Genomic DNA, 144179 nt, shown 5'->3' with positions numbered 1-144179 from the left:
CACCTCTTTGGTCGGTATTCGCTGATAGACATAAATTTTGACCTGGATGAGAATGCATTAATTACTTGGGGTCTGATTGCGATCTTGGCGAATGGGATACTCCTTCACAAACGTGACAGATATCCTGTGTGCCGTATTACAAGTTCTATTGTACTGCCGAATTACTAGTTATATTGTATCCTATGGAGCTTGTACTACAGCAAATGGGATATCCATCACGTTTTGATGTTTGATGGAGTATCCCATCTGCCAAGATCGTAATCAGGCCCATAGTCTCTTGAGTAACCAAGAGGAGTGACTGAACTAACAAGCACTATTATCAGGAAATCCATCTTCCTCAGCTTTCATGAACATTGCAGTGGAGATTCTCAACCACAGTCATGAACACCTTTGATAGATACAAGGAGATTATACTGAAGAAAAGCAATGAGTGGCAATGATCCATGAAGAGAGCAGCGATGCCAAGGTTGTCTTTGGACCCAGGTCACTTCCTGTTTTCTGCTGGTTCTCATCAATCTCATAACTTCAATACTCCGACAAATAATATTAATAATAATAATAATAAGCATAACAATAAAAATACCTTGAACAGTATCATTATTAGCAATATCTATATTTGTTTGTTATGATTACTTTTGCTATTGTTCACTTTTGTTGACACTACAGTAACATGCGTTACTGTTACCACCCCCCCACTCAATTGCAATAACTTTATTTACTTGGAAAGGATGAAAGTCTAAGTGAGCCCTGTCAGGATTCTAATCTATCAATTCTAGATTGCACCTAAACCACACATACTGCATCTATACACACAACTCCACACAATTTAGAACTTCTAGAGCTATACATTTAATTTACAATTTACACAACTCATTTAAATTATTATAACTTGTGCACCTTCATACAAAGTGTATTGAACATAGTAGCCGCACTACATTAACTATAACTCACCACTCTACCATGCACTGTGTTCTGTCTTACAAATTATAATAATTTAGAGCTGTAGCATAAATTATAAACTAAATGCATCAGTATAACTTTAGAATTTCAAATTTCTGTGTGGTTTAACTTTGGTATGTGTATAGAAAGAATGAATACAGTATTCCTAACTATAACAAAGGTTTAAACTTTGGTTTCATAGTTTAGCATAAAAGGTTTTTTGTAATAAATATGTGTTTCAAATAGTGGAGTCCAGTGTCGTCGAATGGAGTATCGTTAAGTGTAGTGTCATACAGTAGAGTTGAGGAGAGTGTCTTACAGTGTAGTGTGGTAGAATGTAGAGTGGTAGAGTGGGGAAGAGTGGAATGACATCTTGCACCATACAGTGGAGTGGTGTGTCACAGAGTGTAGTAGAGTCTTGTAGAGAGAAGTTGCATACAGTGGAGTAGAGTGTGGTACAGTGGATCAGTGTAGAGTAGAGTGTTGTACAGTGCCATACAGTGGGTAAAGTGTCATGCAGTAGAGTGAAGGGAAGTGGAGTCCAGTGGACTGGCATAGTATAGAGTGGGGTAGTGTGGTGTGGAGTAGATGGGCATGGTGTGGAGTAGAGTGGAGGGGCATAGCATACACTACAGTAAAGTGTTGAAGAGTGGAGTGGAGTGGTGTGTTGTTCAGTGGAGTGGCATGTAATAGAGTGTCAGAAAGTGTTATAGAGTAAAGTGTCAGAGAGGATTACAGTGTCGTACAGTAAGGGTGGTGTGGATTAGAGTAGAGTGCAGTACAGTGTGGTAGAGTGGAGCGGCATAGAGTGTCATTGAGTGGCATACAGTAGCATACAGTGGATTGGCACAAAGTGCAGTAGTGGAGTACTGCGGAGTAGTGTGTTATAGAGTGGAGTAAAATAAAGGGGAGGTGAAGTGGCTTAGAGCTAGTTGTGTAGAGTGTTGTAGGATGGAGTAAAGTGTTGTAAAGTGGCATAGAGTAAAGTAGAGTGCTGTAGAATCGCATTGACAGTACATTGCAGTACAATTGAGTGCTATAGAGTGGACTATAATGAGATAGAGTGGAGGGGCATAGATTATCGTTGAGTGGAGTACAGTGTTGTTCAGCAGAATACAGTGGTGTGGCGTGGAGCTGAGTTGGGTAGAGTGGAGTGGAGTGGGGTACACTGGAACTCCATAGAGTAGAGTTGCATAGAGTAGAGTAGCATGGAGTGAAGTGGTGTAGATGGGAGTGGCATACAGTGGATTGTGTACAGTAGAGTGGCGTAGAGTGGAGTAGTGTACAGTGGAGTGGCATAAAGTGGAATAGTATAGGGTGGAGTGGCGCATAGTGGATTTACGTACAGTGGAATAGCATAGAACTGAGTGATGTACAGTGGAGTGGTGTTCACTGGAGTAGCGTTAATTGGAGTGGCATAGAGTGGAATAGCATGCAGTGGAGCAGCATACAGGGGAGTGGCATAGACTGGAGTGCAATATATTGCAATAGCATACAGTAGAATGACATGCAGTGAAATAATGTAGCGTGGAGTAGCATGGAGTGTGGTCATGTACAATGGAGTGGCATAGACTGGAGTGGCATAGAGTTGGGTGGAGTGGTGCAGAGTGGAATTTTGCAGAGTGCAGTGGCGTAGAATACAATTGCATACAGTGAAATAGCCACTCCTGTAAACACTATTCCATTGATAATGGAGTGGCATAGAGTGCAGTGGTGTACACTGGAGTGTCGTAGACTAGAGTGTCGTACAGTAGAATGAAATACAGTGGAATAGAGTACATAGGAGTGGTGTTGAGTGGTGTGGTGTTCAGTGGAGTAGTATACACTAGAGTGTCATAGATGGGAGGGGCATACAGTGTAGTGGGTTAGGGCATAATAGTGTACATTGGATTGGTGTAGACAAGATTGGCGTACAGTGTAGTGACGTACAGTGGAGAGAGGTAGAGTATGGTGACTTACTGAGGAATAGCTTAGAGTGGAGTGATGTAGAGTGTAATACTGTAGAGTGGAATAGCATAGAGTGAAGTGGCATAGAGTGGAGTTGCGAACAGTCGAATATCGTAGAGTGGAGTAGAGTAGAGTGGAGGGGCATACAGTGGAGTGGCATAGACTTGAGTGGCATAGACTGGAGTGACATTAAGTGGAGTGATGTTGAGTGCAATAGTGTAGAGAGGAGTTGCATAGATTGCAGTGGGATAGAGTGGAGTGATGTAGAGTTGAGAGGCATAGAGTCGAATATGGTAGAGTGGAATGGCATACAGTGGAGTTCCATACAGTGGAATATCATAGAGTTGAATGTAGTGGAGTACAGTGATGTGACATACAATAGAGTGGAGTGGAGTTGAGAGGCATAGAGTGGAATAGTGTATAGTGGAGTGGTGCACAGTGGAGTGGCATACAGTGGAATATCATAGAGTGGGGTAGAGTGGAATGGTGAAGAGTGGAGTGACGAACAGTAAAATACTGTATAGCATAGTGGCATAGAGTGGATTGAGGTACAATTTACTGGCATACAATGGAATAGAGTAGAGTGGAGTGGTGTAAAGTGGAATAGCATAAAGTGGTTTGGCTTAGAGTGGAGTTGTGCATAGTGAAATAAGGTATAGTAGAGTAGCGTAGAGTGCAGTGTTCTACATTGTAGTGGCACAGATTGGAGTGGAATAGAGTGGAGTGGTATAGAGTGGAAATGCATAGAGCGGAGTGGCATAGAGTGGAGTGGGATAGAGTGGAGTAGTGTAGAGTGGCATACAGTGGAGTTATGTACAGTGGAATAGCATACAGTGGAGTGGCATACAGTGAAGTGGTGTAAAGTAGAGTGGTATTAAGTGGAATGGTATTGAGTGGGGTGGTGTAGAGTACAGCTGAATACAGTGGAATAGCATAATGTGGAGTGACATAGAGTGAAGTAGAGTACAGTAGAGTGGAATAGAGTGGGGTGCTGAACATTGGAGTGGTGTAGAGTAGAGTTGGGTATAGTGGAAAAGCATAGTGTATTGGAGTGGGGTATAGTGGAGTTGGTAGAGTGTAGTGCCATACAGTGTAATAGGATAGATGGCAGTGGTATAGAGTGTATTGGCATTGAGTGGAGTGGCTTATAGTGGAGTAGCATAGAGTGGAGTGGTATAGAGTGGAATAGCATTGAGTTTAATGGCAAACAGTGGAGAGGCATAGAGCAGAGTTACATACAGCAGGCGCGGCCCATGTGGGTAAGAGCTGTAGGGGGTGATTCAACATACACCGACGAGATAAAATTAAATAAAAAAAGACAACCACAGTTTTCTTTAAGTTTCCCTCATCATCATTTGTTGTATCTCCCCTAAAACGGCTCTTACCTGCAAGGGCCATGTCTGGCTTACAGTGGAAGTGGTGTAGAGTGCAGTGGTGTAGAGTGGAGTGGCATATAATAGAATAGCATAGAGTGGAGTAATGTGGTGTAGAGCAGTGTTGCATACACTGGAATATTATAGAGTAGATTGGTGTACAGTGGAGGAGTGTAAGGTGGAGTGTTTAAACAGATGTAGTATGAAAGTGTGTGAATGGATGTAGATGTAATGTTGCAGGAATGTAGATTATGGAGTGTAAATGGCAATTCTTTGAAGTATGTGTAAATAGTTTAGGTAGTGTTAAAGTTAAAAGTGTCAAACTACTATGCAACATATTGTGCCATGGTATACTGTGATATCTTTGGGATATATTGCGGTACGTGATGAGGACAAGTCAGTATGTGATTGGCGAAAAGCTGTCTTTACAAAGTGTAAAAGGCAGCCATGTAGTTTTGAGAACACTTTTGCTATGTTTTGGTTTAGGCACTTAGATAGTGGGCCTGATTTAGATCCTAGAGGATCGGGTCCTGCTGTGGATTTTGCAGCGGTCTTTCCGCCCACCGAATTGGTGGTCCGCCCGCCCTATTTAGATGTTGACAACTGCATTGAAGAAAGACCACTGTGGTCCAGCTGTAACCCCCCAGCAAATTCTGACCGTGTTGATGGCAGGATAGGCAAAAGTGGCTTTTAGAGGCGTACATTCACATTGTCTACCGGGCCAATCACGATGTGCCTACCTGCAGATGCAACTGTAACGGGAAGCCTCCACTCGTGAGTTGGTATGATAGAATGCATATAAGGCACAAGCTCACCTTTACTCACCTTCCTACTTCCTGTACCACTATGGTCCCAATCCTACACATCCTGGCTCTACATGCTGCTGGCTGATCACAATGAAAATCAATACCGTTGTTGCCAGAACCAAAGGTAACCTCCCCCATTACATGTCACCTTTTCATTTGGCTGTTCACCTTTGCTCAGGACTTTTGCATTTTTAAATTACCCACACAATCAAAATCATACCCATGTGCAATGCATGTCTCTAATGTTAACATTTAAGAAGTTTAAGGTAGCACACTTGTATAACCATAAAAAGCTCACTTGCACAAAAAGGATATTAAATCAATAATCAAAAACTCACCATACAGGAGTGTTTAAATAAAGTAAGAAAATGGTCACGATAAAAACATATGCACCGCACATTATTGGGATAAGTGCAATGTAACATAATGTAGAAATTGCACTAGAAAAGCTGTAACCCTCACCTCAAAGATTACCTAGAAAATCATTGGGAGTCTCAAATTTGAAGCTATCTACATAATTATCCATGTAACATTTCCCCTTGTCTAAAGCAAGTCCTGTATTGTATACAATTTCAAGTTGCACATTATATCACAAGGTGCAATGCACATGTGTACATACTTATCAGTAATCAATATTAAGCAGACACCTGTAGCAAAATATCTTGAAATAATGTCTGAACATCTTTGTTTTTCTGAAAGTGTCCACTACTATGGTGAATGGCTGCACCTAAATTCAAATGAACATCACATACCATGTGAGCAAGTGATTACACTTAACATAGTAGACATTTTTAAAAAGTATGTAGTAGGGGGCGTGGCTAGCAGCCGTCGGGAATGGCCACTGCCTGAATTAGCTCCCAATTCCCTGTCGTCTATTCTGCCCTATCCTGTGTCATCCAAGGAAGTAAACTCTATTAAGAAGACCTTATCTCATTCCTGGCCCCCTGGGAATAATTCAGATACTTCAGTGGAGTGTGGGCTGGCTCGCGTCGTCCTGTATGGTGCTTCATCCTGAGCGGTGATGGCGGCTCCCTATGGCGGATCGAGGTACGGGGCAACCTCCGGGATGGGGAGTTTGATGGCCCTGCTGCATTCCAGTATGAGTCGGGAGAGGCCCCTTATGCTGGGGGTGGATCGGTGGTGCCACCGGAACTGACTGTAGCAGGCAATGGGGACCTGAGACTAACGGAGGCCCAGGCTTCAGGGCCTGGAACTATTGGCGCGCGGTAGTCTCTGTGGTCTGGAATAAAAAGGAGAGTGGTGGCCCGATTGATGTGCCGGGCGGGTCCCGCTGTGTTGTGCGGACCCCGGCTAGACGACGTAGATGCTCTTAGCTGCTGCGGCTAAGGTCAGCGGCTCACCGGAGAAGGAGAGCGCTGAGACCCACCGGACTCGGAGATTGGCGTGGCAGGCTAAATGAGGCCCCGGCCTGCGGCCTACATGTATGTACACGTATTCACGGGTGCCAGGACAGGGGCGCTGAAAATTGAGGATACGGCCCCGCTAGATGGTACAGGGCGCCCAGGGTCGATGGGTGAATAAACTATGGTGGTGAAATACTGGCTGCCCCCCCCCCTAGGTTTATACCGGCCGGCAACTCTGCTGCACACGAGGCCCCGTGGGTCTGCTGAAGTGGTTGAAGGGTGTGTCAGCAGCTGATTCCTAGACCTGCATTTACAGCTGGGGCCGTGATTGGGTAGCCGGCTGACCATATTTTCTGTCTGAAGTGGACCTTTTGGAAGCGGTCCGACCCATGGATTAGGTCATCAGCACTTCAAAGCTGTGACTATAAGGCATTCACCGGGTGTACAGACTGCTCAAGAGGAGATAGTTGAGGGAAACGAGGAAAGCTTGAGGCCGGAGGTGACTGGACCGGTTGACCCCTACAACCAGACTTTACTGGCGCAGTGGATCACTGCTATCTCCTGCAGGGCCACAATACTGGTGACACATAAATGAAAAGTTCATGGGTCGCACACTACTCCACCTCACCAGCGGGTGTAACCCAAGAGCATCACGGTAGATGCAGTCCTTCTAGGCGTGTGCGCCTTTCGTAGATCTGGAAGTGTAGAAAGCAAAGTTGCAGCACCAACTCTGTACACCGGTGTTTCGGAATTATTGTTCCTCATCAGCAGAGTGTAGGTTTCTTCAGGGTTTGCTGTGCAGGCTGCCAAAGTATTAACAGGTCTGGTACCACTCATGGCGCGTAGGTGCGTTGTCCGAGCTCGTCAGCTCAATGGTTCGAGGGAACCATTTATAAGTGAAAAGTTCATGGGTCGCACACTAGTCGACCTCACCAGCGGGTGTAACCCAAGAGCATCACGGTAGATGCAGTCCTTCTAGGCGTGTGCGCCTTTCGTAGATCTGGAAGTGTAGAAAGCAAATTTGCAGCACCAACTCTGTACACCGGTGTTTCGGAATTATTGTTCCTCATCAGCAGAGTGTAGGTTTCTTCAGGGTTTGCTGTGCAGGCTGCCAAAGTATTAACAGGTCTGGTACCACTCATGGCTCATGGCGCGTAGGTGCGTTGTCTGAGCTCGTCAGCTCAATGGTTCGAGGTAACCATTTATAAGTGAAAAGTTCATGGGTCGCACACTACTCCACCTCACCAGCGGGTGTAACCCAAGAGCATCACGGTAGATGCAGTCCTTCTAGGCGTGTGCGCCTTTCGTAGATCTGGAAGTGTAGAAAGCAAAGTTGCAGCACCAACTCTGTACACCGGTGTTTCGGAATTATTGCTCCTCATCAGCAGAGTGTAGGTTTCTTCAGGGTTTGCTGTGCAGGCTGCCAAAGTATTAACAGGTCTGGTACCACTCATGGCGCGTAGGTGCGTTGTCCGAGCTCGTCATCTCAATGGTTCGAGGGAACCATTTATAAGTGAAAAGTTCATGGGTCGCACACTACTCGACCTCACCAGCGGGTGTAACCCAAGAGCATCACGGTAGATGCAGTCCTTCTAGGCGTGTGCGCCTTTCGTAGATCTGGAAGTGTAGAAAGCTAAGTTGCAGCACCAACTCTGTACACCAGTGTTTCGGAATTATTGTTTCTCATCAGCAGAGTGTAGGTTTCTTCAGGGTTTGCTGTGCAGGCTGCCAAAGTATTAACAGGTCTGGTACCACTCATGGCGCATAGGTGCGTTGTCCGAGCTCGTCAGCTCAATGGTTCGAGGGAACCATTTATAAGTGAAAATTTCATGGGTCGCACACTACTCGACCTCACCAGCGGGTGTAACCCAAGAGCATCACGGTAGATGCAGTCCTTCTAGGCGTGTGCGCCGTTCGTAGATCTGGAAGTGTAGAAAGCAAAGTTGCAGCACCAACTCTGTACACCGGTATTTTGGAATTATGATTCCTCATCAGCAGAGTGTAGGTTTCTTCAGGGTTTGCTTGCAGGCTGCCAAAGTATTAACAGGTCTGGTACCACTCATGGCGCGTAGGTGCGTTGTCCGAGCTCGTCAGCTCAATGGTTCGAGGGAACCATTTATAAGTGAAAAGTTAATGGGTCGCACACTACTCGACCTCACCAGCGGGTGTAACCCAAGAGCATCACGGTAGATGCAGTCCTTTTAGGCGTGTGCACCTTTTGTAGATCTGGAAGTGTAGAAAGCAAAGTTGCAGCACCAACTCCGTACACCGGTGTTTCGGAATTATTGTTCCTCATCAGCAGAGTGTAGGTTTCTTCAGGGTTTGCTGTGTAGGCTGCCAAAGTATTAACAGGTCTGGTACCACTCATGGCGCGTAGGTGCGTTCTCCGAGCTCGTCAGCTCAATGGTTCGAGGGAACCATTTATAAGTGAAAAGTTCATGGGTCGCACACTACTCGACCTCACCAGCGGGTGTAACCCAAGAGCATCACGGTAGATGCAGTCCTTCTAGGCGTGTGCGCCTTTCATAGATCTGGAAGTGTAGAAAGCAAAGTTGCAGCACCAACTCTGTACACCGGTGTTTCGGAATTATTGTTCCTCATCAGCAGAGTATAGGTTTCTTCAGGGTTTGCTGTGCAGGCTGCCAAAGTATTAACAGGTCTGGTACCACTCATGGCGCGTAGGTGCATTGTCCGAGCTCGTCAGCTCAATGGCTCGAGGGAACCATTTATAAGTGAAAAGTTCACGGGTCGCACACTACTCGACCTCACCAGCGGGTGTAACCCAAGAGCATCACGGTAGATGCAGTCCTTCTAGGCGTGTGCGCCTTTTGTAGATCTGGAAGTGTAGAAAGCAAAGTTGCAGCACCAACTCTGTACACCGGTATTTTGGAATTATGATTCCTCATCAGCAGAGTGTAGGTTTCTTCAGGGTTTGCTGTGCAGGCTGCCAAAGTATTAACAGGTCTGGTACCACTCATGGCGCGTAGGTGCGTTGTCCGAGCTCGTCAGCTCAATGGTTCGAGGGAACCATTTATAAGTGAAAAGTTCATGGGTCGCACACTACTCGACCTCACCAGCGGGTGTAACCCAAGAGCATCACGGTAGATGCAGTCCTTCTAGGCGTGTGCGCCTTTCGTAGATCTGGAAGTGTAGAAAGCAAAGTTGCAGCACCAACTCTGTACACCGGTGTTTCGGAATTATTGTTCCTCATCAGCAGAGTGTAGGTTTCTTCAGGGTTTGCTGTGCAGGCTGCCAAAGTATTAACAGGTCTGGTACCACTCATGGCGCGTAGGTGCGTTGTCCGAGCTCGTCAGCTCAATGGTTCGAGGGAACCATTTATAAGTGAAAAGTTCATGGGTCGCACACTACTCGACCTCACCAGCGGGTGTAACCCAAGAGCATCACAGTAGATGCAGTCTTTCTAGGCGTGTGCGCCTTTCGTAGATCTGGAAGTGTAGAAAGCAAAGTTGCAGCACCATCTCCGTACACCGGTGTTTCGGAATTATTGTTCCTCATCAGCAGAGTGTAGGTTTCTTCAGGGTTTGCTGTGCAGGCTGCCAAAGTATTAACAGGTCTGGTACCACTCATGGCGCGTAGGTGCGTTGTCCGAGCTCGTCAGCTCAATGGTTCGAGGGAACTATTTATAAGTGAAAAGTTCATGGGTCGCACACTACACGACCTCACCAGCGGGTGTAACCCAAGAGCATCACGGTAGATGCAGTCCTTCTAGGCGTGTGCGCCTTTCGTAGATTTGGAAGTGTAGAAAACAAAGTTGCAGCACCAACTCTGTACACCGGTGTTTCGGAATTATTGTTCCTCATCAGCAGAGTGTAGGTTTCTTTAGGGTTTGCTGTGCAGGCTGCCAAAGTATTAACAGGTCTGGTACCACTCATGGCGCGTAGGTGCGTTGTCCGAGCTCGTCAGCTCAATGGTTCGAGGGAACCATTTATAAGTGAAAAGTTCACGGGTCGCACACTACTCGACCTCACCAGCGGGTGTAACCCAAGAGCATCACGGTAGATGCAGTCCTTCTAGGCGTGTGCGCCTTTCGTAGATCTGGAAGTGTAGAAAGCAAAGTTGCAGCACCAACTCTGTACACCGGTGTTTCGGAATTATTGTTCCTCATCAGCAGAGTGTAGGTTTCTTCAGGGTTTGCTGTGCAGGCTGCCAAAGTATTAACAGGTCTGGTACCACTCATGGTGCGTAGGTACGTTGTCCGAGCTCGTCAGCTCAATGGTTCGATGGAACCATTTATAAGTGAAAAGTTCATGGGTCGCACACTACTCGACCTTACCAGCGGGTGTAACACATATATTGCACGATTGACTCCGAGGGGGGGGGGCAGCGAATCTTGGTCCTTTCCCAAATTGATCACCGGCAGGCTGGAGCTGTGGGGGCTGAAGCTGGTGTCCTAGGGGCAGTCTGACACTGGGATGAGCTGTCGGATAGAGGCGCTGAAAGCTCCAGTCCTGAAGGATATACTGTAATAGAGAGACACGAATAAAGTGTGGTGGGGCCCCCCGATAGAAACTGGCACAGGCAACTACACCTTATCGGCGACAGTTGCGCCAAGTGCAAAAGTCCAGCTTGGATGCTCTGTGTTTTTAGGGGCGCGCAAGCCAGACGGCGTCTCCAGTAGTACTACACACAAACTTAGTAACTCTCACCAACCGTTAGTGGCTGATTTTCTGGTGCTGCCCAGTTTACTCACCTGGGAGACATTCTACTAATGCGCTTCCATGGCAACAGGAGGGAAGGGACCCAAGGCAAATGCACAAAAGCAACTGGCCAAATTTGCATGGTCCAAAGCGGGAGAGAAAGGTGATTCACTGCAGTCGGAGGAAGATGGCGGGGCAGCTGCCTCTAAACAAGGACCGGAGCAAACCCTACATGATGTTATGGTGGCTATTAACGGAGTGCGTGCTTCAGTGAACTCGGTCACAGTGGAGGTCTCTCTAATCAGGGCGGACTTCCGGAAGATGGGCGAGAAATTCAAGGAGCTCAAGATTGTCACTAGCGCCCTACAGACTGACACGTCGGAACTTCAAACGCAGATGCTCGACATGCAGAAGAAGCAGGAGAAAATGTCACAGCAGCTTGATGATTATGAAGGCTGGGCTCACCAGAATAACATCCGTATTTTAGGGGTTCCGGAAAAAATGGAGGGGGCGGCAGCAGACTTATATGTGGAAGACCTTATCATGAAGCCCCTAAAGCCTAAGACTCTGTCCAGCTACTTTTCCATTGAAAGAGCCCACAGAGTGCCGGGAGGTAGACCAAAGTCGGGAGCACCCCTGAGGCCCCTAATTGCTCAAGTGTTCAACTATCGTGACAGGGACATTATCCTGCAGACCGTGAGATCCAATCCCCCGCTGAAAATAGATAACTATGAGGTGGCTTTCTTTCCTGATTTCACAGCCAAGGTCCAGGACCAACGTCGCAGCTTTCAGGCGGTGAAGAGAGAACTACGAGACCGGGAGGTGAAGTACGCAATGCTTTTTCCTGCAAGGCTGTGGGTGTAGTCGGATGGCAAATTATGTTTTTTTGACTCGCCGAAGGCAGTCTGGGACTGGATGGAAGGCTGGAGCATGGTGGGGAGCCAAAGACCAGATCAATCTGGTGGGCCCAACCGGCACAGAGGTATCCGTGTGGACGCTGCAAAGAGTGGCCTGGCGGAGGAGGAGGGACAGTCGAAGGAGCAGGAGTGATGACCCTTGGGTTTACTGATGGAGCGCCGATGCCCAACCGAAAGCGCAAGTAGGGTGGGACTGGGGGAGGTGTGGTTGCTATACCCATCAGTGCAAGACTTCCAAATGGGGACCTAGTGCAAGAGTTCAGTTAGATGGGTTCAATTGTGTGAGCTGAACCAGAACCATATGACACGAACTGTGGATGGCTAAAGTATAAGTAAATTGTGATTTGTGCAGGTGGGGATGGGAGTTGATCACCCTGTGCATTTCTATCATTTCGGGGGGGGAGAGAGGCACTCTGCCATGTTCAGGAGTGGGTAGTTCTAAATCCACGCGTCGGGGGCAGGGAGGGGGGCGGATGTTGAGGGATGGGGGAACGAGGGTGTTTGATGGTACATTATTCTATGGACGGGAGCAGGGAGGGGGGAGGGAGCCAGAGTGTCTGGACATTGGGGAAGTTTCTTTCTTGATTGTTTTATTGGTATGCACTGTGACACTGTGATTCAGAAGCGTAGAGTAGCCATATTGAACACTGGACGACAACTGTTAAATGGATGGATTAAAGTTTCTTCTCCATTTGCGACAATCAGAGTCTTGGGGAATTCTGTGATGCATAGCTATGGGGGAATAGGGATCGAATGCTCTCTATAATGAACTGGAATGTTAATGGTGTTAGCGATAAGATTAAAATTGGTATTGTGCAACAGTACCTAAAAAGACACTCACCTGATGTAGTCCTGCTGCAAGAAACTCATCTCGTAGGCCAGAAATCCAAGACCATCACTAGGTGGGGTACAAACTTCAAGTACATTTGGACCATACCACGGGCTCGAGGGGGACAGCCATATTGTTTAAAAAGAATATGCCCCTTATTGTTCATAAGACATGGACAGATATGGGTGGCCGGTTCGCAGTGGCAGTGGCCCAGTGGGACGGAAGGGACATCAATATACTTTAAGTATATTTACCGCCCTCTCTGGGTAAGGCAACACTGGAGGCTGACGGGACTCCGGGATGGCACACTAATCATGGGGGGAGACTACCAGATGACATTAGATGACACTGTCGATTGCCACCCACCAAAGTCTAGAGAGAAAGCTAACGGCCTAATGGCTGATTTTGCGATGGCACTGGGTTTGACAGATGTAGGTCGTGCGCTTCAACCAACGGGTAAATCAGTCATGTACATCTCTAATGTCCACCGTAGTGTATCACGTATTGACTACTTCCTCACACACCTGTCCTCAATAGGTAACTTCGCCCAGTATAAAGGTTTACCCAGAGGCATATAAAACCATTCTCCGGTCTGGATGGGATATACACACTGTGAAAGGAAGGCACTCACCACTATTGTTCTCAACCCGTGGCTCCTATACATACCAAATATAAGGGAGGAACTCCGCACACAATCAGAGAACTATTTTACTGAAAACGTGGGCTCGGTTGACTCCGCACAAACAATCTGGGAAGCCTACAAGGTAGTTCTCAAGGGGCAAGCTTCGTCCATGAAGACAGGATATATCCCCAAAAAACGTGAACTTCTGGTCCAGGTGGAGTCCGACCTCCTTGCATTGGAGCGGGAACACATAGACAATCCCTCACCAGGCACAAATCATAGACTTCTACTGAAACAGGATGAATACAGGATGGAAACTAGGGAACGAATGGTGCCTAAATACCGTGCCACCCAGCATAGACTTTATGAACTAGGGGATAGGGCTGGCAAGACATTGGCATGGTTGGAAAGACGAGAGCAGGGATCCAGATGGGTACACAGATTGACGACAACGGGGGGTGAAACAGTGATGCATCCACAAGAGGTAGGGTAGGAGTTTGCTGATCATTTCGAGAGGGTGTACTCCCCCTCTACACATTACACAGCTGAGGACTCCCGTCAGTGCCTCCAGGACACTGGTGTGCCACGCCTCTCGGTTGAGGAACGAGAGACCTTGGAAGCGGACCTTTTCAAATGATGAAATACGCAAGGCCTTGGGACAGATCAAGTCCGGAAAGGCCATAGGTCCTAACGGCATTCCAGTAGAGTTTTTGAAAGCCACTGCCACTCTGACTGTGCCACACCTGAGAGCCATGTATGAAGAAAGTCTGGAAGTGGGCAAGCTACCAGAGGATCAGCACCTAGCCACCATTGTGGTTATCCACAAGCAGGGTAAACCGGCGGATAACTGTGGCTCCTATAGGCCAATTTCACTGATTAACATGGAGGCAAAGGTGTTGGCAAAAGTCTTGGTGAATAGATTAGTGACAGTTATCACTTCACTAGTCCACCTGGATCAATCTGGATTTATGCCAGGCAGGAATACGCCCCTAAATATGTGCCGTCTACACAATGTGATGGCTCGAAGGAAATATATCGAGGAGGATGCGGCGGTGCTATCTCTCGACGCCTAAATGGCATTTGATTCTATCGAATGGCCGTATATGTTCGAGGTCCTTAAAAAGATGGGACTGGGCCCTAAATTCATAGCCTGGGTTAAGCTTCTTTATATCGGTGTGCTAGGACAGGTGAGTGTCAACAGCTATACCTCCCAGACATTCGAGTTACGAAGGGGTACTAGGCAGGGATGCCTGCTCTCCCCGCTGATATTCTCTCTTATGCTAGAGCCTCTCGCTGCCTTGGTGCACAGGGACGTGATGGTGCGAGGGATGCGCTAGGCGGTTGAAGTGAAGGAGTTCATATCCTTGTATGCGGACGATATACTGTTATGTCTAGCATCCCCGTACAAATCGATCAGAGTAGTGTTGGACATATTCACAAATTTTGGCAAATATTTGGGTTATGTAATTAACTGGCACAAGTCCGTACTGTATATGTTGAGGGGCCCAGTCCCCCGACTTCCGGTAGAGTGCACTATAACGATGGCGACGGAGGGGTTTCGTTATTTGGGGATCTTTGACAAGTCAGACCCAGCTTGTTTTTACAGATCCAATCTGGCCCCCCCTTTGGCTGGGTTACGAGACGATGTGAAGCATTGGAGGTTTCTGCCTTTAACACTGTTGGGGTGGGCTGCGCTCTTTAAAATGCTCGCTCTCCCTCGTTTTCTTTATGTACTATATACCTGCCCACATAGAGTCCCAGACTCGTATTTTAGAGCAGTTCAAGGTAAGATTCGCATGCTGCTGTGGGATGGGAGGGCCGCCAGGATCGCACTGCAGAAACTGACGAAAGGATGTTACGATGGAGGCATAGCACTCCCTGACCTACAGCGTTACTATTGGGCGGCACAATTAGTGACTGTTAATCACTGGATGTATCACCCCCCGGACGACCCAGCATATGTTCTTGATCGTTATCAAACTGATCGTTCCGGATATTTGGGGGCCCTGTACACTACTGATAGGAAGAATAGGAGGAGGTTCTTTGGACCTACCCAACATACTCTGGAAATTTGGCGTATAGTTAATTCCCGTTTGGGATGGAAGGGCGTCCTCTCAAAGGCCACACCGCTGTGGTTCACTCAGAAGTTGGGCTTGCTCTGCTACCAGTCTGGGTTTGATAAGTGGGACCTCATTGGGATCTCAGCGGTGAAAGACCTGGTTCAGAAGGGAGCACTACTTACATTCGATGACCTCCGGAAACAATACTATCTGGCACAAGGAGAAATGTATAGATATTTGCAGATTAGACATGCGCTGAAAGCGGCATTTCCGTCTTTCAGCGATATACCAGAATCGTCGCCACTGGAGGACCGTCTACTAGACAGGCCTTTTAATTCAAAGGCAATATCTCTAACGTATAAGAAGTTGAGCAATAACCTACCAGACACTTTTTCAAAGCTCAGGGAGCGGTGGCAAGATGACTTAGGTCCCATAGATGACAAGGACTGGCAAACGGCTCTCATGTCCCCTCGAGAAGTAGCCAGTACACAGAGATTCAGGCTGATTCAGCTTAGAATACTCCAACGATCATACATTAAGTATGGGCGAATTTTGCGAACGAAAGCCTACTCGCGATTTGCAAAATACGCAAACTTTCGTGAGATTACGTATTTTTTTATTTTTGCGAGTACGCAGGATTTTTTTCACGCCAGCTACCGCGAAGTTACCCATGCGGTCGTATATGGGTGCAGCCATCTTGTTTTTCACTGTTCGTGTTGCGTATTTCCGTTTCCGGCCGCAAGTTGCAAGCTCGTGTTGCGCATTTCCTGATCCGGGTCGCAGTTGCGTGTTCGCGTCCGTTTTTGCGTGCTCACAAGGAAAATATCACAGGAACTTACCCACGGTGTTGTAATGGGCACGGCCATCTTGTTTTTCATTCATTGCTTTGGTTCTGTGCATGCCTTTTCTAACCTGCTTCAATCTTTGTAATCCTTTGTTTGTTTGAACTTTTTTTTAATCTTTTTTACTCATTATCTAGCTCTCTATTTTTGTACATCTATATTTTATGTTTTTTTCTACTTTTCGTTACTTTAATAACTACTTTTTTTAACTCTCTCTTTTATTTTATTTACCTTTTCCCTATTCTTTCCTATTTATTTTTCCTTTAACCCAGGACCATGGCAAAGGGAGCCGGCAAGTCCAAGGGCAAGAGTCCCGCAACCCGCAGCCTGCTCCCTTGTGGGCGTTTAAGGGGGGCATATGTAAGTCCCAGGGAGATCTTCAGCGCGGTGGAGGTGGCCGCACTTGTCTTCTTTGTGCAGCGCCACCTCCCCAAGACCATCTCAGCAGGCGGCAGGCCCGGTACCGGGTACGGCCTCCGGGAGCGTCGCCAGCTCTGGGGTAAGGAGTGGTGGGCCATGTATCGGCAGTCAGGGGTCCAGCGCACTTACAACCAGGTGACGCACCGGTGGTCCGACATACTGGACCGGGAACAAGACCTGCTCAAACTGCTTGGCTTCGAGATCCCTGGGCTTGGTGGGTACTAGTAGCTATTTATTAACTACTTTGTTTTCTTCTGCTCTGTGTTATATTGCAAATATATGTGTTTTCCGAAGAGCAAGAATGCTGCCGATTACAGTGCAGGTAAATTATGTTTCAAAAGCTTCTGTGATTGCAGGTGCTCACCTGCTCAGTGGCGGTGCTACTATTCTTACTTGTTTTCAATTGTGTGCTCATTTGGCCTGAGTGATTATACATGAGTGTACTTTATAGAACTGCGTAATGCTAGAGACTAGAGACTCAAGTCCAGTCCTTCCTTTGTACTCCTGCCACTAAGAAGAGCTAGTGGTGGTGGATTGATAGGTTGAGTATATTATGACTTGTTATTTAGTAGGAAATTTTTTAGTGGTCTGCAATCATGACGGACTGTGTCTGTCACTTTGCGTGATGCTGAGTGCTGCCAGTCCTAGTAGAACCTTTTTGTAGTTAGTTTAGTGAGTTACATAACTTTCCAAGTAGACGGTCCGCGAATCCCGCAATACTAATATCTAGGAGACCACATCAGATAGGTCAATACATTTAGTGCAAATGTTGTTTATTTCCCAGAAATAATTTGTTATTGGTTTTTTAAATGTTTGATTTTGTTGACAACAATCATCCATGTGTGTGTCTTTCTTTCCTGTACATCAGCACCTCCCAGGGGCAAGAGGACAGAGGTGGCGGTGACGGCGGAGCAGGAAGGCCAGGATCGGTCCACCGAGGGCTCTTCTGCTGGCCCCAGTAAGTTTTACTGTTAATATTAATAATTATACTTCCCTAACTTTTACAGCGTCTATTTATTCCAAACGTTCATCATAATTCTATTTTTCCGAAATCGTCTTTGATCTTCTTGTAGACTGTTTCTAAATTCTTATCCTGCCTCAACTATGACTCTCTGTGCTACTACTATTTTTTATTATTAGTCTATCTGTGTAGCTAGCTAAGCGTGCACAGTTGGCAAAAGGTGTTAACAAAACTCCAATACAGCAATAGCTCTAGGCACTGAGTGCTGTCCTCTGGGTTGTCCATAATATCTATTGAAGTCTTCTTAATGTTTATGCTTTGACTATTCCCAACAATAAAATGTCAATGGCCACCAAGAATAAGATACTAGTTTACTTTTTGATTGGATAGGAGGACATACTACTACTGTTTCAGGGACTATTCTGCACATACAGAACTATGGACAAGAAATAGGGCATTGGTGATAATAGGCGCAGTAAGACTTTCCACATACCTGAGTCATAACAGAAGTTGAACCCCCAATCTCCTTACTGACTAGCTAGTGTGTCAGAGTCATTATTTAGCTCCCGAATGCAGTGATGATCCCTAATGATTATACAACTCAGAACATAAGACTACGGAGTCAGAGTCCTGACCTCTCAGAGTCACGGAATCATGCTTGCAAATTGCAAACCCTTTCGCTCACTCACTCATGACCAAAAACCACAGAATCTATGTAAGTTTTAAAGCTTTATTAAAGGTAAAGTGTGTACTCTGTATATTAATTTTCAATTGTGCATTATATAAAAACATTTATTAAATTCAACTTCATAGAAGAGAAACTATGAACTCATGAAAACTGAACAGTGGCTGATTTACACATTAATTGTGGGAGACCCTTCACCTGGTTGGAACTGAAAGTACTGGTGGTGATGATGATGAGTAACATATTGCTCTTGTTCGTAGAAGGGAATCTTCTGTCTGTTATGAGAAAAATGGTGCGTGCTAAAAAGCAAGCATTCATCAGTTGTGCCAAAAAGTGTAGCATGTTATGGCTAAGCATAAATAAAAACACCCTCCCCTTCCGAAAGGGGAAATTTTAGTGTAGACTAGAGAGTCACAAATAAATAAATTTGTTGATGTAGTAACATTTTTTTTCATTCCTAGACAAAATAGGGAGTGGTTTATATGGCATGGTATATGGCTGCAGCCATTAAAAGATCTTACTGTTAAACTCCTCCAAAATGTTTGCTGCAGTATGAGATTTCTCCATGGCAAACATGGCTAGTGTTGCATGTTTCCGAGTAGCTTGAAAAATTGTGACACTGTCAACACCTGCAGCTATCTTCTCCCTTACCCCCTGCAAAAGAGACCCAGTGTGCAGGGATGCACATGTAATCAACGGCTTGGCAACTGGTCCACATGTCTGTTGTCAGGTGGATAGTGTGAACAGCACTCTTCTGCAAAGCTGCCCCAATCACGTCCAGCACATCTTGATGTAGTGCTGGAACCACAACTCTGGCAAAATAGGACCGGCTAGGAACCTTCCATTTAGGGCAGACTGTTGCCACAAATTCTAGAAAACCCACCACCTCCACGAAAGAAAAAAGGAGAAGGTCCAGCGCTAACATTTTAGCCAGCATTGTATTATACAGATGTGCCGTTGAGTGGTTGTGTTCCAATGGCACCTCCGACCAAAACATGCTTTTAATGGTGGTCTGGACCGTTTTCATATGTGATGATGATCCAGACTTCTTCAACCCAGTTAAGCTCATTGATGTACTTTTTTGCATTGATGTCTCTACCAGACTCTTACTGTGCCTCCTAGATGTTGCTGGGGTAGAGGGTGTGGGCGCTACCACTGCAGTGCTGCTGCCAGGGGTACTGTGTGTACCAGAAAAAATGTCTCTCGCTTCTTCACCTCCCCCTGCACGATCAGCTCCTTGTCATCAGATGCAATATCAATGGCTACATTTGGATTAGTACTATTGGCTTTACGGATGTTAATTAGGTGCGCCTCCCACTGGATGCTGTGGTGTTTTTGGAGATGACCTCTCTGGCCTCCGGTGCCACAGTTGGTACAAGCTTACCCCGACTAACTACTTGTTTATAAATCGAACAAATAACTTGGTTTTCCGCCTTTTTGCTAATACTAAAGAAGTCCCAAACTGGGGAGTTGAGATTTCTGGTGGTGGTGGAGGTGCCACTTTCAATGCCAGATGAAGTGGAGGATGGGCGTGGTGGAATTTGACTCTGTTGTGCACTTACAGCACCAATACTTGAGGTAATGGAGGTCGAACTGGATGGAGGTCCCTGCCGGCCCTTCTGAAGAGAAAATATGGAAGCTGTAGGTCCTGTTGGTGTAGACGTTACCTGTGTTGGTGGTGGTACCAGTGCCACGCCGCCCACATACCGCGTAGCATTTCGGGATAGGGTAAAAATGTCTGTCTGCTGCATGCCCACTGGGGCTAGGGTGACGACTGTGATGACTGGGTCGTCATCGTCAGACTCTTCATCAGCAGCAGAATACACCACTTCTACTTCTTCTTCGTCATTACCCATAACTGACAGCCTTGGGGGAACCTTCCTTTTACCTAGATTTGTCTGCTCATGGCGTGCCTTCCTCTCAGACTGAATTGGTGGGTGCCAATCAAGAGCCAGATCATCAGAAGGAAGGGGAATTGAAGAAGAAGTTGTACTAGCCCTCCTATTCCTTGCTGGGGATCTGGAAGACAATGGATCATCAGGAGTGGCTTACTCGGCTGATACCTCTGCAAGAATCTCGATTTCCTTACTTCTGGAGGAACAAGTATTGTGGACAGTTGTGCCTCTCCTTGTGCCTCTCCTCGTGCCTCTCCTTGCGCCTCTCCTTGCACCTCTCCTTGCGCCTCTCCTTGCGCCTCTCCTTGCACCTCTTCTTGCACCTCCCCTTGCGCCTCTCCTTGTTGCACCTGTGGTTGTCGTTGCGGCTGTGGTTGAACACTCGTCAGATGAGTTACACCCTGCGTCGATTGGATGCTAGTTTGCGATGAGTCAACGCCAACATCACTGGTCGATGGTAAAAGAGCAATTAAAGTGGCTGCCTCTGCGGCACTCATGGGCTTGGGCCTAACTTGGCGTGGTGGCACTGAGACCAATAAAGCGGAGGTGCTGCTCCCAGCTTGGTCCCGGGCGGACACTGCTGCTGCAGGCGTCGTTTTTTTTCCCAAAAAAAGTGGCGGTCGGCACACCAGTCTCCTTGGTAAGTGGCGCCACTTGCTTCTTCTGCTCCTTCTTACTGGCAGTGGCACTGGCAACTTTCTTGGTAGAGGAGCTACGGCTACCTTTCTTTGGGCCCATCTTCTTCAGATGTGAGAACAGCAGGACGCAGTTGCACGAGTTTCAGAGTTACCTGTGGCCACACGTGACTACACGTGACGTTGTGCACTCACCGCAGCAGGACTTCTTCCTGGCGCTACAACAAGTGATGATGATGAGGATGATTCCTGGTTCTCAGTCTTTGTGCACCTAAAAGCAAAGAAGCCAGAGGAACATCAGTTAAATAAATGTTGAATATGTCGTGCTTCAATTAATAATATTGCAACTAGGCATTTAATATTATTAACACAACACACCCAAAAATGGAAAGACCCAAAATAAAAATTGCAATTCTAATCAGAAATGGATGTTTAAATAAATAGAAGAGAGAACACACAGAGAGAGTTGTTTCACGCACCCATTCATAACCCTAGGCCTACTGGCCCGCAAGCTTGCCGGCCTATGGCAAAAACTGCCTGGCCTCAATATGCCCCCCCCATCCACATGGCCAGGCCCTGGACCAGGCCCCAACAACACCCAAAAAAATCAAAAAACACACACAAATCACCTCAATCCAATGCCATCCATGCCCTAAATGATGTTTAAATTGAAGAGACCCCACAGAAAGACTTCGTCCATGCACCACTGACTACCCCAGGGCATAATGAATGAAAGCAAGGCAGACTGGGTGCAGGCCTATGGCACAAAGCACACTGCCTAGCTTCAAAATGGCCCCTAGACCCCCACCCACATGGCCAAGACCTGGACCAGGTCTCAAAATGGCCCCCACCCACAAGGCCAGGCCCTGGACCAGGCCCCAACAACACCCAAAAAATTTAAATACACACAAAAATCACCTCACTCTAATGCCATCCATGCCCTAAATGATGTTTACATTCAAGAGACCCCACAGAAAGACTTGGTCCATGCACCACTGACTACCCCTGGGCATAATGGATGTAAGCAAGACAGAATGGGTGCAGGCCTATGGCACAAAGCACACTGCCTGCCTTCAAAATGGCCCCTAGACCCCCACCCACATGGTCAGGCCCTGAACCAGGTCTCAAAATGGCCCCCACCCACATGGCCAGGCCCCGGACCAGGCCCCAACAACACTCAAAAAATCGAAATACACACAAAAATCAACTCACTCCAATGCCATCCATGCCCTAAAAGATGTTTAAATTTAAGAGACCACACAGAAAGACTTGGTCCATGCACCACTGACTACCCCTGGACCTACTGGCTAGTGTGGCTTTAACACACACCCCAAAATTTTAAAAAAAAACTTCCACATTTAACAGTCAGCTATTCAATTCCATGCCATCCATTCCGTTAATGTTCAACAGAACTCACAGAAACAGTTGCATCATGCACCCATGACTAACCCTGGGCCTACTGGATACTGTGGCTACCCACATTATATATTTTTTTAAGTTGTGAAAAAGTTTATAAATTGTAGTTGCAGCAACTGCAATGCCCCAAACAAACAACACCAACTTACTTGTAAAATTTCAAATCCAAAAGTGATCCAAACAAAAAGTCCTCTAATACAAATATCCAGCAGCAGCCACAAAGAGTAATCCTTCCAGCTCCAGATCCAAATGAAAACAGTGACCAGGACATGGACAAAGCACTGGGAAGACCTGCTGGACAGGAACAGGAAGTTGGAGACTCTGGGGCACTTCCTTCCTCCAACACCTCCCCCAAAAATGGACTCCTTGCACAAAAAAGTGCAGCCAAATGTCAATCTGAGGAGTTATTCTGATCCAAATCTTCATTTTCAGAAGGTTTATGCTGCCAGCGGTAGATTTCTTGTGCAGAATTGCAATTTTTGCGACTTTGGGAAAGCGAGCTGTTCAAATCTCCCGCTGGATGTCAGCTGCGCGTCACATGTACGTATTCGCTATTGTTTACTCTCGCGCTATGTGATCGCGGGCCCTTATGACGTATTCGCTTTCTCAAAGTCTCGCAGTGCAAAATGGCGGGACTCCATGACATACTCGCGGTCGAAAAGTCTTGCGCGATCACGCAGCCAGATCCAAAATGGCACAGCGCACGCAAATCGGAAGGAAAACAACTCAGCGAACTCAGAATCACGGTAAGTCAACACCGTGCGCACAAGATTGTATTTTTGAAGCGCGAAGAAGCCCAAAAAATTCACCAACTCGTGAATTTTTGGCAATTTCGCACGATTAGCGGATTGCGAAATTGCCAAAAAATCACAAATTCTGCGAGCGGAACGAATTTTCAGCCCATGCTTATCATACATCACGGGGAAAGTTCTGGTGAGAATAGGGGCCAGACCTGACGATCTGTGCATGAAGGGGTGTGGACAACAAGCCACATTTTTATCAATCCCTGTGGAGTTGTCCGAAGATATGTGCCCTATGGGAAGGGGCCTCAGAGCACATGCAAACCTCCCTGGGAAAAGACATAGTACTAAAACCACAACTGGGATTGTTGAACATATGGGAGGCGACTGACCTCACAGAAATTGAACAGCAATTTACAATATTGGGATACACGTTGGTGAAAAGAAAGCTGGCCAGAGGATGGGAAGGAGTGAACCCACGATTAGTCACCCTGTGGACTAACGAAATGGATCGATGCATGCCGGCAGAGACCGTTTTTTAAGGCTCAGGGGTGCCCCACGAAATGGGATAGGAAGCGCTCACATTGGAATACATATTGAGGAGATCCCTGTGTGTAGCCTGTAGTTGAAATGGAGATGAATAGACAAGTGGGACGTGAGGGGAATGCTTAGTATGTACTGAGAAATAATGTCTCCTCATTTGGTATATTGACTATCTTTACCATGTTATTCAATCATGTATGTATGGCTGTGATTGAAACCAATTAACAAATTTAAAACAAAAAAAAGGTTGTAGTAGTTCCTGTCATCATGGTAAAGAAAAATGTGTACTACACATTTTAAACTGAAAAATGACTAGTAATCAAAAAATTGCAAAGGAATGGTAATCAAAGCAAACACAAGGAGATGATGGACGGAGCGCTGAAACTTTTCAGACACTCACCCCCAGTCCCTTGCTCACTTTGCTGCTGGTTTCAAGCTAGCCTGGCTGATGAAGGGTGTTACCAAAAAAACGATCCCAGGAGGCTTTTTTTTCTGTCCAGGGAAGACCTGGCTTGGCAGTTCGGGCTAGACTGTTCCAATGAGGAACAGGGTCACACTGATTTGCATATAGCTGGGTCTGAACTGAGGTGGTGATTTGAGCTAAAGAATGATGATGGATTCAACCAGATCTGTGACTGGGGGTGAGTGTCTGAAAAGTTTCAGCGCTCCGTCCATCATCTCCTTGTTTTTGCAAAGGAATAGTAATACCAGGACAAACCTGGTAAAAAGAAAAATTGTGATTTATTCTCAACGAGATAAACAAGGCAAATGCCAGTCCAAATGGTGTCCAGAAAGTCCTGTGCACAGGTGTGCCGGGGCAAGACAAACATAATACTCTCACAGGGAAAATGGGTAAGATGATCAGGAGGGCATTGGTGTTGGGGGTAGGGGGAGTGGAAGTGTCTGTGGAAGGTGCAGGTGTCTGTGGGGCTGGTGTAGGTTGTGCATGTTTGGGTGTTTGTTGCTTTGTTGGTGTGTGTTGTGTGGGTGAGTGTGGCTATGTGTGCTGTGGAGGTGCTGGGTGTGGTTGTGCTGCATGTGGCTATCATGGTGGGTGTAGTGTTTGGGGGTGTGCTTGTGGTTGTGAATGTGGATATGGTGCTGGGTGCAAAGTCTGAGGGTGTGCTTGTAGTAGAGTCATGTAGCAGTTGGTGGGTGTGGTGTCTGGGGCTGTGCTTGTGGTAGAGCATGTGAGTATGATTGGTGTGTTTGTGGTGCAGGATGTGACTGTGGTAGTAGGTGCAGTGTCTGGGCATGTGCTGCTGCTGGTGGTGGCAGTGTATGTGAGTGAGGTGGTGGCTGCGGTATCTGAGGGCGTGCTTGTGGTTGTATCAGCAGTAGCTGTGGTTGTTCTGGTGGTGGGCCTGGTGTCTGTTTGTTTGGATACATGCCTGTGTTTTTGTGTTGTTTGGATTTCTATGTTGTTGTGCTGCTTGTGTGTGTGTGAATCGGTGCACTCACAGGTAGGAGTGTGCTTGGGACAGGTCTGGGAATAGGGAATTTGGATCAGGCGGAAGGTGGGGCACAAGGTTTTGATCGTTGGGAGGCTATGGTCAGTGGGAGGCTAGACCTTGAAAAGTCCTTTGTAGGCCAAACATAGCACTGTAAATGCATTCTAGGTAGGCTATCATTTGGTGCAATTGGCAGCCAAACCCCTGGAATGCATTCATTAGTGCAGTTTGGCCTACATAGATGTTTCGTAGGAGGTTATTAGCCTCCTCACTCAGTGAAGCCATGGGCACAGGGGCAATGAGTGAGGTGCCTGGAGCGAAGGACATGTCACCCCTTTTAGGAGGGGCAGGGTTGGCCAACTTGGGGAGCAAGAGGGAGAGTAGAGATCGTATCCTGGGTGGCAGACAAGGAATCAGGTGTAACCGATGCAGTAGGGTCAGCCACCACTAGGGTGTGCTCGCTAAAGGAGGCCTCCAAAGAAGATGTTGAGTTGCTGGTGACCTTCATTGCATTCCCCTCCCCTTGCACACCACTGGGTCCCTCAGTGTTTGCGGTGTCAGTTTCAGAACCACAGGGTAGAGTTGCTTACCCGGCACTGTGGCTCATGTCTCCTTAGCCTGCTCCGGATGATGCTGAAATGACATATACAACAGCTTCATTGAATTTGTGTAAACAGAACAGATCATGAACATTGATCACAAAACGGTTCCCAACCTTTCAGATTTCACCTGCTTCAAGGCTCTCAAACTTTGGTTCTTTATTAGCATAAGCTCATGCATGTAGGCAACCTTTTTCAGAGACCATTTGGTCCCAATTATGTCATTCCCCATGATCGCTCCTATATCATGTATATTCTTGTCTCTTATCCATTATTATGTCTCTCCAGGATCTGTTTCACACCTCTGACTGGTTAGCTTTTGTTGTTTAGTATAGTGAACTGATATTGCCAAAAAGAATATCAACCAAAATTACCTTTGTACAGTGTGTTCACTAGGCCCTAAAATCTCTGTACTTTCCATTCTCAAAAAGTAAAATATGAATATATGTGTGTCAACTAATGCTGCAAGGTTATACCAATATAAGCATAAACTGAAAGTAGAGTCCCTTTGATTGGATATTTAACCATGGTAATACTTACTACAAGTCAGTAACGGATATGTCAATGGTCAAAAATCATAAATGATTTTTTAACGGAAGTAGCTTAGAAAATGTATCACATACTATAGAGATACCTATGCTGTTTAAGACAGTCAGAAACAAATATGTGGTTGGATTAACAAATGCCTTCTGCAGCATAAGTAAATACATTATCCTCGAAACATTTCAGTTATTTGAGGTTTGTTATAACTTAGTTAAATTGTTTCACTAAATATGCAAGCTTTCACTGTGTACAGAAATTTGTAGGACATTACAGTAATTATTACATACACCAATTCATATATAATACTTACTTCAAAGATTCTCATATAAATGACAATATGCAGCATATTACATCTTGATGCAGTTCAACAGTTGCCTAATGAGTCATGAGTTAGGCCTGATTTTGAGTTTTCCTGATGGGATACTACTACATAAATGTGACGGGACATTCCAACTTGCAAAATACTATTCAGTGTATCACTTATATCCCCGTAGCTTTATCATGTGGACATAACAAAGGGCATTGAGAAATGGTTTAGGGTATGTGTCACTCTGTCATCAATGTGTACACATTCCTGTCTGTGATTCAACCAAAAATTGAATGCCTCTCACTATTATAATGTCAACAAACCGACTGGCTTACACATACATCTTTTTGAAGAAGTAAGACATTGTGGTAATCTGTCGTTTTTAACACCTTCGGTGCTCATGACGGCTCCATGCCGTCATGAGTCACGGTTGGCGTGTGCTCATGATGGCGTGGAGCCATCATGCTGCTGCCGCACCTTTCACACGGCACTAATTTCCCACACATTAATGAGTGGGCGGGGTTACCATGGCACCACGACATCATGAGCACACGCCACCCGTGAGGCATGATGGCGTGGAACCGCCATGAGTGCCGAAGCACCACACCCTAGACCCCCCGCACCGCAGCGGAATTCGTGGCGCAGGGAAGGGTTTAAATAAACAAGTATGAAACAGTATTTCTAATGCTGAACACAATTTGGATATGTTTTGATTCCAAAATGTTGCTACTAACACTGAAGTCACTAGTCATTTTGCAACACAGGCTCACTATTGCTTGTGTAGAATCCCAACTTTAATGTGACGTTTGGTACATCCACTGAATCCTAAGTGCCTAGTATACTATGTCACATGCAAAAGGGCAATCATTAAATCATCCATAATAGTGAAGGAGCATCACACCGGATACAGTAAACACTATTGCCCTGTTTTGTGCAACTGTCCCTTGTGACATCAAACTACATGATGTATATTTGGAGCTTAGGCAGCCATGTGTCTGCTCAAAACAGTCTATTGGGTGTGAACAGGAATCAGGTGGGATTCTTACCAACAAATTATTAGACAAAGCAAATACTCATACATGTTGTGCCAAACTTGCACCTTCAAGAACTTTTCTTGTACATTGGACATGGGTCACCCTTAATGTTGATGTCAAAAATCCTGCATGTAAAAACAATTAACCATGTAGCATGTGAAACTCTGATAAGAACTTACCCCCTCATTGCTGCTGTTGGTACCACAATTGCCCATCATAATCAGGATTGGCCACTGCAAGAATGAGGGCAATTAGAGGGGTCAGGGTGCAGTGCACGTGTCTCCCACATTAGGAGGATTGCCGAGCTAGACTTTAGCCGACTTTCGGGTCCAGCATTGTAGGTCCTACCTCTTGCAATGGACGCTGCCCTGCTTGTATACCCTGCAGGATCTGCACCTTCCTGTTAATGGCCTTCCAAATGTCCCACTCCTGATGGGTATTGACCTGTATGGATAGCCCACTCTTTGGAATTCAGTACCCTGCCTAATTACCTCTCCTATCTCTTTTGACCCAACGTCTTGATGACTGGAGTGGCTTGTTAAAGAAGAGCATATCGATGTGAAACTAGATGGCTGTCTGAATTGATAGTCACCACCACCGTCGGGGCTATCTGAGTCCCCGAATATGTGATCCAGGAAGTTGACCATTGCAAAGGATAATAGGCAGCCAGCAACTGCAGCAAAGTCTGCACCACCGTGAGGTTGAAAGTCTGCAATTTCTAGAGGTTAATGCGAAAGCCAAGTTCCTTCCCAAACTCCTCCAGCTCCATCAAAATGAGAGGCAGAGAGCGTAATGGGTCATAAAGCACCATGATCACATCATCTGCGTAGAGACTGACAATGTTCTCCTCCCCTCCAAAACGCAACCCAGTGATATTTGTGTTGTTTTGCACTCTGTGGGCCAAAGGCTCCTCATAGAGACCAAAACGTGGGGTTGAGAGTGGACACCTCTGTCTGGCCACTTTGCTGATAGGGAAGGTGTGGAGATCTGGTCATTAACCTGAATAGTCACCTGTGGTCCTCTATAGTTGCTAACGACCCAGGCAGAGGCCCTCTCCTTGAAGCCAAAGTGTTGGAGTTTTGCCTTCAAGTAGGGCCAATGCACCCGGTCAAAAGTCTTTTCATCATCCATGTGCAGGAGCATTATCACCCTCCAGGAGCAGTGAGATTCCTTCACTAAATGGATGATTTGTTTAGTAATATCACTACATTGACGATGAGGGACAAACCCAACCTGAACCTGGTCCACCCTCAGGGGGATCCTGCACCAAGTTGAACGTTTTATAACTGGCTCGGAGCGCTTCCACAATGGGACAGTCCCCAGTGATATCAGAACCATTTGGGCCCAGGAGCATGTCCACCCTAGCATTCTGTCTCTTGGCCAAACGCCAAACGCTTGTTGGCCAGCAATTTCCCTCATCTGTTGTCCCCCAACATAAAAGAAATGTTACAGTCGTAGGAGGGTATATTCCACCCTATTTATGTATAGCTAACTCAATTGCATGCGAGTTGCCTCGAGCTGCTGCCAAATCCATGGGCGATTCAGAAAAGGGGGTGGTGATGAACAGAGTGTCTGAATTAAGCAGACCACTCTTACCCAGTCCAAAGATCAGGGCTTGATCCATCACCGTTATTTATCTCACTGCCCCATCCCAGCTCAGAACCTGGCTATATGCAAATTAGTCTGTCCCTGGCCCAGTGCATCATGGGAACAGGGCAGACCAAACTACCAAGCCAATTCTTCACCAGAAAGGAGACAAGCTACCGGGGACCGGTTTCTGGCATTTCAGCCTCTTCGGCCCGGCTTGCTTGTATCCTGATGGAGCAGTGAGAAAGGGACTCATGTCTGAGTATACCCTGCCACACCTGTAGTGGCCAAAAACGATTCAGAAAAGGGGGTGGTGATGAACAGAGTGTCTGAATTAAGCAGACCACTCTTACCCAGTCCAAAGATCAGGGCTTGATCCATCACCGTTATTTATCTCACTGCCCCATCCCAGCTCAGAACCTGGCTATATGCAAATTAGTCTGTCCCTGGCCCAGTGCATCATGGGAACAGGGCAGACCAAACTTTCTGGCATTTCAGCCTCTTCGGCCCGGCTTGCTTGAATCCTGATGGAGCAGTGAGAAAGGGACTCATGTCTGAGTATACCCTGCCACACCTGTAGAGGCCAAAAACGATTCAGAAAAGGGGGTGGTGATGAACAGAGTGTCTGAATTAAGCAGACCACTCTTACCCAGTCCAAAGATCAGGGCTTGATCCATCACCGTTATTTATCTCACTGCCCCCTTGTTGTAAATAATTTTGTCCACCCTAAGCGTGGAAGGGTATACTCAGATGTGAGTCCCTTGCTCATTGCACCATCAGGATTCAAGCAAGCCGGGCCGAAGACGGCTGAAATGCCAGAAACCGGTCCCCGGAAGCTTGTTTCCTTCCCAGTGTAAGAATTGGCTTTTGTAGTCTGGTCTGCCCTGTTCCAATGATGCACTGGGCCAGGGACAGACTAATTTGCATACAGCCAGGTTCTGAAACTGGGATGGTGCAATGAGCGAAAAAACGGTGTTGGATCTAGCCCTGATCTCTTGACTGGGTGAGAGTATTCTGCTTAATTCAGAGACTCTGTCCATCACCACCCCTTGTTGCCAAATCCATGGGGGCTCCAGCTCCCTCACTTTTCTCTGTAAGTCCTTCCTCTTCTCCCGCCAGAGTTTATTGTTGGCAGCTCAAATTGCTATCAATTTCCTATGGATCACTGCTTTTAAAGTCTCCTAAAGCACGGCGTTAGAAGTGTCTGAAGTGTTGTTAAGAATGAGAAAATCCTTGATCGCGCACTAAAGGTGTCATACTGCGTCAGGTCAGTGCAGCACCTTCTCTTTCATGCACCACAAGGGGGTTGAGTTGTTGCGGTTGAGGTACGCTTAGTATTAGGGATACCGCCGCTTGGTCTGAAAGGGACCTTGGCTCAATCTCGATTTCCTCCACCATGGTCCGGACCTCGCTCGAGCCCGGAATATAGTTGAGCTGAGCACATGTTTTATGGCCATGTGAGTACAAAGTGAAGTCTTGTGTCTGGGGATGTTTATTCCTCTAGATATCCAGGAGACCCATCTTGCTCAGCCAGTGTACCCCTTCCCTTGAGAGTGTCCCCATTGGCCCAAAGCCAGCACTGATCGGTCCCGATCCTTACTGAATTTAAGAATAATGTCTCCTTCTATCAAAACACATTGGTCTTAGGAAGCCATCACTTCAGCTACAGCATGCCTAAGAAATTGTTCCTGACTTTCTTTGGGAGTGTATAAAGATGTAGAGGAGAAGTTGAACCAGATGCATCCTATACGGATGTATGACGTTACAACGCATACTTTTACAACGCCTACCTTTACAATGCATTTTTACAACGCAACATCCATTACAACGCATCCCATTACAACGCATGCATTTACACCGAATTTTTAAAAACTACCTTTACAACGCATTCCATTACATCGCATACTACCTTTACAACGCATACCATTACAACGCATAACATTACTTTGCATGTAAGGTAAGTATTGGATAGTGTAGGGGTAATAATTACTATTCTAACTCCGGGGGGTGCAACAGTAAGGTAAGTGTTGGATAGTGTAGGGGTACTATGTGTTGTAATGCTATGCGTTGTAATGGTATGCGTTGTAATGACTGAGTTGTAATGACATGTGTTGTAGTGGTGTGCGTTGTAGTGTCATGCGTTGTAATGGTTGCATTGTAAAAACATGCGTTGTAATGGTTTTGCGTTGTAAAAGTTTCGTTGTAATGGTAGTGCGTTGTAAAAGTTGCATTGTAAAGGTTGTTCCCCATCCTATACACCCCCTTGGTAACCACTGTGTCGCAGAAGGAGCAAGAGACTAGAATTGCTACGTCTGCATTTTTTGTGGCTGCTGAGGAAGAAAACTGTTGTGAGAAGGCTTGTCATTTGAGCCAGTGCCAATCTCCAGCTGCGAAATATATTTTTTGCAGTAGACAGAGAAAGGCACAAGCTTGTTACGGGTAGGATAAGACTGGTTTGCACTTGGTCAGATTGTTGAGACCCTTCACATTAAGGGTAAAAACCTTCCGGCTAGCGTGATGGAAATGTGTATTTGTGGAACGCAAAGCCAGTGGGCCTGAGGACAAACCTGTCAAAGCCCGGAATAACCCCACTCACTTTGGGACTGTACCCCCCTTTAGCTCCTCTAGAGCATGAGTACCCTCGTGTTAGAGACCCCGCTCATAAAACCGGAAAAGGACTCAGCCTCAGCAGATGACCATGCATTAGCCGGGTTCAGAACCATCCCATCAGTGCTTCTGTAAGGGCTGGCCTGTCAGGCAGGATTACTCCATTCCAAACGTGACAGATATCCCATCTGCTAAATTGTAATTCCATTATATTCTATGGGACTTGTAATAATGCAGACGGGATATCTGTCAAGTTTGTGATAGAGTATTCCACCTGCCAAGATCGTAATCAGTCCCTCAGTCTCAATGAAACATAAGGCACTGGCAAATCCAGTACTGTCCAGAAACACTGCCAGGTCAGGGGGCACATGAGCGTACCTCCAACTCCTCCAGGAAAAAAACCCTGACCCAACGGCCAGCAGCCCCACTGGTCAAAAGAAAATAAGAAGATTTGGGGGACTCTCACGTCGTGTCCAGCCTCTCTGGCTTGTCAGCCAAAGTATCCAACACAGCCCACTGTTCCGTAGCTATTGTCTCAAGATCCGGTTGCAGCCCTCTAAGGGAAGCCGGACTCTTTTGCCACTAGAAGCGCTTCCTGGTCTTGCAAGAACAAGGGCTGCTCCATGGGTTAATTTTTCCACAGCCTTGATGTTTCACAGATGGCATGTCTTAGAGAACGAGAGAAGCTGATGTGGTTGTCCTTCCCACCAAAGGATCAAACAGAACAGGTGCCCCCAGGAATGAGTGATGCCTTATTCCTAGACGAAGGCTGTCATTGGCATGAAGGCTCTGCTTTTCTGGAGGGTAAAGGCCGAATAGGTCCTGAAAGAGAGCCAGCTTATGCCCCTTAAATTGAAGAGGAGTCATTACTCTAACCTTATGGAGGATTGTCTTCTTAAGTTGAAAATCATGGACGCAGGCCAGGATGTCAGCCGGACCTGCATTTTCCGGATGTAGTTGGCCTACTGTATGGACTCTGTCCATTAGGACCTCTGTGTTTGATGCAACAAGGCTCACACATATTCCTTAATTTCTGTTCCCTCCGCTTTAGTGTGTACACCCCTAATCTGAACACTATTCCTTTGTGATCGATTCTTCAGATCCTTTACATGAGCTCGGAGATCAATCTGTTGGTCATGGATCCACAGCACCTCCTGTTCAAGCTGTTCGAGCTCCTCATTGCATCAGGCTCCGTGAACCTCCAGAGCAGATACTCTGTTGCCCAATTCTGTCAGGTCATGGCGGACATATTTGAGATTTTCAGAGAGGTCTTTTTTAAACCATTTGCATGCCTTCCCCGCCCAAGTAAGGTGAACAAAGCCTTCAAAAAGGACTGCGTCACCAGACCTTGACAGTCACCACTTTACACCTCTTGGTACAACTGCACGGGGGGTTCTCCACTGTTGATCTTCTGGCTGGCCTAGTGAGCATCTCTTTGAGGGACCTGTCTTTATTTTCCTGGGCTGCCGCCAAGCCTCCCAGGTCTGTCACCTCCTCCTCCAATCGGAAGCAGTTCTGTTGGGTATAACAGGTCTCTTCACTAGGAGGCACAGCCCAGGTAAAGGAAAGGCCCCAGAACTAGTTGAACACTCTCTGTATGAAAATGTGCCCCGGTCTTGGAGCAGTCAGTCCTCACCACTACCAGCTTCCTCTATGCCCCCATGCTGTCTAGGGCTCCGTACCCTGAGGCTATAGCTTCCAATAGGAGGTAGAAGAGAAAGTCAAGGGCACAGCCTGGCACTATCCACAGAGTTAGCAGGTCTTCCCTGAATAATAGATGTTACTCCCCTGAATAGCCTCTCAATAGGAGGTTAACCGCATGCGTGCGGGCGGAATTCCGCCCGTACGCTGAGTTTTTTAAAATCGCATGTTACGTGACGAGCTGGGCTCGTCATGAGCGTGCGAGGAGGCTACCTCATGACGAGCCCAGCTCGTCATCAGCGTCGAAGGGGTTAAAGTGATGCATAGGAGCATGAAGAAGCCCTCTCCAATTGCCTCCACTTTAGACAGCCCCAGTAATTATTCTGTAGCAGTGCCACATGCAGCACCAGCTGCCAGCCACCAGGAAGTCCCCGCTCTGGTTCGCATGTACTACCAGGAGTCAAGCCAGGGTCCAGGCAACACCCAGGGGCACAACAGACTTACCCCTTCATTGCTGTGCTTCCTCACTCCGGGGCCCAGAACCCCTCAGAGGTCCCCATCTGAGGTTGGCACTGCATCTTGAACACAATGTGAGGGACCAGTCCCACATGTAGTCCACAGGCACCAAACTCCTGGGACCATTGCCAATAAATGCACTGAGGGCAAGAGGGTCTGTCCCGGGTACCCCTTGCCCCGTTGAGTCATCAATCGCTGTCAGATGTTATTGAGCAGTTGAGGCTCCTCTTGATGCCCCCCACACCAGTCCACTCCTCCTCACAGTACACATAGCATGAGGGATCCCCAGGTTCCTGCCCCTTACAGCTGACCTATGGGTGAGGCACCTATGGTGATGTAAAGGTCAGCCTCAACAGGGAGCACCACTGCTGCCTCCCTGCATTAATTGCAAAATCCAGGTCTCTTGTCAGAAGCAAGAGTCCTGCAGTATTCAGGAGCAATGTAGCACTCAGTGACCCCTCGCACCCAGAGTCACTGCTGCCCGCAGTCTCCAACCACCGGTCTAGGCAAAATGGCAGTTCCTCTTCTCAACCCACTAGGCCTGCTTAATCGCCACTATTCGCCTTTCATCCACCTCCATTAACAGCTTGCGGCAGTCCCAGGCAGTGCACCAGGCCTCCACCTACAGTCTCTCTGCCCCTCGCTACTGCTGAGCCTGAGCCCACTCACCGACGCGAGGCAGCTCCAGCCAGCTCCATAACGCCACTCGGCGCAGCAGGGCCTCCTCTCCTTATTGCCTGGCCACTGTCATTTTGGAGGACCTGCAGGGGACTGCAGGCACCAAGATTGAGGCCGACCAAGAGTCCAGGACCCGTCTGCCAGTGACCCGGAGCACACCCCGCTGTTACCAGCTCTGCCTTTCACCCTGGGACCCAGGCTGTACTCCAGGGGCGCAGATGGCAGACCCAGACTGGCGGCAGGCTGTTGTTGGACGAGAAGGCACGTCCTAGCCGTCCGCCATCTTGGACACACACCCGAACCAAAACAATTACAGTAAACAGAGACTGCAATTTCCTATCCAGGTTAGTATTATTGACCAAGACAAATTGGAATAGTTGGATGCTGCTGAGTATAGGTGCTGAGACAACAGGACTGCTAAAATTGGCATGAAGGAAAAGATTCTGAAGAAATGAATTAGAACAGACTAGTAGGCATGATCCTCATCTACGTATCTGTGGCTTTTGATACCATAAAACAAGGTCTACCTCTCACCCTTAAGGAATTCAGCGATGTATTTTGGAACAGGGGCCTAGAATTTACATGCTATTTGGAGAAGCTAGCAGGATCGCTTGGGGCAATATGCAGCTTCTTTCTCACTGGCTTGCAGAGTCCACAAGGGCGTGGCTTTATTTTCACCTTTTTACATGTAGATGCACGCCCTTGTCATATATGATCACGAATCATTTTCTTTAGTATGAGATATACACCAGTGACACCCAGGGCAGGCGGGCAACTAGAGCCAAATTTCGGGGGGGGGGCCTGAGAAATATTTCGGGGTGGCTAATTCTTCCAACCATAGACAGAGTAACTGTAAGAAGGGGTAAAAACACAACAAAAGCCTAATTTACAAGTAAATGGTCTTTTAAAGACCTGTTAAGTACTCGGGTGCGGCTGCAATTAGATGGTCGCCAGCCCGCAAAGCTGTGTCAACCCGGGGAGACACACACGACCGGGGGGGGGGGGGGGGATGAAGCTTCGTGAGCCCAATGGGTGTTGCACGCCTGACTCAGGGGCATATTTACAAGCCCCTATCGCCATCACAATGTCACTTTCAGTGATGTTATGATGGCGATAGGGGCTTCACCTTGTTTACGATGCAGCGTTAAGCCACTTAATGTGGCTTAATGCTGCCTTGTAAATAAGGCACCCATTCACGCTGTAGTCAGCGTGAACAGGAATGGCAGTGGGTGTTGCGGTGGGCGGTCCACCGCAACACCCATTGATTTTGACCTTCCACCCTTTTTATAAGGGTGGCTTAAATAGGAGGCAGCACCAAAATTAAGACCAGGTAAAACCTGGTCTTACCCTGGTGCAACAAGGAGAAATGCTTTATTTCTTCTCGTTTTTTAATGTTTCCATGTGTGCAGCCTTGTGCAGCACACATAGAACCAGCAAATTGCCATTGATTGTGTATGTGCAGGAAGGTAACCCTTACTGCACATAAACAATCAAATAAAAAAATGACGTTTTGCAACTTCTGCATGTGCTGCATTAAGCAAAACAAATAGAAGTTTCAAAACACCATAAATTATTGTTTTTTATGCAGGAAGGGCGACCTTCCTGCACATAAACAATCATTTCCCCAACACAAACACCCTTGCACTATAGTGCAGGGGTGCCTGCTTTGACGCTATAGAGCTGAACTCAGCACCAGCGCTAGGAGAAACGCCGGGGTGCGCCGTATATTCTTGTGAATAAGGCGCATCCCAGCATTTTCAGAATGGAGAAGCGTGGCGTTAGCAATGTTTGCAGAATGCCACACCTCTCCATTCTGTTGTAAATATGCCCCTCAGATTCTCCTTCATCTACATAAAAGCTTTGATGAAGTTGCCATAGCGCCTGCCTGCCCTGAAGCAGCCAAGGAATTGACGAATGCAAACTACTGTTGTGTCTCCATTGAAGGAAGCATAGGTGCTGGATTGGCAAAGCAACCAACATGAATGTACACTTGGGCTTAAAATCATGGGTCATTCTAATGTGTTGAAATACCTCAGGCAACACCTTTGAAAATATTCTCAAACCCAAGATATATCGGGAAAAAAAAAATCCTTCTTAAGTGCAACGAAATTGCTTTCCTCTGAAAAGCCGAAATGATACCGAATGGAATATTTATGAAATAGCAGCATCTGTTATCAATGTTTTATTCTAAAATCCGTAGAATAACAACCACCTTCTCGTAATGATGACCATTTGTCATAATCGATTTCCATGTTAAGCTTATAAAAAAATAAGCTCAATACCTCTGATCAAGACCTTATAACATAGATGGAAAAGGCTGAAGGGGTTCAACATGTTGGTACTGCAGAATTATTAACTTCGATTTTTCTTCTGTAGCCACATTATCTTAGGACTTAAAAACTCTACAAAGTCGGGGGTATGACCCAAGCATTACTCAGGACACTTTGGGGGATATTTACAATTAAATGTTGGTGCGCAGAGTTGATCCAAATTTGGCTCTTTCACTGGTCCAAAATGCAGGGATCGCTGCATTTAAAAGTATATGGCACACCTCTGTATTTTCCCTAGCACTGGGCCTCAAATTAGCTCCTGAGCATCAACGCAGGCACTCTTGCACCATAGTGCAAAGGTGCCTGCGTTGCGGGGAATGTTTTTTTGTGTGTGCAGGAAGGTGTCCCTTCCTGCACGTAAACAATCCATAATGGGGATTTGTTACTTCTATGTGTGTTACAGACTGCAGCACACATAGAAGTAGCACATCATCATTATTTAATGATTGTTTGTGTGCAGGACGGGACAACTTCCTGCACATAAACAATCATTAATGGCATTATGCTCCGTTTATGTGTGCTGCAGAATGCAGCACACATAGAAAAAGCAAAAATGAGGAGAAATAAAAGTATTTCTCCTCAATTCGCCATTCTAACCCAGCCCTTGCATGGCGTTAGTTTTACACATACTAGTAAATTTGAAGCAGCATTAACCCGTTTGCTGCTTCGAACGTTCAGCGCCAGTGCTGAACGTTCGAAGAAACGGGTGCGGCCGCGTCGGCCGTTGGACGTGCGCAGCACCAGGGAGGTAGCTCGCGTGACGTCCAACGGCCGACGGAAGCAGCGAACGGGTTAAAAAGCAATGGGTGTTGCGGTGCAATGCCCACAGCAAACACCCATTGCTTGCCCCTTTTACGCTAAGTGATGCGTGTAAACGGGCCATATGTACAAGGTGACATTAAGCCACAAAAAGTGGCTTAACGCTGCTTTGTTAATATGGAAAAGGGCATAGCTCCACCAGAACATCACTAAAAGTAATGTTCTGGTGGCGCTATCCCCTTGTAAATATACCCCCAAATGTTGCAGCAGTGCGTTACTACAATGTTATTAATTAGTACCCTCCTCCTCATGAGAAAAATTTGGACTGAAGAGAATCTCTATCTTTTCAAGTTCAAAATGTGGTCTTTGTAAAAAGTAACAGTATATTTTACACACTTGCATCCGCAGTATATGATGACATTTATACAAGGTAGATCAATGTCACTCGATCGCCGTCTGGGCCACGATTACAGAATGGGCGCACTTCCAAAAGGTGTACTTGATATGGACCAGTAAAATGCACCCTTTAGTCATGAATGTGCATTCCAAGAAATACGGAGCGGCTGCTTACAAGATGCTCTGTGTCTCACAGTGCAGGCAGCAACTGCCTTCACTGTAAAAGGGGACAGAGACCCCGCATGTGGGAGGGTACAGTGAGTGGCTGCACACAGCTGCAAGAGGATGTCTGGGGATTCCATGGGAACCTCTTTGCCCAGTCTAGAGAGCTGTGCACCGATAGTGCACTAAAAATGCTCGCTCTTTTGTGGTGCAATTTTGTGTTGTGTAGTGGAGGTGTGTGGGTCAATGATTAGAGCGGCAGACCCTGATGCAGAGTTCTGGCCAGGGACCAGGGTTCGATTCCCGCCTCGGCGGGGTCTCGGGCTCAATTTCCTCGGACCTGTTAATTCTCGCCTTGGTGCCTAGGGCCTCACGCTGCAACTCTGGGCAATAGCTTGCTTAGCCTCCACACCGGCCCCACCAGCGCTAGGATGCCTGGCTTCACCCTGGGGGTGCCCAGGAGTGGACACTTCATAGGAAAAGCCAGGAGGGGTTCCACAGCGGTATGAGTATCAGCGCCAGGAAGCCGAATAGGTGACACCGCAAGGTGACTGTCTGGTGACAATGCGCTCTTTAAGTACCATGACACAAGTACCATGACATCTTTTGTGGTGCAATTTTGTGTTGCATGGGGCCATGCCCCCATTCACAACACAGGTGCAAAATAGTACTGGTGCTACACTTACACCAGTGTGGAAAAGTAAATTTTGCCATGTTCTGTGTCCCTACGCGTCCTTCATCATATGTTATCTGTGCATGATTAATATGCATATGTATTCACCATGTTCGATTAAAGACGCAATTATAGTTGTGTCCATCTCTAGTATGCCAGTTTCCAGTTCTCGTGAATACTACGAATATCAGGCCTATGTAAAGCTACGTTGCCACGTCTCTTAGTGTGCACGTTATTTCATTGTAAAGTCCCCGTTTCTAGGCCTCAAAAGGGCCCGGACACCAGATTCAGCTCCTGTCTCCTGAGCTTCGCTGAGGAGCGATACAGCCCCCACCTGTATCCCTGACCCTTCACTCACTTCCTGCCTCGCAGTGCCTGGCCCAGCCTGGTTCTGCCTCTGAGTCTGCCAAGAGCATGTTATGATTCTAGTTATCAGTCCAGCCCTCCTTCTCTGCATTCCTAAGCTACTGAATCGCATCAATAGTTTCCGTCATAGTCTAGCCTTTACGTCTCCATGTTAGAGAAATACTGTATTAATGGTCATTTAATATTCTTCATCACGCACTACATGTAGAATAATGCATGCTCCAGTCTTAGAGTCTGTTAGCATTTACCCCGATAGCTTTTGGATTCTATCAACATGTTCTCTAAACATCAGATACTAGATACTGTTTAGGTACATGTCGCCCTGACTCTCCAGACTTCAGTCTCTGCTCCTAGCATAGAGTTCGTAGCCCCCAGCTTCTCCTAGTAATACGTCATTGCCAGCTTGCGCGCACCATCAGGTTAGAGGTCCCGGCTCCTTAGTTAGCCCCCTCCGTGTTTCCGCCCCATTCATGACATATTCTGCTACGTTTGCATCACCTGTCTATGTATACGCCCTGTTACACCCACTTTTCACCCTTATCTTTCGCGACTGCTACGCGTCACACCCTTTGCTCCACCCACCGCTCCGCCTATCATATGTACTGTAAAGCAACTGTTTTACTATATATGCCTGTGTATTGTTATTAAATGTTATGCCAGTCCTTTCCCCAGAGCGCGCTCATCCCAGATCCAGCCCCGGCAGCTGCCGGGCCCTGCCATCCTATTCCTATACAGGTTGTCCTGTTCCTGTCCTTTATGCTGTAATAAACCTGCAAAACTCCTACTACCTCGAATCTTGACTCTTATTTATTGAGCTATCTGTTATTCATTTATCCATTCAAAAATAGAGGTATTATTTATTTATTTACCACATAATGGCGCCCGAACAGGGACTTGCCCTTTCCCCACGCGTCGGTGAAGCCACGCCGGCCCCCTGACCCTCTGCAGTCGTGACGGAACTCTTCTGCGCACCGGCAGATATTTCTGCTTTAAGTATCCCTCAGGCCCACGGAGGAGACGGAGGAGGCGGTCCAGCATCCAGACGAGACGGTGGAGGAACGCGGCGAGTCCCGACCAGAGCCCAAGCCGAGAGTCCAAGGTCCGAGGTATCCGGAGGCCCACCCGTAACAGAAGTCCGAAGTTCGTCCGTCCGGCGTCGAAGCAGTCCAGTCCAGTCCGAGGCTTTCCGTTCTTGCTGCCCGGTGAGTACCGTTGCTGGGGTAGTATCTAGACAGGGTCAATCTAAATTGTCTCTGGTCCGATGGGTCTGGGTACGCAGATCTGAAACGAAGGGTTCACCTAGGTGGATACGGGTCTTGATGCGTCCCTTTATGGGACCGGTATGTTCCGTGCTGTTTCAGCAGCGCATCCAGTAATTCTAGTCTGTTCCGTTCTCGAGAAATTCATGTGTTTCTGTTCTCAGTGTTCCAGATAGTATTCTGTCCGAACTGTTGCTTCATAATGTTATTCAATGTATTTTCAATGTCGTGGTATGCCTGAATTGTTTTCTCAATTGTTATTGTTCCTCGTGTATTGTATTGTGTTCAGATTCAAGTTTGCAATGTCCCTCTTTTCGAGATTACGTCAGTTAAAAACTAGAAAGGGTCTGCTAGAAGAAGCAGTTCCTGTCCCGCCTAGGGACAGTCCAGGTCATTTTATGTATCAGAAACATGGCATAAGCGCCATATTGTATCTAGATTTATGGGTAGAGTATACCAAGGAGTTAGAAGAAAAGTATAGATGGCCCGTATCAGGTACGTGGGATGCCGAGTGCATCATGAGAGTAGAAGAAGCATTATGGAAAAAGAAGGCCAGACAGTCACAGAAAGACGCCATCGAGTTATGGCGCAAAGAATCTCATAAAAGAACCGAAAAAGAAATCAGAAAGTCAGAAATAAGTCGAGAATCCTTAGAACGAGCCCAAGAAAGGGAATTAATCGAGATTGGTGAACGAGTCAAAACCGAACAGTCAGACAGACAGAGGCATGCCCTTATTAAGGGTATGTATCCTCTTCTTGCCGAGGGCTTGCCAAAAGCGACCCCGGAGGCATCCAGTAATTTCCCGCCACCATTAGTTCCGCTCAAGCTACGTCACAAACCGACCGCAGCTGATATTTTCATTTCGTCCTATTTGGACGACACAGTCCCAGAATATGCAAATCCCGCTCCGCCAGTCCCTGTAAATCAGGCACTTCCTGCTCCTCCAGACACCGGTGCACCCCTTGCAGTACCTGCTACGGTCCCCCAGGTTCAGCCCGCCATACAAGTTCAGCCCGCATTTCAATTTCCCGCCGCGCTAGTACGAAGAGCATCAGTCGATGATTCCAGTTTAGGGGCCGCAGGAGGAGGTCCTCCTGGTACCCCGCCACCGCACCAACGTAAAACGTTGGCCGAGTTACATGAATGTGCGTCACAGCGTACGCCCAAATATCAGTCCGCTGCAGATATCCGACGAGTCCTTACTGAATGTCGCTATGATCCAGTCACAGGTGATGATAGTATGATTCTATATTCTATACGTGTAAGACGGGTGCTCGGGTTTTTAGACACCCTACCAGATATGAAAGAAGATCTAGACAGAATATATCGTTTCATCCGTACAGGGAATGATCCAGAAAGTATTAGTGACGTTATGTGCCAAAGAAAAGTTGAAGTCCAGCTCATGCTATTAAAGTTTCTGATTAATTGTCTAATAAGAGAACAAGATTATCCGACCAAAGATCAAGCCGAAATGAGAACCCTGACAAGATGGAGTGATAATATAGCTGACGGTAAGCATAGAACTATCGGTAGTATAGAGAGTATGTATAAGAAAATTCGTAAGGAAATAATAAGGTTACATGATCAACGTAAGGCAGCACAAGTAAGCGAGAAAGAAAATGACTCTGCGGAAGAAGTAGAGGACGAGAATCCCGCCAGAATAGCGTATGTAGGAAAATCTAGATTTCCAGACCGCCATTTACGCCTAGAACACAAGTCAGTTTTACATCATCCAGCACCAGAACAAGGTTCTCTGGAACAAGTATTTCAAGCTACCGACCACATTCTGAAATCACGAATCGGTTATAACGAGTTAAGTACTATGCATGAACAAGAACTAGTCCGATCAGCAGTCCGATGGATTACTGATTCTACCACTTTTCCAGACGAAATAGTGGCACAAATGTTTCTGAAATTGCCCCCAGCCGAGCAACGACTGGCGGGTATGTATATGATCCAGCACCTCATTACATTGTATGAGGGTCAACATTCTGATCCAGGTCCGTTACACGATGTCCTGAACGAGTTACTCCAGTATAAATGGAAAGGTTTAGGTACTGATTTAATTAGTGTCATTCTAGAACAGCGCCACAAATATAGTATGTTTTTGAACCCGCATTTTGTTCATGTCTCACCCCCAGAAAGTAAACCCTTTTACATAGACAGACAGAATCCGTTACGAGAAGTGCATCCAGTTAAGACAGAGGGTGGTGAAATGCAACGAGTGTTTGTTTACACCCCTATCACAAAGATGGAACTCTTAGAGATGAAAAAATTAATTCCCTGTCATGATAAAGATCCAGCAGGGTTCCACCGAGAATTAAAAGACATGCTCCGTATGGGAGAATACACGTATCCAGATATTATTAAAATGCTAAAGGTTCTGTTGCCCGCAGGGGTATATGAGAAACTCAAGGAAAAAGAATGGGAGGTGGGAGAGAAAAAGATCGATTGGGCAGTTCTAGAAGCTGAAGATAAGGCACGAGTACCAGGTACCGGTCTTGGAGATAAATGTAAAGAATTACCTGAACTGTTAATACAAGTTTTGCCCAGACTATTAGCAACTAAAAAGGAAGACTGGGATGCAATCTCAGCCTGTAAACAGAAACAAGATGAAGATATTAGTGATTTTTATTCTAGATTCGAGAAATGTTTTATTATAAACAGTGGCCTCAAGACGAGTAGCGAGTCATACCCTCACCTTTTTGTTACTAAACTAGTCGAGAATTGAAGTCCACAAGTTAAGAATCGAGTTTTGAAAGTCGAAAGTACCTGGCAAGCTAATACCCCGTCCCAGATGTTACAGATGCTTCAATACCACCAGAATAGAATCAGAGAAGAGCAAGATCACGAGAGAAAACGTATGAAAGACACGAAAATGAAAGTACTAGTTGCACAATCTGTTCCTCAAGACAGTCAGAAGAGGGGTCCAAATCAAGCCAGTCATCCTACAGCTCCCGTTAAAGGGAACTGCAATTATTGTAAACAGCCAGGTCATTTTATAAACGAGTGTGCAGTTCTGAAACACAACATAGCTACCGGTAAGACTAAAGAAAGACCACGTCCGCCTAGACAAGAACAAGTTTCACAGACTTCTCAGCCACAGAATGCACAACAGACAGTTACTGTACCGCAACCCATCGCTGCAACACAGCATGTTACACAGCAGATGTACCAGTATGCACAGTCCGAGTATCCAGAGTATCAGCCATATTCATGAAACAGCCTAGAGAGGGAGGTAGGCTTGCCTCTCATCGAGATACCTGTAGATCAAGAAGGTCCCTATGTTCATAGTCAAGTACTAGGGAAAGACAGAAAGTTTCTGATTGATACAGGGGCAAGTAGGACCACTATAAGTCACGCCGAAGTTCCAGGGGCTCCGCTCTCAGGCTCTAGAAATGTTTCCCTTGGATTTTCGGGAAAGCCTATTGTAAATGAAATATCAAAGCCAGTTACTCTAGAAGTAGGTCCATTGTCCCGCACTACTGATCTGTTACTTACTAAGTCATGTCCAGAAAATCTATTAGGCATTAAAACACTGAAAGAGTTAGGTGCAGTTATTTGCTGTTCCCCAGAGGGAATACGCTTGTTCCTACGTGACTTCAAGGGTCACTATGTATTACGAGATTTTGATCCGAGATTGTCCAATGTCCCGCAGCATCTATGGGCACAAGGTCCAACTGATGTTGGTTATATGCAAATCACACCCCATCGTGTGACTCTTAAACCAGGTGTAGTCCTGCCACGAATCAGACAGTACAGATTGCCACCTGAGGCTGTAGCAGCCTTATCCAAAATTATTGACGAGCTCATCGCTCAAGGAGTAGTTGTAGAAACCGACTCCAATGTATGTAATTCTCCGATCATTCCTGTCATGAAACGTACTGATCCGAATGCACCCCCAGTATATCGATTAGTGATTGACCTTCGAGAACTTAATAAATGCATTATTCCCCAGTACCCAGTTGTCCCAGATATCTCTTCCCTATTGACAGCCATTGATTCCGAAGCCACATTTTTTACTGTCATAGACCTCAAGAACGCGTTTTTCAGTGTCCCCATTCATCCGGACAGCCAGTTTCTTTTCGGATTTTGTTTAAATGGAAGGAGCTATATGTTCACACGCGCTCCTCAAGGTTTCACAGAAAGTCCTAGTATTTACAGTCAAGCACTCAAGAGACAACTAGACAACATTCACATGCCAACTGACACTGCCCTGCTCCAGTATGTCGATGATCTCCTGATCACAGCCCGTTCTGAACGTGCTTGCGAGCGAGCATCCCTTACAGTCTTGTATTTCCTAGCCGAGATGGGGCACAAGGTGTCCCCTTCTAAGCTTCAATTCTGTGTCCAGCAAGTGATCTATTTAGGCCACTTACTGTCCAAGAGGGGTAGGCAGTTGACACCCGACCGTATCCAGTTGATAGCGAGTCTTCCTCAGCCCAAGACCCAGAAGGAGGTACGTGCTTTTATCGGCCTTACTTCTTATTGCAGACAATGGATTCCTCAGTATGCATTCCTAGCCAAACCACTGATACAGTTAACAACACAGGAGGCAGCCATATCGACTGTTCTCCCTTGGACATCTGAACATACACTTAGTTTTAATGAATTAAAGAAAGCCCTATGCCAAGCTCCAGTTCTAGCTACACCGAACTACAGTAAGCCTTTTACACTTTTCGTCACTGAACGTGAAGGTACAGCATTATCAGTTCTCACACAAGATCAAGCAGGACAATACAAGCCTTGTGCTTATTTTTCGAGCACATTAGATCCTGTAGCCCAGGCTCTGCCTGCGTGCCTCAAGTCAGTTGCAGCCACAGCACTAGCTATCAGACAAAGTGATTCCATAGTCTTAGGACACTCCCTGACAGTACAAGTTCCACACTCCGTGGAAGTTCTTTTAAACCGAACACAAACTCAGCACTTGACAATTGCACGTTTAACAGGTTATGAATTGACACTGTTCCAGCCACACATAGAAATCAGACGCTGCAACGTCCTAAATCCTGCCACACTGTTACCGTCAGTTAATCCAAATCCTGCCACACACGATTGTGTGGAAGTAGTTAACATCATGACAAAGCCAAGACAAGATCTGACAGATATTCCATTACCAGATCCCGACCTGACACTTTATGTGGATGGTTCATGTATGAGAACAAGTACAGGAGAACTATTAGCCGCGTATGCAGTGACTACTGACACTGAAGTTATTGAAACACACCGTATTGACACCCTGTCTGCTCAAGCAGCAGAGCTAGTTGCTCTAACACAAGCCTGCATACACGCCAAGAATCTGAAAGTTAATGTTTACACAGACTCACGTTATGCATTTGGAGTCGTACACGACTTCGGAGTGCTCTGGCAGGAGAGAGGTTTCATGACTTCTCATGGAACCAAGATTCAGCATGGTCTCCTTATTCAGGCTCTGTTAGATGCCATACATTTACCGACATCCATTGCTATCATGAAGTGCAAAGCACATACGAAAGTTACTGACATTATTTCCCAGGGTAATGATCTAGCAGATCGCACAGCCAAGCTTACAGCACAGGCTCCAGACATTTCAGTTAAGCCAACACAGACACTTACTCCAGATCCGACTACCTGTATGATAGTTAAAGACCCTACTCAAGATGTCATAGATATCCAGTTACATGCTACTCCCGATGAAATCAAGAAATGGTCCGAACAAGGAGGGGTCCAGACAGATCAAGGATGGTTAACGAAGGGTAGAGCCACATGGTTTCTCCCCGACTCTATGGTTCAAGTCATTATCAATACCGCACATAGTCCAGCACATTTAGGAGAAAAAGCTATGTTAGACAGTATCCAGAACATTTGGTTCAACAAGCATTTACGAGCTGCAGCCAAGCAGAAAGTCCGTACCTGTATGATATGTTGTCAGTTTAATCCAGGTAAAAGTGTTCCGGTGGAACAAGGTGGATTCCAGCCCCCTGACCACCCTTTTGAAGTCCACCAGATGGATTACATTCAGATGGAGCGATGTCGAGGTTTCAAGTATGTCCTTGTAGTTGTATGCGCTTTGTCCAGGTGGACAGAAGCATATCCAGTCCCAGATTACACAGCCGCGACCACTGCCAAGCAGTTGGTTCGTGAGTTCTTCCCCCGTTATGGACTCCCTAGAGTCGTATATTCTGATAACGGCCAGCCATTCTCATCTGAGTTGATGAAACATGTTTCCCTGTTGTTAGGGTACCAGTGGAAGTTCCATTGTGTACGGCATCCTGAAGCAGCCGGTCTCGTAGAGAGACATAATCAGACCCTGAAAATTCGCATTGCCAAAGTATGTCAAGAGAAAGGTGTGGACTGGCTAATAGCTCTGCCAGTTGCCCTGTTCTATATGCGCATGGTCGCACATTCCAGATCAGGTCTGTCCCCGTATGAGGTCGTTTTCGGCCGCCCCCCTAACATGTGGGGTACTCCTAGACCCCGAAGTATTACCGATGTTTCAAGTAATATGCTGACAGATTACCTAGCTTCCTTGATGTCTGCCCTCAACTCTTGTCGTTCACAGGTTGCCGCCGCATTTCCAGACAATACCGAGGTGGCACCGCATGAAATCGTTCCCGGATCCATGGTCTTAGTGCGAAATTTTGATCGTTCAGGTCCGCTGGAGCCTCGCTGGAAGGAGCCCTGACAGGTCCTCCTGGCCACCCGTACAGCCGTGAAGTTGGAGGGACGCAAAGGCTGGGTGCATCTTTCGCATATCAAAAAGTTTTATGGATTGAAGCCCGTTTCAAAGAACATTTCAGATCATTTAAAGGACTGCCAAAGTACTATTCTTAAGGACTGTCCGGCAAAAGACAATGATACTGCACCCTCCCTGTTAGAGACAACTCCGCAACAGGAGTATAAAAAAAAGTTAAGGTCTAGTAAAATAAGTCAGCCAGTTTGATTGTCTAAGTCCTCCCCTAGGTGAAACGGTTAGACCGGTTTCTGACATGTATAAAATAGACCCCCATAGTGAGAGAGTTAGTCAAAACTCAATCCGATGTATCGTTTTTCTATGTTTCATATTATTTCTCAGTATTATGATTTCCTGCACCAGTTATGCGTTTTATCTGTATTTTCCAGTTCCTCACGTAAATAAGTCTTCAAATGTTACAGTAGAGCACACGTTTAGTGATCTGCCTCCTCATGAACTCTCTTACCGCCTCGCTATGCGTAACAATTCTTTTATCCGCATGTTACATTACTCACACCAGACCAGCAATGCCACTAATTGTTGGGTGTGTGGTCGACTCCCCCCTTTCCAGACACCGAAGGGAGTTCTGCCACTCTTTCCTTATCCATTTTCACATAATGGTTCGTGTGGAGCATGGTCCACGTTACCGTCATCCTCCACAGATATGTCTTTCCTTAACAGTACATGTTTCCCAGACAAGCAAGGTCTTCCCCACAGAACAGGGTTAGATCTAGAGAATGAAGTTTACAATTTAGGTAATTATTCTTCGAATTTCATGGTCCTGAATGTTCAGTCTGATTCTACTCCAGACTTACCTGCTATATCAGTACTACCAGTCAAAGGCGAATTATGTGTCCGAAATAATGGTTCCATACATGTAGGACATAGCGATTGTACTACTATTGTCAAGTATAGTGACAGTGGGAAATCTATTTTCAAAGCTTCACGTCATTCTTATTTTATTTGTGGCCAAACCGCATATGTTCGTCTGCCCCTCGATTGGGAGGGAACCTGTTACATTGCCTTCCTACTGCCACCAGTTTTCCTAGCCCCACCTGATTATCATAGAAACACACATCTAGTACACATTAGACATAGAAGGGAGATTGAGTCCCCAATTGTCGATTATACTGAAACTGCTCTAGAACAGTATACAGATTTCAATAGAGGTTTCTTCTTTTTTATAGGCCCTATCCAGAACAGTAAGCTAATCCGTAGGTTAACCAGAACCCTTGAAGCAGTAGTTAATGAGACTGCCTCTGCCCTAGGTAATTTGACTGAAGAGCAATCTGCTATGAGATTTGTCGTTTTACAGAATCGTCTCGTCCTTGACGTCATACTGGCCGATAGGGGCGGGGCATGTAGAGTCATCGGATCTAGTTGCTGCATTTTCATTCCAAATAACGCGCCGTCTGTTTATTCAGCTATAACCAGACTCCATAAAATTGCCCATCTGTTACACCAAGACCCAGGCACCTGGACATGGTCCGGTTGGTTCTGGAATATAATTTCCGCTTGGGGATGGAAAGTATTGTCCTTTCTAGGTATTGCAGTAGCGATCATATTCAGTTGCTGCCTCTGTATACAATGTTGCCCTGCGATTTGCGGCATTTGTGCTACCTCTTGTATTCCTAGTCCCAAGCCCCGTTCTAAATCCCGTTCCAAGAAAATTCGAGACGAACAATTGATGCTGTATGAAATGATAGATGGTATCATGAATATTGATGTTTCCTGATGGAAATGTAGTGACAAGGAGGGAATGTGGAAAAGTAAATTTTGCCATGTTCTGTGTCCCTACGCGTCCTCCATCATATGTTATCTGTGCATGATTAATATGCATATGTATTCACCATGTTCGATTAAAGACCCAATTATAGTTGTGTCCATCTCTAGTATGCCAGTTTCCAGTTCTCGTGAATACTACGAATATCAGGCCTATGTAAAGCTACGTTGCCACGTCTCTTAGTGTGCACGTTATTTCATTGTAAAGTCCCCGTTTCTAGGCCTCAAAAGGGCCCGGACACCAGATTCAGCTCCTGTCTCCTGAGCTTCGCTGAGGAGCGATACAGCCCCCACCTGTATCCCTGACCCTTCACTCACTTCCTGCCTCGCAGTGCCTGGCCCAGCCTGGTGATGCCTCTGAGTCTGCCAAGAGCATGTTATGATTCTAGTTATCAGTCCAGCCCTCCTTCTCTGCATTCCTAAGCTACTGAATCGCATCAATAGTTTCCGTCATAGTCTAGCCTTTACGTCTCCATGTTAGAGAAATACTGTATTAATGGTCATTTAATATTCTTCATCACGCACTACATGTAGAATAATGCATGCTCCAGTCTTAGAGTCTGTTAGCCTTTACCCCGATAGCTTTTGGATTCTATCAACATGTTCTCTAAACATCAGATACTAGATACTGTTTAGGTACATGTCGCCCTGACTCTCCAGACTTCAGTCTCTGCTCCTAGCATAGAGTTCGTAGCCCCCAGCTTCTCCTAGTAATACGTCATTGCCAGCTTGCGCGCACCATCAGGTTAGAGGTCCCGGCTCCTTAGTTAGCCCCCTCCGTGTTTCCGCCCCATTCATGACATATTCTGCTACGTTTGCATCACCTGTCTATGTATACGCCCTGTTACACCCACTTTTCACCCTTATCTTTCGCGACTGCTACGCGTCACACCCTTTGCTCCACCAACCGCTCCGCCTATCATATGTACTGTAATGCAACTGTTTTACTATATATGCCTGTGTATTGTTATTAAATGTTACGCCAGTCCTTTCCCCAGAGCGCGCTCATCCCAGATCCAGCCCCGGCAGCTGCCGGGCCCTGCCATCCTATTCCTATACAGGTTGTCCTGTTCCTGTCCTTTATGCTGTAATAAACCTGCAAAACTCCTACTACCTCGAATCTTGACTCTTATTTATTGAGCTATCTGTTATTCATTTATCCATTCAAAAATAGAGGTATTATTTATTTATTTACCACACCAGCACTATGCATAAAACAGAGGGGGGAGGTTCACACAAGCATCAGTGACCCGTTCTGAATATCATAGTGCCATTGGCACTATGCATAATCAGGCCCCTGATGTAAAATAAAGTCATGGAAGCAACTATTTAGATTTTGTTTCTAGATCATACATTTGAAGTAGAATTTGCAAAATATTGTTATTAGTCAATTTGAAATGCATTTTGCTGCATTGGCTTACACGCCACCCTCACTTTACTTCCAGTGGAAAAAACAGCTGTTGAAGCACTTTTATTATTCCTAGAATTTGCTTTTCCACCAATGTTAAAAAAACGAGGCATGCATAGGATAACGTTTTTGGCCCTGCACACTCTATTCCCACCATGAATTGTTCACTGCCTGTTTTTCCGTAATCACAGTGGCCTGTCATAATGCAATATACACAGGAGGGCTCAAAGTTGGAAAATGCATGCAAACCTTTTTTTTGCTCCAGGTTTTCACTTTGAACCAATTACGTGATTAAGACAAACGTGCTCTTACTTCCTTAGTTTTGTACAGGCATCCAAAAGGAAACTGTGTAGGCAGAACAATGCGAAAAGGCTAGCACTCTGAGCATAAAAGGTGCCAAAGAGAAGTTTCAAATGCTACTGTCCCTAAAAGTAAAGTGTGCACAAAAACTGAACCAATCCTGTTTTATCGGGCAGTTTTTGGCTATTGACACTATCACCGCACTTTAAATAGGCCATATAATGATGAAATTTTCTGTTGAATTTGGTATGCATTCTAGACATATTTACAGTTTTGTTAAACAAAAGTTGAAATGCCTGAAGTCTACCAACTTTTGGAAGTACTCTGTTATAAGATTATTTAGTGTTTGTAATCAATGGATCCTTTTTACAAAGTGCATTTTGTACCACGTTTGGTAGTACTACAGTAGTACTTTAGACGCACTAGAAAATGCAGTTCATAAACATACGTGCAGAAATCTCCACTTCTCCCATTGTCCCTGTGTGAAGAACACTGTCATGTGAGCAGAGATCTCTGTGCATGTACATATGCGATTTTGTAGTGAATGATGGAGGAATAAGGGGAGTGACTGGAAATAGGACATGCTTACTAATAAATGAGAAGAAATGGTAAAGATAAGTTTAGGGAATGGTACGCAAATACAAAATATACCCACACAAGAGTAAGTGACTTGCTATCCACACAGTACACATCTAAAGTTACTGCAACAAAAAAGGGAAAGGGAAAACAATCATGTCTGCGGTACCCACTTCATAACCACTGGCTCTTTCTGACAATGTAGGCATCTCACAGCCAAGCCAATCGTGATCCTTGCAACAGGTACTGAGATGCATTAATAGAAGAGTGTGCTAGTTTATCAACATGCATCAGTCACTGGTGAAAAAGCAAAGGGTGGCAAGAGAAGTCAATGTTTTTTCCCACATACCGTCATTGTACCCATGAAGCACTTCAGCCATGTCACCAGTGGGCACACCTTTTCTGTGACAGACACCTCCTACAATACATCAACATGCAAGCTATCTGTGATGCCAGGGGATGCGTCACTAATGTGTATGCATCATGTCCTGGAAGCCCACAGGCAAGCTATATTATGTGTCTGCCACCTCTTGCACATCGGTTGGTTGCTGACATGGAGGAGTATTTGTAGAGCAATGCTTGTCTTTTGTGTGGGTAGGCAGGTGCTGCTTATATATGGCTTACAGTTAAGTTACATATCTTAAACAATAGTTACATGTGCATCTCAGGGGTGGGATCACAAACATATCAGTCAGTACTCACTGCATCACTATAGATACACAGTACTATAACATACATGATAACTTATACACAGCACTTTTAGAGAATTTGTGAATATTTCACCTGCCTTTGTTGGAGGTGATACTGGACATGCTCTCTACCCATCAATTCACACACTACTCAGGTCCAATCACACAATCTCAACAGAGGTACAATAGAGCACAGACATGTACATGAGCTATCATTGTGCGCACTTTTAGGATCCTTATGTTGTGATTCAGAAGGCTTGACCATATGGGGAGGGCGCTGGTGTATTTCTCAGAGGTTGTTTTGAAGATTAATGCAGACAGTTGTTGCCTGTACAAAATTAGCAGGTGACAGGTCTTACATATAGATAATACACATTATCTTTGGCCCCAACCAGGTACCTGGGGTGAAGCACTGACAGAGTTCTGGGTATAAATATTTGGATTTGCCTAGTTAACTTCTTTTTCACTTGACTGGCTAGTTTGGTTACTGAATTTATGAGGTTGAACAGTGTAGTCAATGATGAATGCTAGTCTAACAATCTGTCTATATATAGAACTCTGAGACACCACTATTTTAATAACTTGCCACAACATTTACACATCACTTTCACATTCATTCTTCCACCTTTCAAATTACACATATTTTTCAAATCTCTCCCACACTATTCTCAGTATTTAAAGTGTATATTTGTACACTCTAATTAGCATTTGTGATAATGTCCCAAACCACTCACTGTTTCAATACCTGCTTTTTAATCTAATGTTTTGAGTTTTTCCTGTATGCGTTGGCTCCCTTCCACATGCAGTGTCTCCACCTCACTGTGGAGTGCGCACTGGTGGCCTGCAACCCTCAGCAGTGCCCCCCCCCCCCCAATCAGGTGGTAAAAAACATGGGAGTGAGGATGGATTCGGCCCTCAGTTTGCAAGTCCAAACTAAAAAGGTGGCAGGGACATGTTTTGGGCTACTGTGGGGACTCAAAGCAGTAGTGTTTTTTTTTGACCCGTCGGCCCGGCAAGTCATCGTCCAGGCCTCTTTTCTATCGAGGCTGGACTACGCCAGTTCGCTCTATCTAGGGACTAATACAGCAGAAATTTTGAGATTACAAGGGTTCAAAATTCGGCTGCCAGGACCCTCGTTGTGTCCCTAGAGTTCTGCGGCGGCTGCAATTCGCCGGCTGCACTGGTTGACGGTAGCCAGGCGGATAGAGTTTAAAGCTCTCTGCATGTCCTTCAAGATCCTGAAATCTGCTTTGCCAGAGATCTTGGCCAACCTGCTTGTGCCCCTATGTACCCACCGGACAACTCCACTCTTTGGGGCAACACCTAGTGGTGGTTCACCGGGTAAGGAGGATGTGCGCTGGGGGGGTGCTCGTTCCGCATCATGGCGGCAAAACTTTAGAATTCTCTTCCTTTACATATTTGCAGCTTGAGCAACTACCTAGCAATCCGGAAGGCAATTAAAACATACCTCTTTCCTTTGCCATAGGCTCTGGTCCTCACCAGGGCTCCTGTTCTTTCACTGCTGTCAGCACCGGGATGCCTCTTCGCTGGGGCAGGTGTGCGCTATATGAAACACTATAACATAATATAACATGCTGGGCATATACTAGGTTCTCTGGTTAGACATCCCTTCCTACAGCTGCAAACTGGTAATAACACACAGGAACAGGAAGCCGGCTATCATCTGGTCATTCTGAGCAATGCATGGGCGGATTTTGCGGATCCGCGGATTTGCGGATCGTGGATCCGCAAAATTGGCGGATTTTGCGGATTTGCGGATCCGCGGATTTGGGCAGATGAATGAGTCACTGATTTTGAGCTTCAACTAGTTCCAGCGACCATGTGTGTGTTATGCAATCGCCCCGAGGGGCGCAGGGGTCCCTTGGGTGAGCTGTCCATCATAGTGGGTCAATGGCGGGAAGATGGTGCACACCGCGAGTGTGTGGGCGGGGCTTCCATGCGAGTGCACATGCCTCTTGTGTGTTTAAAAGGTCTGAGACCGATCAGAGCAGTAGATGAAGAGACAGAAGCTCCTGGTCACAGGAACAGTAAAGGGATTGCGCTCGTGAAATTCAAGGATGCAAAGGCCTCTATCCAGCATCACAGCTGATTTTCGACGGTAGATTTGGGAAGAAAAGAAAGCACACCAGCCTGGCCTGTTGTAACTATTTTACGATGGCGCCGGCAAGCTGCCAGCGCCATCCTAAAATAGTTACTAAATTAGTGTGGGGGATAGAGTCACGAACTTAGAAGAACGGATTGTAGCGACTGAGTCAGAGGCTGCCTCTGCATCACTCAAAGTTGACTCTCAGGCGGCGCAGGTTGTTGACATCCAGTGGAAGCTGGAAGACATGGAGAATAGGCTGAGACGCAACAACCTGCGCGTCCTAGGGGTCCCGGAGGGGATTGAGGGGTCGGACATGAGGGGTTTCATTATCAACCTTTTTAAAAATGCATTCCCTGAATTGGCAGATTGGAATTGGTCTTCTGAGATCCAAAGAGCCCACCGAACCCCATTTAAGGTACGAGCTGGTGCTACCCCGGAAAGACCAAGGGCAGTCCTTATATTTCTAGGAAACTTCATTCTTAGACAAACTATATCTGATAAAGCCAGACCGGATGCCAAAAGAACAAGCGAGGGCATATCTTTCTTTGTAAGGCCGGACTTTTGCCATGCAACGGTCGAGAGGCGTTGGAGACTCCGTCAATTGATCAAACCTCTCCAGGAAAAACATATGCAGGTCTATCTGGTGAATCCTGCACAACTTAAGGTTGTGAGAGAGGGCAAGACACAATTTTTTACATCTGAGGTCAAGGCAAAAGAGTTCCTGGACTCACTATAAAAAAAAAAAAAAACTATAAAATAAAATATCCGGTAATAGTGAAGTGGCTTGAAACGCGTCCAGAAAAAGATATATTACAGGTTGATTGTTGTATACACTAGGGTGATAAGTTTAATTGCCCTCTGCTCTCTCTCTTTTAAGAGGGAATAGATTTAGAGGGGAGGCATTTAGGGGGGGTAATGTTTTGTTTAAATGGAGGGTTTTTTTTTTTTTTTGTTGATTCACAAGTGCATCCACACACCACACTGCTGCATCCATCCATCAACGCACAGACCTCGGTCTGAGCGCTTCTAGGGGGGAAGGGTGGGATGGAAGGGGGGGGGGAGGGATGACCCAAGGGAGGGTCATGTACTCTAAGGGTGGTGGAGGGAGCGGGGGGGAAAGCACAGAAACAGAAAAGGGGAAAAAAAAATTGAGAATTGACGCTATAGAGATTACATTTATATGGTATCTATACAGTATGACTAATATTAACAACCAAATTCCAGATTTAAAAAGAAGGAGATGCATAAAAATTGATAATGCTTAGTCTAACTATTTACTCGATCAACATAGGGGGGTTGAACGATTGGCGAAAAAGAGCCAGACTCACAGAATTTGTTAAATGTGAACCTATAGATATCCTGTGTTTACAGGAGACGCATCTCTCGTGGGCTAAAAGGAAGCTGTTAAAATTTGGCGGGTTCGAGATCCTCACATGTTCTACCCAGACCTCAACTATAAGAGGCGTGGCAATTCTGGGAAAGGCAACTTTGGGAGGGGCTAAACGGGCTAAATCAGACCCAGCAGGGAGATGGGCCATTGTAGAATTAGGTTGTGGGTTAACGATTTGTGGAATCTATGGGTCAAACCTTGACGACCCCACAATATTTGAAGTGGTCGAAAGCGAGTTGTCAAGCTGGCCCACACCGATTTTGGTATGTGGAGATTTTAACGTAACAATTGATTTCTCTAGTAATGTTCCTTATAGTGGCAGAAAACCCAGAGTTTCAAGGGCACTCCTATCTATGATGAAATCACATGGTCTGGTCGATATATGGAGCTCAAAATATCCTGACGACCCAGGTTTCACTTATTATTCCTGTCCTCATCAGAAGTATTGCAAACTTGATTATGCTCTAATCTCCTCAGGAGAGATTGGGAAAGTCAATATCAAAAAGCTTCCCAAAATATTATCGGATCATAATCCGTTAATTATAAGTCATAGTGGTTTGGGTCCTAAGAGGAAAAGAAGATCTTGGACATTTGACCGCAAATTATTAGTCGATGCTGCTTTTATTGAATATTTACGAAACTGGACATGCAAGTTTTTTGCCGCAAATCAATACAGTGCCTCCAGAAACTCGGTCTGGGATTCATTTAAAGCAGCATTAAGAGGGGAAGTAATCAGTTACTCAGCTCTGCTTAAGAGAAAACAACAGGACAATAAGAATAGACTCCTGGTCGATCTGGCTAAAGCAGAGGAACAGCATTGTCTGGCATTAACTTCGGGGGAGGAGAGTGCTCAGAGCCAAACTAAGATCTGTCTGATCAAAGCTGAGATACAGAAACAGCTGGCAGATAGGGCATCTTTAGATTACTGGACCCATAGGAAGAAAATGTACGAGACAGGGGAGCAGGCCGGGAGGGCATTAGCCTTAAGAATTAGACAGGATAGGGTTAAAAACGCCATAACATGTATACAGGATGAGGGTCGAGACTACACTGAACCCCAAGAAATTGTATCCGTATTTGAAAAATATTACGAGAATCTATACAGGGAAGATGCAGGGGATACCCCTCCAGATATTTTAGGGAGGCATTACCCAGATGTAGGCCCCAAGTTAAACCCAGATGAAATGGTAAGCCTCGAGGGTGACATAACTAAGGAAGAAATACTAGCAGCACTGTTTCAGCTAGCCGGAGGTAAAGCTGCCGGCTCTGACAGTATACCTTTAGAGATATACAAATACCTGAGGATCGAGATAGCTCCATACTTGCTAGATCTCTTTAACGGCATTATATGCACTGGTATAATACCAGAAACTTGGAGGGATACCAACATTGTGGTATTTCATAAAAAAGGTAAGCCCAAAGAGAACACTGGTTCTTATAGACCAATATCTCTTATCAACTCTGATAATAAATTGTACGCAAAAATCATAGCTACAAGGTTGGGGAGGGTCATTGCTGGCCTCGTCTCCCCATGGCAGCATGGGTTCATCCCTGGTCGTGGCACAACGGACCATGTGAGAAGAGCTATATCTATATTTGAGGCTCATGCCGGGGGGGAGGGGGTCGCTATGATCCTTCTCGATGCCGAGAAGGCATTCGACCGCGTAAGATGGCAATATCTCTGGGATGTATTACAGGGGAGAGGCTTTGGTCCAAAAATCTTGAAAGCCATCAGGGCCATGTATCGAGATCCAATGGCTCATATACAATTGATGGGTCTAAGCTCGGCTGAGATCAAGATAGAAAGGGGCACCCGCCAAGGCTGCCCCTGCTCACCGATTTTATTTGCCCTGTATATCGATCCATTGATCAGACAGATATTAGTAAACAATAGTATAAAACCAGTTATTACTAATGGGTTCGAGAGCAAAATTCTGGCATACGCGGACGACCTTGCGGTTATGACACCTGATCCGGCAGCGTCCATGCGAATACTAATAGAGATCACCAAACAATTTGGATACCATTCTGGTTATAGGTTAAATGAGGAGAAAACACAGGTGATCTGTTCAAGGAATATAATAAAAATGGATCAACGGTATGTTAATTCTGCCACATATCTGGGGGTTATTATCACGGCAGAGACAGATTCAATTATACAGGATAATTTTAATCCATTGCTTAAGAAAATAGAAAGAGATTTAAAACGTATGGATGCATTACATCTTTCTATTATTGGAAGAACAAATGTTCTGAAAATGACAATGCTGCCCAAACTACTGTATTTATATAGATCTATACCCTTTCTGATTGAGGAACAAATGTTAAAAAAGACGGAATCCATATTTAATAGCTTCCTTTGGCAATATGGCAAGATCAGAAGAGCAGCTAAGTATATGTCTCTTCCCCAGGAGTTCGGAGGTTTGGGTGCCCCAAATATAAGATTCTACCACTGGGCATGTCTATTAACTCAGATGTCTATTTTATTTCAAGCTGGTGGTGGGCAGACTTATACTAGGGATCCAACTGATAATATGTATATTCCTCCCTCAATATATGAGCTCCTTATGGGGCAGGAAGCCGTAGGTGCCCTACTAAGAAAAAATGGCCGCAGATTTTTTAAAAAAACCAGGCTTAAGACTATACTGGGAGCTTGGGATCTTTGGAAAAGAGTTCAGAAATATCTGCAGATTCCCAGAATTAATCGACATTCGCCGTTATGGAAATCAAGCCTTTTTCCGAACCTCAGCATGGATGGGGCATGGAAGATCTGGGAGCAACACGGCATTCAGACGATAGGTGATATCGTCTGCAGTGGTAAATTGATGCCATTTGTAGCTATTCAACAGAAGTATGACATATCTATAGGTCATAGCTTTAAGTACATCCAAATCGCACAAACTCTTAGAGCAGATGTAATTGCGGCTTGCTCACTTGCTCCTAACCCCATCCTTGATTATGTAGTGAACAATGGTGATAGAATAAGGGTAGTATACCAGGAGCTAATGGGCAGGTTGCCTAATGACCTCGAGAAACATGAGGCAGCCTGGGCTATGAAATTACAGGACCCAGATGTAGATTTTGATAAGGCCCTAGCTCTGGATAGGCAGGTACTTAGGTCCTCTAATCTGAAGGCCCAACATTTTATGACTATGTTCAACCTTTACTATACTCCCGATAAGCTACATGAATGGGGGATAAGAGAAGACAGTAAATGTCCCAGATGTCAGCAGGATTCGGCCGATTTGGTTCATATGTTTTCTCTCTGCGGAAAACTAGCGACAATTAAAATGGAGATAGAGAAATTCTTGGAGGGGCTGCTAGGCTTAAACATCAGCCTATCCCCAACTGTTATGATAATTGGGATCGATAGTAAACTAGGGCTGAGTGGAAGGAGAGAGGCGGAGGCTTTAATTTTCTTAGCAGCAGCCGTCTTAAGAATTCTGATATCAGCTGCTTGGAAGGATCCCTCTCCCCCCACTTTCTCAATGTGGATGGCCAGATTTCTCACTATACATAACATAGAATCTTCTCTGTATTCTTATAAAGGTAAAAAATTGCGGGATTTTGGCCTTGAAATGTGGGCACCTGTGAAGGCATGGAGGGAGGGTAGGTCTATCAATGGTGCTTTTATGTAATTTATTACTGTTTCAGTTTGAATGTTGCCAAATCTTTTTAAACAGCGGTATATATATATTTGTAATTAATTATTTTTTATACCTTCATAAAGTTAGGCAACAACAAATCTGAATTTAAAGGATGTAGCTATGTATCAACAGGTTGTTTAGATATATGAATTTTGTAAAATTTTATAGATGTATCATAAATGTATATCTGTTTTGTTGTGTTTTTTATATTGTGTCAATTCTCAATAAAAAAAAAAAAAAAAAAAAAAAAAAAAAGGAACAGTAAAGGGATTGTGCTCGTGAAAGTCAAGGATACAAAGGCCTCTAACCAGCATCACAGCTGATTTCCGACGGTAGATTTGGGAAGAAGGCACACCTGCCCAGCCTCGATGACGCGCACAATTGTTTTTGGGCTGATGAATGAGTCACTGAGTTTGAGCTTCAACTAGTTCCAGCGACCATGTGTGTGTTACTATGCAATCACCCCGAAGGGCGCAGGGGTCCCTTGGGTGAGCTGTCCATCATAGTGGGTCAATGGCGGGAAGACGGTGCACACCGCAAGTGTGTGGGCGGGGCTTCCATGCGAGTGCACATGCCTCTTGTGTGTGTAAAAGGTCTGAGACCGATCAGAGAGCAGTAGATGAAGAGACAGACCCTCCTAGTCACAGGAACAGCAAAGGGATTGCGCTCGTGAAATTCAAGGATGCAAAGGCCTCTATCCAGCATCACAGCTGATTTTCGACGGTAAATGTATTGCGACTTATATAGCGCACGTATCACCCGAAGGTATCAAGGCGCTTGCTTAGGGAACCCGTCCTGGTATTCCCCTGTGAGATACCCCGGCAGGGTATCCACAAGGTGAAAGCCAGGCATCCCGCCGCGAGGGGCCGTAGTGGAGATTAAGCAAGCTATTGCCCAGAGTCGCAGAGTGTGACCCCGTGTGTCGAGTAGGCACCGGAGCGAGAATTGTCGAGTCCATGGAATTTTTGAGCCCGAGACCCGCCGAGGCGGGGAATCAAACCCTGGTCCACGGCCGATCTCAGCTTCCGGGTCTGCCGCCTCTAACCACTGAGCCACGCTTCTCCACAACGGTAGATTTGGGAAGAAAAGAAAGCACACCAGCCTGGCCTGTTGTAACTATTTTACGATGGCGCCGGCAAGCTGCCAGCGCCATCCTAAAATAGTTACTAAATTAGCTTCAACAGGAAGCTCTAATAGATAAAATCAAGCACCTGCTTTATTTTATCTATTAGAGCTTCCTGTTGAAGCTTACTTAGTAACTATTTTAGGATGGCGCTGGCAGCTTGCCGGCGCCATCGTAAAATAGTTACAACAGGCCAGGCTTAAACTTTTGCCCCCGGATCCGCCGCTCGCGGATTTGCGAATTCTCGGTAAATTCGCGGGAGTTCGCGGATCGCGAATTTACCGAAAATTCGCAAAATCCGCGAGCGGAACGGATTTTGTGCTCATACTTAACTCTAACAACAATAAGATCCATCCTCCTGCTTCTTTGATTCTAGAACCCCCAAGCATTGAGAGTGTGCCCAACTGGAGAAAAGTATGCTCTTTGATGATCAAAAGACTCTAGCAAAAGCCTTTCGAGCCAACTGTTGGGGTGTCAGAGTTGAACATTACCATGTAGAAAGAGGTAAAAATAGATATGCTCTCCTCTTGGTTTACAGCAAAACTTCCTGCTTTCTCTCAAAAGTAGACAGTTACATCATCCAGGCAGCAACCCTCCCCCTTCTTACATCCAGAGAGATTCTATATACACCTCTGCAAAACTTTCTTCTTCTACTCTACGTGCCCACTCAGTTCAAGAACAGCATTTGCAGGATATTTTTACTCTGAAGCCTGAGTTCTTTCATGTTGCCCACTCCTTTCACCCAATTATGTCATAGTGCTACTCTAATGGAGTACCTGAGGCCCAAAGAAATTCGGTTATCGATCTCTTGTGATGTCTAGGAGTTGTTGGCAGCAACGAAGATGTTCTGAGAGTCAGTAATTGAACAGCTCAAACTTTTATATTTCCTCATGATCTCCTTGGCAAAAGGTATAGCGTTTCATCTGCCTAACCTATACATCCCTCCTCTGCGGACCCAATTTATCCTCTCCCCTCCAACTTCGAAATATCCGCCTGAAATAAGACATTATTTAATTTTAAGAAGTAAGGGCCTGATTTATATTTCAGTGGACAGGCTACTACATCACAAATGTGACGGATATCACATAACCATATTGCAAGTGCATTATATCCCATGGCACTTGTAATATGGTGGCAGGGATAACCGTCACATTTTTGACAGAGCAGCCTGTCCACCAAATTATATATAAGGCCTAAGCAATAACTGCCATTTATACACACATATATTTTTCAATTGAAATGTAGAACTATTAGAGTAGGTTTCAGTGAGTGGGTTGTGTTCATAGTAGAGAATGTAGAATTTAACATTACTATCAGGGGATTAATCTACGACTCTCCCTATGAAATTCTTGTGAGTCTGCTTGTGATGGTGGTTGTGTTGAGGTGGTTGAGATGTTGATGGTGGAGGTCGTTAAGTTGATGGTGGTGGGGGTGGCTGTGGCAGAGATGTTGCAAATCTTGATCATGAAGATTGACATTGGCATTTGTTGGTTATTGGCTCTATTATTTTCAAGGTCAAGCCTTGTTCTCTTGAACACTCTTCCTTCACACCACGAAGATGTTCACAGTGCCTCTTTGCCATATCTTGGTAAAATTCACAACATTATCAAAAGATTCAGTCTGTTTTTTAACTATCTGAGTGAGTCCTTTAAGGTGCTTTGCAGTCTCACAGAGAGTTGTTCCCATTTCATGAACATATGTCCATACACTGGACTGCTTTCAGAAACAGTATTCTCCCAGAGGTTGGGATTTGACATTCCCAACCCAGCCCACATGTTTGCCTGTCTGGCTTGGGTAGCACAATGTACATCATGAAGAGGGATGCAATCTGAAAGGTTGTGGTGGGTGGGTATGATGAATGGGAGAGAGCTGTTCCTAGCCGGTGGTGTTCTTCTTCTCAAAAAACTAAGAGAAGCTCCCATGATGCACAAATATGGGAGACGTGTATAAGGGCTTCTACAAAAGTACCAACAGGATAATAAGGGCAGTGTTGGAAACCAAGGTATTTGCTTGGAGGGGTCAGGATTTTCTCCTGCATTTACCCACTGCCCTCCACTTGTAAATGGGTCAGCATAATCAGGCTCAGTGTCCCCAGTACTTGCACAAAGCAGATGAACAAGATTCCTTTCCTGATGCCCTCCCTTTGTCTCCAGCTGCCCTTGAACTTGGAATTGGTAAGGTATCCCCTGATCCAGCAGCTGGAGAGAAGATTATTGCAAAATGAAAAATAAAAGAGATGAATCTGAGTATAAAAGTGGTATTTGACACAAAAGGTGTTAAAGTAGAAACAGTTACATGAAAGATAAGCAATAAAGCGTTATAACTTCACTTATTTAAAAAATATATATTTACATTTAAAGCAACATACAGAAGATGATGGTACTGTGAAAATGATGAAGTAAATATCAGATGTTACCAGATTAACCTGATCAACAAGTAGTCAAGGTCCTAAATACTGCTGACAGGATGTCCGATCACGTCGTCTGTGATGTTGGTCACAATGTTGAAATCAAGGGGTGTTGTCTAACGATAACCAACATGAGCTAGACAACTATAGAGATTAATCAATCCCAAAAGTATATGTGATGAAGATTTGTTTAATGAATCAATCATTTATAAAATGTGGTACATTACCCATGACGGTCTCAAAGCTCTGGAGTTGCTAACTGCTTTGTGGTGCTCTGTTCATTCAGACTGCCAGGCCTTGAGTCCTTTCATGAATTGCTAGATTGATGAGGCCGTCCTGATTTGCAGGGAGAGGTCGTTCCAAGCTTCGACTGCCAGAGAGAGTCCTATGCTGTTGCCTCAGCGGATCTGAGGGGTGTCTGTGAGAAAAAGGGAGACAGATTGTAGGCGTCTAGTAAGTTGGAGAAAAGTCATGGGTTTGTTGATGTATGCTCACCCTTCGTTGTGCAGGGCTTAGTATGTGTGGGTCAACATTTTGAACTGTCATCTCTTCTGGATCAGGAGCCAGTGTGGCTTCTTCAGGTGTTGTGTGATGTGGGTTTGTCTGTGGAGGTTGAGAATGAGTCTTGCTCTTGAGTTTTGTATGGGCTATAGTGTTTTCAGGAGGCGTGCGGTGAGTCATATGTAGTGTGTTCCCACAGGTGATAAGGGCCTGTGTGACGGTCCTTGTGGTGTTGACTGGGAACCACCTGAAGATCTTGTGCAGAATGCATAGGGAGTGGAAGCAGGGTAAGAGACTATGTTAAACTGTCTTCATGGATAGCTTGCTGTCCAAAATGATGATGCCGAGGTTGCAGGCATGGTCTGTTGGAGCAGGGGATGGGTCAAGTTCAGTAGGCCACCAGGCATCATTCCATTGTGAGTTGTTACTCCGAAAGATAAGGACTTCGATCTTGTGTGCACTGAGCTTGAGACATTTGTCCTTCATCCACTTGGTGACCTTTATCATGCATCTGTGGAAGTTGGCTGTGGTGGAGAGGCCTTCTGACAGTGAGAGGATGAGCTGGGAGTCGTCAGTATAGGAGATGATGTTGAATCTGTGCAATCTGACAGTGTTGGCCAGGGGCGTCATGTACATGTTGAAGAGTGTGGGGCTGAGGGACACTCCTTGTGGGATACCGCAGATGATTTTCTTGGGTCCCGAGGTGAATGGTGAAGATGGATTCTCTGGGTTACTCGGGTGAGGTATAAGGCGTTCTTTTTGAGGGTGTCACCCTGGATTCCGATTTGGTGGAGTCTGTTGACCAAGATGTGATGTGAGATGGTGTCGAAGGCAGCTGACAGGTGCAGGAGGATGAGGACACGCCTTTTTGTCGCGGTCCAGGAGGGCTCTGATGTCTTTGGTGGCTGCTATCAGCATGTCTAGGTGCTGTTGTTGGCTCAGAATATGGATTGAGAGGGATCCAGTAGGTTGTTGTGTTCCAGGTGTTCAGTGAGTTGCTGGTTGATAGCCTTCTCAAAAGCCTTAGCTGGAAAGGGGAGCAGGGAGATGGGCCAGTAGTTCTTCGGTACTGCTGGGTCAGCGGTCAGTTTCTTCAGGAGGGCTACTACTACAGCTTGTTTCCAATCCACAGGGAAGGAGGCCGAGGTGATGGAGATGTTCATGAAATTCTTGAGCTCATCGACAATCGTCTTGCTCCCGAGGTTGAAGACATGGTGGGTAAAAGGATCCGTGGGTGCTCCCAAGTTCACAGAGTTCATGATGGAGATTATTATAGCTTGAGTTGTGAGAGGGTCCCAATGGGTGAGTAGGTGTGTGAGGTTTGTGTTTGTGGCTCTGAGCAGGCTGATATTGTTGGCAGCAAGGGGTTTGGGATGGAAGTTTTTGTAGATGACTGAGATCTTGTCATGTGATTCGGATTTGTTGATGGTTTTAATACAAAGCATGCAGACCGTCCAGCCCAATTTGTCCGGCCAGGTACTCCCTGGACTGGAAAAAAAGCATCCAGGAACTGGTTTCAGGGTATCTCCCCTCATCAGTCAGGCTCTCTTGAGTCCAGTGACATGGCTAGCACAGGAACCACATCTGGGCATGCCATTCCCACTTAGGGCAACAATAGCAACACAAAAAGATGATGGATGGAATGCTGAATATTGTCAAACATTCACTCTAGTCACAGTTCTGGGTTAAATCCATTGTTTGTTGGCTCACCACGCCACCCCTGTTTGGACCCATACATATGCAAATCAGTCTTGATCCTGCTCTCCATGGGAACAGTCCAGCCTGAATTGCTGGAAAACAAGAATTTTGCAACCGGTTTTGGGGTATCACCCCTCATCAGCCAGGCTAGCTTAAAATCCAGTGGCATAGCGAGCACTGGACCCATGTCTGGGAATGCCCTTCACTCTTAGGGCAACAATCGCAACACAAAAGGATGATGGACGGAATTCTGAATATTGTGAAACATTCACCCCTGTCACCACCCCAGTTTGTACACAGCCATATGTAAATCAGTCTTGACCTGCTCCCCATGGGAACATTTCAGCCCCAACTGCCAGGCCAGGTCCACCCTTGACCAGAAAGCAAGCATCCTGGTATCAGTTATGGGGCATCCCCCTTCATCAGCCAGCGTGAATCTAGTAGCATAGTGTGCATGAGACCCACGTCTCAGCATAACCTTCTCTCTTATGGCCACTATAGCAGAACAAAAAAATGATGGATGGAAGGCTTAACATTGCCAAATGATCACCCGCAGTCACAGATCTTGGTTAAATCCATTCCTTTTTGCTCACCATGCCACCTTAGAATGGAAGAAAGCCATTTGCAAATCAGTCTTGGCCCTGCTCCCCATGAGAATAGTGCAGTCCAAACTGCCAGGCCAGGTCCTCCCTGGACCAGAAAACAGCATCCTGGGACCGGTTGCAGGATATCAACCCTCATCAGCCAGGCTGGCTTGAATCCAGTGGCATAGAGAGCACAGGACGATGTAGGGACATACTCTTCCCACTTGGGGTGACTATAGCAACACAAAAAGATGATGGATGGAATGCTGAACATTGTCAAGCACTCAACCCCAGTCACAGATCTGGGTTAAATCCATTGTTTTTTTGCTCATCACGCCACCCTAGATTGGGCCCAGTCACTTGCAAATCAGTCTTGACCCTGCTCACTATGGGAACAGTACAGCCCGAACTGTCAGGTTAGGTCCTCCCTAGACCAGAAAACAGCATCATCGGACCAGTTTTGGGGTATCACCCCTCATCAGCCAGGATACCTTGAATTCAGTGGCATAGAAAGCACAGGTCCCATGTCTGGGCATGCCCTTCACAATTAGGGCAACTATAGCAACACAAAAAAATGATGGACAGAATGCTGAACATTGTCGAACATTCACCCCCATCCTGGATCTGTGTTAAATCCAACTTTTATTTGCTCACCACCCCACCCCAGTTTGGACCAAGCAATATGCAAATCAGTCTTGACCTGCTCCCCATGGGAATAGTTCAGCCCCCATTACTAGGCCAGATCCTCCCTTGACCAGAAAACAAGCATCCTGGGACTGGTTAAGGGGTACACCCCTCATCACCCAGGCTAGCATTAATCTAGTAGCATAGTGAGCATGAGACCCACATCAGGGCATACATTTTCCCACTTAGGGCGACTACAGCAGCACAAAAAGATGATAGATGGAATGCTGAACATTGTAAAACACTCACCTCCAGACACAGATCTGGGTTAAATTCATTGTTTTTTGCTCACCACGCCCCCCTAGATTGGTCCCAGCCACTTGCAAATTAGTCTTGACCCTGCACCCCCATGTGCCTGAACTGCCAGGCCAGGACCCCCCTTGCCCTGTAACAGCATCCTGGGACAGGTTTCGGAATATCACCCTCCATCAGCCAAACTAGCTTGCCACCTAGACTAAGGTACTTTTGCTCAGCGGGCCAACTTGTTCCCTGGAGCCGGCCCACACTCTATCACGGATTGGCCTGAATGTTTGACTTTGTCCCTTTGTGCTTTTTAGCGTTATTTTCATTTAATTATTTATAAATCAATATCTCTGGTTCTGCTATTTGGATTTTTGTCATTTTGGTCTAGTTTTATTTAATAAATTAGGTTCTATTTTTCTTACCTGGTGTGCAATATGTTTGTGTGATGTTTTGATTGATGTATTGTTTGAATTGCTGCACAAACACTTTACACATTGCCTTCAAGGTAGGCTTGACTGCTCTGTGCCAAGTTACCAAGGGTAAGCATAGGCTAATATAGGGATTGCTGGTGTCTTATCTTGACTAGGATTGTGGCTAATGTTTGACCAGGACTCACCCCCTCCCTCCCAGTCAATCAGGAATCCAATTTCTAACATTGATGGCAGCGGTGTGGAGAGGACTTGTGTTTGTGCAGTGCGATACAGTAATTTGGTGTATGCTACCATTCCATACATAAGACAAATTATAGTTAATTCTCCCTGGTTGGCCTTTTTGATTTTTCAAAATTTCCTATCGCTACCTGCCTGTTGTGTCTGTCACCTCACCTGCAAAGATAGAGTTTGACCTGGCCAACCTGGAGAGCTACACTTTTGCCCAGCTCAAGGAGTTTTGCCAGGAGAGGGGTGGTCTTCCAAGTGGAGTACTAAAAAGGGAGAGCTCCAAAGGGCAAGGGCGGAGGCCTACCAGACCGCTACAGATGATGAGGAGGAAGAGTTGGATGACGAGGAGGAATTGGAGATCCTTGGACTGCAACCTGTTGAAAAGAGGGGCAACATCTCTCCAGGGTTGGAGATACCACCCCGGGCAGGGAGCAGTGTGTCTTCCAGAGGTCCTTCCCCAGGGGAGCTGGGGGATAGGAGGGAAGAGAGGCGTCATGGTTTTGGGCTGCGGCTCTAGGGGCACAAGCACAAAATTGCGACCATTGTGTGGCAAAATGCATAGTGTCGTGACCATGGCTCGATATTGGTGGTGATGTTTCCAAACACACTAAGTTTGGTATTTATTGTCACTGTCTGCCTTTTGCTCTTGTGCGCGCTCTACAAGCCTTGTCAACTTAATGCCTAATGGCAGTATGTATTTCTTGCACAGTATTTTATCTAGTACGTATAGTTCCTTGTGTGTGTGTGCTATATCATGCGTAACCGTTTCCAGCTTGCAGTTTAGGCCCCTAGAAGTGGAAGCGCTTAGCTTGTGAACAGTACAGAATACTCTACAATATCAGAGCAGCAAGTCTCTGTTCTACAATCTCAAAGCTCGGGCCGAGTCCTCCGATGAGCGTCATTACGCTCTGCACGCCTCCATCTCCTTGGGTGCGGCATGCCTATAAAAAGGAACCACACCCAAGGCAACGTGCTCGCTATTCTTCATCATTTCCGAAGTCAGCAGCTAAAATCATCTGAACATCTCCGGGCAGTAAAGCATCTGTGTTGCGGTTTCTTCCAGAGCGTTATTTAACATCCTGACTCGAGTCTACTGAATCAGGGTAAGACTTTTTAGGATATTCAGCTTTAGGATGGAAACATTTCCTTAATTTTTGTGAAAGCCTTGTTAGGAGTTATTTTTCTCTAGACTTTCTTGAATTCTATGAAAACTCAAACAATTTTTGGAACATTTGAACTTTAAACCTTGAACTTTGAGAAAAGAACTTACTCTTTGGCGTTTGTAAAAAGTTGCGTGGCAGGTCCAGCGCATCATCAGAACTTTATCAGTGTGGAAAAGACTGGATAATATTTTAAGTTTAATCCAACTACTCTACAGCAGGGAACAACAGGTGATTATCAGTTTCTAATGTGTTAATTGAATATTATTGATATACAAATTATCTATGTTTGATGGATATTGAATTTCGGGGAACATCCTTTACGCCGCGGATGTTACCCCGCGCTACAATTACGATGCGTCTCTTACAACTCAATTCGTAACCACGACTTGAGCTGGAGTGCGCTCAAGGACAAGGAATAGTTAATTTACTATTCCAACACCCTCCCTACTATCCACGGGGACTGGTGTTGGAATAGTAAATTTAACTATTCCTAAGTCCGCACCCTACAGCGCAAGTCGTGGTAACGACTTGCGTTGTAAAAAACGCGTTGTAACGGTACGCGTGGTAATAGCCCGCGTCGTACCGTCATACATCCTTGGATTTCTATTGCAGGTCTCCTTCCCAGCTGTTCCTTCCCCAAAAACCCTTCCCCCCGCCTGGTCACTCTAATACTCTGTGTTATTACAACAAATCAGAGTTGGAGCTGCCTGGTGGTGGACCCTTCTGGCGTCGAGCAAGCCCTGAGGAATCTGCGTCATAACAGGAAGAAGCTCAAAATTAGAGAATGAGCTTTGGAGGAAAAGAGGCTAGACATGGAGGAAAAGCATATGGCGCATGAGCTAAGCCTCAGGCAGCTGGACATCAAAGCTATGCAAATTGAGTCCAGCAGTAATGGTGACAGCGTACCTGCAGTGCCCACTGGGGAAGGAAGAATTTGGTACCCAGGTATGTGTTGGGGGATCACTTTGACAAGTGGTTCTCTGCATATGAAGTGACTCTAAGGGTGCAAAAGGTCCCTGAGGAAGTTTGGGGGTGTAGCTTGTGGCGGTATATGCTCAAGGTGTGGAGGGACACTTTCCCGACACAAACGGTATAGGACCAAACACTGTACACTCCCATGAAGGCCATTCATGTCAATAAATTTGGGTTAACCCCTGAGAAATACAGGCAGCAATTCAGGGGCAGCCACACACTTCCCAATCAGGCCTGGGTGGGTTTCCTAGATTGTTGTGGGGTAGCAAGGTAGAAGATTACAATGGGCTGTTTAACCTAATTCTGAGGAAGCACATGCTTGCTATTTTTTTTACAGAGCTGTGTGCAACATCTGGTTGATAGCAAACTGACTGACACCAGAAAGCTTTCTGAGGAGGCGAGTCAGCACCAAAGTATCCAAGAAGGCATCTGGGGGGACTTCCAAAAGGTTGGTCAAGGTTCCCATCAGAAGAAGGATGGGGTAGATAAAAAGAAACAGATCTCTCAAGGTCCCCAATATGGTTCTCAATGGAAAGGGTTCCATTACCAATCTGGCCACCTAAAGAAAAGTTTTCCTGGAAAAATCAGAACAAAACTGTTATGAAGCCTAAGGGTGTGGGAACTACAAGGGGGATCCCAAGTGTACTAAGAGAACACAGCCTCCCACTGGAGGAAATATAACTGGGCTGGATAGTGTAGTGCTTGGGGTGTAGTTATTCTCACTCAGTGGAGGGCAGGAGTTAGTGGGGTTACCCTAGTGTCCCTGGGTGACATGGAGATGGTGCCTATAGCCCATATGCCTTCCAATCCTATAAAGTTTAGGCAGTGGATAACTATCACTTGATCAATGGGTAAGGAGTTGAAGCTCCGGGGGACACAGGAGCCAGTTTGACTACTGTAAGGAGTCAGCTGGTGGTCCCAGAGCATATTTTGCCCGATACATTCCACCAGGGAGAGTCACTAGCATGTGGCTCCTGTTCCATTTAAGGGAGAGTCTCAGGTCTTCTGAATGTTGATGTGAGCTCTGCCAAGCCTGTGAGTTATTTGTTAGGGAATAAATTTGAGCACACTGACTAGAAGTAAGTGGAGCTCAGGACACAACTGGAAATGTTGGGGTTGCCTGAGTTGGTTTTGTGCAATCACCAGGTCCATGGCTGCCCAGGAAGGGAGTCAAGGAAGTCTAGAGACTGGAAGAATGCATAGAAGCTGCCAAAAGAGGGAAGGGCAAGGAGTATGAGAAACCAGCCCCTAAAAATATCACAGTTGAAGTGGATGGGGCTCCGGAAAAGGCTTTCCCAGAGCCCACTAGAGAGTACATTGCTTCCCATGGTGATCTGTCTGAACTTGCTGGATGGCAAGCAGAAGGGGGATCTACCAGGGAGGAGCTCAGTAGGGCACAGATGGAGTGCCCATCCCTGGAGGGCATGAGGCAACAGTCTGAAGCCTAGGCAGCTGGTGATGCCTCTGGTAATCATCACATCTATTGGAAGAGGGACTGCCCCTGTAGGGGCATTTCTTTCACAGATTAATGTTGAAGGCCTAGACCCAACTATAGCTTTAATATTTCTAAGAGGTTACTTGCCAGGGAACAGAGTTGGAGGGGTATTTAGAAGGACGCCTTTGCTGGGGTCTGGGCACTGAAGAAGCTGAGACCATACTTGTTTGGGACTTACTTCCAGATTCAGACAGACCACAGGCCCCTCAGGTGGCTAATTCAAATCAGGGGTGAGAATTTAGAATTGTAGAGGTGGTCCATCTCCCTACAGGGAATGGACTTTACAGTGGAATACAGACATGGGTCAGCCCATGCCAATGCTCTCCAGGTTCTTCCCCCTTAGAAATGAGAACTCCCAAGTGGTTGGGTAGTTCTCCCCACCTTTAGCTGGGGGGACACACTCTAGACCTTTCTGCTCTTGGGTGGCCTTCCCCAAACCTTTTGCCTGCTTGCCTCCAATTTGGCTGAATGTGTTTTTGTTGGCATTAGGACTGTACTTTACCACAGCTAACCAGTGCTAAAGTACTTATGATCACTCCCCTAAACATCATTTGATTGGCATATACGTAATTGGCATATTTAATTTACCAATAAGTCCCTTGTACAATATACCCAGGGCCTGTAAATTAACTGCTACCAGTGGGCCTGCAACACTTGTTGTGCCACCCACTTAAGTAGCACACTAGAACAAGTCCCAGGCCTGCCATTGCAGCCCAGATGCTGTGTTACACTGCCATGCCGACTTGGCATTTAAAACCACTTGCCAAGACTTAAACACTTTTAATCATATGTCACACCTAAGGTAGGCCCTAGGTAGCCCTCAAGGCAGGGTACTGTGGAAGTGAAAGGTAGGATGTGTACTTTTAAGTTTTACATGTCCTGTACTGAAAACCCCCTAGTACCACTTTGTATGGACCTAGGGGTTAGGCCCTTGGCGGATGAGGTGGCCCTTAGGCCTATCCTCTACTTGCGCCGCCTCTGGAGTTTCCCTGAGCTAACAGCATATAGAGAAGAATTAACAGAAGTTATGGGTATGCGAGGCTCTGGGAGGATACCTTGGCTGTCAAATATTAAAAATATCTGTGAGGGACTGGGAATGGGTGGTCTTTGGATTAACACAGAACTCATGTCCCAAACGACAGGAAGAAAAAGAGAGCATAAGCATAACGAGCTTGGTTACTGAACTGTCTCTGGCAGTCGTACAGAGGCAATTCTAAGTATAAAAAAATGTGTATACCTTTCAACAGGCGCTGGACAATATCCAGCCCCTGCTCGCAAAAAAACGTAGGCACGGAGTCTTACCGCTGCGTGCCTTCATGAAAAACTGGGAGGGGTCCTCAAACAAGAAATGCCCGGCCCGGCTTTTCAACTGAAGAAACCGAAATACACGTACTCTTTGTCTGTAGAGGCTACGCAAAGGCCAGAAGGTACTGGCTAACACAGCTCTGTAGAAACATGGGGACCAGACGCTGTAGTGAAGCTAATAGGATTTTGATATCAAATATGCAAATTCCTATTGTTTACTCAATATCTCGTTTTCTTTTTAACATGTGGTTTACGGGCAGGACCTTCCTCAAAGGCCTGCAGCAGTAAAGGGATATGGTAGGCCGATGTAACTTTATACTACTGCTTCATTGTGACTTTTACGGGGATGTGGCTGGCCCTCACTTAGCTCCTTTTCTTAGCCTTAGTACATTGATTTTTATATTAGTACTGTAACCAAAGGGTTTTTAACGATTTATTCAGCTACTCTGTGTCTTCTGAATGGATTGTGATATATGTTTTTAACATGATGCTTTTAGGGCAATCGTTTGCCGAAATAAAGTTTTTATGATGAAAACCTCCCAAACACTTTTTTCACTCCTGTGAGTCTCTCATAGTATAACATTGGGGATTCCTTAATACATTTGATAAGCTGTAATTCCTAATTGAGAGGAGGTAGATCTGTCATGTTTGGTACCTATGGAATTGTAATGCTAAATCCTCTTTTATAACAAAGTCAAATATTTCATTACAATTTAAAAAATGCTACCTTTAGAAGAATAGCATTTTCTTGCTCTTCGCCCTGTGTGCCTGCAAACTGTCTCTTATGCACGTCTGGGGAGGGTGACAGCTGGACTTTGTGTATTCCCATTAGACATCCACACACAATGGGAGAATACATGTAACTTGATGGGCCATCCTGGAAGGATGGAAGAGGGGGAGTTAGGTACAGCTTACACTTACACCTGAATAGCCTGTATCCTGTCCCTATACAAAGCTCTGCTTACCACTGTAGTGAGTATAGAGCCAGGGTAGGAAGGGAGGACCTCTGTGTACTTCAAAGTCCCTTCTTTGAAGTCGATCCCCTTCAAAGGCACCACTGGGTATAAGAACTGGACCTCAGACTCTACTACTTCAGTATACTTTCGACCTGTGGATATTCTGCCAGGAAGAAGAACTGCTCTGCTGCTGAAGGACTGCCACTCTACTGGACTGCTGTTCTGGAAGAACTGCTTAATTGCTGTGCCGACCTGCGGCCAGCTGCCCTCCATGTCTGGGTGAGACGACTGGACCTGAATCACTTGCTGCCCAGACTCCAAGGGTTAGTCGGCTGGCCTACTGCTCTGAAGTCTCAGAGGCATAAAAGACTTCCAGATATCCTGCTTCGGCACCTGGACTCTGCCACCTATGAGTCTACCCTTCCAAGTGGTGCAACCCCAGTCCTTGAAAGGGTACCGAAGGTGCTTGCTCAGCAGAACCAATGCATCACTGCCACTGCAGAGACCAGAACTGGCGAATCCCCCCTGTTGCATGGACCAGAATTGGCACATCGTTGCTGTTGTGTGGCTTGGAGAAACCGCTCTGCCTTGAGAACCATCAATGCACAATTCTCTACTAAAGCAAAGTCCTTGCATCTCAGTTGAGGACAGCTTCAATGATGACGTTGCAACTTTGCTTTGCAGCAACCTGCTCATCGGAGCCAACACATTGCCTCTGTTGTACAACCAGCACCAGCGCATTGCTGCCGCATTGAACGACTCCGACGCATCACTCTCTCTGCGCTCCGCATCCTCCCTGTCAACAAGATAATCAACATCAATGCAACACGGACTAAGGAACTTTTGCTCAGCACACCAACCTGGTCCCTGTAGCCAGCCCACATTCCATCACAGTCAGTCTGACCTTCTGACTTTGTCCTGGTCCAGCGCAACCAGATATCTCTTGTTGGAGCTTTGTGCTTTTAGTGCTATTCTCACTTAGTTTTTTACAAATCAACATTTCCGGTTTCACTTATTGGATTTTTGTCATTTTGGCCTTATTTCATTTATTAAATTAAGTTCTAAATTTCTAACATTGTGGAATCTTTTTTTGTGTTGTTGTCACAGTTTTATTGTATGAAGTGTTGCACAAATGCTTTACCCATTGCCTTCAAGTTAATTTTGACTGCTCTGTGCCAAGTTAGCATGGGGTGAGCACAGATTAATTTGGGGATTGCTGGTGTTTTACCCTGACTGGGATTGTGGCTACTGTTTGACCAGGGCTCACACCCCAGTCAACCAGGAACCCAATTTCCAACAACTGTGAATAAAGTTCATTCTAGGCTATTTCTCTATGATTTAGGGGCTCATTACAATGTCAGGCAGAAAGCCTCTGCCCGACACCAGCTTGGAATCGGAACCAATCGACTTGCGATCGGCGGCTGTGATGGCAGGATTACGATGCAACTGAACACTGTTCAGTCAGAGTTCCATTGTTCCCTATGGAGGCTCACGTTCCACCAGACAACCGGCCGTAAAATAGGTTCCAATGGGGAAATGGGGTGTTTGCGGAAGACCCTTCACCCTGACGCAGGCACCCCATGGTGCCTACCATACAGTGCAGGGTTTTAAAGGTACCCCCTCGGCCATCATCTATAGGCTGCGGGTCCTAAGGGGCTCTGCCAGGGGGCCTCAAAACGAATATCAAACAGACTTTCCATGTCAGACAGGCGGACATGGAAATGGTGTTGGTAACCAGTATCGTAATCCCGACAGTGGATACGCTGTCCATGGGGGTGTACGATGCAGTTCCGAATGACTCGTATATTTTGTGAGTCGCTCGGAACTGATTCGAATTGACCGTGCAGTTTATATTTCCACCACAAATATCATAATCGGGCGGTTGGAATGGAAACCGACTGAGTCGGCTGGAAGGGCTCTGACATGGCCGAGGAGTTTTTGACTGTTGGGAGGAGACATTCTGCACCACGCCTTAATGAGCCTCTTAGTGTGTATTTGAAAAACAGAGCAAAACCCGCTAAGCTTTAATTTTTCCCATGTAGGTGGGCCTCTTTTTATTTGAAAGCAATTCAGGAACTGTGCTCCTGACATGCTTATGTGAAAGTTGCACAAGGCACTTTACAGTTATGTTTGTGCAGTGTTCACTGTTCTAGTGTATTTCTCATCTTGGGAGAAAGAACAAGGACAGCTCAATGTGTCTCCATTAAATATGGTCACCGTGTTTTGTACAGGTGATTGTGCCAAATGTCAGGCCTAGTTTCAGCACAGTAAGTTCCAAGTTTTATATTGACGTGCAGGCAGAGTAAATGAAGGTTGATCTATGCAATCCTTGACATGTTTCGCTTTGGTGGGCAGGCTCAGAATGTGTCTATAGACCTGTGTGGGACATATTGTGCTGTCTGCATTGCACATACTAGGTAACTGAGTGATAACTTTTTCATCATGTTTCTGAGCTTCACTGTCTGCATCATATACAATAATATGTCGATTTTCTTAGATAATGTGTGTGCTGGAGCAGAGACCTTTCAGAAAAACTGGTGCATGAACACCATCTGGACCTGGGCACAGCTGCCAAAATGTATATAATATGGTCGTTGTCTTTTGTATGAGGGAATGTGGATCTTACAGGTATGATTTTGAGACCACCCCACTGCACATCTGAGAGGTGTTGAGTATAGTGCTTTATGGGAGGACATTGATTCTCGCGGTGTCCTTATGAACAATATTCTTTATTGACAAAACCCTGATACCTGAATTTTCAGAAAACAAAGCTCCAGTCCACTCCCAGTAATGGAGGGTGACATCATAGTGTTTCTGCTTTCCATGAACGGAGACTCTGCGCATAATTCAACTGTCAACCTGCTGACCACAATACAGCAATGTGCAATATGAGGTCACCATGCTACCAAAATAGGAGAGGAAGTAGGTACATGAATTTGAGGTTTTCAGGGACGTTGTGGAAAGTCTAAAGGACATATGAAGCGGCTTACCATGACTCAAGTGGGATCTAACAGAAGCATCCATCATAGAAACATGCTTAATGTCAGAGGACAGCAAATCCAAGGCGTTCCAGTTTATATTGAGTAGCAAACCTTCCCTTTAGTGTTGTTTTATCGATTGGAAACCCTAGATATCATGGACATTAGTAGATATTTAAATGTCAGAGACTAAGGGGGCATATGTATCACAATGTGATGCAGTGCAGCAAGCCACCTTGCTGGGATGCGGGGCAGGGAAAGGTCAGGAATGCAGTCCAGTTAACATAATACAGCGCATTCCTGCCTTTTCACAGTGCTGGTGCACATTGTGCTGCCTAGGGCCAATACAGGTTCTCCTGCACCATGGTGCAAGAGTGCCTGTGTTGTAAACAGTATTGCTTTTGCACAGGAAGGGAGACTTTCCTACACAAAATCAATCTACTAAGGCATTTTCATCTTTCCATGTGTGCTGTAGAATGCAGCACACATGGAAAAAGGAAAACACAAGAATAAATAAAGATATTTCTCCTTGTTACAACTCCCCCTGGGGATGAGTAGCAGTTTTGATGCATTCCCAGATTGAACATTATGGTAAATCTGTGAATACGCCCACATCCATACGTGCTGCATGGGAACACCCACGCATCACCTCCCTGGGCCAGAATCACGCAGCACAATGATTTGCACTGTGTTGAGTTACTCCAGATTTATCAATCCACTCAGGGTCACAGAAGGTGACCTTGCTTGGCTTGATAAATCACATCTACTAGTTGCATCATGCTCCCCATTGCATGTTTCAAAAGTGACGCAACTACATGATAAATATGCCCCTCAATATACACCTATCCTGTCAGCTACAAACAGTGAGGTAGGTTAGACCAAAAGCAAAAGGAATAGATATTTTACTTAGTCTCTAACATCCACTTACTCTGAGAAGGCTGCCCTGTTTAGGTTGAAGTGCTAGGAGCAGAAGTATGTGTTGTTACAGGCAATGGTTGGTACAACAGGACTGTGCCTTAAGGTATAGAAAAAGCATGAGCATAGCATTTTTAAGAACATACATTTCCAGTTTATTGTATACAGTCAGTCAGTTAGTCAAAATTCTTTATTCGGCATTTTATATTTAACACCATAAAAGTACAATATAAAAATGAAAACATATACAATTTAAAAAGGCATCAAGGGAGATACAATAGCTATTAGTTGCACAATTCATATGTGAGACAAATATTCCCCCCTCCCTACAGGCAAGATTGTAGTAATATTTGATCAGCAAATTCCTCTGGTATCTCTCAATTTGACTGATGATCTTAAAAAGTTTGTCACAGAAAATAAGGTCAGGGGATCTTGAACCATTTGTAAATTTAAAAGAGCTTCTTTTGCGTGTCTAAAATTGGCCTTCTTCAGCAAGCTTACTAAGAAGCGACGCCTGGGCATTAGTTAAAATGGGCATAATAATACAAAATGAAGGGTGTCCTGCAGAGATCGTTGATCGCAGCCGCAGGGACCCTTTGACTCAACTGAATTTGTAAAACCTGCCGGCTCTGCTAAAAGGTGATATAAAAGGTTGAGCCTAAAACGTGTTAATAAAAATCTATCCTGGGCATTATGTATAAGTGCAAGATAAAGCTCCATTCCTCCACAGGACCTCACTAAAGCATGTGCCTTAACGGATTGTTTATTTCTATCCTTAACTTCTCGTGCTGTGGCTTTATGTTTGAGAAAAATTCCTTTGCTCTGACCTGATCCTGTTTTGTTATGCAGGATGGCGACAGAAAGAGTTCCTCACATCCAATACTTTCCAAACCACCCTTAACGTATTTGAGACATGGGATGTTTATTCCCCTATCCCTCCCCAGACAGTCCATAATTATCTGTTTTGTCAGACTGGCTTCAGGGTTGACCCAAATCTTTAGCCATGCAAGCAGAGGCCTGCTTCCCACCCTGTCCTCTAAAAACTCACAACCCAATTCTTCATGTATATTTTGGGAGGATACACACTATGGGACTTTGAGGAGCCTTCTCAGATGTTTATTCTCCTCTATCTGCAATTTTGCTACATCAGCCATCCCCCACAATTCTGCACCGTATGCCACTTTTGAGTAACAGATGGAATTATATAAAATCATCATCTGCTCAGGTGACCATCGCCCCAGTCTGCGACCAAAATTCATTATTGCCCCTGAGCTTGATACTAACTTGTTACATCGCTCCTCAGTCAGTGGTTTAATATGTAAGCCCCTGTCAAATGAAATTTCCAGGTATGAAAAGGATTGTACCTTCGCTAAGCTGGAAGTGCCTATTTTATCGTTAAAAAAATGTTCCCGGTCCCTTGGGCCCCACCTCCATAACATACGATTTGGTCAGGTTGGCAGATAAATCTAAACTAGTCATGAAATCCACAAACCCATCTATCAGATGCTGCAGTCCGAGTGGGATGCGTGCCAGCCAGACCGCAACGTCTGCATAGAGCAAGACGGGGATCGCTCTGCTACCTACTCTGGGTGAGTCCACTTTTAGTCTACTTAGGGATTGTTCTAAGCCGTTAATATACAGGGAGAACAAGAATGGGGCCAGGATACACCCCTGTCTAAACCCACTGGTACAGATAAAGGACTTGATTATACCTCACTTTAGCTGAAGTATTCCGATGTAGGGCTCTCAAGATCTTAACGAGATCGATGTCCATCCCTAAATTGGACAATATGGCCCACAACTTCTCCCTGTTCACGCAATCGAAGGCAGCTGCCAGATCCATAAAAGCTAGATAAACCTTTTAATTATTGGCAACTGTATATGTTGTCACCAATAAGTAAAGATTTAAGTATTGGTCGGTCGTTGATCTGTTCACCCTGAATCCGTACTGCACAGCAGTAAGGATATGATGTTCTTCTTCCCAGCTCATCAAGCGATTCAAGACTACTCTGCCCAACACTTTAGCTGTTACGTCTATCAGGGAGATGGGGCGGTAACACTCGGGGCTATCCCTGCTCCCCTTTTTAAAAATTGGCACTATTACTGCTGTCGACCATGAGCGGGGAGCCCAGAGACTATGACCGCATATATCAATCTTGTTAAAACTGGACCCCACAGGTCCACTTTGCTTAAGAAGAGGTCCGGCGGGATCCCATACGGTCCTGGGGCCTTGTTTCGGGTCAGGCCCTTAATACCCACCATGATCTCCTCTAAAGTGAATTCTAGCGCCACCATCCCCCCCACTCGCACTGTACTCTTGAATCTTGGTTGTCCCCCTATTATATAGTCCTCTGAAATGCTCCACCCACTGTTCAGGGAGCACATTAGATGCAATCTGTAGGCTATTTGCGTCTTGAAAGCAAGGGCTGTTAACTATCATCCAAAAGGTGGAAAGATCTCTCCGTTCAGCCGCTCCTCTCAAATCCTCCCACGTTTGGGTTTGGAGCACGTTCTTCCTGCGCCTTAATGTCTGCTTATAGATTAATCTGCAGTGAGTGACCCTTTGTTTATCCCTTGGCTTATGTTTAAGAGCAGCTCTTAGGTTCCTTTGGGCTAGCGAGCACCCTCTATCAAACCACTTGGTCTCAATCTTTCTTGTGACCTGCCCTGTCGTGTGCATTAGGCCATGTATTAGCAGCCCTATTTCTTCAAATGCCTCGACAAGCGGGGAGCCATTCACTGCTAAATCCAGGCACACCTCCAGGTGCTGTTTCCCCTCTTCCAAGAGTGATTTATAGAAACTTTCTCCATTAAGTCTGGACCATTTTAGGCACCTACCTTGGTCCGTGACCATCTCCCTAATGCTCTCCACCCCCCTCCTTATGACCTTACTAACATTTGACACTGCCACCGTCAATGTTAGTGGGTTATGATCACTAAAACCACTAAAGTCAATGGAAAAACCCAAGATTCGTTTTTTTAACAGGTGGGACACAAGTATGAAGTCAATATATGAGCTGCAACCTCTTCCTTTGAAGGTAGGATTAGCCTGCTTATTAGGTTCAATAGGTAATAAATCCATTGAGTGTTCCATTGTATAACTTTTCAGTACCCTACTCAGTTCCCTTCCTTCCGCCGTGTGCTCAAAGTGGGCTCCCTGTTCTAGGTTACATGAGGATCAATCTTCTGTGAATTGTATCAATGTTGGGCACAAATGACAATTAAAATCACCTGCTATTAAAATCCATGGTGCCATTATACGCATTATACGCTGGTCCTGCTCTCTCTGTGACCCCAGTCTTTCGACCAACTCTCCTACTCTACATCCTCCCGCATTGTAAAAATTGACCAAGATTAAGTTAAGGTCCTTATTTTTAAACTGTATGGCTATCATACATTCCGACTTCCATTTTAGATCCGTCCAGACCCCTTCCAAGCCCAAATGGACCCATATTAGGAGACCACCCCTTGCTCTACCTACCGTAGACCTACCCGCTGGAACACCAAAGGATTTAAACCCAACTAGATGGAAATTAGTGGGATCCACTTCCCAGGTTTCCTGCACACAGATTATATTAAATATGTTGATGTATTCGAGCCACTCAGTGTTTTGAAATTTCGCAGATAAACCCGCCACATTCCAGGACACTAATTCAAGGGTGCTCCAATGACCACTGATGGGGGGACAGGTGGTCATAATGGGCTCATTTTTTATTTGGGCATTTTTAGATCTAACTTGATTTAAATTACATGGTGCCAACTGGTTAGCATTTGAGGGTACTCCAACTGTGGGCTCCCCTACTTGTGCTAATAGATGTGACTCCCTTTCTTTTCCTATCTTTTCCTCAGGTAGTCAGTCAACTTTACTGAGGCATCTTCCCCAACCCAATGGTGCATATTTATTAGACAACGGAAGAACGGGCCCTTCCCTCGGTTGGGCTACCTGGCTCTCATGTGAATATGCTCCTAGAGCGGCAATATCCGTTAGTTCACTCCTCTCTCTATTAACCCTTCTTTGCCCTCTGTCCAACTGTGCCGTCCTCCCCCTCTGGACTTCCCAGTGCCCACCATTGAGCCCGGTATTTTCTAGCTTGTAAAAGTAACTTAAATCTTGCGCCTGTATAATTGATCGTGTGCTTAATTGGGGTCCTTGGGTAACGTGATGTGCTGCTTTAGGATCTTTAAAATTCACAATAATACAATCCCCTGGTGTGGTTTTTTGCCTGTTTCCCACCCAACTCACTCTCCACACGAAGAGAATCTTACAATGGGCGTCTCGGGGAAGAGGCCTGTTATGATTTAACCAATGTATTGTTTTATTTTTCAATTGGTCATAGGATTCCTTGGCTTCCAATTTTAATTCAAGGACCCCAGTCAGGACAGCGACATATGGTGAACAATCTAGGGGTAGATCTAAATGGGGATGCGATTTCTGTACCTCATTTCTTTCCATATCCACATTACACAGCATCCCCTGTGACCTAACACAATCAGCAGGTCCCCTACTTTCGTTTTCCCCCACTGATTTATCCCTAACCAGTGGTTGCACAACACTATCTGTCGTCAATATGATGGTGTGATTTGAGCCAACTGCACCCTCCCTTTCGCCCTCCCTTCCTGTTTTCTTCATATGGTTACTCTTTTCTAACTTGTCATCAATAGTGCCCAAGGTGTGCATTATCAATCCCTCTGCCTTCCAAAGTCTCTGTTCAATTGCATAAAGTCTATCCACAAGGGGCTCCAAATGAGCTCTAAGGAGGGACCCCATTTTCCTCCAATATACTTCCTCATTCTGCATTGGGCCCATTGTGGTCACTGGGTCGACACTATTTAGGACAGAAGCCCCTGGCTGGGCTCCTTGAGGGACTTTAGCAGTCGGGGGATCATCATTAGGGATCTCCTTCTGTGTGCTTTGACTAGAAGTCTTAGGCTTCTTCCCTTTCTGTTGTGTGCCAGTTCGAATTGCTGCTCTCTTTCTTTTCACAGTTTCTCCCTTCGAATGCTCGGCTGGTGAACAGGGCTCCTCATGAACTACTACCACCCCTGATGCTGCATTTGTTGGTGAGTTCAGCCCTATACTCCGAGATATTGGAAGAACTGGGGTATCCTGTGTACTTATATTCTCTTCCTGCGGTACAATAACTGTGGCGGTCTGGTCTCGTTTTTCTGGTGTGGACGCATTTACAATGGCCCACTAAGATGATCTTTTTGAGAATGCTATGTCCATCGAAAGACGGCGTTCCGTAAGTGCAATCTCATGTGCCAAAACTGAGGAGGCCCTCGTGATGAATTGATCCAGGGTCCCTGTGACATGCCCTGTTCCCGCTCCTTTCCTCCCTCTTCCATCGCGTACTGACATAGCGTATCAAATATAAATGACTATGATACACAAGTAAGAACTGACGTAAATGTTAACACTTACGATATCCTTACTTAAGTCCGGGTCCTTAGAGGAGGGCCCAGCCCAGCCTCTACCTGGCTCTAATGGGCTCAAACGGGCCCGCCCTTGGCCCAGGCTTCGGCCGGTGCGCGCCCGCGCTCATCCCGCGAAGCGGGAGCCGCGAGCCGTAAAGTAGTGCTGTGGGCGGGATTACGGTGGAACCCAGGTGAGTGGCGTTAAGGGGCTCCTGGTCTCTGTAGTCCCCCAAGCTTCCTGACAGCAGAGAAAGGAACCAGCACCAAAGTACGACTGCGAGCCACTCCTGCGAAGTGGGGGCCGCGAGCTGTGAAGTAGCGCTGTGGGCGGGATTACGGTGGAGCCCAGGTGAGTGACGTTAAGGGGCTCCTGGTCTCCGTAGGCCCCCGAGCTTCCTGGCAGCAGAGAAAGGAACCAGCACCAAAGTACGGCTGCAATCGGCACCCCAGTAGACAGTCATTAATCACAATACTCCACCAGTTTTAAAATAAATAAAAAGGTAGGGAACAACAAAGTTATAGAAATTTCATATACTGTGCTAGTGAGATTGATTTCATGAGGACATACATGTGTATGTTGTAGGGTTTTGTTTAGAGACAGGCCCTGTGTTTTGCTCAGACACATCTGGAAGTAATCCTGCTCCTGCTGTAGCAATCAATGTACTTAGGATAGTGATTGCATGAGAAGAAGGAATTATAAAATACAATTAATAAAAACACCAACTTATAAGGGACTATGTTAGACGTTGTGATTGAGGGGAATGTATGTGATGTTTTGAAAACAGTGTAACTCAGGCAAAAGGACATAGTTCTGTGAGTGTTTGTGGGTGATGTTTAGGGACAGAGAAGGAGTTTCTCTTATACCAGGTCCAACATTAGTATTGTCTGCAACAGACAGCTCACTTGGCAATAGCTGTATGTGTTTCAGAGGGTAGCTGCCTCGAGGCTGAGTGAGACATGCATGTGTCCACACTCGGATATGGCGAATACTGAAAAACTTTAACTTTGCAGCTGGATGCAAGAATACATTTACATGTGAGCAAATCTTCAATGGTCAAATTACATTCCTGAACAGGGCCATTTGCATTTACCTCAGTACAATGTTACATGATTACTAAGGATATGAAGCAACATCTTAACATGACTTCGTTATCTGCAACCTCCAATTTACGTATCAGCCCCTAAGAACAAAGCTATTCGTCAAATAGCTGTCTGTAAGTGTGAGAATTGTGTGATTTTCCCAGTCGTTTATGCATTCAAGCTGAATATAATTAGCCGCCTGCTGCGTAAATATCGGAGAGTTCGGGGACCAATTAAATTGCTTTTGCCTTTTATTGTCAAATTTACTACAGCCATGGTACACATGCTCGACTGATTGAACCACATAAACCCCCTGCAGCTACAAATCCTTCCCACATTCCAAGCTAACACAGATCTAGAATATGGCCAGCATAAAAAGTGATTTCATAAACTTTCTAGTATTATACATTTCAATGTGTACTTCAGGCACTTTTTTTTTAATCATGGATTTCTAGTGACCTATGAGCCTCCTTTCAACCTTTCTCTCCTGATACATGTAGCATCCTTCCCAGCCCGGGAGCTTGTAACAGAAAACGCCACACCATGGAGCTTTGGTTTCTGTCTTTATTCTTCAGTATGCAACTGTTAACTGAGCGCACTGGATCACAAACTTAATTGACCACATTCAGCTACACCACCCAGATTACGTAATACATGTAAGGAGTCTGCTAAGGACAACTAGAGGCCTCGTACATACAAAAATAGGGCACCAGTCTTCCAGATCTAGTTGCACGAAGTAGAGGAGGGGTGCCAACATCTGGTATCTTTGGAAAATAGGCGGGTGCTTGACTTGGGCACTCAGGTGGACTTGCCTCACTTATGAGGTTCGAAGCCGCTGAACATCAAGGCAAATGCTTAAAGTGTGACAAGTCTCTTGTTATGGATTTTTCAGGTTGTTGGGCAGTTACCATATGTCATTTGTTCTTCACAACTATTAGAGGTTCAGCATCAAATTGAGTGTCAGTCTTTCGTGTCCGTCTTTGCTTGACAAGAACTTGGTCTCCTTTCTCGAAGACCATGTCTAGAGCACATCGGTGCTTATGAACGTAATCCTTCATTGTTCATTCGTAAGAGATGTCAGTGACACAAATCTTGTCAGGGTCTATTGAACAACTGTTGCAAGAGCTCTCCTGAAATGCAAGGTGACAGGACTTTCTCCTGTTGTTGAATGAGCAGTGGAAGGGTAGGCACAGAGGGCTGGGCATAAAGCTGACTTGAGGTCAATTCCTTTAAGCACAGCACGCTGAGTCACCTTTTTCAAAGTACTCATAAATCGTACAACAATGCCGTTTTCCTGTGGCCAGAGAGGTGTACTTTTCTGATGTTTGATGTTCATTCAATCAATCAATCAATCATTTATAAAGCACAGCACTATCACCCCTAGGGGTATCTGGGCACTGATGTTGCTGCGGCTGTGCCGAAAAGCCAGGTCTTGAGTTGCTTTATGAAGACTGCTAGGGAGGGTGCCATTCGAAGGTGCAGCAATGTAGGTGAATGCGCGGCCTCAGCTGCGGGTGCGATGGATGCAGAAGACATGTGCGAGGACGAGTAAGTGGACCGCAGGTGTCTTGAGGGAAGATGGATGTTCAGCCGATGGTTGATGTAGGTAGGTCCTTGTTTGTGGAGTGCTTTGTAGTTGTGTGTGAGCATTTTGAACTAGCAAATTCTCTGGGCAGGGAGCCAGTAGAGGTGTCTGAGGTGAGGAGAGATGTGGGTACACTTGTAGAGGTCCAGGATGAGTCTGGCTGTTGCGTTCTGTATTGTCTGGATTCTTCTGAGGAGGTGGGTGGAGATACCAGTGGAGAGTGCGTTGTCTTAGTCGAGGCAGCTGGTGACGAGAATTTGGGCAATGATTTTTCTGGTGTTTACTTGGATCCATCAGAAAATTTTGTTGAGCATGTGAAGGGCATGGAAGCAGGAAGAGGCGACTGTGTTGACTTGTTGTTTCACGGTTAGTTGGCAGTCCAGGATTATGCCAAGGTTGCAAGCATGGTCAGTCGGTGTGGGTCCGAGTTCTTCCGGCCAACAGCTGTGGTCCCAAGTGGAGGTGTTCTTTCCAAAGATCACTACCTCAGGTTTGTTGGAGTTCAGATTGAGGCAGCTGATTCTCATCTTGTTGGCTACGTCGATCATGTCGCTGCAGAGGTTGGATTTGGTGCTAGAGGGGACGTTGGTGAGTGAGAGGATGAAGTGAGTGTCGTCGGCATAGGGGATGATGTTGAGTCCGTGGAATGAGATGATGTCTGCAAGGGGGTCATCTAGATGTTGAACAGAGTGGGGATGAGGGATGAACCTTGGGCACACCGCATATGAAGTCCTTGGGAATGGAGGTGAAAGGAGGTAGATGGATGCTCTGGGTGTCTCTGGAGAAGTATGAGATGATCCACTGCAGGGTGTGTCAATAAGGATGTGATGGGTGATGGTGTTGAATGCTGAAAACAGGTCAAGGAGAATGAATTCCACTGTTTCTCCTTGGTCGAGGAGGGTTCTGATGTCATCAGCTGCGGCGATGAGTTAGGTCTTGGTGCTATGGTTGACCCAGATTGTGTTGCGTCAAGTAGGTGGTTTTGTTCTAGGTAATCGTGACCTATTGGTTGATGGCTTTCTTGAGTACTTTGGCTGTGTATGGAAGCAGGGACATCAGATGGTAAATTTGGGGTCACTAGGATTGAATGAGGGCTGTTTTAGGAGGGTCTAATGTCTGCATGCTTCCTTACATCTGGGAAGGACGCTGTGAAAATGTAAGCATAAAGGAGGTTAGTGTGTTCAGGGTTGATTATGTTGGATTCGAGTTTGAGAAGATGGTGGGGGCAGGGGTTGGTGGGTGCCCAGGAGTGCATGGAGGACATGATGGTCGTCGAGGTCTGGACGTCGAGTGGGGACCAGGTAGTTATGGCTGGGCCAGGGTTCGCTGGTTGGTTGAGGTTGTCGAGGCTGATCGAGGTGAGTTTGGGGTTAAAGTTGTTGTAGATGTTGGCAATCTTACTGTGGAAGTATTCAGATAGTGAGCTGCAGAATTGTTAGGAGGGACGTACTGTTTTTTCTGTGGCAGCAGGGTTGGTGAATTCCTTGATGATTTTGAAAAGTTCCTAGGTGTGGTTGGCTGCGGTGTAGATGTTGCCTGTGATGGCTGCACTTTTGGCCTCCTTGATGTGCCGATGGTAGTCATTGAGTACTGTTTTATGTGTGGCTCTGTTGGAGGGGTCCTTGGTGATGCACCTTCACTTCCCGAATAGAAGACAGTTGCGGATGGTGGTTCTGAACTCTGGGGTGTACCAGTTGGCTTATTTCAGTGATTTGTAAGTTGTTGACAGTTTCAGGGCGGCGACTTTGTCATTGCATTTGCAGATCCATTAGGGCGAAGTTGTGGACAAGGTTGGCTGACGTGTTGGTGGTGTGGTGCTGAGAGTATGCGTCCATTGGCTTTAAGTTATTTTTCCCCAGCTGCGGTGGGTGACACTTTGATTGTTGGTGGTGGTGTGCTTCAAATAATTAGGAAAGTCTTTGAACTCTCTGCTACTGAAGGGTGGACCATTGTCACATTTGAAAATAGAAGGAATACCCCATGCTGCAAAAATGTCATCCATCCTCTTGATAACTTTGTCATGCGTCGTTGATGATAAGTCTTACAGTAGAGGAAAACGTGAGTACTCATTGACAACTACCATGAGATGATGTCCATTATTGAGGAGTCTGAAGAAGTCAACCACCATCCTATTCTAGGCCCGCTTAGGGGGATGTGACATATTTAGCATGTGTTGAGTCGTTTTGGAAGACAGGCAGTTGAACAGAAGACAAGCTTTCATTTCCCTTTCAAATCGAGCATTATGGCGGGGGAACCATACTCAATCCCAGAGGGCTCTTTTAGTTGCGGCAATTCCATAATTTCCTTTGCGTACCAGTTCAATAACTTGTTGCCTCAGACTTTCAGGCATAACTATTCTTGCCCATCTGAGTATGACACCACCATGTGTAACAAAGTCCTTCCTGAGCATTCTGGAATGTCTAGCACTCCAAATCATTTGATAGAGGTCGGCTATGTTTCCTCCATGATTGCGTTGCAATAATTTCTTCAAGCTTGAGCATGTCTATGTCAATACTAGTAGCTGTCAGAATTCGTTCAATAGAAATATCTGCAGGAGCACTTGACTTCACTATGAAATTGTTGTATGCTTCAGCCGCTTTGTACATTGTACTATGATGCTGTAGTGGCACTTGTGAAAAGTAGAATGTGGGGTTTTGATCCTTCCCTGGTTTGTGCACAAAAGTGTTATCATACTCCTTCAAACGAAAGCCTCACCTCTCAATGCAATGGCGGTATCTTGGCTTTCATATTTCCTACAACTGTGTGCAGCGTCTGATGATCCGTGACAAGGGTGAAATGCTTTCCGTACAGAAACACTTGGAAGTGTTCACAAGCCCTTACTACAGCTGGGCTTTCCAGTTTTAAGGTGGTGAATAAGCATGTTTGGTCTGAGATAAACTGCGGCTATCATAGGCCACAATGTTCATCTGAGCATTAGGCTGTCCAGGCAAGGATTGCGCCCAGCCCCACCAGGCTTGCATCTACCGCAATCTCTGTATGCAATTTCGGATCAAAGTAGGGCATTTTAATTGCATTTTCAACTGCATGTTTCATTTTCTCGAAACTCCAGTCACATTCAGATCACCTTTCAAGCAGAACATTCTGCTTTGTTAGTTCTCTTAGGGGCACACAAAGTGGCAAAATCGCAAATGATATAAGATGAACTGTTGCACTCCAGTGGTAATTACTTTCAAACTGTGTGTTTTTATAAAGCAATTTGTGTCAGTAATCAAGGTTTGGGTCCGTAGAAGCTCGCCTTCTGTCCTTGGGCGAGTTTGTGAACTAGAACTCAAGAATAGCCTCATCCATTGGGATGAGGTCAGTCTACAGACACTCACTCAGCGCAAGAAGTCACTTTTCACCAGTTTGTTGCAGTGTTTCAACTCAATTTATTCTTCAAAGAGTTACATTTTTTTTTCATATTATGCATATTCCATATCGTTGTGTGTCATCTTTTTCCTTTTTATACCAAATTTTTCATTATATCCACATTATTTACATGTCTTCTTCATAGGGTAATGAATGCCCCTATGCATTTCAGGACCTGCACTTCGTCAGGGGGTCAACCCTACAACAAAAGTTATATAGTATATATTCAACTGAAATCAGCAATCTACTGTAATGCGTGTTTAGTATGTTAATAAGTTAACAGAAGATCCTATTATTCACTCTGGCTGAAAACATAGGTGGTTCTTTTAAGGTATTGTGCGGTGGTTAAAAGAAAATGGTGGGCATAGTTCTATTAGATATGCTGTGAACAGTACAACCTGCAAGTATGTGTTGTTAGTATAACGAGAAGGGTGGCGGGAACTTCTCGGATAGTGAGATTATGCTATAGTTTAAACGCATTTAGAAAAAGAATGTACGTTATAAAGTGCATCCGCAATGGCACCAAATAGCTGGTGAGTGCGTCTCAGATTGTGTGATTGCGATATGGTATAACCACATTACCCGAAAAATATACATCTCGTGAAATGTATCCCCATTGGTGCTATGCGTTCTTGATTGTCTTACCTGTGAAGCTTTCAAGATTTGTTTGATTTCAGTGGTTGTACGTTCGGCGTTCACTATCCGTTATCGGTTCAATTCACTCACACAATTAGTAAAGATAAAATAGCATTTCTAGATTTGGAAATACAAGCGTCACACAAGATAGTTACTTCAGTATACACAAAACAGACAGACCGCAACAACTATCTACACTTCCAAAGTTTCCACCAAACGAGTCTCAAAAAACTCCTGCCATACTCACAGCTGTTGAGAATAAAGCAGATATCGTCATCCAATGACATTTTTCAAGCTAACAGCGTAAAAATGAAAGACAAGTTTTTACAACGGGCATACCCCCTACACATCATTAAGGAAGCACAAGACAGAGTCACGACCAAAGAAATAAGTGAACTTCTTAAACCCAAACCAGTACCAACAGTAGCGACGGAACGAACTGTTGTTGTTTCTAAATTCTCTACCCAGAGCTTTGCAATTAAACAAATAATTATGAAACACTGGCCACTACTCCAAATGGAGGAGGATTTTAAAGGTATCTTTCAACCAAATCCTATCTTCGCATACCAAAGAACCAAAAACCTTCAACAAATGCTAACCAGTGAATCTACAATTACTGGAAATATCTACAGAGGGACCACTCATGCCACAATTGTGGTTTATGTTCCTTGTTTGTTTATGGGCAGCATTTTATCGCCTTTGTCTAGGTGTTAATTATGGAAATATTTAAGCATGGTGCCATGATCCAAGTTCCAAATGTATATGCACTGTTACCTGAAATTCAAACCACTTGTTTTATAAATAATAAAATAAAAAACAAATGTGGCCACTAAGGTTATATTAAAAGAATAATCACCTAACATTCATCGATCTCTAAGCCCTCCTCTTGCTAATCACTCACAGAGTCCACAATGTGTATAAAGTTAAGAATTATGAAGTTTCCCAGTGTATCAAGTAAATAGGTCTGTGATCGGACTGTGACATTACACATTATTGGATATTTAATGAATGGTGACTCTTTCCATTGTGATTCACATTCTGGATTTCAGAGGGTGCACATATTAGAAAAGGTGTACCATCTACACATCCACTCACTTGTGGGAAATGAGCTATTGCATGGAACTGGATTAACTTCGAACTTGGAGGGGTTCTTGGAAATAGAATTTGTAAATTAATTCTTGTCCACATTGCATCAAGAACATTTCTAAAACCCTTGCATAAGGCACTCTGGGATCTCCAACTTGCAACTGCAATGGCGCATTAGTAGCTCCCAGATTCTAAAAGTTGTAAGCTACACAAAACCTGAATTCTGAACTCTGTTGTGCAGGCCTGCATAGCACAGGGTCCAATTCACTAATTAAATTAAGAATGTCCTCTTTGCTAAACTCATGCCCAATCCTCCTTATCTGATTTGTCAAATTGAGTTAACCTCTGTCTGAAAATCCTCTCTCTACTCCTTGTCTATTGTTGTTCTCAAAGAATACACATCCTCCTCCCTGCAGCATATAGCTCAGCCAATATGAAATATTGCTATGCATTGTGGGCCCTATTTTATACTTTGCACCAGGATACCAACTGCCTCAGATTAATAGTATTTTGCACATGAAAAATACTGTTTAAATAAATTTCCTAATTGCAAATCCTGAGTACATCGAAATAGCAATTTGCCTTCTGGGATTTGCAATCAACAATTTTATATAAGCAGCTTTATGTAATACATATTGTTTTAGATCAAAACCCTTCTTAGCTATCGCAAGCCAGTATGCAAGTTTGCGGTGGGTGGGGGATTAGTTAATTTAAAAAAATTAAAATGAACACCTTCCCGGGTCGCAGCTCCTGGCCAGGTCCCGCGGAAAGGAACAGGAAGCAAGCAGCCTCCCTCCTCTCCCCTGAGCAATCACAACGTTGCAATGGCAACGTTGTGCTTGGTGGGGACGGCACCAGGCCGGGCGCCTATGGGGAGGCCATTTTTAGGTTTCGACCTGGCGAGGGGCACGCAGTGCCACTCCCAGATCGAAAACTATTGTCTACAGTAGGGATGTCGGCACCGCCTCTGCCTCTCATTGGCTAGCTCCATAAATGGAGGCTAGCCATTGGGAGACAGAGGCTGTCAATCGCGCTTTCTCTTGAAAACGCGATTCGGGGGCGTTTCTGGTGCTTTTTTTAAGCCCCGCCCCTTTGTCCCGGGCCGCGCTGTGATTGGCTGCCGGCCCGGGACACCCCCGTGACGTCATTCCCGGGCCGCGCTGTGATTGGCTGCCGGCCCGGGACACCCCCGTGACGTCAGCCAATCACAGCGCGGCCCGGGACCTGACTTGTTTAATATTTATTTTTAGTTAATACTAACGCTAATGTGTGTTTAATGCTGACTAATGTGTTTATGTAGCTAGCAATGCCTGCAGGAGCCTGCAATATTAGGCATCCATGCCGCAGCTCTTTCTCGTGGGTAAGGCGCCACCCGCCTACATCTGTCAGTCGGCTTAATATCAGCCTCTGCGGCGCTACCTGCAACGTGTCGGCTATCAACCGATGGGTTGGTGGTTCGCGCCCAGCCACCGCCAGTTGGTAAGTTCATGCTCAAATGTTTGTGCACGTCGTAAATAAAATCTCAGCTCTGCTGATTTTCCCTGACTCTATAGGAAAGGAAGATAGATAGTCCAGAGAGGTTAACGACGCGGGAATCCGGCTGGTGTGGCCATTCATGTTGATGAGGGAGACGTTTTTTAACGACCCCTGCAAAACAATTACTTGTAATGTGAGGCCCGTCAGAGTAAGAATACACACAGGAGTTTACTAGCTATAAAAATTGTACATAACTATACTCGCACATCCTGCCTATAAAGAATCTGGAATCTCATCACAGATTAGAATGAACTCATATTTTGTCTCTAGTAGATTAGACGTTCCGCAGATGACCTCATGGCGATGTGAACTTGCATTTTGAATAAGGAGTTAGGATAAACTGATACGAAATGGAAGTGGAAAGGATACGGAAGTTACATTACTTTTTTGTGAAATTACACAATTGTTCCAAACACAATGGGCTCTCCCTCTATGGTCAGGCTCGTTGCCCACGATACAACCGTACAATTGTTGCAAGGACCTTCAGAGGTTATCCATGTATATCGGAATTTCTCTGACTTATTGCATCTCTTGCTCATAACAGCGGAAACACCGAGCTATGACTGATTCTCTCGGTGCACGAAGTCGGCGGCCTGATTCACAGGCATCAATTCAGTGAACGCCCCGAGTTAGATTCGTGCTTTAAAAAGTGCAATCACCCAGAAACAGTGGCACAGCATCGCCCGGCGCAGATTACAGACCGGTGTTTCGGCATAACGGCTTCATCGAGAGGGCCACAGCAAACAGATGAAATGCGGTAATCTAATATTGGAAATTAAAACGGGCTGGGAAATGTACCGATTGATATCCTGGGTGCCTTATGGGTTTTACTGCACAATTGCTATTTATAGGAATATTGGCAAGTCACAAATGTCGTTCCCACACTGCATACATGGGAAAGGTGTCCAATCTAGGTTCCGAGGTTTGGGGATGGGTCAGGGGGCAGAGAAAGAATTGAGCATATCTCCATCAGAGCTCACGAATATATTTTAATCACACGTGGAATACTGCATGGTCGGAATAACGTATGTACTATGCCATCCACTGATGCCCAATAAAAAGCATCAGAACATATAACTGATAGTGGAAGTACCATTTTATATAATGTAGATAAATAAAAGTGTTGAATTCATAACCGCATATAAGAAATGATTAGTACTCTAATTAGAGGGCTTATATAGCACACCCTGTGACATAAATTTACAAATACACAACATTACAACTAACAGATATTACTATTGGACAACTCAATGGAACTGAGTTTCTCGCGTCGCAAGGATGAAGGTACATGCGGGTGCTGCAGGATCGCAAATTGTGACTACAATCCAGCATACAGGGTAGCAGATGGCGTGTATTATGTGATCTATCGTACTGACTGCAACCGAGCCAAAGTAACGGGCAGCAGGAAGGGATTGTTCTGTAGTGTTTCAATTACTTAATTCATTAGAAAAAAGACAAAAAGGCAACATGCACGTGTAAATGGCACGGCAGCGCTAAATACAGGATCAGGGAAGGAAATAAGAGATCGGTACATGGCTTAGTCCAAACTGGGGTGTTGGATTCCTGCCGTTAATTCTCGGGCCTCTTTGGTGTCAGGTCTGAGACGTATTCTTTGGCTTTGTAGGCTTGGCGGAGCCATAAGCCTGTCATAACCCTGGCTCTGTAACTTTAACGCATGGTGTGAACGTTTTTCATTAGCACAGAGGCGTGCGGTAGAGGGGCCGGTGTGACTCTGAAAGTGCAGAGCGCCACATAGATGCTTCACAACTCTCTGAATTTGGCCTAGGACCAGCAGGAAACAAGCACAGTTTAAGATTTGTACAGATTCCATGTTGGAGGGATTTCAAAGGGAATGGGGCGGCTAGAAGGACTCTCTGCAACTGATGACACCTACAGTGATGCGGCTGACATCACACAATCAATGGCAGTATTAGGTTAGTGAAGGCAAGGGGGGCAACCCAGCATTGTGGAGCCACAGTGTCAAGCACTCTGATTGGCGTCGAAAGGGGAAGTTACCCCCACTCCTGAATTACGCATCATCTCCTCGAGGCAAACGTAGGTCTCACTGCTGCGGCAGCTCGCCAGACAGGCGGGGCGGCTCGGCTCGGCTCACACAGGAGCTGGGGAGAAGGATTCGCCCACTCCAAGGGTAATGAATGTTTGACCACCCGCCCAGACTGGCCAAACATTCACTGCGGGTTCGAGCACCGAACCAGAGCGCTCAGCTCAAGCACAACACAGTGGATTGTGCATGGAGTTTGGCTAGGGGGAGCCTGGCGCTTCCTGCCTCCTGTCCTGGCTAGGACAGATGGTGGAGAAAGACGGGGGGAGACGCGGCAATAAGGTTAGTTTGTGCCCACAGCAGTGTAGGAGAACAAGATTTGCTCCAAAGCCTACGCCCGGAGGTGCGGGAGCTACCGTGAAGAGTAGCTGGAACTTAGAGGAAAGGGAGACCATTTCAACGCTGATGTCTGGAAATGGAAGGATAAGAAAGTGTCTTTTGGTTATCTTACACTAAAGTTCAGGGAACCTGGTACGCAGTAGTACCGGCCTACCATCTTCCCATTAATCATGATAGATCCTGTATGCACACCGTCGGTGCTCTGATTTGCAACCATTACAGACCAGAAGACACCTATATGAATTGCTGTGATCATGCCAATCATTGTGAGTACTGGTGACTGTTGGTGCTGATGGCCGTGTAAGTATCTCGCTGTCCGTGTGGGCATGCCTGCCACTGTAAGTTCTAATGACGCGGACTATCTCGTATTGTGAGTACCTGTGAACAGATTTGCCATTGTGTGTACTGATGGGCAGCGAGTAGCTCTTAATTGTCACCAAATATTGAATACTCGGTGAGTACCGCGCTGTCCCGTTTATGTGTGAGCTAGCCTTCTCCCATTGATGGGGCGACTGCGATCAGTGTTTCTCTCATTGTAGGGCCCATGATGATGGGTGAGTGCCCATATGCCACACCATCTACAGTGTACTGCGCGCGCCTCCCGAGTTTCCTTCTACATCGCAGCGCATTTTGTGCCTTACAAACGCCTGATAGAATGTGTAGAAGTGTAGGCTTGGTGAGGGCCCTGGGGTTTAGAGACACTCGTAGCGTACCCCCTCCTTACTCTGTCCTGGGGCGGTGCTCAAACTGCGCATCGGTATCTCTCACCACTGTTCACCTCTGACTGCTTTTCACTAGTGCCTGCTTCTCACACCGGTATCTCTGCCACTGCTCACCTCCGCATGCTGCTGACCGTGCCGCTGTGCATGTACCCCTTGTCCAGCGTCTCCTTGGGCACATCACACAGGGCTGGTGCCTACACATTGACAGATTGAAATTGTAAAGTCATGATGTGTGTGTATATATAGGTGCATGGGAGACGCTGCAGGCAACGTTTCTAGTGATATGAGGGAGCATAGCAGTGGAAACCTGCTTACTAGACTAGACGACCTAGGCACTCCTCTATCAGCCTGGTTTCCATGTCACCCTTCTCAGCGTGTCCCCACTTTGCTCACCTCGGTCTGCCTCTCATTGCCCTCGGTGTCTTGTCGCCACATTCTACCCACCAACATTTGCTTCTCACTAGTTCCTCGTACGTCTCCTCACACGGCCCACCTCAGACTGTCTCACACGTCTAACAGTCGCCCTCACCATACACCGCACACCAGTGCCTGGTTCTCACGCTCGAACCAACATCTGCACTTACTACTGTTAACCACTGTCTGTTCCACTCATCGCCCACCACTGTCTCTTCTCACGTCACGCCGGGCTTCTCTGCCAGGCCCCACAACTGCCCATTTCTGCCTGCTTCTCCCTCTGCCTTCTAGTGTCTGCTTCTCACACTGCCATCTCTGCCCGCCATCTGCTTCTCACACACACCAGTGTCCGAAAGTCCGTCTCTTGCACTTTCCGCAGCGTCTGCCTCTTAAATTGCCCACCCTCGCTTTATTTTCACACTGCCCTCCAAAGTCCGCTTCTAACTTTGCCCGCAAGTGCCGTCTTGAGCATATGTGCTCTCGGAATGTAAACTCTGCATTAGTTGTGTATATCACTTATCACGTGGGGTCGTGGCTAGCTGGGGGTCGTGGCAGGTGGTATGGACCCTCTGCTTGCAGGCTTTCGGGCAGCGGGTACCTACACATGCGCGTTCTTGTATTGCACGTGGGCTTCAGAATTTCTATGTGGACACATAGTTACTGAACCCAAGAGCCTTAGAGTAGGTGTGAATATGGGAGGGGAGCAGCACAGTAAGTGTTAGAAATAGAAGTGCGTGGCGGAAGTGGAGGCCGCCTGACACCTCACACGCACCCATTCAGTGGTTGGCCTCTCAGCTGAGTGTGCCAACAACAGTAAAGCCATTAATGTTATGTAGGATATTGTGTGTGAGGAAGACACCCCCTCTCTCCCGTGGCCACAATTTCCCACAGGTCTAGGTAGGGCCTTTGGGTCTGAGTAGATCGCACCTCCCCCTCCACATCTGCTCTTGGCGTCAGATGAGCTCAAAGGTCCTCAATATAAGAGGCAGGGCGCTCTCTTGCTCCACGGGAGGACATGCCTTGCGGAGGAAGGGATTGTGTTTGAGGAGGGGCAGTTTGCCCACATAGAAAGTGCCATTTAGTGGTAGTCCGTATTTTGACTTATGCACGTGTGTAATAATAATGCATATTGTTTAGGGGTGCATTTAGCGGCTATGTGCTACCTTAGCACCGAGCAGAGGCCATGCTTTGGCCCAGGACGGTGGAGTAGGTGTTGCACCCCCGGGAGGAAGGGAAACTGGAATGTACGGTACCGCGTCATATTCTGTAGCGTTGTCGACAAAAAAGGTATGGCGCGTCTAGTGTGTGGCAGGTTCCCGGGGTCTCGGGGTCTTTGGGGGTGAGGGGGGCGAGGTGACAGCAGGGCCCTCTGCGAGACGGGCGGGCCCTTTCCCTCTAATGACTCATATGGTATCTCAGGACCTGGGCTTCCCAGTCACTATGTCCATGCGTATGCTGTCAGCCCAGGCAGTATTAGCAGAGTATTTGCTGCTTGGTGCTAGCAGTAACAGCAGGAGTTTACTGCTCAGTGCTGCCGTTATGGCTAGTGTGTTTATCGCTCAGTTTCGTCAGCATTTCCAGAATGTTTACTGTACATGGCTGACTATTAGCAGCATGTTTACTGTCAGTGCAGGCCGAGTTCTTACTGTTCTGCGCAGGCAGTATCAGCAGCATGTTTACTGCTCAGTTCGATCAATATTCGTATTATGTTTGCTTCTCGGTGCAGGCAGTACTAGCAGTGTGCTTACTGCTCGATGCAGGCAATACTAGCAGTGTGCTTACTGCTCGATGCAGGCAGTACTAGCAGTGTGCTTACTGCTCGATGCAGGCAGTACTAGCAGTGTGCTTACTGCTCGATGCAGGCAGTACTAGCAGTGTGCTTACTGCTCGGAGCATGCAGTACTGGCAGTGTCCTTACTGCTCGGTGCAGGCAGTACTAGCAGTGTGCTTACTGCTCGATGCAGGCAGTACTAGCAGTGTGCTTACTGCTCGATGCAGGCAGTACTAGCAGTGTGCTTACTGCTCGATGCAGGCAGTACTAGCAGTGTCCTTACTGCTCGGAGCAGACAGTACTGGCAGTGTCCTTACTGCTCGGTGCAGGCAGAACTAGTAGTGTGCTTACTGCAGGCAGTACTAGCAGTGTGCTTACTGCTCGGTGCAGGCAGTACTGGCAGTGTCCTTACTGCTCGGTGCAGGCAGTACTAGCAGTGTGCTTGCTCCTCGGTGTAGGCAGTACTAGCAGTGTGCTTGCTGCTCGGTGCAGGCAGTACTAGCAGTGTGCTTACTGCTCGATGCAGGCAGTACTAGCAGTGTGCTTACTGCTCGATGCAGGCAGTACTAACAGTGTGCTTACTGCTCGATGCAGGCAGTACTAGCAGTGTGCTTACTGCTCGATGCAGGCAGTACTAGCAGTGTCCTTACTGCTCGGAGCAGGCAGTACTGGCAGTGTCCTTACTGCTCGGTGCAGGCAGAACTAGCAGTGTGCTTACTGCAGGCAGTACTAGCAGTGTGCTTACTGCTCGGAGCAGGCAGTACTGGCAGTGTCCTTACTGCTCGGTGCAGGCAGTACTGGCAGTGTCCTTACTGCTCGGTGCAGGCAGTACTAGCAGTGTGCTTACTCCTCGGTGTAGGCAGTACTAGCAGTGTGCTTACTGCTCGGTGCAGGCAGTACTAGCAGTGTGCTTGCTGCTCAGTGCAGACAGTAGTAGCACTGTGCTTGCTGCTCGGTGCAGGCAGTAGTAGCAGTGTGCTTACTGCTCGGTGCAGGCAGTACTAGCCGTGTGCTTACTGGTCGATGCAGGCAGTACTAGCAGTGTGTTTTGCTGCTTGGTGTTGTATCAGCAATAAGTTCACTGCCCAGTGCTGGTCGTTTGTCACAGTGCGTGTGTTTTGTGCTCGTTGGTGTGGTTACTGAACAGACCTAGCATTCAAGAGTTATGCTTGCCTGTTGGCGCTGACCGCGTTAGGAGTCTGTTTTCCTCCTGTATTGGCAGTATATTTACTGCTTAGAGCTAGTCGTATTCGTAGTGTGCTTACTTCTCGGAACTTTACATTAGTCTGCACTTTGCTCACAGTGTTAACAGTGTATTTACTGCTAGGGCTAGAAGTATTAGCATTGTTTTTTATTCGCTAGGGCATGCTGTAATAGTAGTGTGTTTACTGTTCAGAGCTAGTAGTATTAGTAGTATTAACTACTCGGGGCTAACAGTATTATTCAGCGTGTTTATTGCTGAGTACTAGCAGTATTTACATTATAGTTAGTGTTCATAGGTTGCCATGTTAGCAGGTTGTTTACTACTCACTTCCGGCGGTATTTCCAGTGTCACAGTATTTATTTCCTGCTCAGTGAAGCCAGTATTATCATCGTTTACTGCTGAAGGTTATACTAGTATTAGTAGTGTGTTTATTGCTAGGTACTAGCAGTATTTGCATTGTGATTCATGTTCATTAAATCAATATTTGGACAGGGGGCTTATTTCACGAATTCCCTAATTTTAATAGAAAATGATTTTATATTATTTGGGCTGGCTGAAAAATTGCTTTATTAAATTAATTATGTTAATAATACATCGTGAGCATGTTGAGCTAGCTTCTTACATCCTTTGTCTGAAATATTTTAGCAAAAAAATATTAGACCGTTTTCTTTGATTTATTTATCAGAATTGCTGACCTTTGACCTAGAGACCTACACCAACTTAACAAAAGTTGTGTAATAGTGCAAAGAATCACTGAAATTGCAAAACGTTTCATGTAGTTGTGCAGAGTAAAAAATAAACTTTGATGGACATATTGCAGAACTCTTGCCTAATGTACACAGTTGTATCTGCCCCTTGTTCAACAAGGGGGGCATGCTTAACACCTTGACTGCTACAGAAATTCCCGCTGGGTGCTGATCTTTTTTTTAAATCCCATTGATCATGGGAGCACACGAGCAGTGTACTGCATGACGAGCTGAGCTCGTCATGAGCATGGAAGGGGTTAATGAATATGAATACAATATTTATTAGCGTCAGATGAAGAAATGGTGTTCAGTCAACTCATTGAGTACATCTAACTTCAAGTCTGTTTCATAGAGTGATGTATTCATTGGTTTGTTTCTCTGGGTGTGTGTGGCTGGCTGTGTGTGTGTGGCTTTGGGTGTCTGGCTTTGGGTGTCTGTGGCTCTGTGTGTGTGTGTGTGTGTGTGTGTGGTAGTAATTGCTGTCTGCTGAGCTCGTCCAGTAGGGTACAATAGGTCTCACATTTGCGAGAGATTAAGCTATTGGAAATGTAAATGACAATGCCATTTATTTATCTGTTTTCAAAACCAACACATAAATAAAAATGTTGTCATTTACAATGCCAATAGCTCTAACTTTTGCAAAGGCGAAACCGTTGCATTGTAAATGCTTGTCTTTATGGAGGGTGCATGCAGCCTACATAGAGATAAGGGAGAGTGCGCATGACTGGTTTGGTCAGCCCCAGAGGGCTGTCCAAACAGTCAGGGCCCACAGCATTGGGCTAGTCACTCCTCCTCTGCTTTCCAGCAGACCCGCTCACCCACTCACCCCCAAACAAACTCTTCCGGTTTCACGCAGTGCGAGAAAGAGAAACATAAAATGGTAGTTTTACCATTTATGTTTCTGCTTCTCGCACTGCGAGAAAGCAGTTGGGCAACGCTCCTCCGCCCTAATGGAGGAGCCGCCCCATCTCAACCTCCTGTGTCTTCTGCTAACATTCCTAACCTACTCATTCTACCCTCTCCTAGTCTCTCTATATCTCCCTTACTCCCGCCAATCCTACCCCAAAGCTGTCTCCTAAGTATAGTTACCTGTAACTCAGTATTGTGTTCTCCTATGATGTATCAGCATTTCTATGAACCACCTAGTCCCTTAACTCATCCAACAAGACAATGTAGTTGGCCCCTCTACGTGCTTTCGCACTCCATTTCACCATCAGAGACTAGTGTAGACTGCTGTAGGGTAGATAGGGCTAGGTTTGAAAGTTTATCACTGGAAATATGTTGCTTTTTTGGGAAATTGTAAGAAAGTGCCTCTTTTTGTATGGTTAGCCCCAATTTTTGTGCCTGATGCTGATGTTATTTTGTACTGTAGGTGTATTGGGTCCCTGCTGACCAGTTCCCCAATACTGAATCTCTTTCGAAAAATACCGTACTACAATTGAACAACTTCAGCTACCCCAGTAAGTCCCTAGTAAATGGTACCCATGGTACCTAGGGCAATGGTACTAAAGAGGTTCATCTGGGGCTGCCGAACTGGTTGTGCCACCCCAGGGCCTCGTCACCAAGGCTATGTACTCTGATCTTGTAGGCTGTGTGTATTGGTGCAGGAAAACCCGAAGAGTTTATATGGCGCACAGCCCTGTGTGCCATGCCACCCATACACTGCAGAAATATAGGTACCTGCTACCGGGTCCATAGCCCTGAGGTAGGGTGCACTACATATTATGTGTGGGTATATTAGCATGAGCAGATATGCCCCTACGTCCAGTTCATTCTGAGATATTGTAAGGGAACAAGGAAGCCATAAAGAGTGCATGGGCTGGATACTTGTCACCACGAGTTTCCTAGCTCCATGATGACTTCACTGATTCCTAAGGTGTTTGGTACCAAACATCTTGTTTTAATAAATCCTCACTGATGCCAGTGTTCGATTTATTAATAAATTCACATAGGAGACTCTTTTAGAGGGTCTGTTGAAACCTAACCAAACACTAGTGGGTTTTCACCAACCTGTCACCATGCAACATGTTTCTGACCTCATAGGGTGAGAAACAGCGCTCTCAGAGGACAGAACAAATACCTGCTCTGGGAATGGGTGTTTCACACCTCCTCCAGGATAGGATGGCTTCCAGGTCAGGAAGCTTCAAAGGCAATGCCACCTCTGAACTCCCACCTATGAATCCCCTGATAGTGGGGGAGGTCAAGCCCGCTTTCCTGCTCCACGTTTGGCAGGAGGAAAGGTGAGAAAATTAGGTAGATAAAGAAGAGGGACCCTCCTTATCCTGCACCACCCCTAGGGCGGGGAAGGTGAGGTGAAACTCTCTCCTAAAATCCCACCATCCAGATATGGTGAGCAAACCTCCAAACAGGACTAGGGTAGTGCCTCTTCCCAATGAAGTAGTCACTGGAGTGTGTAGACACCCTAAAGGTAAGTAGCCCATTGGCTACTACCTGTCTCCCCTTGTAAAGCCCCTAAATTCAGTATTTAGGTGGCTCTCAAGACTGTGACTTCTGATTCCATGGACCAAAAGAACACAAAGGAAGAGACGTGCTGCTGAAACAGTACCTGAACCTTGCTGCAGAAGAAACCGGTGCCAAACGCTGCCAACTGCGAAAGTACTCAACAACTGTGGTCTGCTGCCCCTACCTGAAACCTGTGCAGCCTCCAAGAACTTCATAACCCTGCCAGCCTCATTCACCTCATCACCCATAAGTTGCAGCAGCCAAGGCCTGTTGGTCACCGGTTCAGTAAATTACCCCTTCAATGCATCTACATGTCTGAGTGATCCTGACAGTACCCACAACCGATGCTGGAAACAGCCCTGCTCCTGTGAGCCTGTACCCGTCTTTTGGTGGCATCGACTGCATAAAAGAAGCCACTTGGACATGACCGTGATGGACTGCCCTCACCTCACCGGTACCTGAAAGCCGCCAGTGATGAACAACCTACTTGCAATATTTGGCCAACTAAGCTCAATGTCCAATGGCTGTGATTTTCAGTCATTGGATACGAATGGTTATTTCCATGTAATATCTAAGGGCAGGAGTGTCTTTACCCTCTAGCATTCAGAGCAGTTCCATCAAAGGTATGCCTACCTCTTGCATAGCATTAAAAGTAGCCTTGCTAAGGGACATTTGTGCGACGGCTACCGAGTCATTACCGCACACCTTCATCTCTCACTACAGATTGAGTATAGGAGATGTGTTTCCTTCCTTTAGATCAGCTGTATTTGCAGCAGTCGATTAAAATGTTTGGTTTTTTGATGACACCTTCTGAAATAAGTTCATTGGTGATGCATTATTCAGGCTCTGTTGTCATTTATATTGAGCAATTTGCTTTTGTTTACTGGCTTGGATATATGCACCTTTCTCTAAGGACTGGTACAAGGAAGATGGATGAGGAAGACAATGCCTCGATTATTTACCAATAATCTTCATTACTCTGAGTCAGAGTCTTCTTCGTCACAGTCCTAAATTTCCCACCCTCCCTCTCTAATTTAGGGAAAGTTTGGGGAAATTAAATTGCTATTAGGCATCAACTTAGTACTCAGGATGAAGTCATGGGTTAGCTCCTCCTATTTGGTCTATACAGTATCAACTTCCTCCGAAAACCATGTAAGGAGGTGCACCCTTGTGTGTGTGTTTTCTTTTGATGGGTGACTTCTGTGAACTAAAGCCAATGATTCATTTCGGTAAGGACTGTGAGGAGGAAGACTATGATTCTGAGTAATGAAGATAACCAACAAGTAATCAAGGCATCGCTCATTGACAAGTTGAAAAAAGCCTCTCATCCATTGTCATACACTGAGACATTTAACTCACAGGTTTATGAGCGAACAAGTGTGGTATTCTTCCACACTTCTGATATATATATATATCAAAACTGTTTGCATCAGTTACAATTGCCAATTTTTTCCCACATTTTGCGGCTTAACACTGAATATCTCAGCCTGTCGGGTGTCAAAAGGAAAAAAATCTATTTCCAAATGTGAGCTCGTAATGCTCTTCATTACTAATGTAAGTCGATAATGGCTCGATAAACTGCATGCTTTGCCTCGCGCTGAATACACCTGCCGGCTCACTGCTGGGTGTGAGGAACAGCAGACAGCACAGCACTCCCTGATGAGAATTGATTGCAGGGGCAGAAATCTGCGAGAACCTTTAGACCTCAGTTTTATTCCCAAAGACAGCCCCAGACTGAAACAAACGGTATTTACAGTATTGCTATTTTTTTTAACGTAGCTGCTGCACGTGCTCACAATACTGCACAGTTCGTTGCCAAACGGGTGGCTGTCAAGTTGAAAGGTAAGCAGGCTATCGAGAGGAATTGTGCAGGGTTGAACTGTGAATGTGAAGAAAAGGGTATTTATTTGATCAGTAAGTTAACGAGGGTGAGTGAGTGTCATGACATTTCTTTGCATTGGAAGGCAGACGTGTGAAACAAGGGTCAGTGGTGGATATGGATTGAGGAAACACGTGGTGGATAGACCCGAAGCAGTTGCACAGTGGAAGGAATGAGCAGGGTTACAGTGGATGATTAATAAAGTTACGGCTATGATTAAAGATGATTTTTCATTGATGGAGAACGTGTTATAGCACCAGTAAGGCAGTACGTGGTGGACTTGGTAATTTTCGGGTCAGGTGAGGTTTGGAGGATGTGGGTGGGTCCTCTGTTCATTGGTTTCATGGTGCGCACAATGATGCCAATTATCCTTCTCTTGACTGAAGATGCTGCACCCGATACAAGATGACCGTAGCCTGACTTAAAACTGCGGCCTGGCTCTTAGACACCTTTATGGAGGCCTAGAGAAGATCAAAAGGTGGCATATGAATGATATACCTCCCCATGACAGAGAGGCAGAAACTACAGTTCCAATTGGTCCAGTTTGAAAATATTCCGCAAACATATTTAATGATGATTCCAAAATAAACTCACAAAAATCCTTCTTGTTTGCTAAAAAGTAAGTCCTGCCTAAGTTCGCATCCATCTCCCATGAACTGGTGAAACTACATTGGTTGCCAGTAAGGAAGCGGATCCTATTTAAAAGCATGTGTATTGTCTATAAGGCGACACATGGTATAGGTCCAGCATTCCTGGGACAACATTTTCCCCTGTATAAACCAGGTAGACTATTGAGGTCAGCCAACTTGGGACTGATCAAGACCCCACGCATCAGGAAAGTTTGTTGGGGAGGCAGGAGCTTTAGCCGAGGGGCGGCGGTGGCCTGGAACACTCTTCCTGTGGCTCTCCGATTGTGCCCCGAGATGATGACCTTTCGGAGAAAGCTAAAAACGTGGCTTTTTGTAAACTAGTTCCGGGGATATAGTTTGGGAGTTATCAGGATAGCGCCAGGACACCGTAAGGTAACAGTTCGCTCTACAAATGTCACAAATAAATAAATAAGTCGGATTCCTTAATCCCAGGCAGTGCCTTAGGTTGGCGTGTTTTCCTTCATGTTCTTTGACTGGACTAGGAATGGCTTGTTTTTATAACTGAATCTTTCAGAGCTGTGCTTGTCTGGAGTAGTGTCTGGTGACTGTCTTTTAGCACCGTGCTTTGAAAAACGAGATTTTTAATTAGAAATTAGAATTGACGTTTGGATTTTACTTTAAAATACCTACTCATAAATGAATGAGGTGGAATGTATTGATCCAATGTTCAGTCACCCTCAGTTACAAATATACTTAGGGAAAGATTCAGTCCAAATCTAGTTGTAGTAGGTATCTCACATTCAAGACTTAGTATCCCATGTGTTGTAGTTAAGACTCCAGTTCTAGTTTTTAAGTCTGATGGCACTTTACTTCACCTTCATGAAGGATTTTTTGCCATCAGTAAGTCTCTTGGCATTGGTTGGAAACATTCTTTTATCAGATCTCCATACGAGCATGAACTTGGTTTGAAATATTGATGAAGTTTAGTAAATGGTACAAGTAAACAAAAAGGGGAGGTAGAGTAAAGAAGTAGGATTCTTACTCCACAGACTTAATTACACAAACAACAGGAATCTTTCCAACTCAGTCCGGCGGAACAGCGTGTGGGGTAAGACGGAGGACAACTCATCCCGAGTTTGTGAGTATAGATTGGGTAATACAAGCATTCCTAAGACTAACGAAGTAAGTAAGGAACCATATTAAAACCAACATTGTTTTTTACCTAGATTGCACAATAACAATCACCCCTCAGACGTTTCTGAATGCTCATGAAGCAAGCAAGCAATAACATACATAAGTTGTGGTCATACTTAATAAGTATGACCACAACTTCTTTTACATCCCTTGAGTGTATGTGTTTCTGTGTTGTATGTTTTGTCAGTTTTCCTTTACAGGGCTAATTGAGCGTATGGTTTTTTCCAGGTGACTGCAACTGTTTGAGCTACCCACTGCCAGGGTGACCATTTTCTTTTTCATTTTCTTTTCTCAGGTCATGCAAATTGCATTGAACTTGAGCTATACCGCTGTAGGCACATTATAGCCTGTATTTTTATACACATATTTAATTTTTCACTTTTTGGTATTAACACAAACTTTTGTGACAAAACTAGTGAAACGTGAGTAAGGTGGGAAAGTTGTGCCCCCGTCCTGAAGAAGGAGCTTTTGCTCCGAAACATGTCGACGCACACAGGAGGTACTGTCCATTAACACGACAGGTCCAACCTTGCACTTCACTTCTTTTAGCAGTCCAAGCCCGGGGTTATGAATAAAAGTTTTTTTCCATTAAACCCACGAGCCAGGTATCTTTTTAATCCTTCACTAAATCCCACCACTCACATAAAATATCCCTATCACTTGCATCACATGCACCACACATAGTCATAGCTATAAGTGCTCCCGCGTAGTCGTAGGTCGCAGCACGCCGCATCCCGTTAGAGGGGTGCGAAGACCCCTATGATGAAGCATGACACCAAGGGGCCTTTCGGTGTGTGAGGGGTATTTTAAGAAACACTAAGTGCTCCCACACCAATGTGAGGAACACTTCCCTAACACCCCCAGTAGGATTCCTGTTGTTTGTTTAGTAAATGGTCTCACCTGCAGAGTGGAGAAGAACCATCTTTCAGGTTGATGGATAGGCCTGGGCAAAAAACACCACTCTGCCCCTTGAGTTTACATAATTCACTCACTGCTCACATCTCAGAGTAGCGTGGAGTTCCTGGATTCTGCCATGAGGCATGAAGCGAAGTTTCTGTTTCCGTGTGTGTGCTCGAAATTTGGTTTGGCGCCGACTCAGGAGTGCCACAATACCCTTGGGCTGCTAGCGAGCGTGTTTGATATTTCGCACCAGCCGCGCCAGAATAGTGCTGATCGCTTTCCCACCTTGAGTAGCTTTTCTGCACAAGAACCAGCAAAATCTACTTCAAAAGAGGTTTTCAAGTGGATTTTCTTCTACAACTGAGTGTTAAAGTTGTTTTTTCGTGTGAGAAGCCTTCGGTCGCGGCCGGCATTACTCGCGGGCGCGGAGGCGGGCAGTCACTCGGTGTGCGGGGTCGTGCGGGGATGAGAGAGGTTTCATTTAAAATTAAAATAAAGAAAAGAAAAAAGTTAACTTACCTTCGCCGACCCGGTCCAGCGTTGTGTCTGCTTCTCTCCTGGATTCAGGAAGCCTCCCTCAAGCCAATCAGAATGCTGCAATGGCAGCATTGTGATTGGTCGGGACTCCGACCAGCCAGGCGTCTCTGGGTAGGCCATTTTCTCCATGTAGGTTGCCCCAGAGTGCCGACTAAAGGGTCAGCGCCATTAACAGTGGGCAAGCCACTCCTCCCCTTCCCTGGAGCAAGACCGCCCACCCACACGCCCCTTCTGCTTTTTCACAGTGGGAGAAGCAGAAACATAAAATGGTATTTATGCTTCTTGCACTGCGAGAAATCAGTGGGGCGACACTCCTCCACCAACATGGAGGAGTCGCGCCTGGAAGCCTTTCTTTTTTTAACTTTCTTTCCAACAGGAAGGAAGTGCCAAACACACATCTTTTGCGCCACAGTTCTAGGGTGTGTGCATGAGTTTAGCAGGGTTTTTTTACTTGAAGGGTACCCTTCCACTACAAAATACGATGCTTAGACTGACTTAAAAATGTTTCCTATGTTGGATGTTTGCTGTACAGTATAGCACACAAGAAACGTGAGAAGAATTAGGTGAAATAAAAGCATCTCTCCATTTAAAACTGCTTATAAGCGGCATTATTTTTTGGAAAACAATCTACTATTATTAGTAGAAAGGGTTTTGTGTCAAAAAGTATGGATGGTTGCATGATAACACCAATGTACCACCAATGTAATGTACCTTGACGCAAAGTGAAGCTTGGCGCTCAGTCAAGTTTCCAGCATGAAGGAAGTTTTGCCCCGGACAGTAAATTTTAAGAAAACATTTTGCACTGATTTACGTCTCTTTTGTGATGCAAGCAAAGAATGGTTTAGAGGAATGCAATTAACACAATAGTAAAACCAAAATGTAATATTCAAACAGATACTAATAATTACCAATTACAGCACACATCGCTTGAAGGATTAAAATGTTCTAACCAATTATAAAGTTCTATACCTCACATTTAACAAAACCTGTATTAAATAGGAAGTACAAAGCATTGTCAATAGACCAAAAAGAGCTATGAACATGGTAATTCTACAATATTGATAAAATAAAGTATGGTAAACAAACAACATTTTATAACCCATTATGGCATACATTAAACTGCAACTGAGCATGTTTAGAGCTTTCCAGACCCCTCTATTATCCTCCAGTCTATGTGCAAGTTCTGTGCGATACAAGATGGCCGTCGCTTGACTTAAAACTTCGTCCTGACTCTTAGACACCTTGACGGAGGCATAGAGAAGATCAAAAGATGGCACATGACTTAAAGTTCAATGAAAATTGGCAGACATCTGATTCCAACAATGACTTAAGATAGAGCTAAGCACCATTCAAAATAGCAGTCATTCAAATTGGATATGCTTCAACAAAGTGGAAAATCCAATTCAAAAGTATGGGTTGTTCATTTCTCTTATTCTGGTCTTCAGTGCCATTGGGGAAAATAGTGTTTAATGTCAGCCTTTTGAAAATTCAAGTGTTGCCCAGCCAAGGCAAGGATAGCATTAACATCTAACCAATCCATGGAATCCATTTCTTAAAAGATATCACGGTGGAGTGAAGGTTATAGGTCTAGACAAAGATGTTAATTACATTTCAGAACCTGAGCATAAGCATATAGAATTGTATGTGGCATGGCAAGTTCCATTTCAGTACATTTAATAGACATGCTTTATTCAAATTCTGAAGAACTCTTGCAGATTTAGCTCTCAATAAAGTTATTCTAGAGGACCTGCCCATAGATCAAAAAGGAGGTGAAGGGCTAATTTAGATTCATACACAGTTTTCCATATCTTCCATTTTTCATTTGAGCAATAAAGCAAAATAACTTTCAGAACTTTCCCAATCAACATTGCCAGATCATTCAGTTTCTTAAAATGAGATCGGCCCCATACATTAATACTCTGTGGACCATAATTTTAGAGGCAAATGCAGCTATAGTGAGGAATACATGGATAAGTGAATTAGACAGATTGAAAACAACAGGGTTGCCAGTGAGCAACGGTACATAACATAATTTACCACTGAGAGGGAATTGGAATACCATTTGCTCCTCTTCAGTTGACTGTGCATGCAATTTTCAGAGTATAATCCCATCAGTATCTGCAGATAATGGGATGGAATTCCAAACTCAAAGCACCAGGAAAATCCATGTTCGTCACAATGAATAGGCAAAAAGAGTTCTAAAGAATTTTTTATTCGAACACAAATGACTTAATCCTGTATGTTCTATTGTCCCTACATCATTATCTTCTACTAATTCCATTAAGACCTCCAACAAATGTTTTGCAAAGTTCTTTTCTCTGGCATCTAATATGGATATTAACAATAACTAAAAGAATCGGTCAGGGGACGAGGGAAAACATGGCGGCCGCTGACTAGAGCGGACCGCACGCTCCGAGCAGCCCTCTGAGACCCTTCGCTGCGGCGTTGAATAAAAAAATTCTCGTAATGGGGCTGAAAACCGTTTAATAAAAACAACGAACGGATAATACTGCGGACTTTATCTCTCGAGAAGTTCGAGTTGTTTTCTCTCCACCAGGACTCGGTGGATGTGTCTGCCTGCTGCTGGTTTCTCCCTGGCCCCCGCCTTTCATCCGAGTTGGAGGCGGGCAGCCGTGGAGCTTAGGCGCGGCCGGACGGCCGCTGCTCGGGGGTTCCTCGGCAAGATTACCGGCGACGGCAGAGGAGAGGGAGGAAAGCCGACAGTTGCCGGGTCCCCGCCGTCTCAATCTTTTTCTCCCTCATTTGACGACGCCCTTGCACGGACATCGGACGGGGAGGTGAGTCACACAGAGGAGGTGGGAGATCCTCGATTATCTAGAGCTAAGACTTTTGAATTGAGCAGGGAAGTGCCAAGTTTAAGTGGGACAGTTGGAAGTGAAGACCCTTTAACAAGAATAACAAGGAGTAAGGCCAGGGGCTGTCATAAGGGGGCCGTATTGGTGAAAAAAGACTACAGGTCCCAGAGTGCACCTTGGGGGTAGACACAACCAAGGATCTGGACTATAAGGCGAATTCAAAGGAACCGAAGGGAGCACCCACAATTAAGGAGACCAAAAACATAAAAACAGAAGAGGAGTAAAAACAAAAACCTAAAGATCTCTAAGGGCATTACTCCGTCATTGAGGTCCTTTCTTAAAACCCTACCCCAGGTGTTGGAAATTCCACAAGATATGGCAACATCAAAAACTCTGGGTCTGCAACAGGACAAACAGGAGTGTCAGCAGGATATGTTAAAAGCCGCTTCAGGGGAGGGTCATCTCCCCACTCAGAACTAGGTTGGGACAGTATCAGCAGCTCTTTCAGGGGCTTCCGTGCTTGAACCTAAGTCACCCTTAAATGCCACCCCGCTGAGTCGTACAACAATCTCAGAGGCTTGTAATGCTAGTGAGGCACCCAACCCGCAGGATGGGCGGGAAGATGAATGGGGGGCAGTCTGTGCTAATATCAGGAAGAGAGGTGAGACAGGAGGAAGCAGACCGGGGCCAGGAGGAACTAGGAGTGGGCAGTACTCTCGAGGCTCTTGTTAGCTCTATAACTGCGATGAGAGAGGAAATAAGACACGATTTTGCAGTTTCCAAAGCCAATCAGAACGAGATAAGAGCGTCTTGTGAGATATTGGATCAGAAAGTGGATGGCCTCCGTGAAAGAACTGAAATACTAGAGAGTTCAGTGGGAGCCCTGACCTTAAATCTAGAGTCTGCAAGATCTAAAATACATACCCTCCAAAGAGATGGAGAGAGCATGCGGGAACGAATTGAAGTGTTGGAGAATTACTCCAGACGGAATAATATTCGACTTTTGAAGATCCCTGAGGGAAAAGAAGGGGCTAATCTCAAGAGCTTTATAGTAAAGTTATTAAAGGACTCTCTCAATCTGGACGAGACGGTAGAAGATCTTGAAAGAGATATACAACGAATACACCGCGACCCCTTCCGTCTGAACCCGGCAAGAAATAAGCCTAGAAAGGTGTTTATTAACTTTCTGACATATGCACTCAAGGAAAAGATTTTGAATCTTGCCCTGAAGGCAAAAACAATGCAGGGCTCAGATTTTTCTTTTGAGATCCGGTCAGATCTTTCTAAAATCACTCTTGATAGACAGTGGGAGCTGGGACAGCGCATGGAAAAGTTTAGATCACTAGGAGCTACAGTTCAGATGAGATTTCCTGCATTCCTACGGATCATGTACAATAACAAGATGCATAATATCCGCTCTACACACGATGCAGATGAACTACTAGAGAGCATACGAGTCCACGCTCAGGCCCATAATGTAAAATAACCTAGGCTCAGGTAGAGAGATATAGAGGTACTTACATGTCTGCCTCCACCGTTTTTCTTTTTTTTTTTGCTCAGACTGTTAAGAGATGGGCAGAGAGTGAGGGAAAGGGTGTAAAGAAAAAGGAAAAAAAAGAGAGAAGGAAAAAAAAGAAAAAAAAAAGCCTAATAAAAAAAAAATTAAAAAGGAGGTAAACAGAAAAAAAATATATAAATAAATAAATAGGAGAAGGAAAAAAAATGTGGAAGGAAATATAACAAACATACATAAAATCAAGAAAGTGAGCAATATAAAAGCTAAAATAAAAAAAATTAAAAAATAAAAATCTTCCGCTGGGACTATAGTCAGCGGTCCTCCTTTACGTCTATATGGGTTGATAATATCAGTTCCAAACCGGCAAAATACCTGCAGCAGAGGTGGAAGAGCTGGGCTGTTGTGGGCGTGAATTTGGCCAGACACCAGGCCATAGCAAGTAAGGGGGTTTTTCCCAGGGGGGTGGAGGGGCGGGTGGGAAGAAGGGTTGAAACAGTAAAAAGTCCTCATGAGCCTAACCTAATTAGCATTCTAGCTTGTCCTATTTTTCAAAATCAGACCTATAATAAATCAACACTGACGTCACCAGCGGAAGAGAAATATTATGAAGGAAGTAGGGATAGACATAATAAAATGACATCTGTCCATTATATATCCTGGAATGTCAATGGTCTGCGGGTGAGGGGTAGAAGAGAGCGTATTTTACAATACTTGAGAGACTCTCAGGCACAGATCATAGTCCTCCAGGAGTCACACCTACTTAAATCAGAGGCTGTATCTATACTTAAAAAATATAGGTGGATAGATAAATTTTGCTCCACAGATCATAACGCTAATATTAGGGGGATAATATTCATCTTTAAGAAATCTGTAAAGGCGCAAATCCGAGATTACAAAGAAGACCATACAGGGAGATGGTTAATAGTGAGGGTATCACTGGATGGCCAAATTCGTACCCTGGTGGGCTATTATGGCCCCAACTCAGATGATCCATCACATCTAGATGCAGTCAGGAATTATCTGACATTAGTTCAGGATCCAGTGATCTAGATGGGAGATTTTAATATTGTGCTAAACCCCAGGCTAGACAAATCCACAAACTCTAAAGCCAGTAGCTCCACCAAATCTAGGCAAACTCTTAACACAATTATGAAACAACTAGGCCTGGCAGATTTGTGGAGAGAAAGAGTTGGCAACAAAATGGGGGTATCCTTTCGGAATGGCCGTTTTAAGAACAAGTCTAGAATCAACTATGCTTTCTTCCGCTATTTTTTTAAAGACACTCTGACAACAATAGATTACCTCCCTTTACATTTGTCGGATCACTCCGCCTTAACATTCAGAATGAGATCTGACAGCAAGACTAAATTAACATCTTGGTCGTTTGACCGGACACTCTTGCTCGAGGATGAAGAGGTTAAGTTCCTGGCAGCAGAGTCCTCAATATTTTTTTATCTAAATTTGGGCTCTTCAGTCCTGGCTGTAGTCTGGGAGGCCTTTAAAGGCTTTCTAAGAGGTCAGATTACCAACAGAACCTCCTATAGGCGTAAAATATACAGAAATAAAATAGTCAACCTGGAGCAGGAAATGAGGCTATTAGAACAAAAACAATACAACCCCGGCAACTCCACAGGAGCAGATAAAACTAGCTGAAAAGAAGGTACAACTGGAAAATATTTTACAAGAAAGGCTAAACAAAAGGTGGGAAGCAAGTAAGATCTCTCAATTTGAATTTGGAGAAGCCGCCGGGAAAGTCTTAGCATGTAAAATAAAATCCGATCAAGCCCTCAAATATATTAGAGAAATTCAGGTAGAGGGGGAGGCTACAGTAAGATCTTCTAATTCAGATATAGGTAAAGCCTTTTACGATTTCTTTGAGGCAATCTATAGAGAAGACCTTCCCAACGACCAACTTGTAAGGGATAGATGGCTGGAAGAAATTACGCTCCCAGCCCTCTCAACGGTACAGAGTAAATCCTTAGAGAGCGAGATAACGGAGAAAGAGGTGAGGAAAGCAATACGTCAAACTAAAAAAGGGAAATCGGCTGGCCCAGATGGTCTTCCAGGGGAGATATATAGATCACTGGAAGATGTTATCGCCCCCGTATTCATGGCTCTATTTAATGATATCTTAATAGAAGGAAATCCACCGCCAAAAACATGGGGGGAGGCCACAATTGTGCTTATTCTGAAACCAGGAAAATCTCCCAGGGAATGCGGGTCATACCAACCCATATCGTTGCTTAACAACGATTATAAAATCTTTACAATGATAATATCAACAAGACTGAGTGGCGTAATAGGCAATATAGTACATCAAGACCAGAAAGGCTTCATCAAAGGTCGACAACTATCAGAACTAACACACGATCTGATGGGAGCTATAGATATTGCCTCAGCCTTTTCCCTACTCTTGGCCACCCTTACTTTAGACGCAACCAAGGCGTTTGATAGGGTCAATTGGTCCTCCCTCAAGGATGTCCTTAAAAAATTCAATTTTGGAAGAAGATTCTGTAGAACGATATTCCAACTCTACGGTGCCCCCTCTGCCAGGCTACTAGTCAATGGTGTCCTGACGGAAGCCTTTAATATCACCAGAGGCACAAGGCAGGGCTGCCCGCTCTCCCCACTCCTCTTCAATCTATACATTGAGCCATTCGCCCAGGTTCTGCGGGAAGAGGCCAATATTCCATCATTTGGTTTCGGGGAGTGGGAGAGGCGGGTAGCATTATACGCTGATGACATTTTGATCTTTACATCATATCCAACAACAACATTTGCGGTAGTCATAAAGCGAGCATAGGAATTTGGGCATATCTCGGGCTATGACATCAACTCGAGCAAAACCGAAATTATGACATGGAATATACCATATCTACACTTGGGGATAAACGTCTCAACCTCCATGCGGTACCTTGGAATACCAGTTACCCAAGAAGTGGGCAACATTGGTCAAACCAACCTGGACAAAATACACAGCGAGAGCAAAAAGTTGTTAAGATCTTGGTCACACTTGCCACTCTCCATAACAGGTCGAGTAAATTTAGTAAAAATGTGTATCCTCCCAAACTTTATCTTCGTCTTCAACGCTATTCCCTTGGCATTTGATCTTAAAACGATTGAATAAAGCCAACGAGAAATTAACTCCTTTATTTGGAACTATAAATCCACCAGTCTCGTGTGGAAAAAGCTGAGGAGGAGAAGAGAGAAGGGAGGTCTCGCTTTGCCTGACCTACTATACTATGCTTGGGCCTTCCAGATGACACATTCTAGGATGCTTTTAAAAACACCAACCAATCTTTCTAATGGGTCGATGTACAGAGCCATGTTAATTGGGGCAAACCTACCAGTGGACGGGTTTATGTTTAAATTTGCAAGCCAGAAATTTTTCAAAAAAATCAAACTTAAAATACTACAATCATGGTCTAAGACTTGGCTTATTATCAGAAAAAGACTGGGGCTGTCTTACTACTCAAATTTTGACCGAATTTGGGAATCCCCTGGGCTTCCACCATGTATGAGAGATAGTCTGTCATCCATACTAGAACAAGCTGGGATTTCAAGATGGGGTCAATTACTGAAGGAGGGATCATTAATAACTTGGGACGAGTTATATGATCACACCGATCCTGGACTGTCCAGATTTAAGTACATTCAACTGGATAGTTGGACGAGATCCCAGCGCAGTAAAGACGAATATCTTGGGAAAGTACGTTTTTTGGAACAACAGTTAGTGGAAAAATCAGGGGGAGGAAAGGAGGTAGCCTCATGGTATTGGCAGATCCTTGAAGAAATCGATGGGGACTTTACCCTCCTAGATCAGTTATGGGGGACGGCAACTGGCCTTCACTGTGAGGAGTTGTGGTTAAATTCTTTTGCTCTTCTACACAAGATTGTAAAACCATCATGGCTAAGAAGAAATCATCTCTTCTCAGTGCACAGTGCATACATCACGCCACTAAAACTTTCCAAATTACTCCCTGACAAAAAATGTAACACATGTAATCTTATGGGAGCATCTGATGTCCATATGTTTATGGACTGCCCAGAAATAAGTCGGTTTTGGGAAGAAGTGAAGGCCACCCTAAACTCCATTCTGAATACATCACTCTCAATAACACTACCACTTATCATCTTTGGGTTGGAAGACAGCATTACTGGTAAAGCAAGGTCATTTCTCTTCTACGCCATTTTGTTGGCCAGAAGGCAAATCTGTTTGCACTGGATAGAGAAAACAGCCCCATTACACTCTGGATGGCTCACATCTCTATATGAAACATCTAAAGCAGACCTCAACAGATCATGCAGTAAACGCAATCTGGCATTTTGGGATTTGTTGTCCGAGTGGAGATAGACTCCGTTTTTTTTTTTTTCCCGGGTCCTATGATTATGCCGTAAACACTCCTTGGACTGGGTCTAGCCTCGACACGATATTGGTCCTACAGGTTGAAATATACCTAGATGGAGTCAGCTCAAACTCCTCAAGTTTTTGGGATTTCTCTGCCACCCTTAAAACAACTCGAGTCCTGGCACAGGAGAGAGGGAAGGAAAAGCACTTTGGCATGGCTCCAAAGTGAAGGACTCGCTAGGTGGTTGGTATTTCCTATATTGAGGGGAAGGCAAATGAGGACAAAAAGAAAAAAAATAACTAAAAGAATCACCAGCCCCCTCCTCCTCTGGGCACACACACAATATAAGACTGTCTATCTGGGAGGAATTTGTTCTATTGTAATACAATGTGCAAATAAACTCTACAATATATCTGTTCACTGTTGTACATCAGATTTCAAAATTCCAAATTGGAACCCATCAGGGTCTTAAGTCCTAGAAGGCTTAGTATCTGTAATCAGTCTCATTTAGTTAATCCTGGTGGGAGCTGGCCGAGAATTTAGAAGACGTTTGGCACTGTAAAAGAAGGAATTCATCATTGATTCCTGAGTTTTTCTTTCAAAAAAGCTCAGATATTTCTCTCGATCAATACATGTAAGGTTGCTGTTGTTGGACAACCCAAGTGCCCTGCTATTAACACCCCAAAAAAGCATTAAACTCTGCCTGCTTTTTAAGGATGGTAGTCACCTGGTCACATTTTTCTGTTCTTTCTGGTCTGGCATGTTCTAGTTTTTTAGGCTATTTGTTGTATTTACTTCTGTAATTTATAGAGCAACGAAGGGCTTTTGTTTTCTCCAGTAACACCATTCACTGTCTCCTTCGTTTGAAGATTAATATCTCACAGTGGGTTTAGGCAATGTTGCCCAGCATTTTATTCCTTAAGTTGTTATCCAATGAGTACATTATGTTGTCTATGGCAAGGTTTTTAAAGAATGTAATAAATTGTAGAAAGACTATTAGATTGTGAATTTTTGGTGATGTAAAAGTGTCTATTTTATGATAAATTCCTTTTAACAATACCGATTGTTGCTGAAAGAAATTAATTTCTAATCAAGATTGCCGTATATTTAACTAGTTTGCACATGATTTTTAGTCTTGTAAATATCAACTTTTTTTTATATGTATTCTTCTTTTATGGTTTCCTCTGAAGAAATTGGATAAAGCGTATTTGACTTGACACAGTGATGGTAACAACTTCTACTTTTGTCACCTGTCAAAATCAGACTATTTCCCATCAATTCTAGATGATATCAATAAAAGTAGTTCCTTCAGTAAAAAAAAGAATCCTTCTATGTTGACCTAAACATCTATTTAACCATATCAATAGCTCTACCTGCGCTTCTGGTAGGAACCATTTATTATTACATTACTCACAAACAATTGTGTCCCTTTGTGAATCTAAAACATGCAAAGTTCCCATAGAACTCGAAACAAATCATGATATGGTTGGTGACGGTTATTGACAACATCTCCAAGATTTCAATACATCACCATCCAGTGACTCACACAAATGTCATCAATGGTAGATTTGGACAGGCTACAGCAGTAAGCTGGCTACCCTGGCATACCAGCCCTCAATCTACCATTTGCCAAATAATGATTCGTCCATATGCCAATAAAAGAAGCATTTTCCACCACTTGTTTCACAACACTTGGTTACTCATTCTATGAATTGAATGGCCCCAAGTCTCACCCATTAACATATCTATAATGGAAACATACTTCTGTTGGAATATGTACGTTTGTATCAGTAATTAAGAGAATTGCTTGACTGAGCTAAGAAAATGACAATGCTTTGATTGCTTTCAAACCCCCCGTTAAACATATTATTACATTGAGGGTCCATGGGAAATTAAAGATTATAATTTCTCCTATCAAATATGGAAGAAATGGAATAATTAATACAATCTGGACTGTTGAAGTTTTTACTTCGGTAGACCTCCAGTTTTTCTGCCTTAAGGAAAGATACATCCAGGCCGCCTTCAGCAAAACTTTTCACAAAAGGTTTAACAGGTTAGCTAAACACCACATAAGCTAGTATCAAAAGGCAGTGCACGATCTGCTTTCTCGAAGTAAGACCATGTCAGACCTTTTAAAGTGCACTGCCCCCAAATAACTTCACAAAGGGACATCATATCGATATTCCATGAAATCAAATATACTGTATTGCTAGTGAACCCCATCCTATTATTTTTTATGGGAAGATTAGTCTCATCTTCTTTTGGATGAGATCCACTGAGTTACTTTGTAGTTCCAACAGCTCTTTTTCAAAGTGATTATTTGTTCCTTACTTTTTTTTTTATCTGTGCATACTGTAACATAAACACACTGGCCCCCTAGGGATTCATTAAGGTTATTCACAAAAAATAAAATGTCACGAAATTGAGAATTAATTATCATTTAAAAAATCGTGAGTTTTGTTTGGTGATTTATTTTCTAAATCTCTGATCTAAAAATAAGAGGCTCAATATAATATACATTCAGCTCTAATGAAACTAGTCAATGATCATCCCCCTTTGACTCTAATCAACTCTACTTACAGCTGCTCTGACTTTCTGTTGTAGTGACGAGAATTCCAAGATCGCTACATCCCCACAACACCATCTGCCAACTGCTGAGGAGCCTCTCTTTGGACCATAATCACACATTCTCCAACATCCCTGAAATTAACACATCTAAGTGGCCCATTTTCCATAAAATCTGCAATGCTGCCATCACTGATTTCCCCCATCTCTCGCGATGAACCTATTGACAGTTTGTTTTCATGTGGTTCTCCCATCATGGAACAATAAATCAACCAGATGACGATTTCATGGAAATCTCGAAAATAATTTCCATCTATCACTATGTTGCCACAATTGTACTAGTATAAAGGCACAGTTGTCAGAGCTGAGACAAGATTATAGACACTCATTTTGTTGCACTGATAAGGTGTTTATTGTAAACTTCTTTTCCACTTTGCTTCTCTTGCCAGAAGTCTCTCACTCTCTAACTCCATATTATCAGGGACTTCTATCTGAATTACATATATCTGCATCTTTTATACAGTGCATAATTATATCCTGGATATTTTGATCTACCAAAGCAAACAAAAATCATAAAGTCTCCTAGAATGACCCAAAACTGCACTGGCAACAAGCAATAAATATCACAATTTACAACAGAAATTAAAACCCTTTCTTGAATATGACATGTAAAAGAAGCAAACTCATTCTGGAATTTCACTGAAACAAAGCAGTGTGGTCCTATTTTCTATTTCTAGAACTGTAATAGAAATCTGGCTACAATGATTTGGGATACACTGATTAATGGGCTCTATTGATTTATAGAAATAGATTCTGACCTCAAACACCAGTTATGACCAACTGTGACTTCAAAGTTTGTTAAGTCAGATCTCAAAATCATATTTCAAGCTATAAATATGGGAGAAGGGATGGTGGGGAAAGCAGCTGACTGCATCTGCCAGTCATCTGCTTGCCCTTACACCAAACAAGACCAGTTTCCTGCATCACTGAGGGCCCAAGGGTGAAGGGAAGGTAGCAGCCCTCTCTGTCTAGGGTATTTGGGAGAGGAGAGAGTTGGAGGGGCTCAAGGCGAGAGTTGAGGGGGGGCACATGCCGGGCTGCTACTGAGTGATGTCTTTACACATGCCTGTGCAATGGGATTCACTTTACCTGGTGCAGCCAAGGACGAGGATGGGGGCTCCCGCCCCTCTGACTAGCACGGATATAAAGGCAGCCAAAGTGCTGTCAGAAGACGGCAACCAGAGATGGGGTGAGGTTGAGAGATGTGGTAATATGTCGTAGTCTAGGAGGAACAGGTATTGTAAAAGTATGGAGTTCATGAAGTTGCAGAAAGCATGGTGAAACTCATGTTATGTTATGTTATGTTATGTAATGTTATGTTATGTTATGTTATGTTATGAATTTGCAAAGCGCCTGGTTACTCCAATTCCATTGCCCCCACGCTGGATTCTCTCTTCAGAAAGCCTAATAACACAGCCCTAAACTCACTGTTACTTTTGCCTGAAAAACCATGTCTTTAATTGTTTCCGAAACTGGACCTCGAAAGGCTCCATGCTAAGGTTCAAAGTCATTGAGTTCCAAAGCCTAGCAGCCAGGAGTCTGAAGGAGCTGCCTCCAAGGTGAATTCTGTTGACCCTAGGAATAACTGTCAGTGCAGTACCTGAAGATCTAAGAAGCCTTTTGGGAACATGGTTTAATTAGTGGTGAAAGGTAGCAAGGTCCTTTCTGATTGAGGATTTTATGGTAGAAACAGAGAGCTTTAAAAGATATTCTGTCCTTAATGGGAAGCCAGTGAAGTTGTGCATGCGCTGTGCCCAAAGGAGATTATCGCAGAGTATTCAGAAGCATTTGGGCAGCAGCATTTTGCACTCTTTGGAGCTTTTGCAGTCTGCCTTTCGAGACCCTAAATATAGTACATGGATCACTGACAGAATATCGACAGTCACAATGTCGAGATGACAAAATATCGAGGTCAAAATATCGACTACAAAATATCGACTTCCTATCTTCAAACAGGTAAGTACAAAAATATTGACTCCAAAATATCAAGTGTAAAAAATATAGACTGTCAAAATATCGAATTTTTTAAATGTCTTAAAAGTAATTTAAAAGTAATATAATAATAAATAAAATTATTTTTAACTTTTTTAAATACTTAAATAAACGTAACAGTAAAAAATAATTAATATAACTTACATTTTATTTTTATTTTTAATACATATATATATATATTTATATATATATATATATATATATATATATACATATTATTAACAAAACATATACAATATTTTTACCGTAGGATAGCAAGAGGATTAAATTTACTGTAACGACTCCAGTGAGTGCAACAGAAGGGAAAGCGTTGGATAGCGTAGGGGTAAAAATTACTATTCCCACTCCAGAGAGTGCAACCGTAGGGAAAGCGTTGGATAGCGTAGCGGTAAAAATTACTATTCTGACTCCACAGAGTGCAACAGTAGGGAAAGCGTTGGATAGCGTAGGAGTAAAAATTACTATTCCCACTCCAGAGAGTGCAACAGTAGGAAAAGCGTTGGTTAGCGTAGGGGTAAAAATTACTATTCCCACTCCAGCGAGTGCAACATTAGGGAAAGCGTTGGATAGCGTAGGGGTACAAATAACTATTCCCACTCCAGGGAGTGCAACAGTAGGGAAAGTGTTGGATAGCGTAGGGGTAAAAATTACTATTCCCACTCCAGAGAGTGCAACAGTAGAGAAAGTGTTGGATAGCTTAGAGGTAAAAATTACTATTCCCACTCTAGAGAGTGCAACGGTAGGGAAAGCGTTGGATAGCGTAGGGGTTAAAATTACTATTCCCACTCCAGAGATTGCAACAGTAGGGAAAGAGTTGGATAGCGTAGAGGTAAAAATTACTATTCCCACTCCAGCGAGTGCAACAGTAGGGAAAGCGTTGGATAGCGTAGGGGTAAAAATTACTATTCCCACTCCAGAGAGTGCAAGAGTATGGAAAGCGTTGGATAGCGTAGAGGTAAAAAATACAATTCCCACTCCAGAGAGTGCAACAGTAGGGAAAACGTTGGATAGCGTAGGGGTAAAAATTACTATTCCCACTCCAGAGAGTGCAACAGTAGGGAAAGCGTAGGATAGCGTAGGGGTAAAAATTACTATTCCCACACCAGAGAGTGCAACAGTAGGGAAACCGTTGGATAGCGTAGGGGTTAAAATTACTATTCCAACTCCAGAGAGTGCAACAGTAGGGAAAGAGTTGGATAGCGTAAGGGGTAAAAATTACTATTCCCACTCCAGAGAGTGCAAGAGTAGGGAAAGCGTTGGATAGCGTAGAGTTTAAAGTTACTATTCCCACTCCAGAGAGTGCAACAGTAGGGAAAGAGTTGGATAGCGTAGGGGTAAAAATTACCATTCCCACTCCAGCGAGTGCAACAGTAGGGAAAGCGTTGGATAGCGTAGGGGTAAAAATTACTATTCCCACTCCAGAGAGTGCAATAGTAGGGAAAGCGTTGGATAGCGTAGGGGTAAAAATTACTATTCCCACTCCAGAGAGTGCAACAGTAGGGAAAGCGTTGGATAGCGTAGGGGTAAAAAATACTATTCCCACTCCAGAGAGTGCAACAGTAGGGAAAGAGTTGGATAGCGTAGGGGTAAAAATTACTATTCCCACTCCAGAGAGTGCAACAGTAGGGAAAGCGTTGAATAGCGTAGGGGTTAAAATTACTATTCCAACTCCAGTGAGTGCAATAGTAGGGAAAGTAAATACTTCATATATAAATATAAATAACATAAATAGTAATACCAATTACAAAATAATTAAAATATTTTACAATTGTATAAAATATATTAAATAATTATTTATAAATACAAATTAAAATTATTTAATTATAAAAATTACCTACTAATACTAATTTATTACCTATTAACAATAAATCAATTTGCAATTTAAAAATTAATCAATTCATTTTAATTACCAATTATATTTTAATTAATTACCTATTAAAAATTAATTAACAATTAATTCTAAATAAATACCAAAAAATTAAATGACATATTTAATTAATTATAATTAAATTACTTCCCACCCTATTCCCCTATAAACCCACAACCCGCTACAAAAAATAATTTAATGAAATTAACATATTTATCAATTAATCAATTAAAATTATTTACCAATTATATTTTAATTAATTACCAATTATTATTTAATTAACAATTAATTCAAAATAATTAACAATAAATAAATGAACATATTTAATTAATTATAATTATATTACTTCCCACCCTATTCCCCTATAAACCCACAACCCGCTACAGAAAATAATTTAATAAAATTAACATATTTATCAATTAATCAATTATAATTAATTACCAATTATATTTTAATTAATTGCCAATTAATAATTAATTACCAACTTATTCTAAATACATATCAATAAATAAATTAACATATTTAATTAATTATAATTAAATTACTTCTCACCCTATTCCCCTATAAACCCACAACCCGCTACAGAATTATATTACACAAAAAATAAAAAATAATATTAACTTACCTTAAATTCGATATTTTTGTTGTCTATATTATGTCTAGTCGATATTATGTCCATTCTATATTTTTTACTCAATATTCTGTCCAGTCGAAATAAAAAACTCGATATTATGACTGCACACCATAGTACATTACAGTAGTCCAGTCAAGACAGTAATAGAGCCTGGAATACAGTCTTTTTAGTTGCATCAGGAGCCCCATCTTTTACTGAAGCATTTTTAGGACCCAGTAGCAGGCGCCAACTGTGGCGGAGATCTGGCCTTCAAAAGTAAGGCCAGAGTCAAACAAGCAGCCGAGATTTTTTACCTTTGATTTGGGGACAGGAGTGGGGTCCAGCTCCCTAGGCCACCATGCAGAGGACCAGATTGAAGGTTGTTTCCCCTATCACTAAGACTTCTGTTTTTCCTGCAATTGCGTCTTAGACAGCAAGGTTAATCCAACTAATCAAGTCTGTCAAACGTGCTTTAAAATTGTCCGCAGCGATGCCATCATCCACCGACAAGTTGAGGATCAGCTGAGTATTGTCCGCGTAAGACACAATTCTGAAGCTGTGGCGCTCAATCATATTGGCTAGTAGGCACATATATAGATTGAAGAGGGTCGGACTCAACACTGATCCCCGTTGTACTTCCTGTTGTAGGGATAGAATGTTGGAGATGCACCCTGATACCCTGTCTCCATAGCCGTTCTAATGATAAGCCATGAGATATGGTGTTGAAGGCCGCTCTTAGGTCCAACAACACTAATGCAACAGTCTTCTTGCCCTCATCAGCAGTACAGTAGAGGGAGTCAGAAGCCAGTAAGAGAGGAGTCAGTGCTGAAACGAGGTCTGAATCTGGATTGGGTCTCATAAAGAAGTTTTTCTCATCTATGAGCATCATCAGTTGCTGATTCACATGTCTTTCAGCAACCTTTGTGAAAAATTGTAACAGAGGTATTGGTCTGAGATTCTCAGGTTTTTGTTGGATCCAGAATAGGCTTTTTTAAGAGAGGGTTAACCACTGCATGAGTGCAATTCAAAGGTATGTGACCATTTGAGATAGATAAGTTGAGCAGATTGTATAACACAGGGGCAATAGACACTTTACCTCACTCCAACATCGCCGGAGAAGTCGGGTTAAGTGGCAATCCTGAGTTGACTTTAGTACAGAAAGCGTAGATTTCTGCCACTGATACATTATCTATGCTAATCAGGCCTTCCAGGAAAATAGATGGAGGATGACCTGGAATACAAAACTGATATTTCCTGGACTTTACTGGAAAAGAAGCGTAAATAGTAGCAGTTTCCTCAGAAAAGAAATGTGCGATCTGGTTACAGTTATCCCTAGTAGAGATCAAAACAGCAGAGACTCGCTCCAGGATGGTGAGGGACTTAAAAATCCTAAAGATCTCATGGACAAGTTTTTTGCCCCTTCAATCTATTGGGCAAACAATTGGGTCTGGTTGAGTCTAACTAGTCTGTGATACTCCTTCATCGCATTCACATAGACAATTTAATCAGAGATCTGGTAGTTTTTGCACCAGAGGTGTTCAAGAAGTGACAATGTTCTGGACTAGAAGGGGCATGACAAGGTGATGCCACTGGCGCCAGAGGAAAAGAGGAGGACTCAGGTAGGCAAAGGGTTTGACACCATATACACGACTTGAGCGGAGGAGTTCAGTTGATAGAACAGTAGAGGTACCCAGAGATGGGGTGGACAGCGGAGTCAAGGCAGAGGTGATAATGAACAGCAGCAAAATAGCAGCAGAGGCAGGTCCATGAACAAGGTGTTGATGAGGGAAAAGGGACTAGTGAAGGAAATACATGGATAGGTGTGAAGCCTGAAAATTATGCGAAGATGCTGTACTAGGGGACAGTCAGCACTTTGGGAGGTCACCTGCTGAGAAGCCTTAAAGGAAATATTTTGGCAAATTAATATATAGATACATTCAAGTTGCTCCATAGGGAGACCAAGTGGAACGAAGTATGTAGAGCAGAAGAGAGGGAGCTGGCCAGATACCCCAGAGTGTCAATCAATTTTGATACTTGGGCGGCAGTATAAACTACTTATGTTACCATAATTTGTAAGAAGTGACCAGAGAGTATTGTGGCTCTGTGTAAGTAGCGTATAAACAAAAAGAGAGAAAGGGAAGTTGCTGCATCCACTCTTATTCCCCAGGGAAATATCAAATAAACAACAGAAGAGTGAAGCTAAAAAGACAGAGAAGCTTTCAACTGGGATCACTCATGATTGTTAGAAGAGCCATCACTCACCAAACTTGGGGTCGATTCCGATCCGGGAAAATATTCTGCCGTACGACTCGCATCCGTATCCGATTCCGTACGAATGGGAACTTTACGTCCGACCTGCGAATTCCGATCCGTTCCCGTCTATTTCCGTACGATTATCACCGAACCGTCCGAATCACAGTCGATGATCCGTACGAACATGCATCGGGAATCCTACCGTACGATTCGTAACCAGCCCGTACAAACACACAAGTACGATCCTGTACGAGAAGCCTGACAGAGAATCGTACGGAACTAAGTTATCGCACTTGAATAATGATTCGTACGGCAATATGCGGCTCGCATCTAGCAGCGTCAACACATACCACACGCGTACCCTTTGCTCACGCACAAGTACGACACGCACACCCCCCACGCGAACACCCCCACCCGCCAACGGCCCTTACCAGTCACTCGCACGCACAAGTACGACACGCACACCCCCCCAACAAGCCTACGCGAATACCCCCACCCACCAACGGCCCGTACCAGTCACTCGCACGCACAAGTACGACACGCACACTCCCCCAACAAGCCTACGCGAACACCCCCACCCGCCAACGCCCGTACCAGTCACTCGCACGCACAAGTACGACAAGCACACCCCCCCAACAAGCCTACGTGAACACCCCCACCCGCCAACGACCCGTACCAGTCACTCGCACGCTCAAGTACGACACGCACACACCCCCAACAAGCCTACGCGAACACCCCCACCCACCAACGGCCCGTACCAGTCACTCGCACGCACAAGTACGACACGCACACACCCCCAACAAGCCTACGCGAACACCCCCACCCGCCAACGGCCCATACCAGTCACTCGCACGCACAAGTATGACACGCACACACCCCTACGCGAACACCCCCACCCGCCAACGGCCCGTACCAGTCACTCGCACGCACAAGTATGACACGCACACACCCCCACACGAACACCCCCACCCGCCAACGGCCCGTACCAGTCACTCGCACGCACAAGTACGACACGCACACACCCCCACGCGAACACCCCCACCCGCCAACGGCCCGTACCAGTCACTCGCACGCACAAGTATGACACGCACACCCCCCCACGCGAACACCCCCACCCGCCAACGGCCTGTACAAGTCAATCGCACGCACAAGTACGACACGCACACACCCCCACGCGAACACCCCCACCCGCCAACGGCCCATACCAGTCACTCGCACGCACAAGTACGACACGCACACACCCCCAACAAGCCCACGCGAACACCCCCACCCGCCAACGGCCCGTACCAGTCACTCGCACGCACAAGTACGACACGCACACACCCCCAACAAGCCTACGCGAACACCCCCACCCGCCAACGGCCCGTACCAGTAACTCGCACGCACAAGTACGACACGCACACACCCCCACGCGAACAGCCCCACCCGCCAACGGCCCGTACCAGTCAATCGCACGCACAAGTACGACACGCACACACCCCCACGCGAACACGCCCACCCGCCAACGGCCCGTACCAGTCACTCGCACGCACAAGTACGACACGCACACACCCCCAACAAGCCCACGCGAACACCCCCACCCGCCAACGGCCCGTACCAGTCACTCGCACGCCCAAGTACAACACGCACACATAACGCCAACACCCAAACCAGCACAAGGACTTTGCAAACAAGTGGCACAACAACACTGAACATGTCTCCTGTGTACAGACCATAGAGAATCAATGTCCTGGTCACAGCCAAACAGAGGTCAACTCTAACACCCACCCCATATAACACACACACAACCAATTCAAATTAAGCCACACCCACTATTTGACCAATAAAAGGCTCCACACATACAACCCATCATCCTTTGCAACATACCTATTCTTGCAACGAAACAGAGAGCACACCAACTATAGCAGCTACATACCTTCACACATACACCCTATCACATCTACACCCTCACCACCCCTTCACAATCACAACCACACACCCTCATCCATACACACCATCACCCCCTCAATCACATACACCCCACACCATGACCACACCCAAGAATCCAAAGTTCACTAACCCGGAGATGGAGATACTTACAGATGAAGTCATCAGAGTCGAGCCACAGCTGTTTGGCGCATTGGTCAGACAGACCAGCATGGCAGAAAAAACACGCCTGTGGGAGAGGATCATAGACCGGGTCAATGCTGTTGCACCCATCCGGCGCACCAAGGGGGAATGCCAGGCCAGGTGGTATGATCTGCGGAGGATGGTCAAGAAGAAAATGGACCAGGACTACGCCTCTGCACACCACACTGGAGGTGGTGGTCCCCGCAGACCTCCTGTATAACAGCCCTGGGAGGAGAAAGTCATGGCCCTGCTGCCACCGGCGGGAGTACATGGAATATTAGGAGCCGTTGAATCTGGTGAGTGTACAAAAAATACATGTTACATTGGTGGACTTATAACAGTGCCCAGCAGCATGGGGTGGGTGGCCATGAGTCCTAGCAGGACACAACTAAAAGTGGTTTGTTGCAAGTAGGACCCACAAAGGGTGGAAGGTGGAGGGTAGGGGGCTGCTCTCATCCCATATGCCCCAGGGCCTCACCCAGGCACCATGCCCAATGTACAGGGATAGGGAAATATCACACAAGATAGTAGACCACAGCTCCTAAACAATATCATGTTGTGGACACACCTTCCAGAGATACAATATTTTGTGACACAGTAAGGCAGTGTAGCAAGTGAACAAGCACAAACAACCTGCCTCCAACCCTGTCTCCCCCTCCCACTGTCGCCCTCTCCCTCTGTCGCCCTCTCCCTCTGTCGACCTCTCCCACTGTCGCCCTCCCTCCCACTGTCACACTCTCCCACTGTCAAACTCTCCCACTGTCACACTCTCCCACTGTCGCCCTCTCCCTCTGTCGCCCTCTCCCTCTGTCACACTCTCCCACTGTTGCCCTTTCCCTCTGTCGCCCTCTCCCTCTGTCACACTCTCCCACTGTCGCCCTCTCTCGCCCTCTCCCACTGTCGCCCTCTCCCTCTGTCGCCCTCTCCCTCTGTCGCCCTCCCTCCCACTGTCACACTCTCCCACTGTCACACTCTCCCACTGTCACACTCTCCCACTGTCGCCCTCTCCCTCTGTCACCCTCTCCCACTGTCGCCCTCCCTCCCACTGTCACACTTTCCCACTGTCACACTCTCCCACTGTCACACTCTCCCACTGTCGCCCTCTCCCTCTGTTGCCCTCTCCCTCTGTCGCCCTCTCCCACTGTCGCCCTCTCCCTCTGTCGCCCTCTTCCTCTGTCACACTCTTCCACTGTCGCCCTCTCCCTCTGTCGCCCTCTCCCACTGTCGCCCTCTCCCTCTGTCGCCCTCCCTCCCACTGTCACACTCTCCCACTGTCACACTCTCCCACTGTCACACTCTCCCACTGTCGCCCTCTCCCTCTGTCACACTCTCCCACTGTTGCCCTCCCTCCCACTGTCAACTCACCGCATCTCCCTGGGCACACACACAGTTGCACCCAAGCACTGCACAGGCCTTACAAACACCATAGAGCAGAATGTGTAGGGATGTCTCCTAATTACCAGCAGTCATCCACTAAGTGCCTGCAACACACACACACCATTTCCAGCCAACACTGTACTGTGTCAGGACACACATATCGTAAACCTCTGTAGTACACAATGGCCACAGGTGTAGGCAGCACAAGTCCCTCCTGTGATCACTGCAAACACAAACACCAGGACAAGGTCACACACCCTGTGCATGAAGACAAAACCACCAATATGCCAGCATGCAACATCAGGGTGCAGCCAAATCTTGAACGATGGACACTTGCAAATCACACACAAACTACTACCATGGCCTATCTTACACCCGCCTTACAGAAACTCATCCCCTGGCGACAGGCTTTGGAGTGCAACACTGTCCCAATTGTCATGTACCACAACAAAACACTCACTCATATGAAAACGCATACTACTCATTCATGCACATTGCAGATGCTCAAGTCCATTGTGGCGCTCAAACAATGCACGTGCCCCATCTCATGAACGTTGTGGATGCACTGAAGTACCAACATGGACATGGGTATTGACAAGGTAATGCGTCTTACAGAAATGCCAAGTTCTAAATCCATGATCTATAAGTGTGTGTACAGGTCCAGGGGTGTTGGCATTGTTTGGCCATCACGGTACAGCAAAAGACATCCAAAGTAGTAGATGTCATGCAAATTAATGATGCTCTGTCTCTAACATCAACATGCTGTATCTAAACTCTGTGCATGCTTGACGCAGACATAAGGATTTACACCGTATCCTGGATGTTGCCTGAACATGACCAATGCCTTACATGTGTTGTGCCGCCAATACAAGACACAGCAATGGCTGTGTCAGTTATTGTCAAGATAATGGAATAATGAAAATACCCCAGAGTACATGTCAAATTACTACTACTACATACACAACAGAACAATGTCAACAATGTGAAGCTTGTGGAACTGTGATGCTCATGATGGATAACTAAACAAGATGTCACTTGATAGTGCCTTAACAGTGTCTGTCTCTCCCACACACAGGGGAACGTGTGCCCCCCCTCCAACCAGGGGGGAGAAGGATCCCAGTCCCAGGCTCAGCAGGACCCAGACCCCACCGACAGCGACACCACTCAACGCGCTGTGGATGACCCCAACCAACCTGGCTCCTCTGGATCCCAAACGCCTGCAGCAACTGTACCAGCTACATCTCAGCCAACCACCGGACCCATTCCCACCACATCCCAGCAGACAGGTCACAGCCCTGCCCATGATCCACAATCGAGCCAGTCTGAAAATGAGGGACACCCTTTGTCGGGCGCCCCTGAGGTTGCAGACGACCTCCACCCTGGCAGCACTCGGGGGGCCCGTCGATTGGATGTGCCCACAAGCGCAGGCCATGTTCGTGTGGGTCAGGGTGGTGGGAGTCGCGGAAGGCGGAGGCGAGATTCTGGCCAGTCAGCTGCAGCATCCGGTATGCCTGAACTCGCTAACATCCTGGAGGCATATCGGCGGGACACCAGGGAGATATGTAAATGTAAATGTATTGCGACTTATATAGCGCATGTATCACCCGAAGGTATCAAGGCGCTTGCTTAGGGAACCCGTCCTGGTATTCCCCTGTGAGATACCCCGGCAGGGTATCCACAAGGTGAAAGCCAGGCATCCCGCCGCGAGGGGCCGTAGTGGAGATTAAGCAAGCTATTGCCCAGAGTCGCAGAGTGTGACCCCGTGAGTCGAGTAGGCACCGGAACGAGAATTGTCGAGTCCGTGGAATTTTTGAGCCCGAGACCCGCCGAGGCAGGGAATCGAACCCTGGTCCACGGCCGATCTCAGCTTCCGGGTCTGCCGCCTCTAACCACTGAGCCACGCTTCTCCACTAACTAGATAGGCCAGCTTGCGGAGACCCTCAACCAGGTGAAAGAACAGCAGGCAGAGCAAATAGCCAGGCAAGACCTACATTATGGACAGGTGGAGGCAAGTCTGGCTCAGCTCTTGACGGTGCATCGGGAAATGAGCCAATCGCTACGTCAGATAGCTGCCAACATGCAGCACCCTCCCTGTGTCACAAGGCCAGCAACATCACGGCAAAGTGTGACACCAGCCGCAGGGAGGGAGGAGGAGGAGGAGGAGGTACTCTCTGACGTAGCATCCCATGCATCGTCCAGGCCTGCACCTGAGGGTCCCCCAAGGAAGGTGGGTCGTCCACGGCTAAGACGTTGAGGGGCAGTGGGCCATGCACATCTCCCAGGACACTGGACCTGGCATATTGCCCCTGGGTGCAACAGCATCCCCTATGAGACTCTCCCACATGGACATGCTAGTCACAGTCTGCCCAATGATGCCAAGCACTGTGGCCTGGACTCTGTTGACTGAAACTATAAGGCATCTCATCTCCGGCAGTGAACTTTGGATTCCACCCCTTTCTGTACAGCACTTATTCACGTTCCCTGCACAAGATCTCCCAATAAATATACTAATCCTCATACGCATGTGGTGAGTTATCTTTGAACCACAGCCTAAATTGATATGTGTGTGCAAATGTATGAAATGCAAGGGTATCCGACAAACAGCAGCCAACCACACACTTGGATCAGAATCTGAGTGTGGACACACATTGGGGGGAAAATCCTAACAACTAGATACATGGATGGAAAGACACACCTGTGTGGGATAGTAAATGCTGGAGGGGGGTTTGGAGCCCAAAACTGCTATCACAGGCAGGCAGGCCCAGGAGAGTCACTTTGAGGTGTACAGATCAGTGTGACAAAAGTAGTTGGCCACGTAGGGAGTACCTACAACTGTGTCCCCAGGTATGTGAACTATCGTCTGCATGATGCAGTACTGTGGATGTGATGAATGGCGCACAGGACAAGGTTGGCAGGACAGACTGTGGGCAATGGGCTGTAGCACTCTACACAAGCACACCTGAATAGGTGACCTACCCCTATGTAGCTACAAGTACTATACTACTGTAATGGGAGCAACGCATACAGAACAACTACCCACATCTGACAAATACCTACACCAGAATGGGGAAATCACACCACACCCAAGAGACGTGGTCATGGTTTGTCTCCCCTGTGGCTACTTGACTGACAGTGACAGATATGTTTTTGCTGCTGTGGCGTTGACAAGGTAACACTGTACAATATTGTGCCTATGGAAGGTGTGTGTGTGCTGTACACGGCACATGACCTGGTGGTACATAGACCCAATGTCATGTGAATCTGCCATAGTCGTGCCAGTATGTATTGCACACACAGGCATAGCAGCTGCAATGGCTGAGTTAGAAGCATTGTGATAGCAGGAGGGTGAATGTCTCGGGTAGTCTGTGTGTAGGGTGGCTGGAGCATGCTCTATAAATGGATGGAAGGAGGGTCATCCTGTAGGTCTCTGTATCCCTGGATAATGTGTGCGGCATGGTGGCTGTATATGCAGCAGCAGCAATGAGTGAAGACATGCTGGCAGGAGGGGTGTGACAACTTGCAAAACAAGCACATACCACAAGGGCATTTGCAAGCCACAAAGTGACATGTGTATGTGAAGGCAGGAGTGTCTGCCTCACTCAGGGTCACATCAAATAAAATGGCACAGTAATCACCAAAGATCACAGCCACTGGATCAGGGCCCTTACGGACAAGTGGGGCACAAGACACACAGCGTCAGCAGGTGTACACTACAGCTAGTGTGTTCAAAGCCAAAAAGCAACTACAAAGCCATCTACCTCACACACAACATAGTATTCTAGGCTCCCCCACACCATGCGTGTGGTCACTTTACAGGTAAACACATAACAAGCATAAGCTAACTTCATGCTAAATAGTATACATGCAAATTAGAAGGACATGTGCGTTGACATCAAGGCGGCACATTTATCTGTAGAAGTCAGACGTCATGCACAACATGATTATTTACATTGGGAGCCCATAGAGCATTTTCAAACATACATGAGCATTGGCAAGAACTCCAAATAACACTATTAATGATGTCACCTGTAATGCAGCAGTACTATTGGCTACAAGCCTGTCAAGGACTAGCCGTACCTTACTTCATCAGTGTGGTGTGATGCTCAAAGGGTTCCACCTCCAAATAGCTCCTTGGTCTGAGTACAAACGACAGACACAAAAGGGTGATCAGGTGAGGGAAGGAGAGGATGGGAACTGCTGGGAGGGAGACCTGAAACAGAGGTAAATAACCATTAAGAGTACATTCTCATGTCACTGACACTACAAAAACATCATTAGCTACACTGTACCAGTCACACCTGTGAAGTTTACTGACTGTAGACAATTTTAGTTGAGTAATCATGGTATCACATGAGATCCGATGCTATGACACAGACACATAAAACCTAGGACAGTCTGTCATCCATTCGAGTCATGTGTTACGCTCTCAAGTGAGCTACCATGCAATGAGATCTATGTTGTTACAAATCATTCACTGGCTCAGATGAGGTTGACCTTACAAACTCATGGAAACATATGGCAATGCTACTTACGCTAACTGTAATGTCTGCATGTCATTATGGGTACCCATAAGGGCCATGTACCCCAACTTGACTTGACCCACAACAGCTGTAAGTATCACATATGATGACGAAGCTAATGATCTACATGCAATGAAGGCACTCAGTAGCCAGTCTTTTTATCTGTCAAGTGTGAATTACTATGCTAAACGTGATATGCAGGTTTAAAAGATTTAAAGTGCAAGTGATGTTGATCCAAGCCACATAATGAGACCCTAGCATTGCCCAGTAATGCTGCACGGGACTAGAGATTCATGGGAATGACCGCACTCCACTGGTGCTACACAATAAATCACATATGCATCACCCAAACATTGTCATTTCCCATGCTAAACATTAATGGCATCATGTGAATCAAAACAGAACTGCTACTCACTGTGAAGGCTGGTGTAGCTGTATTTTTGAGCTGCACTGCGGTAACGACATGACAGTGACATGATATACTGCAACAAGGGGCAATGCATCCATGTAAACAGAATGACAGGACAGTTATCTCAACATGTGGAACATAGACTGTGCCACACCTACACCACATGGTTTGATGGTAAACAAACGGAACTGGTCCACAAGCTGGAGGAGAGGATCCAGTCACATTCTAATGCACACAGTGAGGCTGCAATCCCCCACAGAGTCCGTGGTTGTGACCTCTGACACAATGTAAAGCCATGGTATATGCAATGTAGCAGTGTCAATGTCTACACACATGGATGATTTCACCAGAGTCTCTAACTACAACAGATGACAGTCAGATGGGGTGACTATCCTGTCATGGGAGTGGGCATACATGTAATAAGTAACATTTTGTAGTTGCATGTATCCATGGTCTCACTACATGCACATGAACATGTACCACACGTTTCAAAACATAACAACGCTAAACAGCCTCATAGGAGTCCTTACCCAAATTGACTTCTCCACATGCCCATGCATGCTCCGTTGATTTGGCAGACGTTGCAATCATGATGAGCAATAGCAGGATGACCACGATGACCCCAACGGACAACAGGCAGGGCGAGGTGTGGGTGAGAGTGGCACACAAGGGGTCAAGTTCTGTTTCATGTCATTTTGACGATGTCCTGTTTATTATCCAGATGTTGTAGTACACCTGTACATTCAAAATGCACACTTAGCACGTATGTGTGTTGTATGACATCTGCACCTGTGTGACACTGCACACCAAACATCCAAGTGAGCTTGCATACAGTCTGTTGCATACACAGCATGCTACCCATGCAACTCTATTGTAGATGTTTCAGATTACAGCTGCTATGACTCACCATCATGAAAATAAGTTGCGGATGAGGTGACTCCGGATATCATCTTCACCCTCCTCGTCGCTGGCATCCTGGGCAAGGCCTTCATCCTCAACGGGCGGATGTTCCAGCTCATCAGGATCAAGGTAGAGTGGCACGGCCTTCTCCACTGCCATGTTGTGTAGCATGCAGCACACGGTGAAGATGTCACACACCTTGCGTGGGCTGTATTGGGGGGCTCCGCCTGTCTTGTCCAGGCACCTGAACTGGCTCTTCAGGAGTCCAAAAGTTCACTCGATCACCCTCCTGGTCTTCCCATGAGCATTGTTGTACCGCTGGTCTGCAGCTGTCCTGGGGTTGCGTAGTGGAGTCATTAACCACGGCATGTTTGGATATCCAGCGTCTCCTGCAAATTGACATCATGGAAATGAGTGTGTATTATGATGCAGATCATGAAGTTGTGACATACTGACATACATAGCTGACAGGGTATACTCACCAACAAGACATGCCCGGTGGTTGTGCAGCTGCAGCATCATCTGTGGTACCCTGCTACGCCTCATGATGAAAGCATCGTGGCACGATCCTGGAAAACGTGCACAAACATGTGAGATAATCATGTTGGCAAGACACACCACCAGGGCATTTATCGAGTGGTAGTGTTTCCTGTTGCGATACGCTTGCTCCTGAGCCTGTGGTGGCACTAGAGTAACATGTGTACCATCAATTGCACCAATTACATGTGGCATGCGGCCCAGGGAATAGAATTCCCCCTTGACATCTGTCAACTCTTCTGGAGTAGGGAATGTAATGAATTCATCCAGGTGCAGCAACATAGCTGCCAATACATCACCCAATACCCGGCTAAACATAGTCTGAGACATCCCTCCCACATCAGCTATGGTGAATTGGAACGTACCTGTGGCAAAGAAATAGAGGGCTGCCATCACCTTTACCTTGGGTGTCAGCGCAGTTGGATACCTGTGGCGTGGTTGTAGGTGAGCCTCCAGCCTGTCCGTCAGGTCCTTGATCATCTGTCGGTTGAAGCGATACCGACGGATGCAATTGCGCTCCCTCATGGCTTCCAAGTCAGGCAACGGCCTTTCCAGAGGGGGTGCCCTGCAATACACAATTTATAGAAAATGTCTTCAACGGTCTGACTAAGACAATAACAATGTACATGGCACAAGCAACACTGCTTCAAATAATCTAGACAATTTGGAGTGTGGCGTGGGATACACACTAATGTAACATGTGCCAGCTCCCAGCCACTCCTCCGTTAAAAGTAAAAGACCTGTGGTGTGTGGAATGGATATGACATGCATACAAACGATCTGATGGAAAGGTCTTAGTGGGCATGACAATGTATCATGTCAGTGACACACGTCATGTGAATGTGAGTAGCAGCTTGTCTGCACATCCAGACAGCTGACAGCAATACACACACACACCACATGTGCCATCATTTGCACAGTTCTGACTTAGTAATGTTGCGGTGTTTACATTCCCAAAGTATTACATGACCATCATCATACATCATAAATCTTTGATTTGTGACAAATGGTATGTGCTGCCATCACACATATGAGTGGGTAATTAACACACGGGGCATGGTGTGTGTACATTACAAACCAGGTCATCACGCCAAGGACACAACATAGATGCTCCTACAGCACATGTACTGAACTGTATGGACGAGTTACTTACGTTTTTTAACAAGATATCAGTAAGGAACAGTAGTTATTCGCATAATCCCGACTTTGAATACATGACAAGCTTTTGACAAATATGCCTCCCTGGATGCCATCAATCTGTCCAGTGAGTCGGGGCTATCCAGGCCACTGTGCAGGTGTGATTGCATCCATGCCCTTATATCTACAAATCCAAGTACAAGAATGGTTAAGCAAGACTAACATTGCCAGGAGGGAATATATCTTTCAGGTAATCTCCTCTCCTTTAATAATAACACTAATATAGAACTACAAACAGAGTACTAGAATCCAATCGTGGCAAACCTTGTATTTACAGGACAAACCTGTCCCTGAGCACCATCCATCAATTTAAAACATCCAGAGCTGTACACCTGAAAAGACAATGATATAAGGTAATCCACCCTTTTTTCTCACCCCCGTCTATACATGGGCAATTACCCCAGGGCCTGCCCGAGGGAGGGTCCATGCCAATACTATGGAATAATATAACGGATACCCAGCCTGAGAGCCCTGGGGTTATTCTTATAATGGAAGCCCACATACTGGTAGGACAAGGAGGTTCTTATGTAAAGATGCTTTCTAAGAGGATGTGCCTTAAAATTATTAGGGTATGTTATAAGAAGAAGGTTTAGCTGATTATTGCTTTGTCAAACCTGTGGACAATATAAATGTATACGGTAATGGCTAATGCTGGTCTTATTATCTAAGAAAAGTCGATCAGGCCTAAAGTAAGATTTTCAGTGACAAAAACTTGTTTCTTCATGCCATATACTTATTGAATTATATTTATCAACAGGATCTATACACAAAGGCAACCATCCAGTGCCATTGTAGCAGAGTCAATAACAAGAGCACAAGTCTTGATAAAGATGGCATCTATCTAAAAAAGCCATCGAAACGCGTCGACGCATACTAGTGCACAATTAAACCACCAAACTCGCCCCAAGAACACCGAGAAGAAATCGGGTTTTGGTTTGAGTCAGATTGGATATTTAATGTGCAAAATTCAATGACAAATTGTGACTGTCTGTGTTTGTTTAACTTCTCTGCCACCAAAAACGTCTTTCCCCTATTTTCTTTATGTCCTTACTTAACTTGAGCAGGTCTTCCTTTTGATTGATTGTTTATTGATATTGTATACATATGTTTCACTCATGTTTTTTTAAATCAAAGAAAAAATTTTTTTCGTGACAATGTTTGATAATTTCTGTATAGAGTAGTTTAACTCTATTTTTATTCAAGGTTCTGTCCATATATTTATGAATTGTTAATGATTTTAATAAAATATTTTATATACTTTCATACAAAAAATGTTGCCATGTTTATGATTTAACCTCTAGTTGCTTGTGTCCAAGACTAGTATTTGGGTTTCAATAGCTATTGAACTGAGCCAAGGGATACTCTTGTTTACACATTGGAAAAAAGACAGTGTGGGTGATTGGCATCCTACAAGGGCGTGGCCAAGTATTGCCCGTACCTACAACGCACACTCTGCCAGCAGTTACACAACTACGTCCCACAGAGAGTGTGGGTACCAGACAAAGAGGCATGTGATGTAGGAAGAGCCCACTCCCAGACTCAGGGAGGATGAAGACATGTTTCCGTAGTGCTCATACCTCTTGGATGCCCTCTACAGCGGAGCTAACGGGAATGTGGTCTGTGATTTGGGGGCCTGGATGCCCCTGCTCTCTGGGGTGGGGTGGGAGGAAAGGGAACATGGTCAGTCCGGGGAGGGGAGTGGGCGTCTGACAACGTGCCTATCTACAGCCAAACATGCAGCGTGCCTGTACATGCTGGCCAATATAGATACAGTACATTCCTGAAGATAGGCCTGCAGAGGCACAGCGGAGCGTGAGTGGAGTTGAAGGATGTAAGTGAGGAGGTTGGTCCTCACGGCGGCAACGGGGAGATGAAGGGGCAAGGCTCCGGCCACCCACGTAAACACTACACTGTACGTTGCCCACTCATCCACAAACACGTTTGGAGTAGAGACATCACCAGTGTCAGGCTAGGTGTCCAGACCACTCGCATCCCCCAGTCCACCTGTCCTGTCCTCTTGGGACTGACACTCACGTGCCACTGGGTCTTCATGACCCTACAAATACCCATTAACACCCATTGTAATGAGCTGTGGCAGGCTCATTGAAGTTTTACTCCCCATGCAGCATTTATAGCGGTGTTCAGCCGCACAGTCTCCACGCTGGAGCCGTACAGTGTGTGGTATTGGGGACAGCACCACCCAAGAACGGCACCAAGGATGACACCTGGGGGACTGTTGCCAGTGAGGTGAACCAGCGAGGACCAGGGTGACCATTCACATCCTGTCTGTCCCAGTGGTTCCGGGACGTATGCGCCGCCTGCGTCAGGGACAAAGCGAGTGATGGCGTCAGGGGCAATTCACCAGACGCGCTCGTGCCCCCAGACGGGTCCGCTGGCCCAGGAGCCAACGCGGAGGCCGTTGTTGGGTTGAGGGACATCATGGACATGAGGAAGTGCACTGACTCCTCCTGCTTCACATGCAGGGCAGGGCCCGGAGGTCATGGTGCAGGCTACGACAGCAGGTAATCTGACAGAGCCGCATGGCCGGTGTCACCCGGATCACATGCAGCATTGCACGTGCATTGTGGGGATTTGGAAGTGCAATGACATATCTTTGACTCATTTGGGATACGTGACGACTCAGCCCTGGAGGACTGATGTGTAATTCAGGGGCTCTGATGTCTCAACACCCACGCCCAGGCACTCGTCCTACGTCCAGACCATGAGCTATATTGGTGCAGGGCCAACTGCTGGAGTCTGAGCGGCTTGTGGGTCCAATCACACCTGGATTCATAGGTGTGTTCCCAGCAGTTTGAGCAGCTCTTGTTGTTGTGCTTGACGTGAAAACAGTGGAGACACCAACGGTGAGGGTCAGTCACCAATATGAGTCGTTGGCATTCCTAACAGGCTTAGAAACGGACATCCATATTGGCACCGTCCGGAGTCAGACAATCCAAGTGAAATGGTCTGAAGTGAACGTACTATGATTTTACTTGAAAAATGATTAAGCTTACACTCATACAGGACCAGCGCTTGTGTTGTGAAATAAAGTTCCTGACGTGTGCACGCAGAGGTGACGTCTGAGTACTCAGACAACGTCATCACGGCACACACAACGCCAACATCACATGCTGGGACGCAGGCCATGGCTAGCGACACACAAGTGTAGTGCTGAGCGGTAATTGCCATATCCAGGATGACTCTTGGGGATATTCAAAGGTGAGTAATATGATACTGACCTGTAAATGTCATATGCTAACATCATGCACAATGTCGCACATGGCACACACATGACGTCGTCACACAGGGTCATGCTGAGCGGCTATTAGACCTCTGTGACAGTGGGCATATTGCTGTCATCATGTGCCAGTTCCCTGTACTGAATGGTGTGGCATTCCAGTGTTGATGTGCATCACAATATGTTGCAGACTTTACTCCGGTGTGAAGTGTTGAATGCATGTGATGCACATGTGAAATATGGTTGATGACATGTCTCGCCAGCTCTTCACACATCAACTGAGTCACAAAGTCACAGTCCCTGTGCTTCTTCTATGTCTGCCACACCTTGGGCATGCTGATGTATGGATGCCATGCTGATGTATGCATCCACATCCTAGACATGAGTGTAGACTACATCCCTGCTATGTGATTTCCTGGACTCACTCTCCCAATGGTGACATGGGGTAGGACAGGGATGCAGCCTACACAATCGTACACTCGAGCATGTCTGACGCACTGTATCCCAATGGTACGTGCATGTGTACGCCTCATTTCCCTATTACATTTCAGCCATACGCGAGCCAAGCGTACCCCAATGGTACGTGCGTGTGTACGCCTCGTTTCCCTATTGCATTTCAGCCATACGCGAGCCAAGCGTATCCCAATGGTACCTGCGTGTGTACGCCTCGTTTCCCTATTGCATTTCAGCCATACGCGAGCCAAGCGTACCCCAATGGTACGTGCGTGTGTACGCCTCGTTTCCCTATTGCATTTCAGCCATACGCGAGCCAAGCGTACCCCAATGGTACGTGCGTCTGTACGCCTCGTTTCCCTATTGCATTTCAGCCATACGCGAGCCAAGCGTACCCCAATGGTACGTGCGTGTGTACGCCTCGTAACACCATTGGATGGGTTGCATACGCAACGGCAATGTCACCGTACTTGTGTGGGAATTTGAATAAATACATAGCCAACATCTAGGGGAACAGTGTACTGATCAAAATGCAACCAGGTTGTCATGGATACAGAGTTTTTTGAGGCTCCTACAGGTGTTGTAGGAAATTCAGTTGGGCAAAAGTATACAATGTTGCAAATGTTGTTGTTCAGCTCAGGCTCAGTTTTCAAACCATGCATATGTGTGTCATGGCCTTATGTGTGATGTGATTGGATGGAACATAGGATGCTAACTATGGTGGCCTATCACACACTACTCCTTGGACTCACAGACCCTCTGCAGCACAGATATAAGGCAGCATGTGGCTGTGTGAGGGCACTTGCCTGCACAACATTGGTGTGGTAACCACAGCTGCTGTCTCTGAATCCTCTGGACCCTGATTTGCTGAGCATGGAGAGGGCACCTGCATTCACTGATGCTGAGAACAAGGCCCTGCTGGATGCCCTCCTGCCAAACTACAGCAAGCTGTATGGGAGACCAGGGGATCAGGTGAGTGATGTGTGCAATACCTTGGAGTGTGCACCTGTTGTGTGTGTGTGACATAATGGCCACTGTGTATGTATGGTGTTTAGATGTAATGTTGTTGGGAGTGAATGCCAGGGTGTACAGTATTGTGTCAAGAGGGTTATTTCTTGTAGTGGGGTGTGTGACAGCGTGTCAGGGGCTGCAGTGCATCCAGATGTAGCATACATTGCTCTGTGAGTGCCATGCTCTAAGAGTGTTTAGCGCACGTCATGTCATCTGTAGCCTTTCAATGGCATGTACTGCAGCAGTGTTTGCTCACAGGCCACATACTCCTGGACAATGATGCAAATGTGTGGAGGCTACGATGCCCTGTCGTCATAAAGTATTTTGTGCACATATGTGTGTCTTTTGGACATGGACCAGGTGTACTGATGCTCTTTTACTTTACATTTGTGACAGGTATCTACCCATGAGAAGGGTAAAATCTGGCTGGACATCGCCAGGGCTGTCAGGAGTGAGGGGGGGCCTCGCAGGAGGCTTAGAAACATCAAGAAGAGGTGGCAGGACATCCGGTGCTGAACCCGCCGCATCGCCAGAGTCCAGCTGCATCTGGAAGCTCCACGCCGGCATGGCGGCACCCGCCACCTCACCTCCCACATGCTCCGGGTCCTGGAAGTGGTGTTCCCAGACCTCCATAGGCAGTTGCAGGAGGGACAGCAGCAAGTAGGGGGTAGGTACATGTCTGTTTGTTGTCATGTGTGTCACATGCTCCCTGCAGTGCTCCAAGGCATGGTAACACTCCCATAGTTTGAGTGGTGTGGTCAGACAGGCACTCCATGCATTGGCATTAGAATGGCCCAGTTTCTGCAGCAGCTTCTTTAAACTTTTAGCCGTACTCCACATTTGCCCGGCGCTTTGGCTGATGTTTGTTTTTCACATGTACTCCTATGGTGCAATGTCTCCGTATGCATCTTCCTTTGCACATCATCATGTTGGAGGTGGGTCTGTGACACCTGTTGGTACATTACATGTAGCACCACATGTGCACTGTGTCTGCCATTCTTAATACTTTGGCACGTATCCTGAGTGTCAACATGTGTTTTCTGCACGAGTCAGCCTCAGTGGCCTTTGTCCATGGTACTCTTTCGATTTGTCATGTGTTGGATACAGGTGCACAATGTACATTTGCAATATTTTGGGCTCATGCATAGTCACACTGGGCAGTGCGTGTGTGCATATTCGCCAAATACTTCGATTGTTGTGTCTAACTAATAATGATGGTCAGCCACACAATGTGGCTTTGGGTGTCAACAGCTGTGATGCCTGTGTGAGGTGATGTAACACTTGATTCATGTCCCAGGATGGCATCAGATTTCAGTTCAGGCAGGACTTTTCCAATGTGGCACAAGGTGTAAGCAAATCAAACATGTCCAGGTCTGGGTTTGGGTGGCAGGGTGGGAAAATGAGCTGGGATGCATGATCAGCTATCCTGTTGTCAGGCTGTGGATCATCATTGTGTCTCTCATACTAGTGTTTTCCTTGCCTGTTGCTTGTATCCTACTATACATTGAGCGTTGTGTCTCTCACAATTGGCCACAACTAGACTTTGCATTGTGCAGAGTTCTGTGTCATGTGACTCATAATGCATGCCATGTTTAGAAATGAGGCAAAATGTATTGTAGCTTATATGTCTGATGTGTACATGTGACTGATATGTTTTTGTTGTTCTCCTTGCCCACAGCAGCAGCATCTGAATCTGAAGGAGACACAGGCGCGGACCAGGCAGAGGGACCCAGCGACAGTGCCACATGCTATGAGGAGTCAGAGGGAGGCAGTGGCACGGAGGGTGAGGAGAGTCTGCAGGCCGGACGACATGTGACTGACACATCTTACCATGCCGACAACTCCGAGTCAGACTCTCAGGAGGAGGGGGAATATGCAGCAATGGTCACATCTTCTTCTTTGTCTGCCCTCCCCTCCTCCAGTACCATCTCCACCCTCCCAGTCGTTAGTATCCCTAGGGTCCGTGCTAGACCCCGTGTCTCCTTTGTTCCCGGCACCGCAGCCCCTGCCCCTGTGTCCCCTGCTGCCCTCAGTGCTGAGACTGTGGACCTACTCCGGCATATTGCAGTAGGTCAGACATCCATGCTGACTGTCCTCCATGGACAAACACAACTGCTTACACAGGTGGTGTCGTTCATGGAGGGCATGTCATCAGCCATGTCTGATCTACATCGAAGTGTGGCTGCCATGGAGTCAACACTGACGGCAGCTCTGTACACCCAGCAGCATCTGTCCCCCCCATCCTTCAGACCCATCCACCTCTGCCTCTCACATACCTACACAGCATACTCGCACACGCCACAGGTCAGACACACCCAGCTCACACACACAGCATAAGAAGCTCAAAGCTCCACGCACCCATTCTCAAGGGGAAGTAGGCACACACCCAGGGAGAGGGGAGACACCTCACACACGCATCCACACACCCAGTAGAACTGACTCACAGCCCTGTACCTCCACCCCCAATGTGTCCCCGGGTTCAGGTGGTAGTTTTTCTGCACTGGCTGCGGTGTGCAGCCAGGTTTTTTAATCTACTTTTGGCGATGCCCCAACCAGTGTGGATGAATCCACTCCACCTGCACCCACTCCACCTGTCCTTCCCTCTCCTGTCCATGCGGTGCCGAAGGATTCCACAGATGGTGCCCCCATAGTTACCACAGTGGATTAAACGCCATGTGCAGGCAAGTTTGGGTGTGTGCACACCCATGGAGGCACAGACTGTTGCAGAGACATCTTTGGACTGGCCATTGGCCTTTAATGAGCGAGGACTCTTATTTGCTTTTATATTTGGAACCAGCTGAATAAAGCTATTATTTTCCTTTTCTGAACTTGAGTTTGTGTGAAAAAGTCTGTGACTGCTGTGTGCCTGGGAGGTGGTATGATGTTAAAATATAGTTATGTTGACATGTGTCAATCTCCTGTTGGTAATGTGGTTAAGAATGTTAGGTTTTTGTTGTAATGGCTGGCCACTGTTGGGCAGTGGGGGGGTGTTATACACACACACTCTGATGCTGGGCACTGGTGGGCACTGGTGGGGGTCTCAGCCACACACACACTCTGATGCTGGGCACTGGTGGGGGTCTCAGCCACACACACACTCTGATGCTGGGCACTGGTGGGCACTGGTGGGGGTCTCAGCCACACACACACTCTGATACTGGGCACTGGTGGGCACTGGTGGGGGTCTCAGCCACACACACACTCTGATGCTGGGCACTGGTGGGCACTGGTGGGGGTCTTAGCCACACACACACTCTGATGCTGGGCACTGGTGGGCACTGGTGGGCAGTGGTGGGGGTCTTAGCCACACTCACACTCTGATGCTGGGCACTGGTGGGCACTGGTGGGGGTCTCAGCCACACACACACTCTGATGCTGGGCACTGGTGGGCACTAGTGGGCACTGGTGGGGGTCTTAGCCACACACACACTCTGATGCTGGGCACTGGTGGGCACTGGTGGGGGTCTCAGCCACACACACACTCTGATGCTGGGCACTGGTGGGCACTGGTGGGCACTGGTGGGGGTCTCAGCCACACACACACTCTGATGCTGGGCACTGGTGGGCACTGGTGGGGGTCTTAGCCACACACACACTCTGATGCTGGGCACTGGTGGGCACTGGTGGGGGTCTCAGCCACACACACACTCTGATGCTGCGCACTGGTGGGCACTGGTGGCCACTGGTGGGGGTCTCAGCCACACACACACTCTGATGCTGGGCACTGGTGGGCACGTGGGCACTGGTGGGCACTGGTGGGGGTCTCAGCCACACACACACTCTGATGCTGGGCACTGGTGGGCACTGGTGGGGGTCTTAGCCACACACACACTCTGATGCTGGGCACTGGTGGGCACTGGTGGGGGTCTTAGCCACACACACACTCTGATGCTGGGCACTGGTGGGCACTGGTGGGCACTGGTGGGGGTCTCAGCCACACACACACTCTGATGCTGGGCACTGGTGGGCACTGGTGGGCACTGGTGAGGGTCTCAGCCACACACACACTCTGAT

At 45.8% G+C, this 144179-nt stretch overlaps 1 long non-coding RNA gene across 1 annotated transcript; it reads left to right on the top strand.

The window, feature by feature from the left end:
* Nucleotides 1–135605: 135605 nt before the first annotated feature.
* On the top strand, nt 135606–136298 carry LOC144766999 (uncharacterized). The gene is made up of 3 exons (XR_013598015.1): nt 135606–135653; nt 135741–135816; nt 136221–136298. It is a non-coding gene; the product is annotated as an uncharacterized LOC144766999 (long non-coding RNA).
* Nucleotides 136299–144179: the final 7881 nt, after the last annotated feature.

Source organism: Lissotriton helveticus, chromosome 7 (genome assembly GCF_964261635.1).
Source record: "Lissotriton helveticus chromosome 7, aLisHel1.1, whole genome shotgun sequence".
NCBI lineage: Eukaryota > Metazoa > Chordata > Amphibia > Caudata > Salamandridae > Lissotriton > Lissotriton helveticus.
The sequence above is the reverse complement of the archived record's forward strand: the minus strand, read 5'-3'. Positions and strand labels throughout refer to the sequence as shown.